The following is a 109,872-nucleotide window of genomic DNA, read 5'->3' as shown; positions in this document are numbered from 1 at the left end:
CCTCTTGGAGAGTCAGTGAATCCTTTGATGGACTCACCAGTCTTTCTGACAGACTAATTTGCTGGGACAGTGGGGCTCTTTGATTGGGGGGGGGTGCTTTAGTAGGGAGAGCCAATAAAATCAGGCAACAAAGACACACATCTACACGCACACATACAGAGCATAGACATATCCTGCATTGTGGACAACTTGCTAATGTGATCAGAATAAGCGAAACGGTAAAGTACTGAAAAGTACGGCATTTTGATTCTAATGTCACAATCTGTCGTAACAACCAAGCCTGAGCGAAGGGGCTCCAATTGGCCCCTTGAGGGCTGGGACCCCAACATCCGCCGTCTGAGCTACAAGTTTGCAGCCATTATCAAGGTAAACGCCTTTGTGGAGGGAAGCGGTTAGCGTTAGCATTAGCAGGCGGCTATCTGTCATTCAGTGACCTGTGTCCGACATGTCTATCTATATGCAAATGAGCAACAAGAGCAGTTTAATGAGATATTGATGTTGCTGCTTGACCTGTTTTCAGGAATCTGCACTGACTCGTTTCACCTGCAGGGGACACTAACATGCCGCGTCTTACCTTTTAACTTTGCAGCATCAACATTTTGATTACAAAATGTATTGGGGTCAGCAACCCAATACAGTATGTTGAAATAGCCTTCACAGACTAAAGAAAACAAAACAAAAAAAAATGTCTGCAGGCTGCAAAAAAATCTATGTTTGGATTGAAATTTCCAAAAATTATTAATTCGTGGAAGTTACTGATTTACTATTTATTCTAAACATCTTAAAGCCTCAAAAAACGTTAAGAATCTTCGATTTGTGTTTTATTGTGAAAATACATATTCCCTCCCTCTTCTTTTTCTGTTTACAAGCATTTTGAAAATACTGTAGGTCAGGGGTTCCCAACCTTTTTCGAGCCAAGATCTACTTTTTGTTACTAATTATTGCAAAGGGCACCCAGATTTATACGTATTTCTAATACAACAACTTATCAAGTTATTACTATGTTGTTCTTATACTGTATTATTACTGTGTTATTATTGGTGAATTATTGGAAGTAGGGGGTAAATAGACTCAGTCAACAACTGAAAAATAATTTTAGTAGAAAATCACAATGATCCAGCACTGGTGAGCTATTTTCAAAACTGGTCCGCGAACAACTCAGCTGTCTTGAGGGGGCACCCTTGTGCCCGTGGGCACCACGTTGGAGACCCTTGCTCTAAGAAGCCCTAAACAGCTACATAAGGCTCTAAAGCCGCAGGTTGCTGATCTCCAGCATAAAGCGTCGATTTGTCACTTTTGATGTTCCCGATTTGGAATTTTGAGGCAAACTTAAGTTTTCAAGGGCCACATTTCAACTACGGTAATTACAACAAGTATTTTTAAAGGTTTGGTGCGTTGATTGAGGCATCCTCAAAAAATTGGAAATTAAACTTTTCTCTCTCTCTCTCTCTCTCTCTCTCTCTCTCTCTCTCTCTCTCTCTCTCTCTCTCTCTCTCTCTCATATATATATATATATATATATATATATATATATATATATATATATATATATATATATATATATATATATATATATATATATATATATATATATATATATATATAGTTTCTTTTCTACTTTGCCTATCTGCTTTTATCTTGCTTTTAGTAGAGCTGTTCAGAGAGGAAAACATTAGCTTTAATGAATGGAAATATGGGAGTGGTTGAGAGTGACGTCTGCTTATCCCCACAGATTATTTTTTTTTGTATTTGTTAGTGTGGCACAAAAATGGTGAAAGTAAGAAAAGGCCAGCCTCAAGTACTCAGAGTCCACCATTTTTACACCAAAATCAAATCTGAAATATTAAAAAAATGTATCTGCTGTTTAATGTCAAAGTGTGTATAAAAGTGTGATACCCAGTATATAACCTTTTCTAGTTTATTATTTTTAATACATTCAATCAATAATTACTTTTGAAAACATGAATTTAACAGATATAAAACCATTTGCGTTTTTAGCCTTTTTAGCTAGCAATTGATACACGGTGATATATTTCTAGTAAGTTAACACCTGTTTGAATAATTTAAATCAAGATATATACGGAACTAGGCTGCAAAAGATGTAAAGTTGTGTTATCAATTTTACTATCTCCGACACTAAAAATGAACAGGGAAGAAAAATGAGAAAAAATTACTATAGCCCATCAACGTGTTAGTGACAACCTGTGTAGCCATGGCAATGCAAGGACATGAGCGGGAGACTTACCTTAATAATGAATGTAGAGTAACTGATCACCAGTGTAAACAGACACGTGTTGATCTTTGACAATGAACGCACACAGGCACAGGTATTAAGAGCATTTTTTTAAATGTTTGGTTTAAAGTTTAGTTTAGTTTGGGTTTGAGGTTTGCTTTGAATCAGCGTTATGCTTAATGTTGTTTTTAAGATTTGAGTAGGGTCTACAACTGGCTTAATCATTGCATATACTGTACCGGCAACGTTAGAGCTGGTCTTTTTTTTTAGCATCTGTTCCTCTTAAGATTGAAAACCAACATGTTCAGCTGCTGGTTTGAAGTTGTAATGGTTTGACTTAACCTGGTTAAGTGAAGATTGAAAAACGAGTTTCATGTAAAAGAAAACATAGGTGAATGCTTTTTTTGTAATGATTTTGAGTTTCTGTAGTCACAAGTCACAACGTGCCATCAGGGTGAGCTTTAAGTGTCTTCTATCCAGAAATCCAACACCTGATTGACACACCAAAAAGGAGGAAGCGGCTCCTTGTTGCCAATGACGACCAAAGGCAGCGTGTGAGAGTCCGACTCAACACACACGCTTACACACAAATGACCAATACCAATGGACATGAAGATGACCCTTTCCGGCAAATGTGTTCTTTAATCGATTTCGACAAAAGAAGACGGTCATCGGCATCTGCCTTTTTAAATGGACTAACTGTACTTTGGGTTGGTACTATTGAGTCTGTGTTTGTGTCTGGAATTCTGAAACAATGTACAAACGTCGGGACTATGTGGAACTTTACGAGAAGGATCAGGCCAAGTGGGCCCTCTTCCGAAATGTCAACACTGTTGTGAAACAAAGCACGCTTCTACCGGTATGATGTACCTTCACTACCATGAATTTGTGTGTTTTTTCTCTTGGTACAGACCAAGTTGTAGGAAATTTTCAGGTGGCGACAGGGTTTGTTGTTCACATTTAAATGTTTTTAAATAATTTTCTCTCTCTGTCAGGGCGACTATGTGTGGTTGGACCTGAAGAGTGGTCGGGAGTTTGAGGTTCCCATTGGTGCAGTGGTCAAACTTTGTGATTCGGGGCAGATCCAGGTGTTGGATGATGAAGGAAATGTAAGTCCTGGTTCATCTGTCACCTTAAAATGTTTTCCAAGATCTTCATATAAAGGTTTACAACTAATATATATTCCTTTGAACATTAGTTCACATTCCAAAGTCCACAAAGTTCTTGATCAGGTTATGTCAAAGAGTGTTAACAATCTTAAGAGTCCTCCAGACACAAGAAGATCATAAGTAAAATTCCTTTGATACCTCTTAACCACAAAATAATCTCAATCCCAAGGTACTTAAGTACATTTTAAGAAGTGCATCCACCATAAAAAGTCGAAGTCAGAATCTGGGTAAAGTCCCTGTAAGTGTCTCCAACATACAAGCACCATTAAACTTTTGATCGTTACCAACTGTTTCTCTAGGAGCACTGGATCTCCCCCCAAAATGCCACGAACATCAAGCCAATGCATCCCACCTCCATCCATGGTGTGGAAGACATGATACGCCTGGGAGACCTTAATGAGGCTGGAATCCTCCGTAACCTGCTCATTAGATATAGCGAGAAGCTCATATATGTGAGTCACACACAAGTACCAGTAGTCTGTGCTGTTTAGCAGCCTAATCTTCCTGACATTATACAACTCTCATGCACTTTTTCACCTTTTTATTCTTTTCTGTCTTTTGCCTTTGTGTATGACTTCTCTTCCCTTTCCTTCCAAAGACAAACTGCGGTGGTAGGGTAAGTCCAGACATGAATAGGAGATGCTATTAGCTGAGCCCGAACAACCTTTCTATAGCATGTTAAAAAATTTGCCTGAGAATGAGGGCAGAAATATTTTTTGTATGGCAATAGGTGAGCTTGATAAATGTATTGTGTAGTTACAACTGTACCTGTTGGTAAACGAGATGGGCACGCATGCATGTTGGTCAAACCCAACATGGCCACCTCTTCTCTCATGGCTGACAGCAACACGCTCATCGATCACCTGAGATGCCGGGTGCATGTCACATCATCCATCAGTCGGCCTTACAACACATACATATCTTGGTACTGTTGCATGAATCCAAACAAACAGTGGAGCAACAAGCTTTTTTGGCCCGTTTTTCAAAATAAGAGTCTGTCCTTGTTTCCATAATATTGGATGACTTTTTGGTTCATGGCATCTCCAAACTGTTGGGTTTGTATTGTGTTGAACCACCGGATGACAACATTTTCAGTCAGAAATTGGTGAATTTGCCCAAACTTGAAAGCCAGTCCTTCATCGGAAACAGGAATTCATGCAACAGAGTTCCTGAACTTAACACCAAGAGCTGGTTCTCATTTTACCAAATGTATCTTTCTAACCATTACCGCCTTCTTCGTATGCATCCCCTACCGTTTGCCTATCAAAGTTTTCCTTGGATTCATTGGCCTCCTTTAACTGTTTTTAATCATTTGCATATTAGTTTAATTGAAGACTTAATCGGATATTTTTAAATGTTTGACAAACATCTTGAGAATTCAGAATTAGTAGTGTTCCCTATTCTCAGCTGACCTAAGTCTAGAGGTACTGTCAGGGGCTGGGATTCTCCAGTCAGAAAGATTGATGAACCTGCAGTCTTGGCTAATGCTGGCTTTTCCATTTCTTTGAAGACTTATACGGGTTCTATTCTGGTGGCTATCAACCCATATCAGCTGCTTCCGATCTACACAGCAGACCAGATCCGGCTGTACACCAACAAGAAGATTGGTGAGATGCCTCCCCACATCTTTGCCATCGCAGACAACTGTTACTTCAACATGCAGAGGAACAACCGTGACCAGTGTTGCATCATCAGGTACTGTATATTAGGTAATCATTTACCTCTACCGAGGTTACGAAACCTTTCTCCTTGTTTTGACGGTATAGTGGGGAGTCTGGAGCAGGAAAAACCGAGAGCACCAAGCTGATTCTACAGTTCTTGGCAGCCATCAGCGGTCAACACTCCTGGATTGAGCAGCAGGTTTTGGAGGCCAATCCTATTCTGGAGGGTAAATTCAGTGTTACCATGTTTATGACCTACCTATCAGCTAAATTTGATTGGATGATGATTTCTACCTCACATTTGTTTTTGTTTGTTTTTTGTCTGACAGCTTTTGGTAACGCAAAAACCATTCGCAACGACAACTCGTCTCGATTTGGCAAATACATTGATATCCACTTCAACAAGAGAGGAGCCATCGAAGGAGCCAAAATAGAACAATATCTGCTGGAGAAGTCAAGAGTCTGTCGGCAGGTATGACTATTACACTCATTTAGCCTGGATAGTGGTAATCAAACTCTGTGTGTCTAGGCTCAGGATGAGAGGAACTACCACATATTCTACTGTATGTTGAAAGGCATGGCAGCTGACGAGAAGAAAAAGCTGGGCCTAAGCAAGGCTACGGACTACACCTACCTCACCATAGTCAGTAAATACAACAGTGATGACTGTTTCATCAAAATCTTAATATGATTTCTCCTTAAAAAACTATTTTGGTTGGCTTTCATGCAGGGAAAGTGCACCGTATGTGATGGCCGCGATGACATGAAGGAATACTCCAACATACGATCAGCAATGAAGGTAACTCAGGCTACAGCCTACTTTTTGTGTAGATCTCATCAGATTCTGAGTTTTGACAAACTTGATAACTGATATCACTTTTCTATGTGACACCTGATGTGTATTACATATGACATCCTGTGTTATCTTTACTCTGTATTTAACACTTGTGCCCCTGTTACACGTGACTTTTTGTCTTGCACTAGTTTTTGTTTCTGACTATTCCTGTACAAAACCTGACCCTTACAACTGAAATCCTGTATTCTACCGGACTTCCAGTTCAAATCCTTAGTCATTGTGTTCCAGATTTTTTGTACGGTATTGCAATACCAGTATAAATCTGACTGACTTCACAACACCTGACTTACTGTATTACGTCTGATTACCTGTTACATCATCTCATCTCATCTCATCAGCCATACCGCTTATCCTCATTAGGGTCGCGGGGGGGCTGGAGCCCATCCCAGCCATCTCCAGGCAGTGGGCAGGGGACACCCTGAACTGGTTGCCAGCCAATCGCAGGGCACACAGGGACAGACAACTCATTCGCTCATTCACACCTATGGACAATTTGGACCGGCCATTTCACCTGAAATGCATGTTTTTGGAACGTGGGAGGAAACCGGAGTGCCCGGAGGAAACCCACGCAAGCACGGGGAGAACATACAAACTCCGCACAGGAAGTCTGGAGCTGGATTTGAACCCACGACAGGTTCCCATGAGAACTGTGCCGCACAAGCGCTAACCACTGCGCCGCCGTGCTGCCCACTGTTACATCATACCTCCTGTTATACTTTTGCTAGATCTGACTTTCTTCGAAACTCGTGTCCTCCAGTGTAAAATTACTTTTCATATGGTTGTATCATCTAGTAATATTACGATAAAGGATATGACAAGTCACCAATGTCTATTTGCAGGTTCTTATGTTTACAGACAGAGAAAACTGGGAGATCTCTAAACTTCTGGCATCTATTTTACACATGGGCAACCTGGGCTATGAAGGTCTCTATATTTATTTTCTTTAAAGAGAGAGACTAATGCATACAAACATGTTTTATTTACCCATTCACTGTCATTGACAGCTATGGACGTTGTTGGCATTATCACATGTATTGGCATTGACAACTAAATACATCAGTGGTAGTGAATGTGACCAAAGCGAATTGATTTCATATATGTTTACAGTATAATATTTGAATTGCATTGAATTCGTCTTGTCTTAACGCTTGCAATTGATTCATTTGTAGCACGTACATATGACAACCTGGATGCTTGTGAGGTCGTACGCAGCCCGCATCTTTCCACCTCGTCGACTTTGCTGGAGGTCAGTATGTTTGCCACTTATCACATTCAATGCCATTGACGGCTGTAGGTGTCAAAAATCTATTTCAACTTGGCCGGACAGATGCAAATAAGTTATTAGGCTATTATGCAGAGAAAGTATATTTTCGGGGAATTAAAAAAAAAGGAAGGTCTTGTTATTGACCCGCATTTAAAACTCGTTGTATCACGTGTGTGTGCAGGTGGACGGAAAGGACTTGATGAACTGTCTCACGAGCAGGACATTGATCACCAGAGGAGAAACTGTGTCGACGCCACTCAGCATGGAACAAGCTTTGGATGTGCGAGACGCATTTGTCAAGGTGAAAGACTGAACAAACCAACACTTTACGCTCCTACTGTGATAAATGACGACTTCTGTGTGTGCATTTAAGGGTATCTACGGACGCCTGTTCGTGTGGATCGTGGAGAAGATCAACGCCGCCATCTATAAGCCCTCGTCTTCGCACAGCAAAGTTGTCAGGCGCTCCATTGGACTTTTGGACATATTCGGCTTTGAGAACTTTACTGTCAACAGGTAAGACAAACACATGTTTTTTAAAATCAAGACTTTTGTTAAACGTGGGCTTTTGTGGCGGCAGCTTCGAGCAGCTGTGTATCAACTTCGCCAACGAGAACCTGCAGCAGTTCTTCGTACGTCACGTGTTCAAATTGGAGCAGGAAGAGTACAACCTGGAGAACATCAACTGGCAGCACATTGAATTTACCGACAATCAGGACGCCCTTGACATGATCGCCATCAAGCCCATGAATATCATCTCGCTTATCGACGAGGAAAGCCGATTCCCTAAGGCATGCGACAATATTGGCTGCCATTAATTATTTCATCCTCGTGCAATCAATAATTTTGAATGATTTTTTTTAGGGTACAGACAGCACCATGTTGAACAAACTCAACTTTCAGCACAAAGTCAACACCAACTATATTCCACCGAAAAACAACCACGAGACTCAGTTTGGCATCCAGCACTTTGCTGGGGTCGTCTACTACGAAACCCGAGGTGCAAACTCGCCACGGAAGTTACCAATTTAATAGCCCAAGTGTAAATATTTCAACTCGTGGTAAGCCACAGATTTGGTTCACTTTCAGGTTTGTAAACACATTCAAACAAAGTGGCAAAAGTTGCAAGGAGCTGCTGTGGGCCACTGATACCACTCAAGCAAAACACAATCAACGCAATTTATTTACCAATTTTTATTGCTGCTAAATCTCTCAAAGCATTTTTTGAGAGGTTCTAATGGATAAGGTTGTCAAAGTCAAACAGATGGAAGAGCCAAATTAAAAAATAAGCGACGAGCCAAAACCCAACTCAGCGGCGTAGATTTTAGCTAGGTTGGAGGGGAGGGGAGGACTATGAATTCTACCCCTAAGTACAGTTTTAAAGTTGCCAACAGAACCGAACTAAATATGATTATTAATCTATCACATCTCTTATTGCGTCAATCTAAGTAGGCCTATATTAAATGAGTAGTTTGCCGGTGTGTGTATTATATGTGTACATCTGGTCTAGGCTTTCTGGAAAAGAACAGAGACACATTATACGGTGACATCATCCAGCTGGTTCACTCGTCCAGGAACAAGTTCATCAAGCAGATTTTCCAGGCGGATGTTGCGATGGTAAAACACACAGTACAATTCACATGTTAAAGGAAAAAAGAAACATGATGAAATATGAAGGTGGATGTGTGCGTTACATTTTTCCTCTCTTGCATGTTTTGAAATATTTCCTTCTTTGTGTTGTTTGCATGTTTTGTTGCTTCCCTGACAGTTTCTGTGTGGTTTTGCTCCTTGTCTACATCTTCCGTCCAGTCCTCTGCCAAAGGTAACGAGTTAAAAAAAAAGCTCATTCCTACTCTCTTCTGCATGAAACAAGTTATTCTTCAATTATTGTCTACATCATCCGTCCAGTCCTCTGCCAAAGGTAACGAGTTAAAAAAAAAAAGCTCATTCCTACTCTCTTCTGCATGAAACAAGTTATTCTTCAATTATTGAGCTGAATTAACGCACTCATATCTTTGTGACTGACCCGTTGTTGGCCCTACAATGACTTCTCATGCAAACATGTTGCAAAAGCCCATCTAGAAAAAAAAATGTTACAGAACATTTTTTGTTAGTACTTGTTTTGAATCAAAGACTGGTGAGGAACGGTTTCTCTTCTTCTGCATGTTTGTTTTTATTTTTGAGTTATGAGACGAGAAGTTGGTCAAAAAAGAGATAGGGATGAGCAGTTACTTTGAAGGTTTTTTTTACAGAATATTCTGGATATGAAAGAGCTACAGGACAATGGATGTAAAAATCCCTTATGTAAAGACTGAGATGGTTTACCATCATTCTTATAAAAAAGAAGGCCATAAACCTTAACGGAATTCCAATTGTAAGTTTCTTACTAATTTAAACAAAAATTATAGAGATCCTACAGTTGAATAGACCATCATCATCCTACCGACAATAGCCGCGTCATTCTTGAGGAAACATTACTCAAGCCGCTCAACTTTTGCCTAGGGAAATCAATTGCATTTTGTTTAACAGGGATGAGTTGGGCTCAGCTTGATTTAATCTTAAACTAATCTCTTCATGAGCTGAAATTTATGTTTCTGGTCTCTAATTATGTATTCTACTCAAAGAAGGGTGCGATAGACCTAAAAATGGCACCCAAGGCCACTTCTAACGACAAAATTAAACACATCTAAAGTTGTTAAAAATAAATCAACAAAGAGGTTATCAACAAAGAAATTAAACAATCATGACTAAGTATGGACAGCGACATATTTCAATATTACAACAAGACCCAGGCTGAGTTCTGCACTCACTGGACACACATCAACATCCGTACACAAAGAGGAAGAGGCTCAGGAAGGACGAAAATGACCAACTTTTATGCACGTGTGGTTGCAGGGCGCAGAAACCAGGAAGCGTTCTCCCACTCTCAGCAGTCAGTTCAAAAGATCTTTGGAGCTGCTGATGAGGACATTGAGCGTCTGTCAGCCTTTTTTTGTCCGCTGCATAAAACCCAACGAGTACAAGAAACCCATGGTGAGTACGTGTGTAATTAAATAACTTGTAAACTTTGTTGGACATTTTTCAAATATTATTTTAGATCTAGGAAGGGTGTAATAATAGTCAGCGGTTTTCAAAAATCTGTGGTCAGTACAGCCCTTTGAGACTCCTTGTGATTAAGGGCTATAAAAATAAATATGACTTGACTTGACTTCACTTGGAAATGGAAAATCCTTTCTCGCATTTTCCACCTAGCTGTTGCGTGAAACAATGAGCTCTAGGTAAATAGAATTAGTCATGGATAAGGGTTACAGTACATGTATTGCAGAAATGTTCATTCCAATGTCCACCTATTTATTGAAAGTAACAGCTAATAAACGTAACATCTACCTATTTATTACATGTCACAAGTTTGTTACTAGTTACAGTTTACAGCAGGAGTCTCAACTCAATTTAGTTGGGGGCCACCAGACCTTGGGTCTGGGTGAATTTGGGCCAAATCAGCTTTTCCCGGAAAGAAACTCTAATAAAAACATTTCACTGTTCTCAAATAATGTTATTTAAAATTCCCACACAAAATCTCTTAAATCTAAAAATTCAAAAATATTAAGAATGAATATTAAAAGAAATCAATCATTTGCTAATTTATTAATCCATAATCCACAAGGGCCTCACTTAAAGGGACAGTGTGTAATACTATGTGCCACCTTGTTCTAAAGAAAATAAAGAAAGAGAAAAACTATAGGAAGAAAATGGTGCTTTATGATCTTTTTGAGTCTATATAGTTTGTGTTCCTACTTGTGATTCTTAACACCAAAAAAACAAAGGCAACCAGATGATAAAAATGCTCTGTCTGAGTCAGGAAAACTTCTCCTACTACTATTTCATGAAAATCAGTACTATCTGTCACGGTCGCCTTGGTGACCAGTCTGCCCCGCCCTCTGGTCAACAGCTGAAGCAGTTCCACTAATTGTGTCTGCTATTTAAGGCTGCATTGTGGGTTCTGCGGTTGCTGGTTCATTACTTATACTCTTATACACAATCCCGGTCTGTTATGCTTGTCCTGTTTTAGTTTGTTATGCCTTGTCATGTTTTAGTCTGTTATGCCATGTCCTGTTGAGTTTCGTGCCGGAGGAACTCTGTATTGTTCTGTTTTGCCCCGGAGTATTGGGCGACTTTTATTTTGTAAAATAAAACTTATGGATCGTCAACGCATTTGAGTTCTTCCTTCATGCTTCCTGCCTCTGTTCTGGTCCGGTCACGCTCCACGCCACCACGCCTCGTGACACTATCTGTTTCACATGGGGGAGAAAACCTCTACCCAAAAGAAACCCATGGAGAGGGAGTGGCACCGCCAGGCTGTACTTGCCCAAGAAACACTACAGGAAGTGGTACCCCTACGGCCCAGTTGGTCATAGGATCTGTGAGCCGCAAAATGTGATTCTGAGCACTTGCTTTCGGTTGCACAACAGAATACAGCAACATCTAGGAAGCAAATAACACACACTGTCCCTTTAACTTTAATATTAAAGCGGAGGCCTCAAACCATCATCTGAGGGCTACAATTGCTCCCTCGGCACACGGGTTTGAGACCCCTGGTTTACAGCATGAATGTTACAGGTTGATTGCAAATGGTGCAGCAATTTAACAATCATTTACTATGAGAACATTTTTTTACATATATCTAGGTTTTTATCGGTTAACTAAAAGTTGTCACATCTATCATGAAAGATTTACAAGTTTATTGCAAATATTACAGCAATGTTACAATCGTTTCGTATACGAAAAAATTGCTGGTTAGTAATAGTTAGCCAAAGGTCAAGTGGTTTCATTCTATAGCTTGTTTGTATTCAGCAGCTTTCTGCATATAATGTTGAATAATCAGTTGTCTGTCTCTGTGTGCCCTGCGACTGGCTGGCAACCAGTTCAGGGTGTCCCCTGCCCACTGCCCGGCGACAGCTGGGTTGGGCTCCAGCACCCCATTGACCGTACTAAGGATAAGCGGTGCAGATAATGGATGAATGAATATTGAATAATCAAATAAAAAGTGTTAAAAATACCCTCAGATATTAACTCATACAGACATGTAATGACTGCCATACAGTATTACATTCACAAGCAAGCTACTACATGCAAAGAGTGTTTGCACTCAACAATCTCTTGTTTGTGTTGCAGTTGTTTGATAGGGATTTATGCGTGCGTCAGCTAAGGTACTCTGGAATGATGGAGACCATTCGCATCCGCCGAGCAGGCTATCCTATTCGCTACACCTTTGTAGAGTTTGTCGACCGCTACCGTGTGCTCATGCCAGGAGTCAAACCGGCTTACAAGCAGGTATTTTTTCCCGACAACTTGATTATTTCCATGGATGCCTTTAAATGCACAGATACAAACTTTCATTCCATTTATCCCTTTCGCGTTGAGTTGTGAGAAGATATTTTAGAATCGAGAACGTGTTCAGTCAAGGAGCTCAATGGTTATGCTTTTGCTAACTAGAATCTCTAATGTATCATAAATGCATTGTCAGAAAGATACAGCAACACATGTCGACTGAAATACTGCATTATTTTTCATAAATATTATTGGTGCCAGCCTCAGATATGACATCATTTGATTGAGGGGAAACAGATTAAAGTTATTGGAATACCTTTGAATGTGAGAATGTGATATAGTAGCATGAATTGTAGGAGGATCTAAGGGGAACCTGCGAGAGGATCGCAGAGGCGGTGCTTGGCCGAGACGACGACTGGCAGATGGGGAAGACCAAGATCTTCCTAAAGGTATCTTATACAAATTTTTCAGAATAAATTCCACTTAAACGGATCCCATTTTTGATGATTTTTATAAAGTGACTAGTTTTTTTCCAACAAACACAACAGATTCCAGCTTGACAGATTTTTGCTGTTTCCAATCATGACAATTATTGACAGGAAGCAATATGTGTTGATTTTTCTTGTGTTTGTGTTAATGTGAGGTTGAAATGATCAATATTTTCAGTTCGGACATAGTTTTTTTTTCATCAAATGATGTAATTTACTCTCAGTAGAGTATTATTTGCGAGTTTCCACGTAAGTTTCTAGAATGGTGTTTGGTAACAGGCTGTCCTCAGGAAACTTGACAGGAAGTAGAAAGTCCAGGAAGGAGCATCACACTTTCTTTCCTGACAGGAAGCTGACTGACAAACCACAGTGCAAAGGGTCAAATAATTACAAAATATTCTATTTAGAAGTATTACAAAAAGTTGTTCGTTGTTCTTAAAGAAGGAATGACATTGCAGTCTGAACCATACCTAGCAGGAATGGAATGGTCTCCATGAACGGTCCTAAAAGGAGTTTTTTTCTGCAGGATCATCACGACATGCTGCTGGAAATTGAGCGAGACAAGGCCATCACGGACAAGGTCATCCTCATTCAGAAGGTGGTGCGGGGTTTCAAGGACAGGTAGAGTTTATGTTGACAGATTTCCATCATCCGATCTCCTACAGCGGTCTGTTAACCAATACTACAGTTCTTCCATCTATGCCTCTTCAGATCAAACTTTTTGAGAATGAGAAAGTCAGCCATGTTGATTCAGAAGACGTGGCGGGGATATCAGTGCAGAAAGAACTATGGAGCAGTAAGAATCATCACCAACACACCAAAATGTATGTGTTATCTCATGCCGAAGTTGTCTTTTAATCTTGCAATGTGTCCTTTCAGATGCGGGCAGGCTTCTCCCGCCTCCAGGCTTTGGTGCGCTCTAGGAAATTATGCGCGTCGTACCACGTGGCTCGACAACGCATCACGCTGTTCCAGGGTCGATGCCGAGGTTTCCTGGTGCGCCGTGCCTTCAGACACCGACTCTGGGCAGTCATCACTATTCAGGCGTACACCCGAGGAATGATTGCACGCAGGCTCTACCGCAGGCTCAGGGGCGAGGTTAGAAGACATGCATTGATTTGTTTACAGTTACAGGATATTTAAGTGGTCTGAAAGTACACCACTCTGTATTTGAAGTTCTTATAAATTTATGAAGATTTCATGAAATTGCAAAACTATAGTTTTGATACTTTAAATAAACTCAATGTCTTGGTCTGAATTACAACTCGGACTTTCCTGTAATGCATCAGTACCGAAGGAGGTTGGAGGCTGAGAAGTTGCGCCTAGCTGAGGAGACCAAGCTGAGGAACCAGATGTCTGCCAAGAAAGCTAAGGCCGAAGCAGAACGCAAACATCAGGTTAGTCTTGAGGTTTTAAAAAAGACAAAGCTTTATCTGTAACATACCGGTAAAATTCATTTTATTGTCAGAAAGACTTATCCAGTCCACTGCTACAAAATCTTCATCTCCTCTGCAGGAGCGTTTGGTCCAGCTAGCCAAAGAAGATGCCGAGCGAGAAAAGAAGGAGAAGGAGGAAGCGAGAAGAAAGAAGGAGTTATTAGAGCGAACAGAGCGAGCCCGTTTGGAACCTGTCAACGACTCAGACATGGTGGATAAGATGTTTGGCTTTTTGGGGACCACCAGCTCCTTTCCTGGTCAAGAAGGACAAGCTCCTGCTGGCTTTGAAGTAGGTTCCTTAAATGTTTAACCTGTATTCGACGTTAGAATATTAGAGACTACTAAGCTTGCCTTTTTGGTTTTTATTGTCCTTCTACCTCGTTGGCAGGACTTGGAGCGGTCTCATAGGGAGCTGGAGGAGGAAGACTTGGACGAGGCTCTTCCTTTGCCAGAAGACGACGACGAGGAAGACCTGTCAGAATACAAATTTGCAAAATTTGCTGCTACCTACTTCCAGGGAACCACCACATGTACATATGTCCGGCGACCGCTCAAGCAGCCGCTGCTTTTTCATGATGATGAAGGAGATCAGCTGGTGAGCTTCAGAAGCCTTGATAGATCAGTTTTAGAATAGTTCAGTGATGTGTACCTAATCTTGGTTTTAGGCAGCTTTGGCTGTATGGATCACGGTGCTGAGGTTCATGGGGGACCTGCCCGAGCCCAAATACCACACAGCAATCAGTGATGGGAGCGAGAAGATTCCGGTCATGACCAAGATCTACGAGACCTTAGGGAAAAAGACATACAAGAGAGAGCTGCAAGCTCTTCAGGGGGAGGCGGAAGTAAGTTGGGTGTCGACCAGATCTTCATTGAATACTCCCCTATCCAGGAACCATCTTAAAGTATTTACTCTCAGACAAACTAAATACAATTTCATATTGCTGCTATGATTCTTTGACGACTAAAACAACAGGGGGGGACTTTGCAGTGAAATTTTAGAAAGAACCATTTACCTGCTAGAAGAGTAACAAAAAAGCGTACCAATTTGTTGTCTAGTTCTTCCTTGAACCCAACATAGAATTTATTTCTCTGTTCCTAATACAACAAAATAAAAACATGTTTACTGATATGTATTCTGATTGTTTTAGGAACTATTATTTGTACCAATTATCTGAATTCTGTTTTCCTGTCCCCAGACTCCTCAATCTGAGAGCCCCCGCAAGAACAGCATCCGACACAAGCTTGTATCCCTCACCCTGAAGAAGAAATCCAAAATTACTGAAGAGGTGAGAGAAAACATTATTTTCACATTTTTGTGTGACTTTCTGCAGAGTTAAAAAGCAACGGAAAACTTTCAGGTAACTAAGCGCCTCAATGATGGCGAGCATGGTCTTCATGGCAACAGCATGTTGGAAGACAGGCCGACGTCAAATCTGGAGAAACTTCACTTCATCATCGGTAATGGCATTCTGAGGCCAACGCTGAGGTAAAAAACAAGATATGATTACATACAGTGGTTATAATTCATTTTTTTCTCGTTTAAACCTGGTCACTAAGTAAAAGGCCACACTTTTTGACAAAAATTCCAGAACATGAACGCTCTTGTGTATTGACTTTTCTTGATTTCTCTAACATTCCAAAACCCTCAAACTCGGTTAATAAAAGACTAAATTGCGTAAAGATATGAATATGACAGTGAATTGTAACCAGTCCAGGGAGTGATGTTGACACATGTCACTGTACCTGTGAATTAGGGATGAGATCTACTGTCAAATCTGCAAACAGCTGAGTCAAAACCCATCCAAAAGCTCACATGCTCGAGGTTGGATCCTCATTAGTTTGTGTGTTGGCTGCTTCGCACCATCCGACAAGTTTCTCAAGGTCAGAAAAAAATCTATTTTCTCCAAATGCATTGTGTGTTGACCGTTGTTCTTTCAACTACAGTACCTAAGGAACTTCATCAGCAATGGACCACCAGGTTATGCGCCATACTGCGAAGAACGACTGCGAAGAACATTTGTGAATGGCACCAGAACACAACCCCCATCATGGCTGGAGCTACAGGTACACACTCATACTCAAACTAATCTAAATATTTACCAAACATTTGCTTAATACAAATACAGGCAACCAAGTCCAAAAAACCTATCATGCTGCCAGTGACTTTTATGGACGGAACCACTAAAACGTTGTTGACCGACTCAGCAACCACTGCCAAGGAGCTCTGCAACACACTGTCCGACAAGATCAGTCTGCAAGACCGATTCGGCTTTTCGCTTTACATCGCGCTCTTTGATAAGGTTGTGCAATATAAACTTACCATCTGTTGTTCAAAAAGTGTTTCTAGATTACGATCTGACGGTGTTGTGTAGGTGTCGTCCTTGGGAAGTGGCAATGACCACGTCATGGACGCCGTGTCGCAGTGTGAACAGTACGCTAAAGAACAGGGCGCACAGGAGAGGAACGCGCCTTGGAGGCTTTTTTTCAGAAAGGAGATCTTCACACCGTGGCACTGCGCCTCCGATGACACTGTTGCAACTAACCTAATCTACCAACAAATCATCAGGGGCGTCAAGTTTGGAGAGTACCGCTGTGACCGGGTAATAGTTTCCATTATGTAGAAATATTGACCTATCATCATGTACAAAATGTCCTCCTTCTTTTGTAAAATGTATTTTAATCTGAGGACAGGTGTTCTTATTATTGGTAGAGCATCAGACTTTTAATCTGAGGGTCCAGGGTTCAAGTCCCTGTTTTGGCATTTTCATTACTACAACAACATGTAGTCCTGAGCAGAAATAAGACATTACCTCACAATAGAATCCACTAATCATAACACCGGTAAAAGGATTGAGTCAATGTGTGGAGCATCAGACTACTGTTCTGAGGGTCCATGGTTCAACACCTTATAAGAGTCTTCTTATTACCAAAACAACAAGTATTCCTTAACAGAATTTGGAAATTATTTCATTAATGTCCAGTAGTCACCTCTACCAAGAAAGAGACTTAGCCAAAACAGGATTTCTAGGGCAGACATTCTTTCGTTGACTATTAACTTCAGGAAAAAGAGTTGGCCAAAGAGGGAATTTCAGTAGAGCCTGGTTACCTGAGTTTGCGGAACATTGGACTTCTATTCAGAGACTTCGAGACCCTGTTCATGTGTCTTATCACAAAAACAACAAACATTCCCAAACAGAATTTTGACATGTCGAGTAGTCACCTCTACCAAGAAAGGGACATAGACTAAACATGATTTCTAGGGAAGGTAGTAGAGCCTAGGTAATTCAGTTGGTTTATAATTAGACTTCTAGTCTGAATGACGAGGGTTCAGGACCAGTTCAGCTAATATTCTTATCAAATCAACAAGTAATGCTTGGCAGAATCTGACATTATCTTTCATTTATGTCAGTAGTCACCTCTAATAAGCTTGTGGAGTATCAGACTTCTTGTTTGAGGTTCTAAGATTCAACACCTATTCAGGTGTTCTTATTCCCAAAACAACAAGCAGTACTAAGCAGAATATAAATTTTTTTTTTCATCTTCTTTTTACTTCTGGTAAAAAGAGGGGATTTTAGGACAAAGATTCAATCAGTAAAGCCTAAGAAAAAAAATTTAAGACATGCATATCATCAAAGTAGCCTGGGGACCTCAACCGGTAGAGCATCAGACTTTTAATCTGAGGGTCCAGGGTTCAAGTCCCTGTTCAGGTGTTCTTGTTACCAAAAAAAAAAAACAAGCAGTACGAAGCAGAATATAGACATTATTTTCCTTTGTCTATTAACTTCTAGTAAAAAGACTTGCCCAAAGAGAGGATTTTAGGACAGAGATTCAATCAGTAAAGCCTAGGTAGCTCACTTGGGAGTATCAGACTTCTAGTTTGAGGATTTAAGGTTCAACACCTTTTCAAGCAGAATATAGACAATATCTTTCATTCAAAGAGGGGATTTTAGGAGAGAGATCAAATCAGTAAAGCCTAGGTAGCTCAGTTTGTGGAGTATCAGACTTTTAGTTTGAAGATTTAAGGTTTAACACCTATTCAGGTGTTCTTATTCCCAAAACAACAAGCAGTACTAAGCGGATTATAGACATTATCTTCGATTGTCTATTAAGTTCTAGTAAAAAGACTTTGCCCAAGACAAAAATTCAAGTGTATGTAGTTCAGTTGGTAGAGCATCAGACTTTTAATCAGAGGGTCCAGGGTTCAAGTCCCTGCTCAGGTGTTATTATTACCAAAACAGCAAACAGTACGAAGCGGAATATTGACATTATCTTCCGTTGTCTATTAACTTCTAGTAAAAAAGACTTGGCAAAGAGGGAATTTCAGGACAGAGATTCAATCAGTAAAGTCTGGGTAGCAAAGTTTGTGGAGTATGAGACTCTTACTTTGAGGATTTAAGGTTCAACACGTATTCAGGTATTCTTGTTCCCAAAACAACAAGCAGTACCAAACAGAATATAGACATTATCTTCCATTGTCTATTAACTTCTAGTAAAAAGACTTTACCAAAGAGTGTATTTTAGGACAGAGATTCAATCAGGAAGCCTCGGTAGCTCAGTTTGTGGAGTATCAAACTTCTAAATTGAGGATTTAAGGTTCAACACCTTTTCAGGTGTTTTTATTCCCAAAACAACAAGCAGTACTAAACATAATATAGACATTATCTTCCATTGTCTATTAACTTCTAGTAAAAAAAGACCTGGCCAAAGAGGGAATCTTAAGACAGGGATGCTATAAATGGAGCTTGGATAGCTCAGTTGGTAGAGCAATAGGCTTTTAATCCGCGGGTCCAGTTTGTGGAGTATCAAACTTCAAATTAGAGGATTTAAGGTTCAACACCTATTCAGGTGGTCTCATTACTAAAACAACAAGCAGTACTAAGCAGAATATAGACATTATCTTTCATTGCTTATTAATTTCTAGTAAAAAGACTTTACCAAAGAGCGTATTTTAGGACAGAGATTCATCAGGAAAGCCTCGGTAGCTCAGTTTGTGGAGTATCAAACTTCTAAATTGAGGATTTAAGGTTCAACACCTATTCAGGTGTTCTTATTACCAAAAAAAAAAACAAGCAGTACTAAGCAGAATATAGACATTATCTTTTATCTTCTATTAACTTTTAGTAAGGATACTTTACCAAAAAATTAATTTTAGGACTGAGATTGTATCAGTAAAGCCTTGGTAGCTAAGTTTGTGGAGTAACAGACCTGTAGTTTGAGGATTCATGGTTCAACACCTATTCAGGTGTTTTTATTACCAAAACAACAAGCGGTACGATGCAGAATATAGATACTATCTTTCATTGTCTATTAACGTCTAGTAAAAAAAAAGACTTAGCCAAAGAGGCAATTTTAAGACAGGCATGATTTAAATGGAGCATGAGTAGCTCAGTTGGTAGAGCATCAGACTTTTAATCTGAGGGTCCAGGGTTCAAGTCTCTGTTCAGGTGTTCTTATTAACAAAACAGCAAGCAGTACGAAGCAGACTATAGACATTATCTTTCATTGTCTATCAACTTCGGCTAAAAAAAACTTGGCCAAAAAGTGAATTTTAGGACAGAGATTTAATCAGGAAAGCCTTGGTAACTAAATGTATGGAGTAACAGACTTCTAGTTTGAGGATTTAAGGTTTAACACCTTTTCAGGTGTCCTTATTCCCAAAACAACAAGCAGTACTAAGCAGAATATAGACATTATCTTCCGTTGTCTCTTAACTTCTGGTAAAAAAAAGACTTGGCAAAGAGGGAATTTCAGGAAAGAGATTCAATCAGTAGAGTCTGGGTAGCTTAATTTGTGGAGTATGAGACTTTTAGTTGGGGGATGTAAGGTTCAACACCTATTCAGGTGTTCTTATTCCCAAAACAACAAGCAGTACTAAACATAATTTAGACATTATCTTCCATCATCTATTAAATTTTAGTAAAAAAAGACTTGGCCAAAGAGAGAATCTTAAGACAGGAATGCAATAAATGGGGCTTGAGTAGCTCAATTGGTAGAGCATCAGACTTTTAATCCGAGGGTCCCGTTTGTGGAGTATCAGCCTTCAATTTGGAAGATTAAAGGTTTAACACCTATTCAAGTGGTCTCATTACCAATACAACAAGCAGAATATAGACATTATCTTTCATTGCCTACTAATTTCTAGTAAAAAGACTTTACCAAAGAGCGTAATTTAGGACAGAGATTCAATCAGAAAAGCCTCGGTAGCTCAGTTTGTGGAGTATCAAACTTCTAAATGGATGATTTAAGGCTCAACACCTATTCAGGTGTTCTTATTCCCAAAACAAAAGCAGTACTAAGCAGAATATAGACATTATGTTCCATTGTCTTAACTTCTAGTAAAAAGACTTTTCCAAAGAAAAAAAGTTAAGACAGGAACAGCATACATGTAGCCTGGGTAGCTCAGTTGGTAGAGCATCAGACTTTTAATCAGAGGGTCCAGGGTTCAAGTCCCTGCTCAGGTGTTATTATTACCAAAACAGCAAACAGTACGAAGCGGAATATTGACATTATCTTCCGTTGTCTATTAACTTCTAGTAAAAAAGACTTGGCAAAGAGGGAATTTCAGGACAGAGATTCAATCAGTAAAGTCTGGGTAGCAAAGTTTGTGGAGTATGAGACTCTTACTTTGAGGATTTAAGGTTCAACACGTATTCAGGTATTCTTGTTCCCAAAACAACAAGCAGTACTAAACAGAATATAGACATTATCTTCCATTGTCTATTAACTTCTAGTAAAAAGACTTTACCAAAGAGTGTATTTTAGGACAGAGATTCAATCAGGAAGCCTCGGTAGCTCAGTTTGTGGAGTATCAAACTTCTAAATTGAGGATTTAAGGTTCAACACCTTTTCAGGTGTTCTTATTCCCAAAACAACAAGCAGTACTAAACATAATATAGACATTATCTTCCATTGTCTATTAACTTCTAGTAAAAAAAAGACCTGGCCAAAGAGGGAATCTTAAGACAGGGATACTATAAATGGAGCTTGGATAGCTCAGTTGGTAGAGCAATAGGCTTTTAATCCGCGGGTCCAGTTTGTGGATTATCAAACTTCAATTTAGAGGATTTAAGGTTCAACACCTATTCAGGTGGTCTCATTACTAAAACAACAAGCAGTACTAAGCAGAATATAGACATTATCTTTCATTGCTTATTAATTTCTAGTAAAAAGACTTTACCAAAGAGCGTATTTTAGGACAGAGATTCATCAGGAAAGCCTCGGTAGCTCAGTTTGTGGAGTATCAAACTTCTAAATTGAGGATTTAAGGTTCAACACCTATTCAGGTGTTCTTATTACCAAAAAAAAAACAAGCAGTACTAAGCAGAATATAGACATTATCTTTTATCTTCTATTAACTTTTAGTAAGGATACTTTACCAAAAAATTAATTTTAGGACTGAGATTGTATCAGTAAAGCCTTGGTAGCTAAGTTTGTGGAGTAACAGACCTGTAGTTTGAGGATTCATGGTTCAACACCTATTCGGGTGTTTTTATTACCAAAACAACAAGCGGTACGATGCAGAATATAGATACTATCTTTCATTGTCTATTAACGTCTAGTAAAAAAAAAGACTTAGCCAAAGAGGCAATTTTAAGACAGGCATATTTTAAATGGAGCATGAGTAGCTCAGTTGGTAGAGCATCAGACTTTTAATCTGAGGGTCCAGGGTTCAAGTCTCTGTTCAGGTGTTCTTAATAACAAAACAGCAAGCAGTACGAAGCAGACTATAGACATTATCTTTCATTGTCTATCAACTTCGGCTAAAAAAAACTTGGCCAAAAAGTGAATTTTAGGACAGAGATTTAATCAGGAAAGCCTTGGTAACTAAATTTATGGAGTGACAGACTTCTAGTTTGAGGATTTAAGGTTTAACACCTTTTCAGGTGTCCTTATTCCCAAAACAACAAGCAGTACTAAGCAGAATATAGACATTATCTTCCGTTGTCTCTTAACTTCTGGTAAAAAAAAGACTTGGCAAAGAGGGAATTTCAGGAAAGAGATTCAATCAGTCGAGTCTGGGTAGCTTAATTTGTGGAGTATGAGACTTTTAGTTGGGGGATGTAAGGTTCAACACCTATTCAGGTGTTCTTATTCCCAAAACAACAAGCAGTACTAAACATAATTTAGACATTATCTTCCATCATCTATTAAATTTTAGTAAAAAAAGACTTGGCCAAAGAGAGAATCTTAAGACAGGAATGCAATAAATGGGGCTTGAGTAGCTCAATTGGTAGAGCATCAGACTTTTAATCTGAGGGTCCCGTTTGTGGAGTATCAGCAGACATGGGACCAAGTCACACATGTGCAAGTCTCAAGTAAGTCTCAAGTCTTCACCTTCAAGTCCCAAGTAAGTCCCAAGTATTTTTTTCTTGGGCAAGTCAAGTCACAAGTCAAGTCCCGAGTCTTAGATTGCCAAGTCCAAGTCAAGTCACAAGTCATAAAAACAGCGACTCGAGTCGACTCGAGTCCAAGTCACTAAGTCTCAAGTCCCCATGTCTGAGTATCAGCCTTCAATTTGGAAGATTAAAGGTTTAACACCTATTCAAGTGGTCTCATTACCAAAACAACAAGCAGAATATAGACATTATCTTTCATTGCCTACTAATTTCTAGTAAAAAGACTTTACCAAAGAGCGTAATTTAGGACAGAGATTCAATCAGAAAAGCCTCGGTAGCTCAGTTTGTGGAGTATCAAACTTCTAAATGGAGGATTTAAGGCTCAACACCTATTCAGGTGTTCTTATTCCCAAAACAAAAGCAGTACTAAGCAGAATATAGACATTATGTTCCATTGTCTTAACTTCTAGTAAAAAGACTTTTCCAAAGAAAAAAAGTTAAGACAGGAACAGCATACATGTAGCCTGGGTAGCTCAGTTGGTAGAGCATCAGACTTTTAATCAGAGGGTCCAGGGTTCAAGTCCCTGCTCAGGTGTTATTATTACCAAAACAGCAAACAGTACGAAGCGGAATATTGACATTATCTTCCGTTGTCTATTAACTTCTAGTAAAAAAGACTTGGCAAAGAGGGAATTTCAGGACAGAGATTCAATCAGTAAAGTCTGGGTAGCAAAGTTTGTGGAGTATGAGACTCTTACTTTGAGGATTTAAGGTTCAACACATATTCAGGTATTCTTGTTCCCAAAACAACAAGCAGTACTAAACAGAATATAGACATTATCTTCCATTGTCTATTAACTTCTAGTAAAAAGACTTTACCAAAGAGTGTATTTTAGGACAGAGATTCAATCAGGAAGCCTCGGTAGCTCAGTTTGTGGAGTATCAAACTTCTAAATTGAGGATTTAAGGTTCAACACCTTTTCAGGTGTTCTTATTCCCAAAACAACAAGCAGTACTAAACATAATATAGACATTATCTTCCATTGTCTATTAACTTCTAGTAAAAAAAAGACCTGGCCAAAGAGGGAATCTTAAGACAGGGATACTATAAATGGAGCTTGGATAGCTCAGTTGGTAGAGCAATAGGCTTTTAATCCGCGGGTCCAGTTTGTGGAGTATCAAACTTCAAATTAGAGGATTTAAGGTTCAACACCTATTCAGGTGGTCTCATTACTAAAACAACAAGCAGTACTAAGCAGAATATAGACATTATCTTTCATTGCTTATTAATTTCTAGTAAAAAGACTTTACCAAAGAGCGTATTTTAGGACAGAGATTCATCAGGAAAGCCTCGGTAGCTCAGTTTGTGGAGTATCAAACTTCTAAATTGAGGATTTAAGGTTCAACACCTATTCAGGTGTTCTTATTACCAAAAAAAAAAACAAGCAGTACTAAGCAGAATATAGACATTATCTTTTATCTTCTATTAACTTTTAGTAAGGATACTTTACCAAAAAATTAATTTTAGGACTGAGATTGTATCAGTAAAGCCTTGGTAGCTAAGTTTGTGGAGTAACAGACCTGTAGTTTGAGGATTCATGGTTCAACACCTATTCGGGTGTTTTTATTACCAAAACAACAAGCGGTACGATGCAGAATATAGATACTATCTTTCATTGTCTATTAACGTCTAGTAAAAAAAAAGACTTAGCCAAAGAGGCAATTTTAAGACAGGCATGATTTAAATGGAGCATGAGTAGCTCAGTTGGTAGAGCATCAGACTTTTAATCTGAGGGTCCAGGGTTCAAGTCTCTGTTCAGGTGTTCTTATTAACAAAACAGCAAGCAGTACGAAGCAGACTATAGACATTATCTTTCATTGTCTATCAACTTCGGCTAAAAAAAACTTGGCCAAAAAGTGAATTTTAGGACAGAGATTTAATCAGGAAAGCCTTGGTAACTAAATTTATGGAGTGACAGACTTCTAGTTTGAGGATTTAAGGTTTAACACCTTTTCAGGTGTCCTTATTCCCAAAACAACAAGCAGTACTAAGCAGAATATAGACATTATCTTCCGTTGTCTCTTAACTTCTGGTAAAAAAAAGACTTGGCAAAGAGGGAATTTCAGGAAAGAGATTCAATCAGTAGAGTCTGGGTAGCTTAATTTGTGGAGTATGAGACTTTTAGTTGGGGGATGTAAGGTTCAACACCTATTCAGGTGTTCTTATTCCCAAAACAACAAGCAGTACTAAACATAATTTAGACATTATCTTCCATCATCTATTAAATTTTAGTAAAAAAAGACTTGGCCAAAGAGAGAATCTTAAGACAGGAATGCAATAAATGGGGCTTGAGTAGCTCAATTGGTAGAGCATCAGACTTTTAATCCGAGGGTCCCGTTTGTGGAGTATCAGCCTTCAATTTGGAAGATTAAAGGTTTAACACCTATTCAAGTGGTCTCATTACCAAAACAACAAGCAGAATATAGACATTATCTTTCATTGCCTACTAATTTCTAGTAAAAAGATTTTACCAAAGAGCGTAATTTAGGACAGAGATTCAATCAGAAAAGCCTCGGTAGCTCAGTTTGTGGAGTATCAAACTTCTAAATGGAGGATTTAAGGCTCAACACCTATTCAGGTGTTCTTATTCCCAAAACAAAAGCAGTACTAAGCAGAATATAGACATTATGTTCCATTGTCTTAACTTCTAGTAAAAAGACTTTTCCAAAGAAAAAAAGTTAAGACAGGAACAGCATACATGTAGCCTGGGTAGCTCAGTTGGTAGAGCATTGGACTTTTAATCTGAGGGTCTAGGGTTTAAGTCCCTGTTCAGGTGTTCTTATTACCAAAACAGCAAGCAATACTAAGCAAAATATAGACATTATCGTTCATCTTCTGTTAACTTCTAATAAAAATACTTTACCAAAAAATTAGTTTTAGGACTGAGATTGTATCAGTAAAGCCTTGGTAGCTAAGTTTGTGGAGTAACAGACTTGTAGTTTGAGGATTTATGGTTCAACACCTATTCAGGGGGTTTTATTACCAAAATAACAAGCGGTACGAAGCAGAATATAGATACTATCTTTCATTGTCTATTAACTTTTAGTAAAAAGACTTTGCCAAAGGAAAACATTTAAGACAGGAACACGGTTAATGCAGCCTGGGTAGCTCAGTTGGTAGAGCATCAGACTTTTTATCTGATGGTCCAGGGTTCAAGTCCCTGTTCAGGTGTTCTTATTACCAAAACAGCAAGCAATACGAAGCAGACTATAGACATTATCTTTCATTGTGTATCAACTTCGAGTAAAAAGACTTGGCCAAAAAGTGAATCTTAGGACAGAGAATGAATCAGGAAAGCCTTGGTAACTAAATTTGTGGAGTAACAGACTTCGAGTTTGAGATTTAAGGTTCAACGCCTATTCAGGTGTTCTTAATCCCAAAACAACAAGCAGTACTAAGCAGAATATAGATATTGTGTTCCATTGTCTATTAACTTCTGTTAAAAAAGACTAGGCCAAAGACGAAATTTCAGGACAGAAGATCAATCAGTAGAGCCTGGGTAGCTCAGTTGAAAGAACATCAGACTTTTAATCTGAGTGTCCAGGCTTCAAGTCCCTGTTCAGGTGTTCTTATTACCAAAACAACAAGCAGTACTAAGCAGAATATAGACATTATCTTTCAAAGACCTGGCCAAAGAGGGAATCTTAAGACAGGGATGCTATAAATGGAGCTTGGGTAGCTCAGTTGGTAGAGCATTAGACTTTTAATCCGCGGGTCCAGTTTGTGGAGTATCAAACTTCAAATTAGAGGATTTAAGGTTCAACACCTATTCAGGTGGTCTCATTACTAAAACAACAAGCAGTACTAAGCAGAATATAGACATTATCTTTCATTGCTTATTAATTTCTAGTAAAAAGAATTGGCCAAAGAGGGGATTTTAGGACAGAGATCTCGTCAGTAAAGCCTAGGTAGCTCAGTTTTTGGAGTATCAGACTTCTAATTTGAGGATTTAAGGTTCAACACACCTTTTCAGGTGTCCTTATTCCCAAAACAAGCAGTACTAAGCAGAATATAGACATTATCTTCCATTGTCTATTAACTTCTCGTGAAAAGACTTTACCAAAGAAAAAAATTCAAGACAGCAACATTATTAATGTAGCCTGTGTAGCTCAGTTGGTAGAGCATTAGATTTTTTAATCTGAGGGTCAAGGGTTCAAGTCCCTGATTCTTTTCAGATTCCAGATCTACTTTTTTGTCATTCTAGTACACGTGTATACAGAACGAAATGTCGATACATCTGACCCGCACAGTTTCCTTGAATGTACAGATATAAATATAAATAAAATGTTGTATTGAGTTGGAGTATTGAGTACTAATAATATACTAAATAATTATGGCTATGTATAGTATTTTACAGTAGTGCAAAGAGTGCAAGAGGAGCAGCTAACCAGATGTGCAAAATGGGCAGTCAGGTAAACAAGTCAGGTAAACAGTAACAATAACACTGTAGTACAATAAATAGTGCAGAGGAGAACAGATGTGCAAGGAGTGGCTAACTATAAAGAACTGCCAGTAGTGCAAAAAAGTCAGACAAAACCAACACATGTACAGATTAGCAGCAGTTTAGATTTACTATGTGTTTGATTGACCATTTAACAGTCTAATGGCCAGGGGGACAAGACTATTGTGGAACCTGGTGGTCCTGCACCGCACACTGCAGTACCTCTTCCCAGAGGCTAGCAGAGTGAACAGTCCATGATGGGGGTGAGAGGGGTCCCTGATAATGTTCTTGGCTTGGGATAGGCAGCGCTTCTGGCCAATGTCCTGAATGGAGGGGAGAGAAGTCCCGATGATTTTCTCTGCTGTCCTCGTCACCCTCCTCACACTAAAACAGTAAGCAGTACATAGCAGTCTATACACTTTATCTATATATTAATTTCTAGTAAAAAGACTTGGCCAAAGAGAGGATTTTGGGACAGAGATTCAATCAGTAAAGCCTAGTTAGCTCAGTTTGTAGAGTATCGGGCTTCTAGTTTGAGGATTTAAGGTTCAAAACATTTTCAGGCGTTCTTATTACCAAAACAACAAGCAGTACTAAGCAGAATATAGACATTATGTTCCGTTGTCTATTAACTTCTAGTAAAAAGACTTGGCCAAAGAGAGGGTTTTAGGACAGAGATTCAATCAGTAAAGCCTAGGTAGCTCAGTTTGTTATTATCTTCCGTTGTCTATTAACGTCTAGTAAATAGACTTTGACAAAGAAAAAGATTTAAGACAGGAAACGTATCTATGCAGCCTGGGTAGCTCAGTTGGTAGAGCATCAGCCTTTTAATTTGAGGGTCAAAATTTCAAGTCCCTGTTCAGGTGTTCTTATTACCAAAACAGCAGGCAGTACGAAGCAGAATATAGACATTATATTTCATTTTCTAGTAACTTCTAGTGAAAATACTTTGCCAAAAAATGAATTTTAGGACAGAGATTGAATCAGTAAAGCCTTGGTAGCTAAATTTGTAGAGTAACAGACTTGTAGTTTGAGGATTCATGGTTCAACACCCATTCAGGTGTTCTTGTTACACACTTGATAATTAAACATTGTAATAATCACATGTAAACATAAAATAACAATAAAGTAGATTGAAAAACGAATTTTATTGTCATCTTTTCAAATATTAATAATAATAATAATAATAATAATCGCGTCCCAAAAAAAATCTCCCGATTTTCCATTTCTGAAACTTAACATGTATTTTATTACTAAAACAACAAGAAGTACTAAGCAGAATATAGATACTATCTTTCAATGTCTATTAACTTCTAGTAAAACAAGACTTGGCCAAAGAGGGGAATTTTAAGACAGGGATGCTATAAATGGAGTCTGGGTAGCTCAGTTGGTAGACCATCAAACTTTTAATCTGAGGGTCGAGTTTGTGGAGTATCAGACTTCAAATTGGAGGATTTAAGGTTCAACATCTATTCAGGTGTTCTTATTACCAAAACAACAACCAGTACTAAGCAGAATATAAACATTATATTTCATTTTCTAGTAACTTCTAGTAAAAAGACTTTACCAAAGAGTGGATTTTAGGACAGAGATTCAATCAGGAAAGCCTCAGTAGCTAAGTTTGTGGAGTATCAGACTTTTAGTTTGAGGATTTAAGGTTCAACACCTATTCAGGTGTTCTTGTTACCAAAACAACAAGCAGTACTAAGCAGAATATAGACACCTGTCGTACTGCAAACACTTGATCCACACATCCTCTTCCTTTCCTGAAACCACTCTGCTCCTCGATCCTCATTCGTTCTTTCTCTCACTCTCTTAATCAAGACTCTTCCATACAGTTTACCCGGCACAGACAACAAACTGATACCCCTCGAATTGCTACATTCATACTAATCACCTTTACCTATATACAATGGCACCACACATACACTACACCAATCAACAGGAACCACACCACTTAAAAAGCATACATTCAACAAGCGTACCAACCAGTCAATCATAGCTGTGCCACCTTTTTTTTAAGCATTCAGCAGTACAACCATCCAACCCAGGTGCCTTCCCCCCTTTCATTTCTTTCACTGCCTCTTGCACCTCCCATGTTTCCACAGGCTTCAAATTTAAATCACCCAACACGGGCATTCTCTCCATACCATCGATCGCCTCGACTCTCACTTCTCTCCCATCCTCCACATAGAGCAACTCCTCAAAATACTCTGTCCATCTCGTTCTGACTGCACTACCGCTAACCAGTAATCTACCATCCTTCACTTTCTTTTCCTCTCCAGACTCACTGTTTCTTACTCTTTTCACTTCTTTCCAGAACACTTTTCTCCTTTCCTCAAAGTTCACTCCAATCTTTCGACACCATTCATCATTTGCTTTCCTTTTTGCTGCTTCCACTGCCGCTTTTACCAACCTTTTCTGCACTTTATACCTTTCATACGCATCACCACTCTTATCTTGCAGCCACTCCTCAAAGGCAAGTCGCTTTTTTGTCACAGCCTCTGATACCTCATCATTCCACCATTTACTTCCTTTCCTAACACCTCGACCAACTTTTCTCATTCCACACACTTCTTTTGCACTCCTCAACACTGCCTCTTTAAACCACTTCCATTCCATTTCCACACTCTCAATTTCTCTTCTACTAATCCGTTCATATTCTTCCTCTATCCTCTCTATAAACTCTCTTTACTTTTCTGCCTTATTCAACTCTGACATTTTCACCTCTTCCCTCACACTATTCTTATAACTAGCCCTCCACGGTCCATCTATTCTCAGTATTCCTTCCACATAAAAATGATCAGGCATACCACTCATTTCACCTGTGTAAACATGCACATCCAGCAAGCTACTTAACATCCCTTTCCTAACCCCTACATAATCCATCAGTGATTTCACCACCATCCACTCATTACTTATTCATGTCCCTCTTTTTAAACAATGTATTTCCAATCACCAACTCATTTTCCACACATAACTCAATCAATTTCTTCCCACTCTCATTTCTTCCTGGTACTCTATATCTACCAATCACATTTTCAACCGTTCTATCACCCACTCTAGCATTCAGGTCACCTAGTATTACCACTTTCCACCCTTCTTTTGCACTTGCCAGACATTCGAACAAATCCTTCCAGAACTCCTCTCTCTCCTCAGCGCTTCTTTCTGAACCAGGTCCATATGCATTTATAAACATCCATACTTCCCTGACCGGGAATCGAATTCGGGCCGCGGCGGTGAGAGCGACGAATCCTAACCACTAGACCACAGGGTCCCTGTTGAGGTGTTCTTATTACCAAAACAAGAAGCGGTACTAAGCAGAATATCGACATTATCTATTTTTGACTTCTAGTGAAAGACTTGGCATAAGGGGGAATTTTAGGACGAGATTCAATCAGTAAAGCCTGGGTAGCTCAGTTTGTGGAGCAACAGACTTCTAGTTAGAGAGTTTGAGTTTCAACACCTATTCAGGTGTTCTTATTACCAAAACAAAAAGCAGTACTGAGTAGAATCTGACATTTTTTCAATGACGTCCTGTAGTCTCTCTACCATGAAAGGGACTTAGACAAAAAGGGATGCTAATGGCTGAGTAAATGTTGGTAGAGCCTAGGTAGCTCAGTCTGTGGATCATCAGACTCCTAGTCTGAGGGTCCAGGGTTCAGACCTTTTCAGGTGTTCTTATTACTGAAACAACAACCACTCCTTAGCAGAATCTGACATTGTTTCATTTATGTCCCGTACTCACCTTTAGTAAAAGGACTTGACCAAAAAGGTAATTTTAGGACAAATATTACATTAGTAGAGCCTGGGTCACTCAGTTGGTAGAGCATCGGACCTTTAATCTGCTCAGGTGTTCTCATTACTAAAACAACAAGCAGTCCTGAGCAGAAATAAGACATTTGCTATCATTGATGTCCAGTAATAATCTCTTAGCCCAAAATGGAATTCTAGGGCTGAAAAGCTGTTGGGAGCATCTGGGCAGCTCAGTTTGTGAGGTGTCAGAATTTTAATCTGAGGGTCAATGGTTCGTCTACCTATTCAGGCGTTTTTATTTCCAAAACAAAAAGCAGTACAAAGCACAATTAAGTCATTAACCTTCACTAACTTCCAACAAGCATAATGGCCTGGTGTTGCCGGGCTTGGCATTGAGAAACTAAGAAAAGGAATGAACATTTGCAACAAGGAAGTTGAAGATGGAGGAGAAAGATAAACAAGATGGAAAGATTAGGTGAAAGAGGAAGTCATGGGATACAGCCTTACACCGCACTTTACGCTTTGCGGAAGAAAGAGACTTTCTCTGCAAGATTAAAAAGCAAAATTAAAGAGAAAGGGGAGGAGAGGGATTGAACCTTAGTCAATCTCTTGTTCTCAAGTCATACTCTCTCTCTCAATTTGACTCAAGACTCTACTACTTTCAGGACGACCTAGCAGAACTAGCATCCCAGCAATACTATGTGGACTACGGGTCTGAGGTTCTACAGGAGCGATTGCTAAGCCTCATCCCATCCTATATCCCTGACAGAGAGATCAGCAACTCCCGGAGCGCAGAGAAGTGGGCACACTTTATAATGGCGGCACACAAAAAGGTGCGTTTCAGAGGAGCTTTTGATTATTTTCCTAAACAATTAAAGCAAATCCTCCTATCTCTTTGTTTTGTTCAGGGTATATACACCCAGAAAAGGTTTGATAACCAAAAAGTGAAAGAGGAAGTGGTAGACTTTGCTCGTCACAAGTGGCCACTCCTTTTCTCTCGGTTCTATGAAGCCTTTAAGTTTTCTGGTGGGAATTACACATAAATACTACCCAGCATTGAGTTCAAATACCTTATGTTTTTTTTGTGTTGTACTTAACAGGTCCAAGTTTACCCAAAAACGACCTCATCGTTGCCGTTAACTGGACCGGCGTTTACTTTGTTGACGAGCAAGAACAGGTGCTGCTGGAACTCTCATTCCCAGAAATCACAGCTGTGTCCAGCAGCAGGTGAGGCCCTCTGGTAACATCCTATTAATTTTAAGCATTTGAATAGAGAAAGTTCGGGGCAACAGGCTCTAGAATTTAAAGGACATTTTCTTGGAAACTGATAGTTAAAGGCCTGGTATGAGGTATTTAAACTCTCTTTCAAATAATTCAATTCAAAGTTGGAGATCAGACATCCTAGTCCCAGTTGGGCAATGGCGACTTGGTTTGAATTTGTGCTGGGTCAACAATCCTTAGAGTGGAAAATTGACTTTGCATGAAAACTAAAAGAGTCAAGGGACAAATATTTTATCATAATTTAAGACTTTTTAACCCAGGTTGTTTTCTGAACGCCTGACCATTAAGTAAAAAAATCATGTGTAGATAAATGATGACACTCCTTGAGATTAAGGGCTATACAAATAAACATGACTGGACTTGACTTGACTTCCCTAGGGGTGGAAAGTTGCAAAGTCAGAGCTTCACATTGGCGACCATAAAAGGAGAAGAGTATACCTATACCTCAAACAATGCTGAGGACATACGTGACCTGGTGGTGACATTTCTGGAAGGTCTGAGAAATAGGTCCAAGTTTGTGGTGGCACTACAGGACAGTCCCAACCAAAGTAAGCACTCACTGGCCACGGGGATGTTTTTAAAAACTGTGGAAATAAGTCTGAATTTTTCTTCTGAATGTTTGGCAGATGGTGAACTATCTACATTCCTGAGCTTTCAGAGAGGAGACCTGATCCTGCTGGATCAGGACACCGGTGAGCAGGTTCTAAATTCAGGTTGGGCACATGGCATCAATGAGAGGACCAATCAGAAAGGGGACTTTCCAGCAGATTCCGTCTATGTCCTTCCCACAATGACACGGCCACAGCAGGAAATCGTGGTAAGACTAATATTAGCCTGACTAGGCTCCTAAGATCTATCTAGGTCTTTGAGTCCCCCAGACATGCAAGTTTAGATGGTTCTGTCCTCAAACACACCTAATTAATACAATCAGTTCATCAATCGGTTTGTCAGATGTTTTATCAAACTTGATCAAGTGTGCTGAAAGACGAAACCATCTAAAACCTGAAGAAGTCTGTCTCTCTAGGCCCAAGATTTTTCAACCCAGTTTCAGACAATGAGTTCCTTTCTTTGTTATTGCTGATGGTTATGTCATCCAACCAATCAGGCGCTGGTTACAATGACACCTGATCAGAGGCAGCAGTCAGTAGGGGTCTCACAACTTGTCCTGCCAGACAATGGAGACTCTGTCAAACCTTACACACTGGAGGAGTTCTCGTATGATTACTTCAGGTACACACACTTGATACACTGGGGGGAATAAGACACACAAGTCAATTTTGGGTCTCTCCCCTACCATATTTTTTGTATTTCTCATGGTAATGTATATCAACAAACTAAGAATTGCTCACAATAAAAACTAAAACCATATTTAGACCATAAATGAAAACTTTATTTAAACTCTACTTTTTTATCTCAACAAACACTTGCATGTAGTAATGTTAGCATTTTTCTTGGTGTAGGCCTCCCCCTAAACACACTCTGAGCAGGGTGATGGTCACCAAGAATCGAGGCAAGGATAAATTGTGGAGCTGCACCAGGGAACCTCTCAAACAGCCACTGTTAAAAAAGGTGGTGCACCATGAGGAGCTCAGTCAGGAGGCCTGCATGGCCTTTATTGATATCCTTGATTTTTTTTTTTTTATCAACATGTGGAACAATCAAATTACAGATTTGTCACTATCTTTGCTATAATTTTACTTTATGAATCATAACAGAACAGCATGTTCCTTAGCATGTGTCTTACCTGTGATGAAGTACATGGGCGACTACCCATCTAAGCGTACTCGCTCAGTCAACGAGTTGACCGACCTGATCTTTGAAGGCGCCCTGAAGGCCGAACCCCTGAAAGATGAGATTTTCTGCCAGATCATCAAGCAGCTAACGGACAATCACGTCAGGTACGTCTTTGATGTTGATGAAGAGCTACAGAGCGCTGACGTCGGCTGTTTTCCATGACGGCTGTGTCCTGACCAGAGACATTGTAACAGGAGAGGTTGTCAATTGCTTTTGTGTTTTCAGATACAGCGAAGAAAAAGGTTGGGAGCTTCTTTGGTTGTGCACTGGCCTTTTTCCACCCAGCAATGTGCTACTCCCTCACGTGCAGCGTTTCCTGCAGTCCAAAAGGCAACACCCGCTCTCGACCGACTGCATGCACAGGGTGCACAAAGCCTTAAGGTATCGATTCATCTATTTGATTAATTTCCTAGTTAAAATGTTAAAAAAAGAAACAAGCCTCCTCAGTTGTAAGTATTTATCTTTCTTAAAGCGATATTGTGTATTATTCAACTCCTCCTAGTGGTAAAAATAATAAAAATTAAAAATAAAAAAACACACACCTTATCATATAAATGTGCATTTTTCTAATATTTTAGGTAGAGAAATCTGTATTTGTTTCACATAACATGAGGCTCACAGGGAGTTGACATGATTGACCACCATCTTGCTGCCTTGGTTACCCCCAAAAACCAAAAACATGAAATACTGGATAAAAAAAAGAAAAAAAAGTCACTTTGAGTCTCTGTAGTTTGTTTTCTTCCATGTACTTTGTAGTAGAAAAAATACACAATAGAGGAACATCTAGTGGTCAAATATTACACACTGTCTCTTTAAAAAGTAACCATGAGTAATTAATACATATATTTAAACATTTTTTTCCTGAAACAAGTTATCAATAAAATGTAAGTGTTTAATTTCTGTTAAAAAGGTGATTTTTTTTCTGTTTGTCCATAATCCATTCAATTAGTCCAGCAATCTGATAAATGAATGAAAGTGGACACAAAATTAGTATTTAGCTATTTAAAATAAATTTATATCACATGTACTTTGTAGCAGACAAAATTACTTAAAATATTGATAAATTAACTAATAATTTCAAAAAAAGTTGTTTTTTATGTTTTTAATTACTGAATCAAGTATATAAGATGTAATTAGGTTAGACTTTAATGTTATTGAAATCTTACAAACAATTAGTTCACGACTACATTTACAAAGTTAACAATTAAACAAACTCTAAAACATTTTAGCAGGGGTTTCAAGACATCTGGTCTGAACCTTTTTCATACGAAAAATGCCCAAATGAGTTGTTTAACTTTCCAAATGAACTGAAATACAGTACTTTAAATCATTCTATGTACAAATGAAAAGTGATTTTCTTTTATTTAAATATGCTAATGTTTTTTCCTTATTTAAATGTGTTAATTGGGCAACAAAATGCCATTTGTCTCGGTTGCTATGGTAACAGAAACGGATCAAGGAAGTACCCTCCTCATTTAGTGGAGGTGGAGGCCATCCAACACAAAACCACACAGATCTTCCACAAGGTTTACTTCCCAGACGATACAGACGAGGTTTGACCAGCACACACGTTCAAATGTTGAGCACATGGAGTCATATGTGACAAGAAAAATGCAAAGAAACGTTATTGTACAGGCCTTTGAAGTGGAGTCAAGCACCAAAGCCAAGGACTTTTGTCAAAACATCTCCACCAGACTGTTGCTCAAAAGTCCAGATGGCTTCAGCCTCTTTGTCAAGATCTCTGACAAGGTCTTTGTATATTTTCCTTTTTTTCACCCTTTTTGTTTTATTTGTGAGACTTATCTCTCTCCTTTGTGTGTCAGGTGATAAGTGTTCCAGAAGGAGACTTCTTCTTTGACTTTGTCCGACATTTGACGGACTGGATCAAGAAATCAAGGCCAGTAAAAGATGGTAGGCTATGTACCTTCAAGCACATTTTTAGCACGGTTCTGAAGCTAGGTCGACTTTGCCAATATGACATTAGGAAAAATGAATATCACAACCCAAAAAATTGTCAGGTAATCTCCCAGGAATGACATGATAAATCGGCCACGTATTTTTTTTTTAATTGTCTAAAAGGGTAAATTTTCAGAAGAAAAATAATAGTACAAAGATAAAACTAAAGTAACACTACAAAAAAACTTTAATAAAAAATCAGACTTGATAAATACTAAAAAAAAACTACAGTAATAATTCAAAACGAAATAACAAATAAAGTGCTTGAACAAATAAAGTGCTTGAAAAAGGGACCTTATATACTATTTTGCTATAATTCTGGACGTTTCAAACCCAATTTGATGAAACTAATCTACTTAAAACAAAGTACAACATGTCACATGCAGCCCCTTACCCCAAATAGTTGCCCACCCCTGGAGAAGAACATGGAATGAGTTCTAGTAGGTATGCAAATTGACAAGTAATAGGGGGCCCCAAATCTAATTTTGCTTAGGGCCCCATGAAGGCTTGGGCCGGTCCTGTATATGACTCTATATCTCACCGAATATTCTTCATATATTGTTTTTGTTATGTTTTAAGCATTTGCTATTACGTGTTTATTATAGAGCAGGGGTTGGGAACCATTTTGATCCAAAGAGCCATAAAAGCAAAAATATTTTTATCTTTTTGAGAGAGCCACACCATAAATTTTAAGACAAAATACAATCAGGCATTTTATTTCCTTTTAATTTGATAAAAATCTATAAAATTAATATTATGCCAGCGCCTGGGTCACAAATAAATATAAACATACCTCTTAAAATTTGTCTCCCTTCCGTAGTTACTTTTTTAGTTTTAGGGCTCATTTTGACTGTCAAGTCATGTTTTATTGTATAGCCCCCAATCACAAAGAGTCTCAAAGGTTTGAACAGACCACAGATTATTGCAAACCACAGAGTATTATGTCACCATCCCCTGATATAAAACCTACATGAGGGCAGGGAAAAACTCAAGAACCTCAAAATTAGGAAAATGAAGAAACCTTGAGAAGGGGCCGCACATGAGATGATCCCCCTTCCAGGATATAAGTGTGTGTTAAGCCTAGATTTTAACACTGGGTTAACTTGTTAAAAATCCTGCCTACTAAATTTTAGGTTTTAGTTCAAATGGGTTTGTGGACTCAATTATTCAAAAAATGACAGAACCTGTAAAATGGTAAAATTTAGAATAAAATTGTTTTTATATAGCGTGCATTGTCCACCAAAAAAATTCAACGTGACACTTTAGAACAAGGGTCAGGAACCTAACCCAGGAATAAAGCAACAAAACAACAAAATGTGTCAATGTCAAAAAATATGTAACCAGTAACAAAAAATGTTGCATAGTCTTTGTCAAAGAACGTTTGACATTTTTCTTAAGGCCCAGTCACACAGCCTTTCACAGGCGTATCAAGCTGAATCACGGCCAGAAATTTCTGCCCGTGAAGCAGACGCTGTTGGACGCTTTGAGATCGCGATACAGACGAGATACAGCAGTGCTTTACACGCGGTAAGAAATTCACACGCGGTTGGCCGCGCGAAAAAGTTTTGCGCTGCTCAAAACTTTAGACCACGGGTAACCGCGGGCGGCACAAGTGGTGCACACGAGGGAAAGACGTGGTACGAACGTGCTAGGACTTAGGGACTAATTGTGATTAAGGGCTATACAAATAAAAATGACCTGACTTGACGTGCTACGGCCGCAGGTACACGCGGGTAGGACGCGAAATTTTAGCGGGTAATCGCGGGTGGAGCACGGTGATAGCACGTTTGTTATGCACCTGTATCACAGTGTTATCACGTGCATTAGCGTGTGTACCGCGTGTAAGCACGGTCAAACGCGATGCAGCCGCGGTTATCCGCGATAAGGACGCGGAACAGTTGTCGGCGTCTGTTTCGCGGGCATACCACGGGTAAACAGCGGGTTTAGCCAATTTTGCACATTTTCCACCGCGTCTGCTTCACGGGCAGAAATTTCTGGCCGTGATTCAGCCTCGATACGCCCGTGAAAGGCTGTGTGACCGGGCCTTTAGAAACAAACATTTTAGGTAGTTTTGTTTGATTCTACTCATGAATCATGAGTTAACAACTTTGAATATTAGATCTGCTCTGCCACCTGACCTCTGGAATTCCGCCACCCTGTTCGCCTTCAAATCCGGAATCAAAACACACCTCTTCTGACTTGCCTATTCATAATCATCTGCTTCACATACTGCCCCCTTTTTAACTCTTTGTTTTTATTTGGTATTTATTACTTACACGTTTTTATTCTTGTTTTATTGTTGTTCGGTATTCCGTATGCAGCGACATTGGGTGTCCTGAAAGGCTCTTTGAAGTAGAATGAATTATCAATATTATTAAAGAATATGTTGCTATGTTTTGCCCGAAATTCTATCCAGAAACCCAGCTTGAATAGGTTGACTATTTTTAAATGACAAATAAGCATTATGTATGTGATCAGTTAAGTTTAGTAGAGACTTAAATTAAGGAGAAAATACGTACATGGATTTTGAACTTGCAAGTACAGGGAGAGATCCGCAGGTTCGAGAGCGTTCTCCATTCGGGCCCCAGTGCTGTGGAATGCTCTTCCCCCTGGGATTTGATCTGCAATCTCAGTGGAAATGTTTAAATCTAAGCTTAAAACACACTTCTACTCTATAGCATATGAATAACCAATATTTAATGTTGATAATATGTGTATTATTTACCCTTATGTAGGTTTTGGATGAGGGGATGGTGTCATAATAGTCTGTAGTTTGCAATAGTCTTTGATCTGTGCAGCCCTTTGCGACTCCTTGTGATTAAGGGTTATACGAATAAACATGACGTGACTGTTCTGAGCACCCTTCCCTGAGTCCTTTCTTTTTATTACATCTCCTAAATTGCAAAAGCACATTTGCCCTAAAGTGTGTGGAAGTTAAAGAACAGCGACATGATTGGCCGATAGTGACAAAGATCTAAAAGTTTATACAACAAACAACACTGTGAAATTATAGTCAAAATAACAAACTGGCATCCTATGAAATGTCCTTTGAGGTGTCCAATATTTATAACTCCATAAAGTTCGATGGTTTGACATGACACCACGAAATGAAATCTTACTTTGCAGGTACAGTTCCCTCTCTGACTTATCAGGTCTTCTTCATGAAAAAACTGTGGACTAGCACCGTTCCCGGAAAGGACTCTTTTGCCGACTCCATTTTCCACTACTACCAGGTGAGTCTTGCTTGGCGGAAGACAATAGAAAACACAACTTCTTACAGTTCATGGTGACACGTTCATTTAGGAGCTGCCCAAATACCTGCGTGGCTACCACAAGTGCTCACGAGATGAAGTCTTTCAGCTGGCGGGGCTCATCTACCGCGTCAAGTTTGAGGACGACAAGTCCTATTTTCCAACTATTCCCAAGATGCTGCGCGAGCTGGTCCCTCAGGATCTTATCCGACAGATGTCGCCGGACGACTGGAAGAGGGTAATTGGGAGGCGTATTTATGGCAATAAACTTCTTTGAAAGTTCGATTTTAGCTCATTTGTTGTCATTCTTGTCTATGAAAGTGTTTAATATTACTTGAAACTGTGTGTCAGTCTATAGTCGCCTTTTTCAACAAGCAAGCTGGTAAATCCAGGGAGGAAGCCAAGTTGATGTTTCTTAAAATCATCTATAAATGGCCGACATTTGGCTCCGCCTTCTTTGAAGTAAAGGTAAAAATGGCGGTTGCACGCTGGTCTAGTTTAAACCCAATGCTGCCTCATGCTCGATCTCACTTGATTTTGTTTTCAGCAAACAACTGAGCCCCACTACCCGGAGATCCTCCTGATTGCCATCAACAAACATGGAGTCAGTTTAATAGATCCAAAGAATAAGGTTGGTTTGTAATAAAAACTAAAAATCAAAAAAATAAGTTGCAAGAAATGTTTTCGCAGTTTTGTGCGCTCGTTTAGGGTGGTAATGGCCCTGGGGAAGAACCTGTCGCTAAGTCTGTTTGTACCAGTTTAAAGAGGTGGTGGCTGGAATCGAAAAGGGTCTTTTATAATGTTGATGGCTCTGCTATGGTATCGCAAGCCAGTAATGTCCTTTAGACTGGGCAGAGACCAGCCGATGATTAGGAGAGAGGAGTTTAGCGGGTGACCAGGAGAAAATGGGCAGTGACTGGCCATCACTGCCGGCCCGCCAACTTGAGGGCGTTGTGGTTTAGGGTCGAAAAGCCCAGTGACAGTTGGACACCACCTGATGACATCTTCTCCTGGTTGAAGGCTACAGTCACTGTTTGAGCGACTGCAAAGTTAGCACTGATTAGAAGTGTATGTAATAGTCTGGGCCGTATGAATTACTCTCTGTATGTTTTTACTGTTCGCTGCAATCATTGTGTGTAGAGGTTTGTCTATTGGGAGGCGTAGGTACTCCAGTAATCCAAGAGAAGGGGTGTCTAAAAAGTTTCTTCATTTTTACACCGTGTCTATAGATGGAACAAAGGGGCCGGAGGGGTGGTTGGGGGTCGTGCGGGGTGGATACATTCTTAGCAAGGGCATCACCATATACTTTTTAGCACTGGCTTTTGGTTGCACTACACAATACAGCGACATCTGCCAGTCAAAAAATGCACACTTTCCCTTTGTTTGGCAGCTTTGGGAATAATACGGAAAACATGGTAAAAATAATTGTTTTGTTCCAATAGGACGTTCTGATCACTCATTCCTTCACTAAGATCTCCAACTGGAGCAGCGGGAACACATACTTCCACATCACTATCGGAAACCTTGTCAGGGGAAGCAAACTCCTTTGCGAGACCTCCCTGGTGGGTAACAAATTATTCTAAATGCAATAAATCATTAAATAAATTAAGATATTATATTCTATTTGTGGTCTATGATCTTTTCAGGGCTACAAGATGGATGACCTGCTGACGTCGTATATCAGCCAGATGTTGACCGCAATGAACAAGCAGCGGTCCGAGCGTGCTCACAACAAGTGAATGTCTTATTGGCGGGAGGCCGCTGAGCTCGCCCGCTTGCTGCGCCCTATTGGCCAGCACTGCAGCTGGGGGCGGAGTTTCAGCCACCAGCTGTGGTGGATGAGTCACCGACCTTCTGTCACCTCGGAATCTTGGAAACTCCCCGGCGAGAGTCCGACAGAAAGCGATGAGGATGACCCTGGAGAAGGGCCCAGCAACTCCTGTGGCCCTTACCTTGAAGACAAAGATGAGACATCCAGTGAGGATGACTACCTCTGAGAAGAACGATGCTCCTGAGTAAAGAACATAGTTAATCGGGAATTTTACCCAGCAACTTTGAGAAAACCGTTGTTCGAGGAAACTGTTTTAATGTGTCATTTGCTCTTTTACCAGGTTTGCAGAGAATAATTCCATCTAGTCGCATCGTGTTTGTAAAATATATCGTATAAAGCACACCGGACTATAAGATGCACCCCTAAAAATGGTCTTTTCTGATACAATTTCCATACATAAGGTGCACTGGACTATAAGGCTCATGGAATTAAAACTAAATTAAAAGCTAGGGTCGCATGACATAAATACATTTAAAACATAAATTAACATTGTGACCTCTGGTTTCACCACTAAAATGAATTCACACGTAAATGGTTACTGTGTTGTCCATACTCCAAAATATCCCCTTTTTGCTAGTTAGACAGGGAACAATATCCCAAATAATTTGACTTATTTTCTTTAGTGATTGTTTATTTGTACAACACCCTCACAGGGTTGGGTAGGGTTACTTTAACTGGATTACTTTCAATGACTTTTGGATTTCTTTAATACCAAATATGCTAATAAAAGACAAAAGAAACTAAGCATGAATAAAATGATGACTCACAACACGTGGTAAGCTTTCTCTGCTGGCTTTGATCTCTTTGATCTCCGGCAAAACTAACATAAAATGCGACAGAAACAAAATGAAAATAAATCCAAACAGCTTGCCAACATCATTTTTGCCGTTCCATGTGTTCCGTTACTCCCCAAGCCTGCACAAAATTTAGTCATTTTATTCACATTTAGTTTCTTTTGACTTTTATTAGCAGATTTGGTATTGGAGTAATCCAAAAGTCATTGAAAGTAATCCAATTAAAGTAACCCTACCCAACCCAGCCCCCCTTAATGATACCCTTATAAGGTTGTTGTAAAGTTCAGTAAATATCTTAAGTGACAACATTTTTATTTACGGACAATTATTGTACAAGGCAACAACAACAAAAGGAATCGCAAAGAGGATTTGAAAAGACGTAGCTCTATGTTTTTCTATTTCGATTTTTCCTTGTATCAACAATTAACATGTTAACCAAAAGAAGGCGCCCCAAGATCACTTTACATGATTCCCAACATTCTGTTTGGCAACAAGCGGCAAACAAATGTGACTTTAAACTACTTTGGCCAATATATTTTTACATTTTTGATGTCAAAAAAAGTCTGCCCGGCAACAAGCAGCAAATGCAACCAGGTAAAAAAAAACTTTTGATTTGATTAATTTCCCAATCTTTGTCGAAAAAAAAGTTACTAGAAACACTTACTCATTTAGACGATACAATGTTGTTTCAAAGGTTTGGTAACACCTTTCATAATCGGCTTTTTGTTAGCACTTGACGGTAACTGGCTCAATTGTTAGCACAACTGAAGGTTGTTCGCTTAAAAAATGCTAGTAAAACACCGCTTTTGACGAACATTTTCGTCTAAGGCTTCTTTTCATATAAGCACCGTAGCCTAGATTTGAAGTCAAATTGGTCTCAAATTGTGCCAAACTAATTTTTCCATACCTGTCAACCTCCACGGCTCCATGCCCTTTCAAACTGTCGTATTTTCCCTTACAAAATAATCTTACACCATTTTTTTTCAAACGTGTTTATGTAGTTTAACATGTTATATTGTACATGCGTTTCGTTATATCATTCTGTACATATTCTTCATAATGAAAAAAATAATATAAAAATAAAATTAAAAAAATCAGGAACAATTGTTATCAGCGTAACTAAAATATCCATTAATATCACTTTGAATTTAAATTTGTAAATAAATATATTTTGGGGGGAAAAAAATAGTTGGCATTTCTATTTTGAAAACCAAACTACATTTTCAAACATTGATGCTTGCATCTTAAATTTCAAACAGACTGTTTAACAGGGAGAGAAAATACAAACCTTGCAGCCTTGTCACTGGGAAACATGTTTTTCATAAGCCTTGTGAAGTGATCGGCAACTGCTGGAGGTATGTTGTGCTCTGCGATTAAATGGCAAAACATCACTTCTGCAGCTCTTGAGGAGTCTTCCCGTGTAGTGCCTAATTTCGACTCCCCTGCAAAATCCTCCCCCCCCTCGCGTAAACGCGCATTCTGCTGCGGAGGATTTTGCACGGTAGTCGAAATTAGGCACCACAGCGGCAGACGCATGTGCACAATACCAGCTCAGTAGCCTAGATGGTAGGGCGCCCGCTTTGAGACTGGGAGGTCGCTGGTTCGCGCCTCGGCCGAGTCATACCTAAGACTTATAACATTGGTAAAATGGCGGCGCCCTCTGTTGGCTGCGGCTGCATCGGCTCGCTACAACGGGTCAGGTGTATCGACATTTCGTTCTGTGTACATTGTTACAAAGAATGACAATACAAAGGAAATTATTAAATTAAATTATTAAACGCTCGCTTTGTTTGCAACGAAAAAAATGATACCGAGATAGAGGCTACCACTGCCAACTCGTTTGACTTGTTTGATTTGCCGTTTCGTGATAGTCGGTGTATACCAGATGGTAACCATAATTGACAAATTTGCATTTTTCCGTACAGATTTTCTTGTACGTCGTACACGTCTTAAAATGCATAATAAACGTACTTTGTACGGCAAAAACATACAGGTTGACAGGTATGTGTTTCTTTTTCTTTGCTCAGTTTTTCTTTTCAAATTTGCTACTTTAAAGGGACAGTGTGTATTTTTTAGTTGTCACTTTATTGTGTAAAACTGTAAACGAGTTTGAAAAGATTACATTCTACGGAGACTCAAACTAGCCAAAACCCATTTGTTCCGCCCCGCCACATGGTTTTTGAGGGTACCCGTAGCAGCAAGATGTTGGACAATAATGCCAGCTTCTTCAAGGTGAGACTCGTGCTATGTAAAATACATGCACATTTTCAACCTACAAGTATATTAAGAAAGCATGTTTGCATGATAGGTCATGTGCATTTGCTTAATATTCAAATGTATATTTTATGAAATACGTTTTTTTCACAAAATAATTACCACGGTCTCTTTAGTATAATTCAAGCAGTGTCAAATATTATTTAAAAAAAGCCACATGGAGCAAGTTATTTCTAATTGTGTTGTGCTAGGTTCTATTTTTCTTTGTAAAGAAATATACTATTAACTAGTTGGCTGTGTTTTATGTTTTGGTTGTTATTTATTCATATTCGTTAGTTGTTGGCCTTTGTTAAACATGCTAGTCATAATTCAGAATACAAAAAGTGATCACAACAATCCCATTCTGCTGATATGACCTTCCTGGTGTCATCGCGTTAAAATGACCCTTGTGTTGTTAAAAACTAAATTGGTCGCAACAGTAGAAAAGAATGAAATGTTTTTATTCAAATTTCCATGTAAGCTGTATGAAAAAAGAACAAAAATAGTTAAGCTGTGGTGCGCCTGCTTTGCTTTTATTTGAGGGAATGATAAAGAAGGAAAAACACTGAATTGCTGAAAAAAATCATTTTAGGCTGCATTGTCTCCTATTATGTACACAGCTAACATGACTGACCCAATTGACACTTTTTAAATAGAACTCCTCGGTCACAATTCTTGTACCAATAAAGGTTTATTCCCAATTGCCTGTTACACTGTGGAAGTTCCTTATGAAACAAAACGCCAAATAGAAAATGACTTCTTTCTACTTATTTGGCACAGAACGGCTAATTTCCTTAAGAATGACCTAAGGTTGAGTAGTACATTCACTATGTAGATGAATTTTAACTAGTAGGTTCCTTGGTGGAGCCTCCTGTGGTACATTCACTTTGTCAGTCCATCGAGCAGCATCCATTAAATCCCACAAAAAGGACACACTTGTGAAACTAGCTGAACGTTTTTGGTAAAATGAAGCTGGTATCTGTACAAATCCAGAGGGAAAAGTTGTTTTTATCATCCAACTTCGAGTCCATCAGGTCTAGAAGACGTGAAACAGCTGATGTGCGTTTTTGTCCACTGGTTAAATGATCCAGTAGTGCCTCTGCTTTGTCTCCTCCCATTTTCAAAGGTTTTTTTTTGTCTGAGATGCAAGCGTCCACAATTTCAATGTCCTTTTGAACACAAAGATTATACACAGTGCTTCCTCTTTTCCACATTGTTCTGTTAGTTACCCCAAATGTATGTCCTATTTTCTTTAGAATACACACACAATACTATGTCATTATATATTGATAGATGAACACTTTGTTTGAATAATAAATAATATAGTAGTTGTCTAGAAGTTTAGAATTACAGTAACTTCTTTCTCAGTTAGTCTCCTAATTACATTACTTTTAGTTTCTCTATGGGATTTTGCAATATTTGTTTGTACTAAAGGGACAGTTTGTTCTTAATAAATTTATTCTGATGTTATATTATCTCATCTCTCATCAGCTGCACCGCTTATCCTCAGTAGGGTCACGGGGATGCTGGAGCCCATCCCAGCAATCATCGGGCAATGGGCAGGGGACACCCTGGACTGGTTGCCAGCCAATCGCAGGGCACACGGGGACAGACAACTCACTCGTTCAGTCACACCTAGGGACAATTTGGACTGGCCAATTCACCTGAAATGCATGTTTTTGGAATGTGGGAGGAAACCGGAGTGCCCGGAGGAAACCCACGCAAGCACGGGGAGAACATACAAACTCCGCACAGTAAGGCCGGGAGCTGGATTTGAACCCACTCAGGAGGTTCCCACGACCTAAGAACTGTGCCGCACACGCGCTAACCACTGCCCTGCCGTGCTGCATGTTATATTATATTATTTTATATTATATTATATCATACTATATTATATATTGGACAACTGCAAAGGAGATTTTATAGGATGCCAGTTCATTATTTTTACTAATTTTGCTCACTGTTTTTGCTATCGCCACTCATGTGTCTGCGCTTTGAATCCCACACCCTAGACCAGATATGCTTTTGTAACCTAGGAGATGTATTGCAGAGAGGGGGGGTTAAAGGTGGTTTGAAATGGGTGCAAATTCCTTATCTGAAGGCTTCTTTCCCTGTCCTTGCAAGTTCAAAATCCATCTTTTTTTGCCCAGCCTTTCTAAGGTTTTTTGGGTACCCGTAGCAGCAAGACGGCTGGCATTTCTTGTCAGTTCCCTTTAAGTGAGCCTCACAATATGTAAAATAAATAAAAAATTCTCAACCTAGGAATATTTTTTAAAATTCCCATTTGTATGATTGTTCATGTTTTTTTGTTTATTATTTGAATCAATATTTTTTTTCAAACGAATGCAGTTTGTTTTTTATTACCAGGGGCCTTTAAATAATACATGCTTTGCCTTTTGGGTAAAATTATTTTGTTAAAAGAAATTCAAAACTGTTTTTGTGTGTATGAGTTGCCTTTACATGTGTCACAGTCGTTATTTAAGAGTTTCCTGTGACTTTTTATATTTCTAGAGTTTGTGCTAAGCTACCATACTTGACTATGCATACTACAGGGATCTTCATTGCCTCAAAGTGATGTTAGCTATTTGACATCAAGTGTGAGAGAACAACTTCTTAAAGAGAATAATGTTCGACCACTAGATGTTGCTGTATTGTATAACAAGTTCTTAAAAGATCAAGGAAGATTTCAAACTAAAGAGAATCAAAGTGAGCAAACAGCACCACTCTTCTCATATTTTTGCCCAGACTTTCTTAGGTTTTTGGGTACCCGCACAGGGAGATGGCAGACAAAAGGCATAGCTCCCCCTAGGTTAGCCTCATGTCATAGAATATGAATAAGGAATTCTTTACCCACAAGTATTAAAAAATGTTTTATTTTCAAAGTTTATTTTTTATTTCTTATAATCATTCTAATCAATAGTTGTTTTGAGGATTTAAGTTTTTTCACCGCTAGGAGGCGCAAAATAATACACACTGTCCCTTCACGCTAGAAATCTTTAGTTGAATAAAATTAGAATTTGTGTATTGTATGTAGTGTATGTGATGCTGCTACACGTGTCTAAGAATTTATTTTGAGGGTTTTTTTGTTCATCTACATATTAAAAGTTAGCACTAAGCTAGCAAACCTAACTATGCATACAAAGGTGGCTCAAAGTAATCATCCCTTCTTGACAGTGTTCCATCAAAAGCTTAAATTAATTGAGCGCATAAAAAAGTTCACTATTCAAAACTGTTTTAAGGGAGTTGTTTCCCTTTCACCAAACAGAAGCACCATCTATGATTTTCTAGTTCTAGTACTGATTCGATTTAAAACATGTGTTGAAAAAGTGAAGCACTGTGAATATGCTGCTTTGTTACTCTTCATCTATGGTAGGCAGATGGGGGAGCTTTGGCAACAGGGGTGGGCTGCCTTGATCCGGGGCAGCGTTGACACTGGAAATGGACCAGACATCGCTCAGCTCTGAAAAATGTAAAATGAAAATTCATTGGTTATAAATACAAGGACATAAATTCTAGGTGGGTACCTTTACATGCAGGCAATAATCCGAATGGAAACGGACTAGTGCCAGTATTCCTATTATGTAAGATGATGTAAATTAGCACAGAAATCCGATAAAAGTCTTAGTCTGGCTGCAAGTATTCTTATTGCCATTGTTGGGTTAGTCCTTTAATTTTCCGATTACTTGCGCATGTATAAGCATTTGAGTAATCCGAGTGCATGTGCCCACCTGCAGTATCCCTCGTCAGGGATAAGCCTTTTGGGACTTGAAGTACGGAGACAAATGATACAAGTATATTCCGGTGTACTTGCTAAAAAAGCCTTGAGTATTTGTTGATTTCTCTGGGACATTTCTGTTTTATCATTTTAAACCATGGAGAATGTATATATATATATATACATACAGTGAAGAAAATAAGTATTTGAACACCCAGCTATTTTGCTATTTCTCCCATTTAAAATGATATTTTCATTGTAGGTGCATGTCTACTGTGAGAGAGATAAACTAAAAAGAAAAATCCAGAAATCACAATGCATGCTTTTTTAATGATTTATTTGTGTGATAAAACTGCAAATAAGTATCACTATTTGTATATAATTGTTATTTTTTTTAGTCATATACTCTCAGTCAGTAAAAACATAATCTCGAGGTAAGTTTAGCGCTTTAAGGGCTTTTATGAAGGATCAACGCTACTTCGCGGACTTTCACTTTTTGCGGGTGGTTCTGGTCCCCATTAACCACGAAAACCGAGGAATCTCTTTAATTGCAAACGCTGTCTATACGGACGGGGTTATTCGTTTGTCTTCAGTCGTGTAAACAATTCATTCAGCTTGCTCCAAAATTCTGAGTTCTGATCCCAGTTGGACTGTTGCCGGCCTGTGAACATTGCCATGTGGACCTACCAGATGGACCAGTGGGAGAAAAATAAATAAAATACAACTTTGGTCACAACCCTTAGAAGTGCTGTAGTATTAATTACTAATATTTTGTAGTTTACCTTTGGGGTATTCATTTAAATCTATTTGAAATTATCAAAACACGATGACGGAGGTTTGACGCTGAACACGAAAGGTTGATGGTACTTTTGGAGAGTAACATTATCATGACAAAGGATCCTACAGGGTTGGGACATGCAGGGGGGCTTATTCATGCAATGTGCGATTGGTTGAAGACCAAAGGGATGGAGATGAGTGATCCGGAGGGGAGGTCGGAGTGGAAAGAACTCCAGCCAATGCAGATGACCTCTGAGGAGTCTAACATACAACACGTATTCAAAACACAAACACATAAAACATGAGTATATGATTAATGCATTTCTGCAGCCATTGTTTTAGCGGTGGATCTCAAGGGGATACCATGTCCAATGCCTCCCCCTTCAAAAATGTAAATTCCACAATGTGAAGACAGTCACATTTTTATACCTGTCCTAAACTTGCTGTATGGTCCATTCTCATGAGCTTGACGACTGCCAGACAGGAAGGGGAGGCCTCTCTCACGCCACCTGTATCACAAACACATCCATAAAAACACATAGGCTTCACCCATTTAAAAATATATGAAGAATATAAGTATTCTCTGAAAACACAGCTGCACACAAAAACATTACAAACAACTATGGAATATACTTAGGCAATGAAAATAATATCGCAGTTAATGTAAAAAAAAAAAAAATAACCCTAAACTTTATGTTTACATGGTCTATACAAAAAAACAACAATCGAACTTAAGCAGATTTCTAACGAGCAGTTTTTTAAGTGTGTGGACGGTACCAGTGGAAAATGAAAATGGCAACGATGAGGACTGCAGAGATGGCATCAGTGAGAATCCATAACGTGTTATATTCCTCAGGAGTCTAGAAAAGAGACCAAAAAAGAACATGGTGTGGTTTTATATTTTTTTTTTTCATCAAATATTTTTGCTTTTGTGCCTGTATTACAGTCTTATTATCAGTCATATTGTTGTGCTTATATTTTTACTCAAATGGCATTTTATATACATGTATGAGGGATGTTCAATACTACCAATCTACTGCTAATAAAGAAAGTCACATTTTGAGTTCTTACTGTATCAGTACAAGATAATCACATGACGACAACAAAGTTCCACAAAAACGACAAAATCATTTCAATTGAATCCCATTTGAAGTCTGTTGCCAACAATAGCACTGAATGTCTTAAACAACAATGCTGGTCTGCCATTTGTTTGCGTCACGGCATAATAAAAATGCTGATATGCTATTGGCAGAACTACTGCTCACTATGCCTTTCTGTTTCTTCATTCTGTTCAGAATTTCGTGTGCCTCAAAAAGACCATGTTAGCAATACTATACAAAACATTGATGCTGAAGTGAGGGGCAAGAACATGATAAGCATAGAATTGAAGCTTGTGATTATCAAAAAATATGAAGATGGCATGCAAATGGCTCCCCTCGCTATGTTGCATGGCTGTAACTAATTGACCTTCGGGACTTTTATTGAAATAATTAGAATTAGTGTCTATATCGTTATCGATAACAACATAGAGAACATTGTTAACAACGACATTGGACATGATACTCCAGGATAAAGAAAAAAAATGAAGACTTAAAAGCTCGGCATTGGGGGTTGGAATTGGAATAATGACTAGAATTCAGGAAAAATTAAAGTTAAAAATAAAAGAAGAATGTCAGGGTAGAGTGCACGGCGGCGCAGTGGTTAGCGCGTGTGCGGCACAGTTTTAAAGTCTCGGGAACCTCCTGTGTGGGTTCAAATCCAGCTACCGGACTTCCTGTGCGGAGTTTGTATGTTCTCCCTGTGCTTGCGTGGGTTTCCTCCGGGTACTACGGTTTCCTCCCACATTCCAAAGACATGCATTTCAGGTGGATTGGCCGGTCCAAATTGTCCCTAGGTGTGAATGAGCGAGCGAGCTGTCTGTCCCTGTGTGCCCTGCGATTGGCAGGCAACCAGTTCAGGGTGTCCCCTGCCCACTGCCCGATGATTGCTGGGATGGGCTCCAGCGACCCTACTAAGGAAAAGCGGTGCAGCTAATGAGATGAGATGAGATGTCAGGGTAAACAGGCAAATATATTTACAAGTTAGTGCTATGTGGGGAGCATTATAGTAATTTTATTATGATCTTGTTTATCTGATTAGCGTTTAGCTGCTTTGAATGTGTTTAGTGATCAGGAAGATGGGTTTCATAGCTATTTAGGATTAATTTGGATGATTTTGGGCAGCCAGAAACGGAATCATTCTTTTCAGTTATTTCTTGAGGAGAAAACTGGTTCTAGATACGAGCTTGGTCTGGTAACTAATTAATCTTTGATGTAGAGGAGTCACTCTACTGACCATTAGAAAGATTGGCCTTTGTACTTTGGCCAGGAGGTGGATGGAGTTGGTGGTGACCGAATTGGCCCCGGCACACCAGGCCAGCGTGTAGAGCCACGGTTGGCTGATCACAAACAAGTTGGTGCTGATATTGGCCGAGTTGTACTTGCTGCCAATCCGGAAAGAAGACAAAGACATCTTATGCAAAGAGAGATAGCCAAATCTCACTGCAAATCCAGCTATGCAGTCGTGTACCTGATCTGTTGTCGTGACATGCTGCTGTAATGAAGATTGAGAACGGAGATATGCTTGTCCATGAGCTGACGAATGGGGAGGCGTTGTGCTGAAGTTTGGTGCAAATCAGGCTCTAAGGCCTGCACCACTTCCCTCTTTTCCTCTGGTAGCCAGAGCACCTACACATATACAACACTTAGGGATATTTTACTCTGCCTTTTCCACGACGAAACAAATACATGCCTCTACGTACCCAGACAAGGACCGGTGCCATGAGTACTTGTATACCCAACATTTCCCAAAAACCAAGACATCTATTTTAGCAATGTTTGAAACCAACTTTTACGACACCGAACTGATAACGATCTCGAACCTTCATTGATGACAATACCAGATACAAATAACACTAGTATGTACTGTAAAATTCCTCTCTTACAAAAAAGTACATTTTACCATTGGGATTAGTTAAACCTTGAAATAAAATGAAAGTTACAAATGTTACGACAGTTCTATGAGTCCCGCACAACCAACAGAGCATGTGCATATGGACAATACCTATATGCAGTTTTCATACTAGGTGATATACTAAATAAATCCATACTGAATCTGGCTAAATTCCTTCATTGACACATATGTTAGACACAGATAACACAAGCACATAAAATTCCCCTACAAAATGTACATTTCACCATGATTACGATACCGTAGGATAAACTGGTATTGTGAATGATACAGATACGGGGTGTCCTACTCGCTACCAGTGGTAAATAGTCAGTACATCCCTACTACATAATGCAAATTTTCTACTAATTATATGAATTATTATTTTATAGTATGTTTTTCCCTTTTCTTAATAAAAGGCATATTTTATGCCCAACAACAAAATAGAATGGATTTAAACATCCTTATGGGAAGCTATATATAGTCATATATACATTTGTGTTCCTGATCTGAGCAAGGCCACAAACTTGGCAATTAATACCTACCATAGATTTTGGCCTTGTATCGGCCCGATACTGATACATAATACCAGTAGGTAACAATTGATCAATTTCTGGTTATAGTAATAACATAAGTTGTAAAATGGAAAATATTTTAAATAATACTTGGAAAAATATCCAAATACTGAAACATATATATATATATTTTTTTTTAAAAACGTGTAGAAAAATGGCAGGGGAAATGTAATCAAGGAAAGACATAAATAAACAATTACAAACAAACAAATAAATAAAATATATTAATGAATAAACAAATTTGATATAAAATAAAGTATAAACAAAGATGAAAAATACAAATGTGAATGCTTTAGTTAGGGAAACAAAATCATTAATAAAATCATAGATTACCAACCTTTTTGAGGCTCTTAATACTGATTAGTGCAAATGGATGCCAGTTTGAGCAGTTGTTTTTACTGTTATAATCATTAAAGGGACAGAGTGTAATATTTAGTACATCTAGTAGTACAAAAAAGCCTTCATTCAGTAAACAAATGATTTATTTGACTGCAAGCCAAAAGTACAAAAACAATCATACCAATGTTATTTTTTATTAAAAAATATATATTTACATAGTGGAATCTCTACCTAGAGGTTGCCGCCAGGTCTGTCTGGCATCTTGCTGATACGCTATGCCCCTGACTTTACTTCGCATTAAACAATACAGTGCCATCTAGTGGTCAAATATTACATACTGGTGCTTTAAAAGTAGAGTTACAGTAAGCTCAGTTAACCACTAAAACATTTGTCTCGTTTAAGGGCACTGAGTTATTTACATTTTAGACACTACCTGGTGCCTGCGAGCATCACATTGTTGACCCCTATATGATATTTACTAAATATGTGCATATAATCAGAGACTCATTCTATTAGACGCTGACCTGTGAAGAGTTGATATGGGCCAAGACGACTTGCAGGGTGACGTTGATGTAAGACTCCATGTAAGGATGTCCCAAAGGCGGCTGGCGCAGGTCAAAGAGAACGCGTAGGTCCGTGCGTGCCGCCATATCCAGGAAGCTAGCTAGCGAGGGAACCGACTGTTTCTTAGCCTCCTCGCGTTCTGCCTCGCTGAGAGAAGATGCGCTGCCAAAAGGATCCTTCTGTAACAGAGACTGAGGTGATTAAGTACAGTTTTAACTATAATTTACAGACAGATTAAAAGTTTTGGCTGTACGTCATTTAGGAGTTCTTTCTATGGAAGCTCAGTAAATGATGCATGTTCAATGTTGAGACACCTTATGATGAAAATCCACAGAACAACTTGTAAACACCCCACCCACACCAGCCAAGCACACAGAGCAATTTAATTGGGTGAACGGTACGGGTGGGAAGATCTCTGCAAACACGACACGCTTCATTCTCTCTTGCCAATGCGCTGAAGGGAAATACAGCCGGCAACTTTTTGTTTTCAGTATTTTGTGACAATTTTACAAACTTGGTGTTGCAATTCTGACTTTAAGAATGCGACAGAGTAACACATAATTTGCGTGCATTTCTTAGACGCGCTCTGATTACCTCTTCTTTTTTCATCTTTTTGGGGTTTTGTTCCGCCATGAACAGGCCTGATAAAAGCAAGATTAAAGCAGATAGGCGCAATTGAAAATAAAGCACAAGGGCTCTTTGAACTCAGTTGGGTTGTTAAAACATACTTACTTGAGAAAATATTCAACTTTCAATTTTTTAAGGACAGTTTAAACGGCGCACAAAACCTTTAAGTAGCTGACACCGCAGATGCTGGCACTAGCTGTAAAGAAATGTTTTTTTTCTTCTTATCTTAAGTATTATTTTTCTTTGAATTTGGGCTATCATCAGCCTGAACTGGGCATATAATCAACTTTAGTGATAAGCTGTTTAGTATTGTCTAGCATTGTTTTAAGGGTTGCTGTCTGCGACTATCACAATATTAGTAACCAGCCTTAGCAACTGCTTTCCCTTTCAACATTTTAAAAGTCTGGCCCTCAGCTTGTAGTCAATTTTTTTAAATTTACCTCCCCTACTTATGACCATTCAACTTACATAAAACAGTAGATACAAACATTTTCGGGATGCCGAAAAATATACGGACATCGCTGTAAGTTTGATTTTTTTATTGTGTGCACCTTTTCCCAGTACAGAACATTACTGTAGTGCTTCTTTCCGTCGCTACCGGCGTGTGGCACTGTGAGAGGTCACCCAGAATCCACCCGGAAGTTGAAAAAATCCGCTTCCTCTTTCTAGTTCAAATGTTAACATACAGTGCTACGAGTACTGAATTTCCAGCGCGCTCAGAACTTTGACGTTTTCATTGTTTAATATCTCGTGCTTCCATTCAATATGGTTGGTGTAAATGTAAAGGAGAGGCGAACAGTTTATTTTGAATTGGAATAAGAAACCTTAATGCCGTTGAGAAAATGGTCGGAATGCTTTTTTTCGGCCTCTTTTTACCACGGAGGAGGACCTCATGAAGCCCATCTTCCTAAAGTAAGTTAAACTCAACTTTATTTATCTTTATAGAGCATATTATTATATTAAATGTTTATTTTTTAGTACAAAACAATACAGGTTACCTATACAAACCTTAAACATACTTATATAAACCTTAAACATCCAAAATATAGCACTTAGGCAACGTTCGAACAAATTGGTTCGTAAGTCGGGCAGTGTCTGTATTTAAATTGGACACCCCCACCTCTAGATTTATTGAGCCATGGTACACTAATAAGAATTAAATCTGAAAAATGATTTTAAAAAATCACAACGTGTAAGCTTTTCAAGTGAATTGATGTTCGGGTCACTCTTACATTTAAGAACCATTTGCCAGCGTTAAGCTGCTTTAGCTCAGCCCAGGTGAACATGGAGGCTTCCACTTCTGTTTGGTTTGGAAAAACATCGGCTACGTCCGTGGTTCTTTTGAGGGTGGAATCGTGCATCAGGAAGGGAACGCCGTCATAGCTACAAGAAAGAGTGCAGATGACAATATGAACTCTCATGACACAGCCATCGCAGTTTAACTGTGGAAATGAACACTTTGCTGCAATTTTGGTTTTAAGCAACTGTATGGAAATGAAATACAAACAAAGCATCGCTTTTACTCGGGGTGGACAAACTTATCTAAGTCGTGGGCCGCATTAAGGTTAAAAAATTGGCCAAGGGGAGACCTATCAATTTTTACTGTTTCTGTTGTAGGATTTTTGTAGGATGTCTGTAGTATTATTCCTGCATTACGGTATTACTGTAGGAGTATTTTTGTAGTATTTCTGTAGGATATCTTTCTTTTCAGAATAAAAGTAAAAACAATATTACCCGTTTACAAGCACTAAATTTGATATCTAGTTTTGTAGTAATTGTATAGATTTTTTTTGGTAGTATTTCAATAGTCTGATTTTGGTAGTATTTCTGTAGTGTTTTTTGTAGTATTACTGTAGTTGTATATTTGCAGTAGTATATTAGTAGTATTTCTTCATTGTGGTACTACTGTAATATAATTTTGTAATATTTCTGTAGTCTTTTTTTTATTTTTAGAAGAAAAGTAAAAAAATTTAGTTCCCCAGAACTACTTTGAATTGAAATGATGAACTCTGTGCATGGACATCAGTAATACTTTTATTGCACCAATTCCTGGCAGATTTTCAATACTAAGGAGGACACAAAAATTAAAGAAAATGTATTTGATAAGAACTTGTTTTTACAACATTTACTAGGACTTTCAAAATCACATTTCTTTCAGAATGAAACCGAAAATTTTATTGATACTGATACCACATACAATTGCAATAAGCACATATAATTAGTTCTGTCTGCAAATTAATTAAAGAAATACGTTTTCAGCAACATTTTTCTTTCAGATTTTTTTTTATGAATAGACATTTATCACTCCTCTAATTGCAATTGCCTGATTGTTAAATGTCATCCTAAAGGTAGCCAAAACAGCTATCAGCTACAATTGCGAGTACCGTTACCTAACAAAAAGGCCAATATCTCGTATTACTCATATTTACTAATTACACAAAATTACATATTTTTGCCAAGAGGGTTTGCTTCATTTCGTGTCTACATTTCATACTCATACTCTGTGATATGTGCAACACACAGACGCTTAAAGCAACCAAAATACTTTTCAAATAAGTGTGCCAATGCTCCCTAGACTAATGGAGGTGCAATTGCACTTTATTTGAGGACGGTTAAAAAAATATCTAATGTACCTCGAAGTCAAACGCGCCTCGGTCTGAGGGGAACTACTATTTGAGAACCACTGCTTTAAAGGGACAGTGTGTATTATCTGACCACTAGATGTCACTGTATTGTGTCGCTCAACCCGAAAACTAGTGCTAAAAAGCACAAGGAGGAATAAAAACTAAGGAGACTCTAAGTGACCAAACTGCACCTGCGCTTTTTTGCCCAGCCTTACATGAGCAAGACTGACAATAATGTCAGTTCCCTCTAGGTGAGGTTTATGTTGTTTAAAACATGTTCTCAGCCTTTCTAAATGTCCCTTTAAATGAAATTTAATGTATTTTTTCTTATTTTAAGAATCAATTTTTTACCGCTAGGAGGAACTATATAATACACACTGTCCTTGAAAAAGGACAGGATCCATGTCAGGCAATTATTCTACATGTGAATCGCAAAACGTGAAGTGTGGCCTTCAGTTCAGTTAGTGTTACTGTATAAATACATGAAAAACTGTCTCTTCTCTCCCCACATTTGAGAACATCACTTCAATTAAGTGGAAGTGTGTCTCTAACAACTCCAAAAAGACAACTTGGCACTGCATCACTAATCCCTTTTCTAGTTCCCAGTCATAATGCGGCATGCTAACCTGCTAAGCGTTGCTGGTGTGCAGGAAGGGGGCTAACAGGATTTGAGTGGCGCTAATCATCTTAGCGCTGCAGGCAGCACGCTAATATCAGGGCACGCTACATCCACTCAATTGCCACCCGCCAGGTAAGCACGCTAATTTTAGCATCCAAAGACAACATAAGCTGACCCCAAATGTGCATCAGTCAGGAAGTGAAAATCAATCTCGCTTTTACACACACACACACACACACACACACACACACACACACACACAAAAGTAACATTTTCTCTTAGGAACACTGAGGTTGCAATAGAGTATAATGACTGTTTGCTTCATAATGAGCACAAAACACACATATTCATACGTATGAATTAAAACACATTAACTCTTGGATGTAGGAGTGGAGATATTTAGCAAGTACTTGGATCGGATCAATACTATTGTCCCAGGATCTATACTTTTCCCCTCCACCAATTTCCTCAAAACGTCTCTTCTGTATGTAGATTGGGCAGTCCTTCTCTCTCACCCAGGGTCCTTGGCCTCTCTCTAAGTTTATGCCTGTTTGTGTGACTGACAGGCAGACTTTTACACCTCTACCTACCTGGCCTGCTGTTGCATCTAACCAGCCAGGCAGAAGAGGGCCAAATCTATGCACTCACCCTTATCAGAAGCTAAATATGATAGAGGCATACGTGGAGTGCAGCAAAGTGTTGATTTTTTTTTTTTTTTTAACAACTGCAAAGAACACAGGCAGGTGTTATTTGGTTGGTAGAGTTATCCGCTACTGTTATTGTTCCCGAACAAAAACCAGAAGGGCCAGAAAGGCTTGTTCGTTATGTTGCTGATTTTTTTTTATTTGACTCTTGTAAAAGTTGTTGTAGTAGAAGTATTTTTTAATACAGCTAAAGGTTTTTAGGTTGTACTATTTGCACTATTCACATGTTCTGACTTTCTTTTTTATTTACAGTTTACAAATTGCTAATTTACAATTACAATAGCTGACATGTTGACATTGTTATATTTGTATTTGTTAAATTGCTTTTCTTTTTCACTCTCTTGGCTTTTGTTCTGCAAGAGTTGTAATAGAAATACTATTTATTCTTTTTTACTGTTAAAGTTTGAATTGTAGCTATTTAATAAAAAATGAAACAATTTTAGCGCCTAAAACTTTGTGCTGTGTTTGTCAGAAATTCTAATAACTCAAGGGCGAGGGTTCAACTATTCAATGATCATGACATTTTCAAGCCAAAAGTATCAGATCGGTATTGATCGATACTTTTATATATTTACTTGGATTGGGTAGATGCAAAAAAAAATCCCAGTTTCACTAAACCCTACCTGATAGAGACATCCGTTTCTAGTCCAAATCCGCCGGCCTCCACCGCCTTCTCAAATGACATGAGCGTGTTTTCTGGTGCCAGCTGACGCAAAGGAACGTAAAAATATTCAGGTTCTTCATACACACTGTACTTGAATCCCAGTGAGATCGAAAATAAGCGCCTCACCATAGGTGCTCCTCGATGTCCAATAAGTGTTGGTGCAGCTCCCAGCGTCCCCTCCTCTTTGATGCATGGTGAGTACATACCCAGGGGAACCAGGTAGAGGCAGAGGAGCCCGGACAGGTAAAGGCTCAGAATCGCCACTTGCCGCACTGCCAGAGAAGTGATTTTGCTTCATTTTTTTACAGTATGTCTAACTATTTCCTTCTGTTTTGTTAAATCAGCAGAAACCCAAAATCTAACTAGTTAGTATTGAGATAGAGGACTTTTCTTGCTAAGGACACTGTAAAGCTTAATTCTTACCCCATTGGCAGAGAACTTTGCTCATTTCCAGTATGATTTATAGCGTTTTCCTGTAAAATCATAGTATGATTAAAATCAGCTAAAATGTCTTATCTAGCATATAGTGAATGTTTTTTTTCTAATGTTAAAAAAAGTAAAAGTAGAAAAAACAAACAAACTGTGTTTTCCAGTAGATGCTTATTTTAAGGACAATTTTAAAAGAGGAACAAATTAAAATATCCTAAAATGAGCAAAATCTTCTGCCAATGACCAGCCATCCGGTTTCTTCCGTTTATCCGTGGTCAGGTTTCGGGGGCAGGAGCCTCAGCAGAGAAGCCTAGACCAGCCATCTCCAGCCACTTCATTCAGCTCATTCGACGAGATCCTGACGCATTGCCAGGCCAGCCTAGAGACGTAGTCTCTCCAATGTGTTCTAGGTCGTCCCTGGGGCTTCCTGCTGGTGGGACATGCCCAGAACACCTCTCGAGGGAGGCACCCAAGAGGCATCCTTATCAGATGCCCGAGCCACCTCAACTAGCTCCTCTCAATGCGGAAGAGCAGTGGCTCTACACTGATGCCTCCTGGATGACTGAGATTCCCACCTTATCTCTAAGGGAGAGCCCGGCCACCCTGAGGAGGAAACTCATTTCAGACACTTAAATCCGGGATCTTGTTCTTTACACCATGAGCCATAGTTCATGACCATCGGTGAGGGTAGGAACATAGCACGACCGGTAAATAGAGAGCTTTGCCTTTCGGCTCAGCTCTCTTTGTACCACGACGGACCGGTACAGGATCCACAGGTCGTAGTCCAGCTCCCACTGGAAACAAATCCGACTGCTGGCAATGCGGACCAAACTCTGACACCAGGCATACAGGGGCCGCACAGCCCGGATAAGACTGTGTCATACCCCCCACAGCGTTTCCTGAGAAATAATGTCAAATGCCTTCTCCAAGTCCATAAAAAACATGTAGACCGGATGGGCAAACTCCCATGCACCCTCGAGGACCCTGCATAGTGTGTAACGCTGGTCCACTGTTCCACGGCCCGGACAAAAAACAGACTGATCCTCTTGAATCCGAGAGTCAACTTCCTCATCAGGGAGGTTGAGAAGTGTAATTCCCAATGACGAGAAAAAACATTTTTCCGCAGGAGTCCTCAATTTTTATACTTCACATAAAACGTTTCAACTTTTTCGTCCCTATTTTGTCCTATGGTGTTTGTCGGTACTCGTTTCATTCCAGCATTGACAATTTAGAAATAAAACATTATAAAAATTACAATACTGTTATATATATATTATATTTATATCTTATTTTATGCAGCAACTCAATGGTTGGACAGAACATTAAGTGCCTTTCAACCTACAAGCTGAATCACACACATTACTTCTTCTACTTATTAGAAAGATAAGCATTTACAAAAGGAAATTGCGTTTATGATTTGCATTTTATTCTATTGTGATTTGACATTTTCTTCTTCACTTTAAACACGCATTACCTTACTTTATGACGCAACCTTGTATCTTTTTACATGCCAAAATGTTTTTAAAAGTTAGGTCAAAAGTAGCTCAGATAGGTCAAGCATGGACTGACCTGTTAATTTGACCAAATCTCTTGGGTTTAAATATTAAAAAAAAAAACACTCCTATCCTTTCTTTCGTTTTTATATTTAATAAAAATGTGGATCACAATGTACAAAACAACCCCAGATTAAAATATAAATCAAACCCATTGAAAAAAAGAAAAAAACGATTGTTTTTACAAAAGCACTGAGCAAAATGTGTGTAAAATGACGCCAAAAATGGGTGAAGTTATATAAAAGACATCCCCTAATCTATGTCTTTTTGTCAATAGAAACTCAAAAAATTGGCTGTTTTGAACACCCCAGAAAGTTGAATTGAATTGGTCCAAGTAATAATCTGGACCAATTCATACACCTTTTACCCCATTTTGGGTGATTTTTGACCCAAGTATTTTTAGAGTGAAAGTAGTCTTTTCCAATAATTTAGCAACAATGTTAAATGCTGCAAAAAATGTAACTTCTGCATATGATTTTCCACCAAAGTTACGCTTTATAACATCTATAAAGTCATCATAATACAGTCCAGTTAAGAGGCATACCTCTCTTGTGGATTCGGAAAAAGTGTAAAGCAACAGGCCAGGAGAGGACTGACATGATTAGGACGGCGGCTACGTGGAGAACAGGCGCAGTTACCTGATGATAAACCAGGAGAGTAAAATTAGAAACAGATCAAGGATGGAACTTTTTTTTTTTTCCGAGTTAAATTCTTGGCAACCTGAAGCGAAAGCAACAGCGTTGTCCATTCTTTGCTCCACAGGTTGGATAGGATAACCACAGCAATCATGTAGAAGACCAAGGTCACCACAATGCCAGTCTTGAGAAAAAAGCACCACAAAATAAAATCCTTTTCTAACTTAATATCAATTGCAATTACTTTAATTTACTGTATTGTTAAGTTCTAGCCCATGCTACTTTATATTGTTTGGAGATCTTCAAGATGGCGATCAACTACCTTGTGGCTCCAGTGAAGGTACAACCGTTGGCCCTCAGACAGCAGACACACAGCCAGCACCTATCAGGCATTTATCATTCTTATATTAATGTCATTTCTTGCTATGCACACGTGGTGAAGTATTGGTTAAAATACATTTATTACACAAAATTGAACCGCAGCCGGATGCACAGAGTGGATTTTTTTTTTTTTTCAGTTTGGGCCGCTAAGGTGTGCCATTGTGGCCCGCCTATTGAGAACACCATGTGTCCACGATCCAAAATCTGGTGTCGACTTTTGCTTTTTCCCAGTTTTCGCCGAGAATGAAAAGCTTACAGCTGTGGCTCTTTGCTCCCTTTTTGTGCACCAAAAAGGGAACTGCACTTCTGCAGCCGCGATCCATTATCCCTAATCCCAAATTGCTGCGAGTGAGGACCAGTAGAGCACACTTTTGTCACGCCCCGCGGCTCTTTTTTTGACATTGTTTCTGCCTGAAATGACCTAAACTTGTGCAGGCTGTGATATATTATCCCCAATCCCATACGGCATTTTGGTTGTGCTTTTCCAAAATACATAGTTGTGGCTGTTTTTCCATTATCCCAGGTCAACCATTGCTAAGAAGGTGCTGGCAGAGCTCTTTTTTTGGTTCTGGCCACTGAAGCGTGCTTCTGTATGAGAACGGCACTTTTTTTACCACAACCCATTATCCCCAGTCAACTATTGCTGTGAGCGGGGGTTCTGGCAGAGCGCGTGACAAAGATGGGGGGCTGTGGATACTTCAAAGATTTTTACATATCGAGGGGGCTGTGGTCCCTACTGTCTTACTTATCTTAATAGATAACTATGAAAAGTTAGTAAGAGTTGACCAGGCCATAAAATTAAGGACAAATGCTCAATATTTGCAAGGGTTGGTCAGGGAATTTCCCAAATGTTGAAGTTGTTTTCTTAATTCACTGGACTCACTAAAATGCATTTATTCGTTATCCAATTAGCTCCTTTATTTTACATGCAAAACATGTCACCTTCAAAATGAAACATAAAAAATATTTTATCGTTGTTTGCCGAGCTAGTTGTATATGGAGTTAAAAATCGGCATTGGAATTCACTTTAATGAATCATGCATACCAATAAGAGCGCAATGTAAGTGAAGAATGCAGCAGCCACAACTAGCAAAACCAGAGACCAAGGGAACCAGAAGCCCAAAAGGCCAAAGTTGAACCTAACAACACAAATAAAGAAAAATAATGAATCATCTATTAAGGAAAAATAGTTTTATTTTTGTATAATAGGACCTACCAGTCAAAGTCATCGTAGTCATTCCGAGCTTCGATCCAGAAATATAGGAACAATAAACTCATGAGGAAGGTGAGGATCAGGAGCCCGAAACTGCTGCACTCCACCTGTAAAGTTTTGTTGTAATATAAATATGATTTCACCAAAAACAAGTGAATTTTGGTGTGCATTGGTTATTCTAAACAAAAAATAAGTTTGTGCTGTCACCTTGCTGCAGCAACACTCCCCCGGTTGCACTTGAGCTCTCTGGTATCGTCTCCATTGGCAACCGTAAAGGCCGGCCAGACAGGAAACGAAGGGCTGGTGTTCATACCTAAGACAGGAAGTGACGTCAAAGAGTGCCATAGGGAGAGGGATGAAGGTGACCAGCATGAACGAAGGTGACCAGCATGAAATCAGGCTACCTTTGCAGCAGTTGCCGCCGCACCACCTTGAGCTTCCCCAGCTTGCGACCGGTCGCGGGCCGCCCTCAACCGCAGGCTGGCATCACAGGACGGTGAGGGGTAGGCCACGGACTTAAACTTTGTTCACTAGATGATTGTTATCTGGAGAAACAAGTAAACGTCACATTGGGTATTTGTATATTGTATTCTCTTTGCTTTTTTATTGTATTGTTTTCAGCTCAGGGATGCTGCTGGTAATGTGAATTTCCCTGCGGGGATGAATAAAGTATTTAGCTAATTGGATGTTAAACCTGGTAAGAAATGAGCCTACAAATTGCTAATTCTAGCTAAAATTTGAAATTTCAGAAGTACAGGGTGTCCCAAAAAATACATATACATTTTATCAGCTGAGAACTAAATTACTTATTCTTACTTTATAGACTGAACCCATAGAACTGAGTCATGGCAGCAAGACTTGACTTATAAACAAAGGAAATGTATTCTAAAATGCTACAGGGAGAATGAAGACACAGTAGAAGCACTAAGACAATTTGGTAGAGTTTAACAAAGAACCACCAACATGAGTTACCATAATTTGAATTGCAGACAAGTTTAAAGCTGATGGAACTGTCCAGGACGTCCATAAAAACAGTACCAGTAGACCACATACGTCGACAATCCCAGAGAAAATCTTAGCGGCAAGCTAATTGTGAGGTGGGCGTTTAGAAATCCATCGCATCGTGAAATGTCGTCGATGGAGAAATTACACAGCAAGATTAGTCCATGTTCTTATTGGCGTTGATCCATACAAAAGAGTACAGTATTGTGAGTGGTATTTGGAGCAATGTAACAAAGATGCACACTTTCTCACAAATATAGTGTGGAGTGATGAAGCCATAGTCAAACTAAATTTATCGATCAACAGACACAGCTGTACCTACTAGGGAGTGGGGAGAATCCACGTGTTATGGTTGACCACCATGTTAATTCATCAGAAATGTATTGCGTTTTCATACTTCCGGTAACATTTTCGATTAAATGTAATTTCATCAAAGTCAAGTTTGGCTACCATCACTCAGTCCAATGGGTTCAGTCGATAAAGAAAGAATAAATAATTGAGCCATCAGCAGCTAAAATGTGTATACATTTTTGGGGGAACACCCAGTGTACCCCTGCATAACATCAATGTTAAACAGTCCATTCAATTTTATAATGATAATTATTTAAATTACATAAAAGTCGGACTGTTACATGAATGTTAACTGGAAGAAAAGAGGTCAGATTGAGGAAATGGGCTTTCAGACTTTTTCATCCATGCTGCTCGCTTATTCAAGTGGAGTCATGGAGTCATTGAACGTTGGCCCGGTGTTATGCCGAGAAATGCATCCCCTCGCTACTATCACCACTTTTACCTCGTTGTATCTCACTTTTATATCACTTTTTGGGAATGTAATGGCGAACATATAACCAAAACCACTTCGTCTGTCATTTGTTGGGAATGTAATACAACTTAAACCATTCCGTCTTTGTATTTGTTGTCAATGTAATCGAACGGTAATGGACGCCGTATACAAATAACTTTTGAGCAGGTGACATGTGTATTTTGCCTTTTCTATTCAAATCGCTCGTATTGAAACTGTTATGCACTCTACCGTAAAGCTTATTCCTGCATAATAAGCTTTACGGTAGAGTGCATAACAGTTCTCAAAAGTGATTTAGATGCGGTGTGCATTACCGTTCGATTACGTTCACAACAAATACAAAGACGGAATGGTTTAAGTTGTATTACATTCCCAACAAATGCAAAACGAAGTGGTTTTGGTTATGTTTGCCATTACATGCCCGAAAAGTGATATAAAAGTGAGATAAAACGAGGTAAAAGTGGTTGTAGTAGCGAGGGGATGCATTTCTCTGCATAACACCGGCAGCGTCGACATCACGTTATTGTCACTACCTACCTACCTACCTACCTACCCTGGTCGTATCCCTCGAGAGGGGTGAGCGACAGCAAGGCGAACACATACAAAAATAAAGAAAATTAAAAAAGGAAAAAAGTAGCAAAAAACACACAAAATCGAATTAAATCCCGCCCCAATGTTCCTCTGGTCTTTGTAATATCCGTTATTTCTGTCTAGGCTGTGCTAGTGTGTTGATTGTGTGTCACTATTGTTGTGTCCTCCTGCTCCCTCCTGCGCCTTACCTTATTTCAGCTGTGCACACCACAACAACTGCTACCACCACTAGCACCACTAGCACAAGCACTCGTTCTGCATTCAAAGGTAAGGCTACAGTTGCTCTCTCTCGCTCATATACTTAAACACACACATGGATGGGACATGAATTGCATATTCTTAATATTTGTTGTTTTTAAGAATCGTATTACAATTAAGTTGCGGCATGTAGGAAAAATGCAGTCAATTTTACTGCAGCAAATTTAATATTAGCAAAGTATTGTGCTAAACAAATCACGCAACTACCGGTAAATTAATGTATAGTTATATATTAATGATTTGCACGTCTTCATCACCTTAAAATATAATTAGATTAAAAACCTCTCTTGTTCAGTCATTCTATTGATATTTGATGAATTAATATTATTATTATTATTATTATTATCATTACTAATATATGTAGTTGAAATACTTGAGAACCAACTAATATTAAAAAACAATACGGACACCACAAAATAAAGACTCTTTTAAAAGTATTGCTATTTATAATCTATCTATCTATCTATCTATCTATCTATCTATCTATCTATCTATCTATCTATCTATCTATCTATCTATCTATCTATCTATCTATCTATCTATCTATCTATCTATCTATCTATCTATCTATCTATCTATCTATCTATCTATCTATCTATCTATCTATCTATCTATCTATCTATCTATCTACCCTGGTCGTATCCCTTGAGAGGGGTGAGCGACAGCAAGGCGAACACATACAAAAATAAAGAAAATTTAAAAAGGAAAAAAGTTGCAAAAAACACACAAAATCTTTTTGGACCATGGCAAACCCAATTGCCCAAACACCCAAACAAGTTAAGCACCTCTGCACCCAAGTTTCGCCCCTCCAGATAAAACGGGACACAAGAAAGCGGCCGTGTCACTTGGGTCAGGGTGACACAATACACTGTTCTGTTCAACAGCAGGGCTCAACAGCTTTCACTGGTTTACACCTGCCGCATCATACTGGTTCCCTGCCCATCCCTTAGAACACGTCCAAACATCCCACTATCTTTTCACAACAACTCATTCCTATCACGAAAAAGAGCTCTAGCTTCCATTATATTTAGACCTCTTTCTTGGTCTCCTTCCATTTACTTCTGCTCTGTAGATCCTCTTGTACATTCGCTCCTCGTCCATCCTCTCCATGTGTCCAAACCAACCGGGTACTCTCTTATCCACACGCTTGCTCAGTTCCACGACTACTCCAGTTCTGTCTCTCACAATTTCATTTCTCAATCAATCCAATCTTGTCACTCCTAACATACTCATCAAACACTTCATCTCAAAAACATTTCATTTCCTTCTCAAATCTGCGTTCAGGCTCTAAGTCTCTGCATCATACAACATAGTCACGCTCTCATACAATCCACTCTTAACATCCATACTCATACTGTTGTTGCTCATCACTCTCCTCAGAGCACCCAAAACCTTGCTTCCTTGATTCACTATGTGCAATACCTCGCACTCCATTCCACCAACTGCAGCCACATCACAACCCTTTAACCTCACTCCCAATGAAAAACTACACCGTAATAACATAGTAACAACATAGTAATAATATGATGCTGAGAATTACATGTCAAACTCACTGATGTCACAAATTTGTATATCTCTTAGCTTTAAAAAGGTTGGATACCCCTGTTCTACGACACATATTAAACTGACATATTTTTCTGTTCGTGTTTATATCTGCTTATATTTTAACATAAAAAATTGTAACACAACTAAAAGAGAAATAGGCGGTCAAAATGAAACTATATTAGATTGTGTGGACGGACACTAGCACGAGATGGGACAAAAAACAATGCTCCTCTTGTGTGAGTCGGTATGCATGCCTCGCTTTCGACAAACAATTAAGTATCTAATATAAGTATATACAGTTAAATTAAGCACATTTTTTATATATATATATATATATATATATATATATATATATATATATATGTGTGTATATATATATGTGTATATATGTATATATGTATGCCTTTATTTTCAGTAGATACACTGAGTAAGAAGAACATTGGGTGCCTGTAATTAAAAATGAATCCAGTAACAGACTTTAAGCAGGATTTTAGTAAGCTCTTTAGGAAAAAACACAATGAACATGAGGAGGTCGGATTTATTTGTTCAAAAAGGTGTGCCTATGATCATAGAGCCACACAAAAGTAATAAACTTGCTGAGGGGAGATGATGTTATTGAAATTGTAATCTGTGTGACACTGCAAAAAAATGTTTTATTTGGCAACTCCTCGCACACTTTGAGGCTCTGCAAACTCTACTGTATTATGTCATTTTAAAGGGACAGAGTGTATTTTTAGCACCTCCTAAGGTTAAAAAACTTCATTCATAAAAACACAATATTGATTTGAATAATAATAATAATAATAATAATAATAATAATTTCCTTGTATTGTCATTCTGTGTAACAATGTACACAGAACGAAATGTCGATTGCACCTGACCCGTTGTAGCGAGCCGATGCAGCCGCAGCCAACAGTAGGCAAAACTACATGAAAAAGACATAAAAACATGCATTTTCTAAATACTCTTGGGTCTAGAATTTATATTTAGTTGACATAATATGAGGCTCACCAAAAGGGAGCGGCCATGATTGCCCGCCATCTTGCTGCTACGGCTACCGAGAAAAGGAAAAAAAAACTCTCAAAAGGCGGGGGGGGAAAAAGTGAAATAAAATCGTGCGATTTGGTCACTTTAAGTCTCCGTAGTTTGCATTCTTTTTGTTTTTAGCACTTGTTTTGAGTTGCACAACGCAATGCGCCTTTTAACTGAACCCCTTAAACAACATTAGCAAATGGCCACTAACACGTTTAAAGAAGTAGTAAGGATTGGTGTGAGGGGGCAGATTTTTTGACAATTGATCCTATCTGCTCCAGACTATAGGATGAGAAATCTTGTACTGTATTTTCTGGACAATAAGGTCCACCAAATTTGCCCCAAATTCGCCAGAAATTCAAAAAGTACACCAGATATTACAATATTTCCCAGACTACAAGGTGCACTTAAACACTTAAATTTGCTAGAATTTTTAAAGTACGTCAGATTTAAGCCTATTTCCCGGACAATAAGGCACACCTAAAATCCTAATATTTGCCAGATAATTGAAAAGTGCAATTTATCAGGTCCGCCCAAGATAAAATAGGAGGAAGTTGGAGTCAATGTATGTGAGAGAACTGTGCAAAATTGCCCAAAACAAATAGGATTTTCTTATAAGAGATCTGAAAGGAAACTATTGTTGACACTTAAATCTAGTCTTAAAACACACTTATTATCTACAGCTTATGAATGACCTATATTTCATGTCAACAATAGCTGTGTATTGTTCGTTATTGCAACTTCTGTTGATGTTTCTAACTATAATGAACAGAATATGTTTTTTAATGCAAACCAAAGCATTTCCTAACAATAAAAGTAATATTGGCCCCCTCTAGTCTAGCCACAACATTGTTATTACTAATGCATTGGTAGTGTTGAATATGATGTTGCTATGCACATGAATGTTATGTAAAGTACACTGTGTTATTAGTTTGGGCGGAGTTTCTATTGATCAAAGACAAATAAAGCCAGGACCTCCCCAGAAAACAGTTGGTGACAGCATAAGCTGATGATCAGATGTGTAACAGGGCAGTGCGGTTTCCTCACACAAATGAAACACGCATCTCTCGTTTTTATTCGGTGACGGAACAAACCTGCGAGAGAAAATGTCTTGTGACATAAAAACCTCGAGAGAGAGAGAGAGAGAGAGAGAGAGAGAGAGAGAGAGAGAGAGAGAGAGAGAGAGAGAGAGAGAGAGAGAGAGAGAGAGAGAGAGAGAGAGAGAGAGAGAGAGAGAGAGAGAGAGAGAGAGAGAGAGAGAGAGAGAGAGAGAGAGAGAGAGAGAGAGAGAGAGAGAGAGAGAGAGAGAGAGTTAACTAATGCTGCTGCAGGAAGACCAACAATTAAAGAACTCCAGTTTAGAAACAAAAACCCACCGCCAGAAGTGGATAAAAACAGTTGGATATTGCTTCTTAATTCAAACAATGAACCCTCGCAGTAACCCGTTTCACTTGTCGTTCTTGCTACTTTACTGATTAGCATCTTACATTGTGTTCCGCATTCTGATAGGCTAAACAATCTCTCAGTTACTTCTCTATCTGGAGATCAAAACATATTTGACATGACTTAAATTATTTTAAAAAAATTACAGTACTTTTATTTGTTATACAAATGATTTAGCCTGTGAAAAGGGTTGTTCGTTAGTTTCAATGTATAACAGAGTATCCATCCATCCATTATCTGCACCGCTTATCATCAGGTCACGGGGGTGCTGGAGCCCATCCCAGATATCTGTGGGCAGGGGACACCCTGAACTGGTTGCCAGCCAAACACAGGGCACACAGGGACAGACAATTTACTCGCTCATTCACACCTAGGGGCATTTTGGACCGGCCAATTAACCTGACATGCATGTTTTTGGAATGTGGGAGGAAACCGGAGTGCCCGGAGGAAACACGTTGTTAAGCGTTTTGAGTGACTTGAAAAGCGCTATAAAAATGCAGACCATTTAAGAAAAAGGTTGCGCTTTGATCACTCTGCCTCTCTGTGTTTTTTATCGTCTTCAGTAATATTTTTGGGTATGCACTAAGCAATACAAGGACTACTAGTGGTCAAGCAATATAAACCATCCATGTAAAGGGACAGTGTGTACTATTTGACCACTAGATGTCACTGTATGGTGTAGCGCAAATTAGAGCGAGTGCTAAAAACAAGAATAGAGCTTTGGAGACTAGCAGGAACCAAAACGCATCATTTCTATTCTCGTTTTTTGACGAGCCTTTTTTAGGTTTTTGGGTACTTGTAGCAGCAAGATAGCAGATAATTACGTAAGCTCCATTTAGGTGAGGCAAATGTGTAAAATAAGTGTTAACTTCTCACCCTATTAGTAACTGCAAAGAATGCATGTGTGATTGATATTCATTTATTTTGATTATCATATACAGTGGAACCTCGGTTTTTCGAACGCCTCTCAGTTCGAACAATCGGTTCTCGACCAAAAATTTCGAGAAATTCTTACTTCGCTTTTCGTTCAAAAAAATCGGACTTCGAACGCCGGGACGCTAGGGGCGATGCTGAGCGGCATACGGGTGTAGATTGCCCCCACCCCTCGTGAAGAACTGTTGTCACGTGAGCGCGCACTCCTTTTTGCTTTCGTTTTTAATATCGGTGAACGGAGTGTTTTAACCCCTAATTATGCCTCGGAAGAAGGTCGGTGCAAGCAGCAAAGTTGCTACAGGTGAAAAAAGAAGAGTAGTGCGTACAACTATTGCATTTAGGAAAGAAATAATAGCAAAATATGAAGATGTGCGAGTTTCCCTTCTTTTGAGGGAATAGAGCATGGCTTCTGCAGACCACCACAAAAGTAAGAAATCCTATTCATAAATCTTTTCTTTATCCTTTAACCGCTCACCACTTGTTGTGGAGACCCGGGTGCTAAATGACGTGTAAACGACCTGATTTTTTTATTTTTACACGTTCATGTTAGCGTAATCTTTCGTACGGAAGATTACGCTAACGCGAACGTACGATTAGCCTGGGTTAGCTTCATGTTTGTTGGAACGGATTAAAACGATTTTACATGACTTTTAATGGGAAAAACGATTTTCGGTGATCGACCAAATCGGTTTTCGAACAGGGTTCTGGAACTGATTATGGTCGAGAACCGAGGTTCCACTGTATATATATTTTCAATAAATCAAGTTTTTTACCACTAGGAGACGGTGAATACACATTGCCCCTTTATTTGTGATTGCAACATCCTTTGCTGTCTGGTAATCCTGAAAGGGGGATGCCACATGTGCGGTCCCTTCTCAAGGTTTCTTCATTTTCCTCATAGAATAGAATATAATAGAATAAAATAGAATAGAATAGAATAGAATACAATATACCTTTATTGTCATTGTTACAAAATGGGTTAACATATTTTGAAAACGAAATTGGGCATGACACTCCAGTTTCACACATTCACAGTGAGGTAAAGAGCCAAGAAGATATAGGAACAGAGAAGATAAATGTTATAAAACAAGGAGGATAAGGCTATCATGTTGAGGTTTTTGAGTTTTTCCTTGCCCTCATGTTGGTTCCAGATCAGGGGATGGTGTAATAATAGTCTGAAAAAATAGTCTGTGTAATAACCCGTGAAGCCCTTTGATACTCTTTGTGATTAAGGGCTATACAGATAAAAATGACTTGACCCTTTGTTGTCAGAACAGCAAAAGCTTAGTAGACAAGCCAAGTAGTTATAAAATCCATTAAAAATGGCGCAAAAACAGAAAAGATTAAAGTTTTGCAATTGAAAAAATATTTATGAGGAATATTTTTTTTATTCTCGGGTCTTTCTCTGAAAGTGAACCAGTTATATTCAAGTAATAAATCATTAGTATTACTTTAAGAAGAGTAAAATCCTTTTTTAATATCGTGTAAACACGCAATATTTTAGATACCATTTTTAACGGTACAAAAAAGTAACTAAACCAATAAAGAGTACAATACAGTGCACAACATTATGTAAATAGCTAGCAGTACAAATGACGACATTCGCACATCAAAATAACACGTATTAAAAAGCCCTGTCATCCACCCCGCGACGTTTACATCCTTCAAAACGCCAACAAAAGGGCAAAATTCAACAATACAAGAAAAACGTTCTTATTTAATCCTCACCGGAAAATGCCGCCGTTTTTCTGCTGTCGAGCTCACTCAGCCGCCGCAGTGGTCGCGTGCTTGTGTATGTGCGCGCTCCCGATGCCAACGTGTGATGACGCAACCGATAACGGGAACCTGACTGTTGTGACGTCATAATCACGAATAGTAGGGGCTACGTTCGCGAACACAACGAAAATGAAAGCTTTATATCTATTAATTGACAACCAAAAACAGTTCGTTGGCGGAAGGTTGAGTAGGGTGGTGTCAAAATTGATCAAAATAACCTGTGCATTGTTATTATTGACAACAAAATTGTCGAGAAAAATTGTTCAAACTTCACATTGTTTATTTGCAGTTAATAGTGTCAATAACATCGTTCAAACAAAAAAAAAACATTAATTGCTGTTAAAAGTGTCAATAAAAATTGTTCAAAACAAAAAAACTAATATTATTTGGGGAAATATTTTAAATACAAGGTGTCAGTGAAACTAGCTAACCTGCTAGCTCTTCTCAACAACAAAAACAGTGCATATTTATTTTTTTATATTTTACTTATTTGTAATTACATTTGATTGTCATCAATTACCAATTAAAAACAGTCCCGGTTAATTATACTGCTACTAGAGAGGCAAATATCAGAGTGCAGCAGCACCTTAGCAAACATGTCTACTTGGCAGCCAATTTTGAAAGGGCAGGGTCCCATCAAGGATTAACAAGAAAAGTCTTAAAAGAACACTGTGTAATATTTAACCACTAGAGGTCACATTTATTGCAGGGGTGTCAAACTCGTCTAATTCAGGGGCTACATTGTAGAAAGAAAAAAAAACATTCTCACAGCGGGCGGACTAGTAAATTAATGGCATAAAAAGTGTGCCTTAGCTGGAGGGCTGGGGGTCTTTTCAGGGGCTCAGTTTAATCTTGACTGAGAAATGTAATATTTGATTACAAAACAATGAATTGCGGGGTTTTCCCCTCAATATTTTTTCCTTCGCTAAGATTTTATCTCTTGTAGTGGTTATCATCTGTGCATTTGTAAATAAATGGTAAATAAATGGTAAATGGTCTGCATTTATATAGCACTTTTCAAGTCAATGAAGACCTACCAAAGCACTTTACAATGTGCTTAACACTTACCCATTCACACTCACTCTTTCACACACCAATAGGGAGTCAGTCATGCAAGGCGCCTACCTGCTTATTGGGGGCATTAGGGATTCAGTGTCTTGCCCAAGGACAATCTTAAAATTCATTTCCCCTACAGTTTATTTATATGCAGGGTGAGAAGTGACAAAAACTGCATAAAATGACTAATTTAAATGGTTGATTTAATAATTTAAAACGGTTTCTGGTTACATTTACAGCGTGGCACCGCGGGTTGGAATAAGTGTGATGATGAGATGACTTTTCATTGTCATCTACGATCCTGGTGATCTAGTGGTTCGGATTCAGCGCTCTCACTGCCAAGATATGGGTTTCATTGCCCTTAGAATAGAACTGTCTTTATTGTGTTATATAGTAAAGAAACATTGTATGCAATGAGATCAGACATGGCACTCAAGGGTAAAACATGTAATCAATACTGTGAAGAGAAAAAGATAGAGGACAATACAGATAAATAGGCAAAAGAAAAAATCATTACAATATAGAGTTTACAAAACATGCCTTAATTATAATGATAATAATAATGTTTTTTTTCAGTTTTATTCAGAAACAACAAAAAGACAAAAAAAAATTGTCAAGTCAAGTCATTTTTATTTGTATAGCCCTTATTGAAACATGAATATTTTGTTTGTTTGTTTGTTTGTACATGATTCAATTGTTTGTTTGTTTGTACATGATTCAAATTGAATCTTTTCTTCCGGCGCCGTCACGAATGGCAGCCACTCCAGCAGCTCCCGTGTTATTTTCGATTGTTCTCGATTGTTCTCAGCTCAGGGATGCTGCTGGAAATGTGAATTTCCCTTCGGGGATGAACAAAGTATCTATATATCTATCTATTTTTAAATAAGAAATACAGCACGCGGCGCAGTGGTTAGCGCGTGTGCGGCACAGTTCTGAGGTTGTGAGATCAAACCCTGTGTGGAGTTTGCATGTTCTCCCCGTGCTTGCATGGGTTTCCTCCGGGCACTTCGGTCTCCTCTCACATTCCAAAAACATTCATGTCAGGTTAATTGACCGGTCCAAATTGTCCCTAGGTGTGAATGAGCGAGCGAATTGTGTGTCCCCGTGTGCCCTGCGATTGGCTGGCAACCAGTTCAGGGTGTCCCCTGCCCACTGCCCGGAGATAGCTGGGATGGGCTCCAACACCCCCGTGACCTTACTGAGGATAAGCAGTCCAGATGATGGATGGATCGATACCTGAATATTGGTAACTACACTGTTGGATTTCATATTTATAATTGAATGGAGCTAAAGCTTCTTTAAACTTCTGCAAAGACACATAGGTATTGTTTTAAACTGCATGTCTTGGATTTAAAAAAACAATAACATTAGGATGGGTATCCTCTACATTACCTGGTTGACAAATGGTAGTCGGCTTTGTGAGCAGTGCTTAGCTTTGGCAACATCTAGTGGGCACATTTAAAACTACAAAAGGAAATTCACGTGCCTCTCTCAATACAGGCCACATTTTGCCCGTGGGCTATAATTTTGACACTGGTTATGTAGTACAACCGGAAATAAGTGCTACAAATCCCAAGGAATAATACAAAGTACAGAGATTCAAAGTGACTAAACCACACCATTTTTCTTCTAATTTTTTTGCCCAGCCCTTCACAATATTCTTGGGGGCACCCTTGGCAGCAAGATGTGGACAATCTTGTCAGCTTCCTCTAGGTGAGAATCATGTTATGTAAAATAGATACAAATTTCTCGACCTATGAGTACTTTATAAAATGCACGTTCATGTATTTTTGCGTGTTGATCAAGTTAATATTGTTTTTTAATGAATGACGTATGTTTTACCACTAGGAGGCACAATGACAATGACCTTTTAAATCTGGATGTAGCGGTCAGTCCATCACTTTTTGTGCGTTTTTCTGCCCGTTTCATTTGTATTTTTTGTGAATTTGAATTGTGAAGGGAATTGCATACATCTCTCTTTTGGGGATTTTTGCCTGCGCCTGTCTGTTTGGGATAGCGTGAGTGTGCGTGTATGGGTGTCTGACAGTAGGATGTCCTCGTCTTGTCACGTGTTAGTCTTCTCCTCTGCGGGGCTCTTTCTCTGCAGTAAAGGATGTTATGTAACGCAATGAAAGACTAGGGATGAGGTATTCCACTGCACTACAAAAGCAGTGATCAATATACACACACTGCACCAAATGACTGCAACTATCATTCAGGGAGGCTTTTCTAAATATTTCGCTGATTCTTCTTTGAAAACTTCATTTTTGGGGCAACAAATGTTAAAAATATGTTTTATCTATGTAGTCAGACAATGCGTTATTAAGACACAGCCAAACAATATGGGTGGACTCATCGCAGTTTATTCTTTCATTTGTACCAGCGTTGACTGTCGTACCGAGAATTATATATCTTTTTTTAAAATCCGAAAAAAACATGCATATTTTCCGCACCGCTGATTGTGGGGGCGCTTGATAGGCCATCACCAGATAGCTTTAATTAAAGGAGACATATTATGATTTCTTTCTTTCGTGTACACAAGTCGCCTCGACATATATTCAGATAGCTCTCCATGCACACAATTTTAAATCAAAATATCCTCAATATGTCCCCTTTAAATGCGGACTTATTTTTTGTAGTGAGTACAATGACTTCTTTTGTCTTTTTTCCCTGTCAATTCTGAATAGAATTTACCCAACATTACTATTCATTGCACACAGTACTACAAGGGTTCTCAAACGTTTACCCAATGTTACACAAATGGAAACAATGCCAAACGTCAGAAACAGGGAAAATGTTTTGCTTTGTATATTTTACTGGCACAGCAATTCCCAAAGTTCAGGAACCCTTGCACTAGCTCCAGTTATTACTATTATTATTCTTCAACTCACAGTGCAGACTGGACCAAAAGCACAGCAATGCCATGCTAAGCCTTGTCGATGCTTACAATCATTTGATATTCCAGCATTATCATTTCTTCCAAGTATACACATACATCACATCCCTGCGCACTCAGTAGACAATTAAAAAATATATAATAAAAAAACAGATGGACATCCTGACAACAGAGCACACTCCCGTACGCACATAGAAAACAATGAATGAAGTCTTTCTCTGCTGGAAATATCAATGGCTTGGTCCCCTCTCCTTCCTGCAAGCGTCCAGTGTAGAGGAATAAGAAAAGGAAGAGTAGGGTGCAACTAGCGGTTGTTCTTGGCTGCCTCCTTAGCCGCTACAATGAGCGGCGTCAAGCTTGAGAGAGGTTTTGCCATCTTTAAAAACTGGTGCTGAGTGGGAAAAGATAAGATTGTCAAGACAAGTCATGTCAAGTTTATTTGTATAGCCCTTAATCACAAAGGGTCTTAAAAGGCTGCACAGACCACAGATTATTGCACTATTACACCAACACCTGATCTAAAACCTACATGAGGGTCAGTGAAAACTAAAGTGCTGTTTTTTCCAGACTAAAAGGGATGCTTATATCCCCAATTTGGCTGGATGTTTCCAAGTGTGCCTTAAAACCCAGTGTGCCTTATGTACAACTGAGTGAGGTGGATAAGGTTAGAAATGCATGCAATGTTTTATCTATCAAACAGCACTGACCAGAATTGCAAGAGTAGTGGACACTACGCATTCAGTGGTACTAATGCTACTTATAACACTATTTTACTCACTATGCCAGAAACACTGATTTGGATAGTGCATTCTGATGGGTTCAACAGTCTCCCCACTACTTCACCAACGAATGTTAGAGTGGAGAAAGCAAAGTATTTCAACAAAATACTATAAAAGCTCTTTCACATAGGCAAATCAATGTTTCTGAGTAAAAACACATAAATTCTGAAAAACACGGGAAATATAGATCAAAATTTCAAAAAAACTCTACAAAAATGATCAAATACAAAACTATTTTAACCTTTTTTATGCATTACAAATTTAAGGGCAACAACACAGAATCCCCAGAAACACATATTGACCAATTACAAGAGAAAAAAAATGCATCTCAGAGGGAACAAGATAGGGTTTTGGCCTGATTCATTCACTTCCAAAAGCAGGCTCGGCACAAGTCGGGTGCTCTCAAAACCTAGCTCTCATTCGCCTTTTCTTTCAGCGCATTAGTAAATACTATATACGTAATCGCTGTCCAACTATATCGTAGTCTTTATTTTGAATGGTGACAAATTATGAAAAGACAAAAATTTTATTATGGGCCGAGGGCCGGACTGATGGAGTGTTGAAAATGAAGAAGCTGCTAATGCTAGTTGCTAATATTGTGCGCATCACAGCTGATGATCCCTAAAGCAATTTTATACAATACAAACAGTAAAGCCAAGAACAGCTCAGTTCAGGCTGCCAACAGCCAAAAATCAAATGATATTACCTAAAATCAGGGAAAACGTGATTTTTTTTCCCCATCCATCCATCCATCCATCCATCATCTACACCGCTTATCCTCAGTAGGGTCGCGGGGGTGCTGGAGCCCTTCCCAGCTGTCCTCAGGCAGTGGGCAGGGGACACCCTGAACTGATTGCAGTTGCAGGGCTGATTTCTTTACAGTGCATTTTTTTCAATTTTCCAATATCACTAATAATAATAATAATAACTAATTGAGATACATTAGATGCAAGAGCAAACTATCCTGTGTGGAGTTTGCATCTTCTCCCCGTGCTTCCATGGGTTTCCTCCGGGCACTCCGGTTTCCTCCCACATTCCAAAAACATGCATGTCAGGTTAATTGGCCGGTTTAAATTGTCCCTAGTTGTGAATGAGAGAGCGAATTGTCTGTCCCTGTGTGCCCTGCAACTGGCTGGCAACCAGTTCAGGGGGTGCCCTGCCCACTGCCCGAAGACAGCTGGGGTGGGCTCCAGCACCCCCGCGACCCTACTGAGGATAAGCAGAGCAGGTAATGGATGGATAGATGCAAGAGGTAGTTGTTAAGGCCAGTTTCTAATGCTAATACAGCTAGTGTCAGTGTCTGTCATGTTGGTTGCTTAAGCAAAGCTAGTTCCCAATGTTGTGCTAGCCGCAGCTAGCAACCCTAAAATAATAGCAATACAAATACTAAAGCTAACAGCTAAATGGTTAAGCTAAATAGGTGTTCACTATTCAAAATAATATTTTTTGCTGTGTGTTATGTGCATTCATTATAAATTTTTATTTTTTTCAAATAGAGAAAACCAATGCCAGAAGCTGCCTCAGCAACGCTAGCCACTGTTATCCAAGCACCATCAGTATTTATGTATATCATTTTCTATATTTTTATATGTTCTGTTTTAGCTAAATTGGAAAAGATTTGATAACAATTCTATCATTCACGCAACTGAAAGTTTTCAAAATGTTATTGGTTTGGGATTTAATACAAGTCCAAAAAAACATCAATTAACCATAAACGACACTTTCTTCAAGGAGCAGTATCATACAGTGAAAGAAGGATTCCTGGTGTATGATATAATAAAGAATCGAGATCATAAAAGAGATGTAGAAAACATCGCGATCCACATCCAGCCCCTGGGCCACAACTTTGACATAAATGGTGGAATGGGACCACTTTGGTATTTATCCTAATTAGAAGTAAGATCTCAGGCCCAGAGCCCGAACCCGGCCGACCCGGAATTAAGGTCAGGTCTGGCCTTAAATGTCTATCATTGAATTTAGTTTCATGCCGGGTTTCTCTGACGATTACATTTCTTAAAAAAAGTTATCCTTTCTGTAATTTATTGAATGTAATTATTGTAACCACTATTAGATGTAGCTATTGTTCTCGGAACGAGCGCCACTGCTTGTTTACGGCAGCGACAAAATGGTATTGAAATCAGTTGTATACATGCCACGTAGGTTGTTCCGTGAGTTCCAAAATAATCATGTGTTCGTCTTCCATGAACCGTTGTATTCATGACACATTTGTCATTTGGCTTGTTTCTGTTTGTTTGTGGGCGAGTCGCGCGATGGATTTTGTGTGGCCCTCGCAGCCCACGTGTGCATGGTTGAAATCCCCCTCTTCCCGATAAAATATCAAAATTTGGGTTTGCTGCAGGGTTGGTCGAACTCCATTTTTTCGGCCCGGTCTTATCCCTTTTCCTAATAATGACAATTGTAATCCTAATTTTGAAAAAATTGCTTTGCTGCCATCTTTTGGCATGACAATAAGAAACTCAAAATCGTTTTCATTCATGTTAGGACTTGATTCCCTCCAAAAAATAGAAACATTTGTTTTACGTCAATAAGAACTCTGAGTTTTAGATGTTTTTTTACCTGCAGCAATTCCTTAGCTGAGCCTCTCTTCTCTACGTCCATCTCCAGGCATCGATTCAAGAAGTCTCTGAAGATGGCCGACAGTTTCTCAGGGTTTTGTAGCTCCGGCGTACCATTGGTGGCGATTAAATAGAGTGCCTGGATGCAACATCACACCTATTTAGTAGCGGACACTGAATGCCTGGCACACAAAAGCATTTTAAAACTCCTTTCTACTAAGTTTAGATCAACTACAATCTGCATTGGGTAGATGTGTTTGACAATTAAAATAAATGATATCACCAAAAGTCGAAGTTATACACTTGCATATATACTATAACTTACAATGACAACCAATTTCTGAGAAAAAAATATGTATCTTATCAAATCAAAATAATTTCAGAAGTAGCTACATATAATAGGTATATTTGATGGTGTTCAGGGAACGAGTGGGAAGAAGGAATCTAAAACATGCACTAGGAATATTTTCAATGTATGACTCCTTTCTATAAAAAATTGCATACTCTTAGCGGGTTTTCATTGAGGTACGGCGGCTCGCCCTCCACCATCTCGATGGCCATAATGCCGAGGGACCAAATGTCCACTTTGGGTCCGTAGGCTTTGCGGGTCACCACCTCGGGAGCCATCCAGTAGGGTGTGCCCACCATGGTGCTCCGTTTACTCTGCTCCGGAGTGATCTGAGCGCAGAAGCCAAAGTCGGCTGCAGACGAAAAAAAAAACAACAACACAAAAAGTGTGTGAATATCAAGTTTATGTCGACGTAGAAAACAAATTGAGTAACATCGTGAAATATTTTAAAAGGGATTAGAGCATCCCCTACTGGTTAAAATTAGCAAAAACAAATACCACTGCCCTCATTGACTTGGTGCTTATAAATGGGATACTTATATAGATAGCACTTTTCCATTTCGCCTTTCTTCTTTCGTTTTACTTTTATCAGAGCTGTTTAGGGCGCAAAATATCAGGGTTGAGGAAAAGAGTCTGGGGTGAGTGCTGGAGAGAGACGTCAAGCTCATCCCTGCAGGATTTTTTTTTTCTTCTATTTGTCACTGTAGCATAACATTGCAAAAAGTAAGACAAGACCTGTTTCTATTCAAGTCCAAATGTGAACCAAAACCTTCAAAAATAAAAGAAGAAGAGTTCATACAAGGGCATCTAAAAATGCATGCACAGTACTATCATGCAAATCATGAACAGGCTGCCCAAGACTGCAATCCAGGTGATGGCGGCAGAGAATAACAGATTTTTCAAATCCCGGACCCCAACTTTATTTATCAAACAATGCAATTCTATTTTAAACTAACTCGATAACCAAAAACTAATAAGTCAAATAAAACATGCAGGTCATTGATCGATGAGATAAACGAGTAAATATCAGTCAAACAAAACAAATAATCATATTAAACCCGCATATCATTTAGATCATGGATATTTCGAACTTCAAACCAAAACTAAGAAAATAAGGTTCCAAACAAACGGAAAAAAAACAAGAAGGTATCAAACAAAAAAATAAACTAGCTTGCTAAATGAACTTAATAAATAACATTTTAATTAACAAATCAAATGTGTAGTAGGGGAATGTTTACCAAGCTAACAAACTGACTAAATAAACTAATTATAACCATGCACAGAGCTGTTAATATTGAACATCACTTTTCAGAATTGGTTGCACTTTGTTGTATTAAATCCCAAACCAATCATATTTTAAAAGGTTTCAGTTGTATGAATAATAGAATTATTATTAAATCTTGCCCGATTTAGCTAAAACAGAATAAAATATAAAAAATAATAAATACAAATCCTGATGGTGGTAGAGTTCATTATTTTGGGCGGCTTTTAGGAGAGAATAGGAATTGTGGAAGTTTTTTTGTTGTACAGTTTGCTCCTGTTCTTCTGGCAAGTTCAAACTTCATTGAAGTATTATCTCCTTATTTTGAGTGTCTACTACACTTTAAAACCTATTCGATGCAACCAACCCGACAAAACACAGATCAAGGTAACTGAATTGCTTGTGTCGTCAAATAGAATGCAAAACCCATGCACAATGAAAATTTTATCAAGTAGCAAAACAATGAAAAGTAAACTGTATTATAGCAAGGGATTGCAGTATTAAAAACATTGTCCACTGACTGAGCTTGACTGATCCGTCCATCCCGAGTAGGATGTTGTCACTCTTGATGTCTCTGTGGATGACCTGGTTGGAGTGAAGGAACTCCAGTGCTTGAAGACACTAGGGAGCAACAGGAATCATTATTAGTATCAAGTCATAAGAGTATTAATACTCCCGGAAGTTATTTTGATTCATTTTAGCTCTTTTTTCTTACCTCTCTGCATACAGCCGCAATTTGTGCTTCGTCCATGCATGTTTCTGTGACAACATCCGTCAAGGATCCGCCTGCTAGGTACTCCATTACCACCCACAATTCGTCACCCACCAGGTAACTATATCGAACGATTGCGAAACGTGATGTGACGTATATATAATTTGGTGGTGCTGCAAAACAAGAGCAAAGGAAGAAGTAGCTCACCTGTCCAGGTAGTTGACGATATTGGGGTTCTTGTTTTCCCTCATAACCAAGATTTCATTAATGATGAGTTCTTTCTTGGGCTGCTGTTGTAGGTTCATCTGCTTGATGGCAACCTGGCGCACATGCACGTCTAATTTGACTCCGAAACGTGTACTCAAACAAACTCATTTCCGCTGAACGAATTTAGTTTCCGTGATGCAATTGAGAAAAAAAAATGTCATACGTAGTTTTCATTTTGCATTACAGAAAATAGAGAACTTCATTACAGTATTCTTATTTTCTGAGACGGTTATCTGTAGGTACAGTGGAAACTCGGTTTTCGCACGCCTCTCAGTTCAAACAAATCGTTTCTCGACCAAAAATTTTGAGAAATTCTTGCTTCGCTTTTCGTTCAAAAAATCAGAGTTCGAACGCCGGTACACTAGGGTGCGATGCTGAGCGGCGTACTGGTGTTTTAGCCCCTAATTATTCCTCCGAAGAAGGTCGGTGCAAGCAGGACAGGTGAAAAAAGACAAGTTGTTCGTCCAACTATTGCCTTTAAGAAAAACATAATAGCTAAATATGAAAGAGGTGTACGAATTTCCGATCTTGCTAGTGAATACAGCTTGGCTAAATCTACTATCAGTACGATAGTAAAGAATAAGGAGGCTGTGAAATCGAGTGATGCGGCTAAGGAAGTTAGCGCTATAAGCAAGCAACTGCCGCAAGTTTTGGAAGAGGTTGAAAAACTTTTGATGATTTTTCTCTCCCCACCGTCCACCACAAAGGTAAGAAATCCTATTCATAATCCTTTTTTATTTTTAAACGTTCATGTTAGCGTAATCTTTCGTACGGAAGATTAGGCTAACGCGAACGTACGATTAGCCTGGGTTAGCTTCATGTTTACGTTCATGTTAATCATTCAGGGTGTTGGAACGGATTAAAACGATTTTACATTACTTTTAATGGGAAAAACGATTTTCGGTGATCGACCAAATCGGTTTTCGAAAAGGGTTCTGGAACAGATTATGGTCGAGAACCGAGGTTCCACTGTACATTAAAAAGACATAGCAAATTTTATAAACTGCCTTTTTTTAAACTTAGAACAGCACTAGTGAGAAACTAACAAAATAATAATTAACCAACTCACTGAACAAATAACTAACCAACTCGATCACTAAGCAAATGATCAATTAAAGACAAAGTGACGAAATACAAACTACGTATATAACTAATACTAACTGAGCAGATGAAGAAACACATTTACTGGATTATCTTTATTGAAATCAAGAAAGGACAACACACTTACTAACCTAATGTTAAATTGTACTAATGAATAACAGTACTATATTTAAACTAAAATGTTACCAAATTAAGGAGCCAACTATACTGAAAATACTGAAACTACTTAAAAAATAACAATCACTTTAACAATAAACAACTATTAACCTGTCTGCCTTGTACTGCAAACTAGCCAAAATAGAAGCTAACAAAATGAAATTGGATCTGACAAAAATACTTGCCAATTACCCAAATAATTATCTAACCTACTAACTACTTCAACAAAAAAAAGGATTTGTTTCAGGGAAGTCATTTACCTTCTTGACATTTCAAGTCAAAGTTCTACCCATCAATGAATGCATAACAGATTATCCTTAAAATCCTTGAACGTACCTCTTGTCCGGTGGCGACATCAATTGCCGTGTAAACCGTCCCAGAAGCACTAGCACAACAAAACCATCCATGAAATGTCAGTTTGGCTTTCAGAACAAAGAAAAAACATCACCAGAGATTCACTCACCCTTGCCCAATCTTCTCAAAGCGAGTGTATTTCTTTTTTGGGTCTCCCACACTCACAATGGTCCCTGCGTCACAGACATTGAATTGGTCATTAACTATTAGAAGTTAAAAAAAAATCTCTAATGGATAAAATTAAGATAATGGAGCAGTAAGTTTGTGTCCATTATTCTGATCATGACACTCTTTGGCATGCTGACTGACATGACGACCAGGAGGGAGGAGGAGAGAGTCGGAAAGTGGTCACAACAAGAAGCAAAGAAATTGCTTCCACAAATGTAAGAATAAAATACAATCCCTATAACCAGAAATAATATTGGTAAAATAAAAAAATAAAAAATGAACTACAAATATTAGTAATGGAATAGTAGACCAACCGAAGATGTACAGAGAAGAAACAAAGAATGAAATAGGATTTAAAGGGACAGTGTGTACTGGTAGAATTTTAGAAAAAAAAAATCAATACATTAATAATAATGAGCAAAAAATCATGAAGGATTACATAAACACGCATTTTTAAAATACTTGTATATTGAGAAATTAGCATTTACCTAAACATAAGGTTTACCTAAAGGGAGCGGACATATTGTCTGCCATCTTGCTGCTATGGGTACCCAAAATCCTCAAAAAAGGCTGGGGGGGAAAATTAGCAGTAAAATGCGGTATTTTGCTCACTTTGAGTCTCTGTAGTTTATAATCTCCCTTATGCTTCTTAACACTCGTTTTTAATGGAACTACACAATACAGCAACCTCTAGTAGTCAAACAATACACACTGTCCCTTAAAACTTGAACAGCAGTCTTACATTTAAAATCAAGAACAGTTCAAAAATGTCAATACAAAAATAAAAAAATATATATATATACAGGAGTAAGAAAAACAGACACAAAGTAGAACGCTTTGTTAGTGAAAAAAGTTAACACGCTAGAAAAATATTCGACAAAACCCTCGACGACTAATTAATCAAATAAGGGGATAAAAGGGGCGGGAACAGTGCGAGGAGCGGTTAGGGGGCCTTTCAAATGATACACACAGTGTCCTCATCTTACCAGCAGAGGGCGGCCTGAGCACGTCTGAACAGTCATGTGCGGTTCAGGAAAGTATACAGGTACAAATATTCACTTTTATATAATGCATCTTTTTACATTTTTTTGCATTGGGAAAAGGTTTTTCAATTCCACTGATGATTTTAAATAGGAAGTCAAACTTACTGAGCTTCTCCAGGATCTCCTCATCTGACATCTTCTTCTTGCGTCCTTTGTCTTGAGGGCGGGGCAGGGAAGGCCCGAGGGCGGCTCCTGGGGGGCTGCCGGGCGGGGTGGCATCAGTGGCCGGGACACCGGGCGGGGTGACGGCCGTGGCCGACGTCGTGGAAGAGTTTGGTGCCACAATAGGGGAGGTCGCCGCGTCTTTGGTGGAAGGAGGTGGAAGGGGCTCTATCACAGAGCGGGTGTATATCTGACAACCAACATTCCGATGTTTACATTCAATGAAAATATGTGTGCATTTTTTTGAAATGGTATTCCCAAATTATATATATATATATATATATATATATATCAATCATGCAAATTTGTTGCAAAATATTCAACATGCCAGGGCACTTGAGAGATTGTGACTCGAAGTTGACCCAACTGGCTTGATTCCTCTAGAGCGGTGACATCATTGAAGGAATACAACACTTTCTAAATGGCAAATCCTATTAACACAGCATGTGAGGCATCTCTGAAACAGACACCATTGAAGTGAACATCGATTGCATACCGCTTATTTCTGCTAAGATAAAATAGAACGTTGCTTACCCTGTAGCTGGGGGCCGTGTGACCGGTTTGTCGGAGTTGCGTTCTTCGCCCTTCACAAGCTTTGCTCTTCAAAAGCTTCTTTGGGTCTGTTTGCCTACCGCCAATCCAGCGTGCGTTCCTTTGCCTTCGCTTGCTTTTAGATATGCGATTGTGGCTTTTCGTTTGTGTTTTTTTGTCTGCTTGTGTCGCGGTTGATACAATTTTGTCCGGCTAGCTCACCCTTAGCGTTGGGGCTGCAGAGGGCTTTCCTGTTTTGTTTGCTACTGGTTGGCGCTAATTTGCTGCCAACTGTTTATTGTTTGCCCATATAATTAGGTGTTGGCTCCAGTTTTACCGTGCCCCTTGGTTTTTTACTGTCCGGCTTCGCTTTTGTCACTGTGACCGTTGCCTCTTTTCATTGTTGGTTCCTTTTTAGCCTGGATGCTCACTGAGGGTCTTTTGGTCAACCAGCCTTGCGTTTTTTCTTGTGTTATTGTTGCCCATTAGCCCCTTTTGGGCTGCTCAGCCTTGTTATACCATTACTGCATCCATCTGAGACAATGCCTAGGCATTCACCACAAATACTACTGAAACTTTGCTTAAAACACTCTTAACCTCTTCAACTGATTAAAACAATATGGACACTGGCCAGGGTGCTGGTGTTCCTTCGATGACGTGGGGCTCAGGATGACAAAGTCAAGAAATGCCTTCTTCAAAATGCAATATCTCAGAAAATTATTTGAATATAATGATTAAATATATAGAAATTTTATGCAAAAAAAAATTACTATTCATCCACGTTTTGCATTTTTAAGAATGATTTGGGTTTTGAATGTTTTTATTTGTGTTTCACCCCAAGGAAGCCAAACTATAGTCACATGGTGAAAAAACAAGTTAAGTTCCCACAATGTAAATCTTTGTCGAAAGTTCGTCTTAAAGCTTTAATGTGTGTCTAGGCGTGCATGTGTTTCATTCAGGTCCAATAAAGTCATCACCAAGGAGGTGCTGCAGGGTTCCATAGCAGCAGCCAGTCAACCGCCAACATGTCTGAAGGCAACTATGTGTGTTCATTTGTTTTTAGCTGATGCCTGTTAGTGCTTAATTTGTGTACGCTTGTCTGTGCGTTTTTTTTAATGTATATTTACCCAATATATGTTGCTTTTAAGTTGCTTTGACTTAGTGCATGCACACTGTTCTGTGACGGTATTAACTTTGTGTTTAGTTTTAATTGTGTGTGCTATTGCGTGCCAATGTTTTGGTTTTTAATTAGAGCAAATTATTTTGTTTGTTTGTTTTGTGTGTCTGTTTGTTGGTTGGTTTTATAGGCATGACTTTATTTTTTTGTGCTTTTGTTTTTGTGGAGTATGACGATTCGTTTCTTCTTTCATTTTAGTGATTTCTAGAGTTAAAGCTTTGACCCCGAGTTAAACTTTACACCAGAATAAACACAAAAGTTAACAAAGCTCACAAACTTGAATTCAAGACTTTTAACAGTTTAAGAGCCATAACGTTGGAATGCTTTACAATAAACTGAGTTAAAGCTTTAAACCTGCTTTAACTAAATAATTAAGAGCTCTAAACCTTTCCCTCTAGAGTTGAAGCAGCTTTATCTCAACAACTAAAGCAACTTTTAACCTTTCACTTTTACTGTCAAACTATTAAGCTTCAATTTGGAGTTAAAGCTTAATCGTTACTTTGACTTAAGCGTTAAAGCTCTAAAGCTTTAGTTCAAGACTTAAAACAGCTGTAGGCTTTGACTTTTAGCTGATTTAAAGCTTTACCTCTGAGTAAGTTTAACTGAGTTAAAGCTCTACTACTTCACTTCTTTGCGAATTTTTTATTGAATTGTCTTTATTGTCATTGATATTAACATATTTTTTATTGTGGTCGGAGAGAGCAAACAGCAAGTTCCTGCATGAGGCAGATTGTGTGTGTGTGTATTAGGTGGGCATGACTGTTTGTGTGCGCATCTCTGCTCGTGCATGGAGTCAATGTCTCCAAATCAAAACAATCTCTGAACATTACAGCTACAGCTAGCTTTTAGCAGCTCGTTACATTGAAAATAAATTCATCAGTTAAATCAGACTCTGAGGAAAGTCAGAAGAACGCAAAGAAATGCTGATCACCAGGAAGTGCTCCATAGATTGTTATTAAGTCCAGAATTTGACTCAGGCGGCAGCGAGAGAAAAAGCAACAGCGAGGATGGAAGTCCGGCCTATTTCTATGGCTAGGGTAACAACTTTGCTTGGAGACTGATCGTGAGGTTTCTGTGACGACTACATTTTGAAATGCTCAGGATATCTTGAATCCCAAGAGAGATTTTAGGCTTTCCAATGATATATGGCATGACATATTTCAGGGACTGGTGACATCATACAGACACGTATTTGCTTCTCAACAGTTTAGGCATAGGAATGTTGAGGTGTTAACTCAAGAGTTAAAGCGACATTAATAATTTAAAGCCTTAAATTTGAAAACAATAACTACGTTTAGAATTCATTTTCTCTCTTTTGTAAATGTGTCTGTACCTCCAACTTGTTTGTGTGCCCTTACTGATTTGGTGTGTTCAGGCCGTGGAGCAATGACGGGCGGCGGCTCGGCTTCATCCTCATCTTCGTCCTCAGAGACTGTGGCGATGGCTGGTGTCTCTGAGATGCTATTAGATATCTGCGGCACGCAGAGAAAGATAAATGTCATCAGAAACCTGTAATGTTACTTACTGTTGGTCATCCATGGTTTGTTTTTTCGCCCTTCTGTTATGTTTACTTGTCAATCCTCGTCAGTTGCGTAATAGCACACAAGGATACCAGTGAACTCATAAACAAGAAGACAATTACTTTAGAAGGCTAAGAATTTAGGTGACAAGTATACAAAACATTTAAAAATTGAGAACATAGGAATATTAAAAGGAGGGCGAGGAGTGCACTAGAAGGCTAGGGATGCTTAAACAGTTCCTGGGCTTGTGTCCAAGCTGCATAAGCAAGGAGATCAAATGTGCTGATTCACATTGCAGTGAAAAACAACAAAAACTTCTTGGTCATCGCTTTTTGTCCTCGATCATTGTCACCTTGTCGGCTGCCCATTGACAAAACCATAAAAACAAATACAGTGGTTCCACTGAGAGATCCTGATGATGCATTCTAGTGCACTTAAGATGATCATGTTTTCTTACCGTTGTGGTGGACGACGCGAAGACGTCTGCGCTTTTGTCTGCGAGAAAACAAAAGGTCATATTACGGCATCAGTAAGGTTTTTGTATATGCGTGTGTGCGGCTGTGGGTACCTGTGAAGCTCATGTATTTCTGGCTATTGCTAGTCTCCTTAGAGTCATAAAACTTGAGAACGTCCAGCACAGCCTGGGAGAACAAGGCATTCATGGTAGTTAGTTAATTGTGTGACCCTCATGTAGAGTAGCTTCCCTTGCTACTGGGATGTATATAAATACTCCAAACCTACAGAAAGGTCACATAAAAGACTCAAACTGCCCGGATTTCAGGAGTACCATTGCCAACCCGGACGGTAAAAAGGATTGCGCGTTTCCCAGCTATCGTCACAAACCAAAGGAAAACAGAAATGTTGTTCTGGTACATTTGGGCAGGATAGGCTGAATATGCCTGTGTGGATACATCAAGGGCTGCAACACTGAATCGATAAAATAGCTTAGAAACGGTTATTTAAAGAGTTGGCAACAGATTTAATCATCCATTCATTGTGTCGCGCAATTTAGGCACAACTCAGCACATTAATTCAATGCAAATAAGAGTGCATTGAATTTCGTTGTGACGTTGAGGGGACATGCTTGTATTAGGAATATTCTGTAGTTTAGTGCACTATTTTTATATCCGTCTAAAACTTTAATATTTGAATAAAGAGGAAATTAAAAATGTGTCTTTTAAAATTCAATTAATGAAAAAAATAATCGACCGATTTATTGATTATTAAAATAATCGGCAGTTGAAACTCTAAATAAATTCCAAATTATTGTCTTTGGCAGAAAATGTCTTCTTATTTCCCCTCATCCTTTTTTTCCAATTCTCCTAATGAACACACCACTTTCCCACACTCCATAACCCCCCGAGGTACAAAATTCCTAAATTCAACTAAAAGAGTTGTACTGATTTCAATGTTGTCGAAATTATTTTATTTTTGATTTTACTTTTCAATAAACAAAGTTATTGTGTTTTCATCAATGAATGTGTGTCTTTTTGACCGAATGAGTAATTTATCGTCATATCAATGAACAGCAAATTAATAAAGTGTAGCTTCTTCAAAATTATGAGACTGATTGTTATTTTACAGAGAGAACATTTGGCTTATTTTGGGGGAAATCGGAGGTAAGTGCAATTGGCTGACTCAGAAATCCCAACACTACAATAATCCCTCGCCGTATTGTGGTTTACTTTTAGCGGTTTTGCTCCTACTCGCGGGTTTTCATCATGTATTGTGTTCTTTATTCTGATTAGCTTAACAATCACTGCCTCTTTTCTCCCTGTTTCTGTTTCTTTTTCTCAGTTCACAGATCTTAACCGCAAGGGTTGTTGGGGGACCTCTTCCTGTGGTGTGTCTTGGGCAAGTACAGCCTGGCGGTGCCCATCCCTCTCCAGGCCGGGTCAAGGTTTTACAGGTATATAAAACAGCTTGACCAACCTTCATTTTGTCAGCGCAAATCTTTATCAATTTCCAGTTTCTCTATAAGCCATCAAGTCAGCAAAACGCTCTGGACCCACGAAAGCACCAAAAGGAAGATGTAAAGTGCAGTACTTTTATTTGTCAAGCAAATGCTCAAGCCTATAAATAGGGTTTGTTCTTTGGTTTTAATGTATAATTGAGTATTAAATAAATAAATAAAAGTTTCAGGTTCGTGGGTTTTGACTTTTGCGGATCCTTTTTGGAATGTGACTTCTGTGAAAAACGAGGGATTTATTTCTTTATTTCTAAACACGAGATAGAAATGCTACAGTCACATAATTCTTGCCATAATTACAGTCATTTCTAATGGTGTTTCCATGTACATTAAGTATTTTGACAGTGATGTTGGTTACTTTTGTTTTGCGAGCTACAAAAGGTAGGTAGTCGGACTGTAGTTATAATAGATATGTGCAGTAAAACTCGGTTAATTGAGATTCAGTTTAATCGGGATGTTCGCGAAATCCGGATAAAAAGTTTGGTCCAGATGATTACTAATTCATTACTTACGAAAAATATGCATATTCCGAACTTTATGAGCCGGATCTTTGTCAAAATTCTTATAATTTTGATCAATTTCTATGCATTTTGATATGTCTATTCAAGAGTCGTATTCCAAGTCCGGATAATTTTCACGGTCCATTTGAATCCAGATTCACAGAGTTTTACTGTATTGCATACCTGAGGATTCTTCTTCTGTTCCAGTTTGGTGATGTTGGACGTCTGCAGGAGGCGGGCCCATTGCTCGGGCATACCCTACACAAACACACCAAAGAAGATGCCCTATTTGTCATCCCAGAAATAGGTTGTACAAAGTTCTTCTCAGACTGGGTCAGTACATATACACTTGACTTATTCCACGCTAAAACAATTGAACCGAACTGACTTGAATTAAAAAAAAACACACACAGGCACACACAGGCCAAGCATGCGCGCGCACACACACACACACACACACACACACGCACACACACACACACACACACACAGTTGCTCAAAGAGCTCAGTGAGGCAGATCAAGATTGAAACTAAACAAAGACCTTTTGTCGTGTGGAATTTTCAAAGTGAAAAAAAAAGTTCAACAGCGTGAGACCAGCACAGATTTATACACACACTTACAGTAAACTCCCCAGTGACGGCGTCAAATCCGACATGGATGGTGTGTTCGAAATCAGACGGCAAAGAAATCTCAGGCCGCTCTTTCTTTTTGTATGCTGAAACACAAACGACATTTGTTCTTTGTATGCTGTGTTACGAGACCAAAATAAACACAAAACTAAAGTTTCCATACACATGCATGATCCTGCCATAAATAGAAATAAATGTATAAATACCTAGAAATATATACCATAAAAATGAATTAACAAATAAATCAGGTATTGCCAAAATATATGACATAAATTTATTGATTACGCATTTTGTCATTTATTTTGTCGTGAATTTTTTTCATGTATATTGTCACAACAAAATGTTATTCAGATGAGGCGGCGGCCTGGTTTTCTAAGCTTTTCACCTATTTGTTGAACAGTAATGAACAAATCAGCTCCAGGTGAAACGCTCAGCCAGTTTGATCTGTGCCATAATCTAGATAAAAATGAATTATGACAAAATACACAACAAAATAAATGTCCAAAATAAATACCAAAATAAATGACAAAATGTAGTACATGAATAAATGGCCTTGATGTCATATATTAAGGATTTAAGTGATTTACCTATGTGTTCATTTATTGCATATATTTGTTGGTATTTGTTAGTTTATATGTTTATTTCTACGTATGGCAGGATTGGTCTTCCAGAGACAGGGCATTACGGTCCAGAAAATTTAAACACTCAACAGCCTCAAAGGAGTGTGAGAAGAAAAACCACAGAAACTAAATGTTTTTTAAGTAAATCTAAGTAGGCAGGTAGGTAGATTCGGGTAGTTATCAGGAAAAAGGTCCATATTATTTGTGGTGAGTAGCAGGTTACCTAAAGGAGATGGGGACGTGGTTTGGAGATAGGCAAGTGATGAAAAGAGATACTTTTATTCTGTTTTTAATATTCAACACCCGCAAAGGAGATTGCATAGAATGCCAGTTTTTTTCAGGTTCGGCCAAACTTATTTCTGTTTTTTGTTTTGGACATCCTTTAGTGTGGATCTGCTTTTGCAAGCTAGAAAATTTAATCAAGATAAAGGGCCCAGGGGAGGATCTTTAGGACAGGCTGGAATTTCTTATCTGAAGTCCATGCTCCCTTTTTGTTTTAATTGCAAGTTTAAAATCTATTGAATTACAAAACTTTAAACGCACCACTACGTAAGTTGTTAAGATTGGTACGCAGTCATCGAAGAAATTTATTTTGTAATGGTTTGCTGGTATAATCATGGTGGGCATTGATAAGTAGTTGGTTAAAAAATAAATTGCATGGGTGAAGAGGTAGAGCAATTGTGGTAGTTTGGGGGAGGGTTAAAAGAATAAAAAATGAAAAATAATAATTTGATGCATTACATTTATATAGTCCTTTCTAGACAAACAGTGATCTCTCACCCCTGCTTTAAAAAAAATATCCAGGATTTATTTACATGCATTTTTAACACACTTAACTATTCAGCTAGACATCTTAAATCGCTTGTGCATTGAATGAATTAGTTACTGTAGTAGTGATGTCTGTGTAAAAGTTAACAGCCGATTTGTGGTCTCCCAGTGTGGCCCCTCCACCCTCAGACTCACTCTTGTCACCGCCTCCTGTCAGGATGAAACGAATGGATCGGTCTTTCTTCTTCTTGTCCTCGGGATTAGGGGGCAGGGGTTTGGAGCCATGGTTGACGGGGGTAGGGTCTTTGCCGCAAGAGCCAATGAAGGTGCTTGTGTTTCTCATGGGCGGGGCCGGAGGCTTGTCCTCCACCTCCCCGTTGTCACACATTTTTTTGATGACAGCCTCGACACCTGCATAAAATCGTCAGCAATCACAAATTAGAAACCAGCACAAATTATTTATTTTGAACATTACTGAAGTGTTAATTTTCACTACAAGTCATTAATGCACACTAAAGTAATCCCATTTATTTATATCACTCAATTACTGTGCTACTTAAGATCAATTAATGCCATGCCAACTTTTTGCGCCTAAGAAAACAATATTGATTTAAAAAATAAGCGAAAGTACATGTCAACGAGCATTTTTTTAAATGCTTTTGAAAAGTTTTTTCTATTTTAATATTGGACACTGGCAAAGGAGGTTTGACAGGTTGCCAGTTTGTTATTTTGACTAATATTGGGTGTATTGGTACCCAATACAACAAATATTGCAGCCTGGTCATATTCGAAGGGGGATTACCTCTTACCAACTCAAGGTTTCTTATTTTCCTCAAGCTGATGTTTTTGAGTTTTTCCTTGGCTGCATGCAGGTTTCCGTGGCCTGTGCAGACCTTTGAGACAGTTTGAAATTAAGGGTAATACAAATAAATGTGACTTGATTATCATGCACTGTTGTTAGTAAAAAATAATCTAGTAATCAAAACAACTATCGACCAATCTTGTTGCTGTTCTTTCATTTTCACACCCTTGAAGGCAGATCTGCTTTTTTAACCAAGGATATTTAATAAAAAGAAAGGGCTCGTGGAGGGCCTTTAGAACAGTTTTGATTTTGTTATACGAAGGCTTCTCTTTTTGTCCTTCTTGCAAGATCTCCTTATTGTGATTGTCTACTAAACTTCAAACTAGTCGGCTTGTAAGTCGAGAAATTTGGATTTATTTGACATAACATGAGCCTCACCCAGGGGGAGCTGAAATCATTGTCCGCAATCGTTGGAGCTACAGTCTCATTCTTCCTTGTGCTTTTTAGAAATCTTTTTTAGTTGAATGACGCAATACAGGGATGTGTAGTGGTCAGATAATACACACTGTCCCTTAAATTCCACATGAGGCTAAAACATTCATTTTTGCGGTTTTGCTATTTTTGTTTTTTTTTAATACACCAAACTTTATACTCAGTGCAGTAGTTTTTACCATGACAGTAATTTAACCGCTAATACTCAATACAAAATAGTTCATCAAGGCTATTAGCAATGCACAGTAATTTACATCAAACTAATTTCACTGTAAAAAAATATATTTATATATTTTCCACATCATACCAAATCCTTAAGAAGTCAGTTTAGTTTTGCAGAAAGAAGTAACTTTAAATAACTGAACTGTGTACAAATTACTACAGTCTAGTACAGGGGTCGGGAACCTATGGCTCGCGAGCCATATATGGCTCTTTCTATGAGTATCTGTGGCTCAGAGACCAATTTGATTGCATGCAAAATTTCTCCATCTTGTTCAAAACCGGGATTGTCTATCCTATTCAGGTACACATAAAGCCTAACCAAAGCTAAATGCGAAGGAAACACTTCGCAGTATATATAGGGCACGTTTTTCACTACAATTTACAGTCAAGGTGTCACACAAAAAAAGGGAAAAAAAACTCGTTTTGGCTGTACAACGCTAAAGAATCCTTTATTTAAAAGTTCACTATATAATCTGTGTTCAGTGTTCAGATACTTTATGATGAATCCACAGAACTGTAAATACGCCAAAACACCGGAAGATAACTTAGTCATTTGATTGGGTGAGTGGGAGGGATGGGTGGAGCTATGCAAAAAGTACAAGCATTCCCTCCCATCTCTCGCCAAAGGTAAGCACATAAGGCTCCCTATTCTCAGAATGTTGTGACGTTTTTACAAAATAAATGCTTGCATCTGGTTTTGAAACCAATATGTATGAATAAAAGGGTCAAAAGGAGTTTAACCGATCTTGAGTAATTGCAAGAAAGAGACAAGTTTAAAGTGGTCTGTTTGTTGAATTTGGGACAGGGGCTCTGCCATTATTCTCTTTTCATAATTTTTATCAAATCATCAAAAATAAATGTGCTGAAGACAAAGCTTTTGTCTGGGGCGCGGGTTTAGCAATTTAGTACATTTGTCTCATAATATATGGTGTGGCCCTTTCCCAAAATAAAATTAATATTTTTTGCTTTTATGGCTCTTTGAGTCAAAAAGGTTCCCGACCCCTGGTCTAGTAGCTAACAACAGGATGGAATACGACTACAAATGAGAATCTCATCATCTAAAAATATCCGACATTATAAAGCAAATACACCAATTGACCCTGAATTTAATATGGTTTTATAATCTATTATAAAGCTTTGGATATTTTGACCCGTAGTGTCCATACAACCTAATGTCCTTTTTTTATTTTCTTGCTATTCATTGGATTAAAATAAGGCAAAAAAAGTATATAATTTGAGATTCAATACTTGAAATTTTGTTTAATATCAGATAAAGCTTGACTCGGTGATGTCACAATCATATAAAATTGACTTTTTTGGGGGAATTGGGATGGTTAAAACAGTGATTTTACGACCGATTTAAAATACAAACACACACACACACCATAACACACACACACACCATGTGCAAACTGTTAAAGCAAAAATATTTGACTTAAAATCCTTTTAATTGTCGCGTTAACCCAAATAGCCTGTTAAAATATACGTATAAATATTTGTAGCTAGTGCCTGACCTGCTTGAAAGTTAATAAAGATTTCTTACAAATCATTCAATGATGCATTTAGCCACATTTAGATATAGCACAAATTAAGGCAGGTTTAGTTTTTAGTATCAGCTTTGATCAAAATGAAACCAGACAATTCCTTGCCTTAAACTTAGCAAATTTCAAAATCCTAGATTTATAAAATTACGAGTCAATCGAATTAATTGTATGTATTCTCAATACTAAATAAATTCAAACAACTAGGTCTCCATTTTATCTAAAATAGTAAGTTCCATTATGAATTCATAAAGAAAATAAACAAAATTCTCACCTGAAAGGAGACCTAAACACCCAAAGAAACAAACTAAAAGTGCCTGAAGCAGGAGCATCTCAGCCATCTTTTATTACAACCCATGTGTGATGTCGCACACCGTGATGTCACTAGGTGAGTCACATGACACACATATATTGATATATATATAGTCCGTGTCATGTGAAGTTTCCCCCAAAAAGACAATATGGCAGTTGTGTGTCTCCAGAAACAATCAAGTGACACATTAAATAAAACACAACTACACTTTTGACCCTCACTTATTTGGACTCTGTGGAACTCAATTTTAAAAAGAGCCTGGTCGAGTGTCGAAAAGTCACACATGCACACAAAGTGCACTTTGTTGACAGCGGTCCGACATTCAAATGTTTACCGTGACGGACTCTGTGTTGTTTGTTAGTCTTGGTAACACACACAAGCAAATGCACACTACAAACACTAGTGTAAAGATAGAGTATTTCAGCTCAGCTCTAAAAGGACGTGCCACAAAAGACTGTAACATGATACAGTTGACTCGCGTTACTATTGTCACTATTTTATCATGCACACACGCACACATTCATGCATGAGGGAATAGAGACTGCCAGTTTAAATCCAGACCAGAATCAAAAGACCGGAAAACACTACAAAGTTCCCCGTATTGCCAGCTGTATTAGAGTATAAGTTGAAAGTTGAGAGGAATGGAATGGACTGGTGCAAACTTTGGCATGACCCTAAAACAGGGTAGGGACCGAAAACATTGGTGAAAGCTGTCCAGAGTTGCATCCTCCTAGGTGCTCTGACGACCCATGCGGTTAAGGCAGGGGTCTGGAACCTTTTTGACTCAAAGAGCCACAAAAGCAAAATATATTAATTTTATTTTGGGAAAGAGCCACACCATATATTATGAGAAAAATTTACTAAATTGCTAAACCCCGCGGCCCAGACAAAAGCTTAGTCTTCAGCACATTTATTTTTGATGATTTGATAAAAATTATGAATAGAGAATAATGCCAGAGCCCGTGTCCCAAAATCAACAAACATACCACTTTAAACTCGTCTCTTTCTTGCAATTACTCAAGATCGGTAAGATCCATTTTGACCCCTTTTTTCATACATATTGGTTTCAAAACCAGATGCAAGCAGTTATTTTGTAAAAACCTCACAAAATTCTGCAAACAGGGAGCCTGATGTGCTTACCTTTTTGTCCAAAAAGTGAGGGAAATGAGATGAGATTATATTTGTGTGAAATGTAAACTAAGTGATTATCAACTTTGTTGACAATTATCCTTTTTGTTTTTAAATTTGATTAATTATTTAGCCGTATTTGGATTCGAAATTCTGAGGATTTGAAGAATATCTAATTCAAAATGTATTTTCTGTCTTTAAATATATAAGATAGAGTGTGAAAAGTTTAAAAATAATGGAATTTGAATAGAATATTTAGTTTATGCAAGACTAACACATTCGCACATTTTCTTTTCTTCTCAAAAAAGGAAACTACTGTTCAGTCTACACACGTGAATAGTTTTTTTTTTTTTTACTAAGAAAGTACCCAATCAGAAGTGTAAAGAGGCTAAATTAACAGTTTAAAAAAAAAATCTGTTGTGGGAAAAGTGTCCATTTTCGGGTAAAAAACTTTAACCCAAAGTGGCAAATAGATCTTAATAAAAGTTCTATACCGCCTTTATTTCAAAAAATAACAAAAGCTTGATTAGACATTAAGACTAATAATACATACCAATACACTGAGTACATTAAATATCTTCCCTCTTTAAAAAAAAAAAAAGGAAAATTATTAGATACCCCAAAATATTTCCCTTGAGATTGCACGCATTCCAGGACAAATTACTGTTCCTTTAATTTCAGGTCCCTGATTGTTAAATTCCCGTTAGTAGGCAAACCCTACTGGTATCGGCTACCATAAAGAGAACCGAAATAGGTGGAATCTACACCAACACCTGAAATAAGTACTCACCAATCCAAACATAGTTCTTTCTTCAGAAAGTATTAGCATTTTGCCGACATTGATGTGACATGGACAGCAAACCAGTATCTAAATTAGTTTTTTTTTGCTGTAATAATAGTTAAAATAGTTATACGTGGACATAGACTCACTGACAAGTTATTTTCACATAGCATTTGTACGCCATCTGTAGTAGTTCAAAATATTAATACAACAAAGTAAGTTATCTTACTGTATTACATTATTGATTACTGAAATAGAAAGGCATTGCGCCAACAGGTACCTTTTGAATTAGGAACCAGCTACAACCATATGCCAGTCAGTAAGGCTCGACACCGGCCAAGACTTGATTGTTAGTGTACTCTGAATTTTGGTTTCGTGATGATTACGTCTGGAATTTTAAAGTTCAAAGGTAAATGCAGACTACACTAGCGGGTTGTATAGTATGCTACTCGATTGTTGTCTAGGACACATAACTGTCATATTGTACTTTGTGCAAGTGGACCTGACGCCAACGTCTGAAATGAGACACCTTATCTGCACCTCCCTTTTGGCTTCAGTGAGTTAGGTAATGCTGGTAAGAACCACACCTACTTGTTCATCTTTACAATGTTGCACTTGTTCTTATGCTGGTAAATCTGAGGCACTCTACAGAGGGGTCCATGTCAGCAGATAGTTTGAAAATAAAGTGAAAGCCAAATGAGAAACAGCTTTTGTTAGAGTGTCTTTACTGTCGGAGGTTGGTCAAAAGAATTATGAATTTATCAGACATGGCCATAACACTGACCCAGGAAATAACTATAAAAAAAATTGCAGGAGCTGACCAAAACAGCTGACCTCGTTTTTATTTCAAATAGTGAGTTTTTAAGACTCTTATGAGAGTGTTAGAACATTAACCGCGATCATTTAATTGGCATTCTATGATAATGACAATAAAGACGATCTTGAATCTTGATAGATGTGTCTACTATATCTCGTGTGTGTAAAAACGTTTTCAGAGACTGAAATTTCAAAGGAAAAAAACACACCCTTAAACCATTTTCCTCAACCTTTTTTTAAAATGACTTTGTGGCACCTATTTCCCTTTTTTAACGTTTGAAATATTGTGTTTCTCAAATTGAGAGTAAAAGTCCTTCTAATCATTTGTGGTCATTGTGGCTCAGGAGATAATCCATGATTGTAAAAAATGTACTTGTACTATCTAATGAGCAGATAAACAGTACAAAAATAGAGAAAAGCGGACTGAGCTGCCACCTACTGACATGGATGAATCTTACAGTTAAGACACTGAACAATAAAAGATCAAATTGGGCAATTTCCTGCGGCACAGTTGACAAGGGCACACAAGTTGAAAAACAGTGCCCATAAAATATTTTTAAACCCTCAGTGGCACCTTGAGACCAAAATGCCGACCTCCTGTAGCGATGTCCTGTATGGGACTCATAAAACGTTTCAGCCAAATGTCCCCCAAATCATACCGCAAGAGTCAGAACAAATTTTTTAAAATAATCAAATAATCAATATTTCATGTTAAATAATATGGATGAAATAATATTTTGTTAGAACTGGCATGGCCTTGTGAGACTTTTTTTGTGAATCTATTCATGATGAACATGACTTTGCATTTCTGAGTCAAGCTGGCTTCAAATGTGATTATTCCAAAGAGGTCCCAATCACAAGAAGAAATGTTTCATCAAGTAAAATTGGTTCAAGAAACCAACGCCTTCTTCACTCTGGGTTGTAAACACATGATGTGATCTCATACACACATGCTTAATGTGACCACTGCGTGGAAGGAGTCACAACTAGGGGGAGCTTATTGGAGTGAAGATGCTTAAAGCCCCACCCAACAACAACAATGTTTCCAAGGCAACCAGATCTTTTGTGTGTCAGCCAGTTCATCAAAGCTATGCAATAAGACAAAGAGAAAAAAAATGAAGTTAAAAACTAAGTAAGATGTGGAAGTAACATATCAAATAAAAAAGACAAAAAACGTAAACACACACGCAATTACGCAGACACAATTAAAGACACTCCCATGTACTTAACATCACACACAGTGTAGCCTCAGCTGGCCCAAAATGTAATGTAGATGGGGGTGGGTGTCAGATGGCTGCGTGTAACTGCATGAGATTTTGTGTGTTTGACCATGTATCTACATGCATGCATGTCATATTCGTTTAAAAATGAAAAAAGTATGACATCATCATATAATCTCATATAAATCCACTGTGTCTGTTTCATATCAGATTAATTATTTTACAGACACACCCAGCCGAACATCAGAGGTCAACATTAACAAGCTACACACGTCAACTTCATTTCAATGCTAACATGGTTCCAGAGTTTGTATATGTAATACTCAAAAACAATCTACTGTCTGGGGAGCTAGGAAGCCAGCTCATGCTAGTGCAGGAAATGTGATGGAAAGTCAATTTAGGAAAAAATTCTTACAGAGATAAAAGCTGTTATGAAGGTCTAAAGCTAGCCTTTGCCAATCCTCATCATCAAAGAAGAACTGAGGGGTTTAGTTCTGTCCTCAAACTATCCTGATTCATAAAATCAGCTTATCAGTTATCTGTAAAACCTTGATAACGATCCTGCCGGAAACATGTAGACCTACCTAATGAAAAGCTGGGTTGGGTGAAAACTGATATCGGTAGAGTAAAAACTACTAGCAAAAAACAAAACAGAAACAAAAATAATTAAAAAGTTAAACATGTACTCATAACTAAAAGACAATCCTGGCATCTATAAGCGAGCTTACATTGATGAGCTACTCAGCAATGAAGTGAAGTAGGTCAGAAGACTAACATAGTCAGAGAGTCATAGCAATAAACAGAAGCTGGCAAGAACAAAAGTTAGTGCCAAAACAAAGCTTGGTAGAAATGAGGTAATAAACTAAAAACAAACTTTCAGAAAAATAGAGGGTGTAAACAGGAGCAAGAGTGAAAGTCAGCATTGGTAAGCAGCATTTAGTGCAGGGTTTAGAAAAAGGTTTAGAAGCCAAAGTAGAGGGGCCGCACTGATGGATTGTGACTTGCTGTCACACTCTACTAAAATCACATTCATGCTCCAGTTCACTTTGACAACAGTAAAAAAAATTAACAGAATAGCATGCAGACCACAGAAGTGAAGCATTCCAAATGCAGCGTCCTGTGGTGGTTTGTTAGTCATCAATCTGATTCCCGCTTCTCTGAGGATGACTCAAAAAGATTCCAAGGGATTGATGGTAACCTCTTGACTGGAAAGTAGGGATATAGCTACTTTTGTGGCACGTGCAAGTACGTACATTTCTAAAACACACTCAAATAAAGTTTTTTTTATTGAATCTATTTGGGGGTTTGGGTTGGCGTTTGGACTGTATTTATTTATTTTCTTTCTCATTATTTCAAAATGTTAATGCTACTTTAACAAAAACCACAGGCACGAGCATGAAATGATTCATCTATACCGCTGGCCCCCCTTTTTCAGCTTCTTGATGTGTTGCAAGTCCCAACCAGCCCTGATAAAAATAAACCAAAAGCAGGGGTGGAGAAAAAAACAAAGGCTCTCTAAACTCAGTTGAGCATCGTTAACACGTACTTAATAGTGAAAATATTGGACTTTCAACCTTTTAGTTACACCTGAAATGACACACCCCACCTTTAAGAAAAAATATTATAATGGGACTGAAAGATATTTCTGTAAAAATGTCATTTTTTGTTGAGGTAGTGGAATTGTATGTTGTTAAAGTATTGGTATGGATACTCTATATAGAAGTAAAGATGGAAAACTTTAATTATTTTTCTAAGGAATGAATGCATTTAATTTCAAACAGGGATTGTATTTTGCTAATATTACCAGTTTTTAAGGTACCTGTACTTTTGATGGCAGCCATTACCGGTATTGGTAGCTTTTTAGCGGCCAGCTGTAGCTATCAGAAAATCTGAAATAGAAGGAATGGTCGTTACATAAATGTATTTATTTATTTATTTCATTAAAAATTAAATTTTCTTTCTGATGGAATTTTATGTACAAGTAGTACTGGTGTCGATTACTAGTCTGTATTTGGGTATAGAATTTTTTCAATGTGGTCTCAAACATCCGTAGGAGCATACATCATTTCTGCAATTTCAATGCATTCGGTGTCTATTTCTCATGTGGGTGGGTGAATGGATGGATGGATGAATTAAAACCAACAAAGGCAAGTATGAAAAACCCACAAAAGGACAAAATGTAAAAAGATAACACAAAAGAAAAAAAGGGAGTGTGATTGAAACTTCCCTCTTGTAACTAAACCTCTAACCCTGCTCTCCTTTTAACACATTGTTACTCTTTTAAAGACACTCTCACATTCATTATTACGCACATAGACAGCTGTCGTTGTGGTTACCATGACAATCTCATCAATAATGGAGGCTGCCCTAGCACATGGTGGGAGGGGGATAGCTTGTCACAAGGTACATCAACACTTAAAATCAATAGAGGTCTTGCTCTGACACAACTACAGATTGATTCAGGGGTTTTGATCGTTTGCGGGTGAGGATCAACTTATGTGGAAACTTTTACTAAAAAAAAAGAGATTACTCTCCTGATAACGGACAAGAATCAAAAGGATTCTTGGAGCATTGAGTCAAAATGCTCGACAATGTAATAGTAACCAAAGAGTTTGGAAAAATGGGGAAAAAAAACAACCAGCTCAGTTGTCATCAGTGAATGTGTTTTGTAAACGAACTCTTCTATGTACGCAATCGTGTTTTTAGTGTAAGCTGTGTGCATCGGTGGGGACAAACTTTCAGCTTGGAAAAAAAAGACCAAAAAAACACCATAAAGCACAAACATGACCAGAAGGTTGGCAGCTGTGTACACGTTCACACCTTACCGACACAATAAATACACACTCAGGAAAGATTTAGCCCCCACTAAGCTGTCATTACAACAGGCTAATGCTACATTTCGCCACCTGTGAATCTACTTTTCTTGTGCAGGAGTGTTTGTGTGTGTATCTGTCCTGATTGCTTATGTTAAATACACATTCACTCAGGTTGGAACTCTGAGTGACAGTCAGCCCGTCTGAAGCGTTTGCTAATCGCACTACATGCTAATCACACTACATGCTAATCATCAGAGAAAGAGAAACACATGCGCACATTTATCAAACAACATTTTTGAAATACTGAATGTGTGTGCAAGTGTATGTGTTAGATTGCCCACGGAGGACACATGAAAGGTCAACACAGTTTGCTACCAAGGTGTGAATAAATCAAGCATCTTCTTTGGAGGTGGCAGAAAAAAAATAAGAAAGTAGGTCGCAGTAGTCAACACTGAAGTTACTAATGACCTGATTGGCTAACTTAATAGCTAATTAACAAACAACCTATGTGACACAAAAACTCACAAACTAATTAACCATCAGACTAACTATTTGGCTTTATTGCCCACCAAATTAAAAAAATGACTGACTAACCAACCTGACGGCAAGCAACTGGCTAACTGGCTAGGTTTTTAACTAATTAACTGACTAAACTGTGGAATAAATTAGAGCCTAACTTCCCGACGACAGTACAAAAAAAACGACCGTGTAGACAACCAATCGACCAATAGAAAGGGGTGAAAAAGTAAAACAACTAAACTAACAAAATGACCCACCAACTATATAAACTAACTGAAGGAATAATATCTTGGATGACTAACTAACCAAGTATCTCACTGATGAACACAACGTAAAACTATTAGAATATCTGACCAACAGACTGACCTAAGAAGTTGACCAACATAGTTAACTAGATAGCTACCCAGTTTCAATCACTAACTAATCAGAGGAAGACGAGGTGAGCGGAGAAGATGAGGTAAAATTTTGGACTATTTGATAAAGTTTCAGGAGCGAGCAGAGAGAGTGGGAAAGGTGAGATGGCACAACATTCATTTGGACAGGTCAGGTAACTTAAAATTAGTTTTACCTGGTTATATCAGTATCAGAAATTATTTTCCCCCCATTTTATTAACACTCCACTTATTGAAACATAAATATTTTGTTTGTTTGTTGTACATGATTCAATTGTTTGTTTGTTTGTACATGATTCAGATTGAATCGTTTCTTGTACATGATTCAATTGTTTGTTTGTTTGTACATGATTCAAATTGAATCGTTTCTCCGGCGCCGTCACGAATGGCAGCCACTCCAGCAGCTCCCGTGTTATTTTTCGATTGTTCTCAGTTATTTTCGATTGTTCTCAGCTTAGGGATGCTGCTGGAAAAGTGAATTTCCCTTCGGGGATGAATAAAGTATCTATCTATCTATCTATCTATCTATCTATCTAATCAACCAACATAATAAGAGACTACTTAGCTGACCAAATGACTAAAGTCATGTTTATTTGTATAGACCTTAATCACAGGTAGTATCAAAGGGCTGTACATACAACAGACTATTATTACACCATCCCTGAAAGGAAGATACCTCAAGGAGGGGCCGCACATGAGGTTAAAGCAGTTTTAGGGGGTCAGCTTGTATGCGATTTAGGCTTATATGGGAGTATTTACATAATTTGAAGTAGTTTTGGTTTTGCTGGTCATTTGGTTTTTAGAAAAAAGGTGAAAATATTTTACTATCTCTGCTTTAAACTGCAAAATCCTTTCATTCAATACATTTAAGAAGTGGAATTTTTTTCTTGATTTGGGTCAGAGCTTGTCATTAGTGCGGCATGGTGGGTCCTCAAGTCAAACCGGTGGAGGACCATTGTTTTAGCTATATGCTTGATTTGAAAATGTTTCAATGAACATTCGATCTGTCTGGCCATAGGCTTGTAGCAAAAAAATTGTATTTGGCCCGTGTCTATTTGACTTTGACATCCCTGCTAAAAAGAATAAATGCATGAAAAACCAAGAGCAAAGGAAGCGCTGGTGAATCGGACCAACTCACTAATTTACAGGGTAATTAACTGAACAACAATTTATCAATCAAGTTAACTGACTGGACGTCTACTTAAAAACCTAACCAACTGAATCTTAACTGCATGCCTGAGTTATCAACAGACGGACTACGGCGGCATCAAATAGCAATTTCCCCGTAGTGGGGCAACTTATTAACACTACTTGGGTTATCAACGCAACTCATACGTTACTACAACTAACATACTACTGTAGCAGGCTGAATGATTAAATAACAGAAAAACAGAACAGATTGACAGATTAACCAAGTGGCTTGCTCAGCGACTGATCAATGGACTCTTAAGCCGTGCTGTGTTGTGAGTAACAGTCAGCTAAAAACAGAATCCACTATAATGATTCGTTTTTACTACAGCCTGCAGATGACCATGATGCTTTGCTCCAATCAATGATATTCCACTCCATTTCTTTAGGGGGCAGTAATGAGGCTTCCAAACTCCTTGACCATCTCAAAAGACAAACAATAACCTAGATTGTCATTGGAATTCTCGCTGGCTTTTTGCTATTGCTGGAGGTCCCAAACGTCGTTTGATATTCTTTTCAGCGAGAAAGGAGAGCAGGACAGACTTCCTGTGTGATATAGTATTTATAGATGATGAAGTTAGCACTGCTCCACTGCACACATCAGACACACAAGAGCCAGAAAGAGCTAGCAAAGTGCTGCAAAAGCCTGAGGATAAACACAACTGGCACCAAACATAAGAACGTTGGGCCTGGGTTTGATTCATCCATTAGAGCAAAGCAACACATGATGTCAAAAATGTCTCTGTGTGGTAAAAATGGAAGGTTTCTTGAGTAGTAAATAAACCCTTAAATGTATTTGACCTGAGATTCTAAGAGCAAACCACCAAGCAAAATAAAAAAAATATGAACAGCTAAACCACTGAAGAAGAAAAATACATGTCATGATGTTGCCATTAAAACACACAAAGAAAGCCATTATGGACTTTAACTAGTAAACTTGTAAAGAAAAGTCACCACAGTTGCATTACGTCATTTATCCAATCATTAGCTCATTTATTGATGGACCGATTATGTAAATGAGCAGCTTGGGTGAATTGTGCTGAGGAATGCAGAAAAATGACAGTCTCGTGACCATCTGGGAACATTCACTTCCACCCATCAGCTCCTGCGGGAACACCGCAGACGCCCATTGACTCACTCCAGATTAAAACAACCATTTGGTACCTCTGCCAAGGAAGAGTAACTTTATTAATTTGCTCCTTTGTGTGAAACTTCCTGGTTGTCTAGGATTGACATCAACTTTGTTGGCAAACTCTGTAAACCAGGCATGTCCAAACTCCGGCCCGGGGGCCAAATGCGGCCCCTGGTCAATTTTCATCCGGTCCGCAGCCTCCGTCATAAAATCAATAACGTCTGGCCCGCGTGTAGGATTATGTACTGGTAATAGTTACCAGTACATACCTGCGTGTTCTAAGTGCTGCCATCTAGAGGCTCAAATGGGAACAGCTAATTGGTATGTGAGGCCCCTCAATTTTCTAAAAGGGAGGCAATTAACAAAAGGAGGAAAATTGACTGCGAGGCGCACTACACCGCTAGTGCGCACATCACCACTGCGCGTCCTGTCCCCGGGTCGCCAAGCCAGAGGGAGAGAGAGGTGTGCCAATCAACATTTATAGTTACTGTCATATTTCAAATGAGCCCTGCACTTGTTGATATGACAATTTCTCTGTTATTGTGTTTAAAAATTCTGTAAGTATTAAACTGCCATGGTGAGATATTTGTTTTATGTGTCAAATGTAATTTGCACCTAAGAGTACAATTACTTCTCTTCAACTGTTACAAAAAAGTTAATTACAGTGTTAAAAAAAGTCAAGTTGAGTGAATAATTAAGTTCAATTTTCAATCTCAATTGAATTTTGATATGCATGTTTCAAATGAACCAAAACATATACTTAAGATTGCTGAAATTAAAATAAAAAAGCAAATGTGAAACACAGAACGGCTCGCTGAAATGTATTTAAATTAATTGCTGCTAAATGTAAAGATGGTCTGCCAAGGTTGCCCCCCCCCTCCCCCACACATTTTTAACACACCAAATCTGGCCCCCTTTGCAAAAAGTTTGGACACCCCTGCTGTAAGCATATTCTCACCGATTATTTGTAGCACAGTTCTTACCTTTCTTATATTCCATTTCTTGCATTTATTTGATAAGGGTACTCATTTTAGGATGCCAGTTTGATATTTTTGACCATTATTGCCCATTGTTGTGACTATTAAATCATTGTCACTATCGGCCAATCATGTGGCTGTTCATTATTTTTTTAGCCTTGTAGTTTCGATAAAAAGAGAGGGCTCCGGAGAGGGCTTTTAGAACAGGTTGGACTTTCTTATCTAAAGGTTCACTTCCTGTCCTTCTTGCAAGTACAAAATCCATTGATGTATTCTCTCTTTATTTTGAGAGTCTACTAAAGTTAAAATTTATCATTAATCGTTCGTATATATATTGATGTCCATCATCTAATAAAATTCCCTTTATCCACACCGTGTGTAGCTCTCGCAGCTTTGTCGTTATTACACTATATTTCCGTATTATTTTTTCAGCTATAGAGGCTTAGTTGTTCTATTCAAGTACTGTATTTTCAGAAATATAAGTTGCAGTTTTTTTCATAGTTTGGCCTGAGATGCGACTTATAATCCAGGTGCGATTTGCTTGTGAAATTATTAACACATTATAATGTAATTGAGTTTTAATTTTTGTATTTCTGGTACAGTATATCATTTCAAATGTAATTTTCCCACTAAACCGTTACAGGGTGTTCTAGGCCTGTGTTGATAACTTCAACCTTGCCTTGTTTTGGGTAGACATTTTTTGGAACAAGAGCGGTAATTTATAAAAAGAACTGAGAAGAGAGTAACGTAAATGGCACAGAAAAGGAAATCGTATTCTGCAAATTACAAGCTGCAAATAGTAAAATTTGCAGTCAAAAGCGGTAGTCGAGCACAAGAAAGAAGGTTTGGAGTTAGCGAAAGACTTGTAAGGGACTGGAAAAAGTGGAGATGACTATGAGTCTGACGTGAGCGATTAACAAGCGGATGAGGCACATCATCTACTACTACGGTGACACCGAGGATGAACATTTCTTTGGATTCAGTGATTTGGAGTGAAACTGATAGTTTTGTAAGCACAAATTGTTAGAATACCGTATACAGTTTTTCTCTATTTTATTTTAGTTTTAAAGGACCTTTCAAGATGACATGTATGCCGTTGGTGTTGGATTTTATCAAATAAATTTGCCCAAAATGTGACCTTTACTCGGAGTGCAAATTATAATATTTTGTTTCCCTTTGGGAAGGTGCAACTTACACTCCAGAGTGACTTATAGTCCGGAAAATACAGTAACAAAGAATTTTATCTTGCAGTTGTACATCTTGGTGTTGTCAACCAAATCATTCTTGAACCAAGTGACGGGCTGTGAGATTTGTGTCTGGTGAGGCAGTCAGAATTACTAAAAAATTAACCTGCATCTCATTCATCATTTGATTGGCAGGGCAAGAAAACAAGATATAAACTGCAGCATAGAAAAAGAATGTTTTATTGTTAACATAAATGAAGACTTTGTGTAGCTCATTTTGAATATATACCCTAATTATATTGTTTAGGGCTGAAGTGTGTGCCAAATCAAAACATTTGGTCTCACTATCGCCCTCTATCATGAGGCAAGGGAATTGCGTGCCTCACGCTGCATTCGCAGACTCTTAGCTAAATGTATGTTATTTACTTTTCTAAAATAAAAACAACCGATAGATAATCTTCTATAATAAAAAAGGTCCACGCAACAAGAAAGAAAATCCTGGATGGCTTGATTTGCTGATAGCTTGCTAATAACAACACTAGTATTATTGTTTGGAGCTGAGGTGTGGGCCAATTCAGAATATTTGGTCTCTAGATCGCATTCTGCCATGAGGCAAGAGAATTGTGTGCCTCACACTGCATCTGTAGATACTTAGCACTGTAATAGGTTACATACTAATTGTGTTATTAATGTTCATAGTGTAATGTGAAAATTTAGATTTGAAAAGGAAACCTCCAGTATTTCTAAGTTAAATGAGAAAACTTCAACACTGGATAAATACAACCATTTAATATAATCAAAATTTTATATTCACATGATGACAGGTGAGGCACATGTTTACCTGCCTCACCTAACTGCATGGCACTGCTTCCAATAATTTGTCACTGACCATCCATTAAACAGCTTGTCGACGTGTCTGTCATATAAAAGCAAGTGAATTCCGAAATCAAATCCAAATTGCATTTAAACTGGTTGAACGCAATAATAACATTTGGAACTCTTACTGCTACGATAAATTGCCTCCTTGGTGGCTGAGTTCCCTCATAAAACTTTAGCTTCTGTTCTCAGGACACTTGGTTCTCCTTTAATTCATTTATTGAACATAGAGCGAGCAATTAAACAGTCAATTTAAGCAGAGAAATTATTTGTAATTAAAGGAGGATGCTACTACATTAAGAACAGTTTAATTGTTTTACAAACACGAGTGATTAATTTAAAAAAACGAGGCTTAACATTTTTATCCAGTTAATCATTTTGTGCTTGAGGAGCGCCACACCTCACCTCACTCGAACACACACAAGTTGAATGATAAAGTAGAGAAATCAAGCTCACCGTTCGTCTTCTGGTAAGTCAATATCCACAGGGAACGGGACGGGAGCGGAGTACGGTTCCAAAAGGGGACCTCTCTGTGTCAAGTGTCCGCTAAAGTGTTTCCAGTACCGGGATATTTCATCCAAGCCGAGCCCAGCCGTCTCTCCCGGCCTATTGTTAGCTAGCAACCCAGGGAGCCTCTCCAGCGAAGAAATCTCCGCCCCTTTCTCGTCAGAACGATCTCGTAAATGGGAGACGCGCCCACTTGCTCGATGTTAATTGGTTGTGGTGAATGTCCTTTAAACACCACGAGGCTTTTACAGAATCATATGGAGTGCGGATGATGCGTTCACGGATAATGGGGAAATTCGGAAGTGGCATGCGCATTCACCGGCAACGCCTTCCTTGCTGTCTTCCACCTGCTTTATTTCCATCCCCATCCACTCCACTGGTCACGTGACCTAT

The 109,872-nt window shown here is 38.6% G+C and overlaps 3 protein-coding genes and 3 non-coding genes across 14 annotated transcripts; 4 read left to right on the top strand and 2 right to left on the bottom strand.

The window, feature by feature from the left end:
• The first annotated feature begins 252 nt into the window (after positions 1-252).
• On the top strand, positions 253-42,115 carry myo7aa (myosin VIIAa). The gene is made up of 50 exons (XM_088346121.1): positions 253-366; positions 3,229-3,342; positions 3,702-3,854; positions 4,913-5,097; positions 5,169-5,290; positions 5,393-5,535; positions 5,593-5,706; positions 5,794-5,862; positions 6,759-6,843; positions 7,089-7,165; positions 7,365-7,484; positions 7,557-7,699; positions 7,764-7,974; positions 8,048-8,183; positions 8,694-8,800; positions 8,952-9,005; positions 10,079-10,216; positions 12,356-12,514; positions 12,868-12,960; positions 13,526-13,620; positions 13,711-13,795; positions 13,879-14,097; positions 14,289-14,396; positions 14,515-14,724; positions 14,824-15,030; positions 15,101-15,277; positions 15,632-15,721; positions 15,794-15,921; positions 16,190-16,316; positions 16,380-16,499; positions 16,562-16,735; positions 16,808-17,035; positions 31,695-31,862; positions 31,938-32,055; positions 32,130-32,256; positions 32,689-32,858; positions 32,937-33,127; positions 33,416-33,540; positions 33,771-33,928; positions 34,055-34,208; positions 34,330-34,485; positions 35,552-35,657; positions 35,740-35,853; positions 35,928-36,015; positions 39,187-39,293; positions 39,364-39,549; positions 39,663-39,779; positions 39,859-39,942; positions 40,754-40,873; positions 40,958-42,115. Exons 1-50 carry the CDS (start codon positions 253-255, stop codon positions 41,048-41,050), a joined length of 6,687 nt encoding a protein of 2,228 aa, XP_088202247.1. The 3' UTR covers positions 41,051-42,115.
• Positions 20,824-20,896, top strand: trnak-uuu (transfer RNA lysine (anticodon UUU)). The gene has a single exon. It is a non-coding gene; the product is annotated as a tRNA-Lys (tRNA).
• On the top strand, positions 23,294-23,366 carry trnak-uuu (transfer RNA lysine (anticodon UUU)). Its single transcript has one exon. It is a non-coding gene; the product is annotated as a tRNA-Lys (tRNA).
• trnak-uuu (transfer RNA lysine (anticodon UUU)) lies at positions 25,931-26,003 on the top strand. The gene has a single exon. It is a non-coding gene; the product is annotated as a tRNA-Lys (tRNA).
• A 2,580-nt stretch (positions 42,116-44,695) lies between the features above and the next one.
• On the bottom strand, positions 44,696-72,019 carry gdpd4a (glycerophosphodiester phosphodiesterase domain containing 4a). Of its 6 annotated transcripts, none has more exons than XM_088345609.1 (18): positions 71,931-72,019; positions 63,001-63,141; positions 62,804-62,909; positions 62,600-62,703; positions 62,429-62,522; positions 61,325-61,384; positions 61,088-61,186; positions 60,912-61,005; positions 58,512-58,657; positions 58,345-58,427; positions 55,007-55,157; positions 53,108-53,326; positions 51,250-51,407; positions 51,016-51,163; positions 49,459-49,541; positions 49,111-49,190; positions 48,809-48,942; positions 44,696-47,649 (listed from the first exon to the last, which is right to left on the bottom strand). In XM_088345609.1, exons 4-17 carry the CDS (start codon positions 62,659-62,661, stop codon positions 48,836-48,838), a joined length of 1,584 nt encoding a protein of 527 aa, XP_088201735.1. In that variant the 5' UTR covers positions 62,662-62,703; positions 62,804-62,909; positions 63,001-63,141; positions 71,931-72,019; the 3' UTR covers positions 44,696-47,649; positions 48,809-48,835. The 6 variants fall into 6 exon arrangements, with proteins under 6 accessions (XP_088201735.1, XP_088201740.1, XP_088201734.1 ...); XM_088345614.1 differs by having other exon boundaries at positions 53,108-53,323; XM_088345608.1 differs by lacking the exon at positions 48,809-48,942.
• Positions 72,020-75,381: 3,362 nt separating this feature from the next.
• pak1 (p21 protein (Cdc42/Rac)-activated kinase 1) lies at positions 75,382-109,638 on the bottom strand. 4 transcript variants are annotated; one of them, XM_088345319.1, is made up of 18 exons: positions 109,429-109,637; positions 101,708-101,777; positions 92,769-92,984; positions 91,177-91,271; positions 90,739-90,813; positions 88,655-88,727; positions 88,544-88,581; positions 87,925-88,038; positions 84,802-85,048; positions 84,640-84,663; positions 83,595-83,658; positions 83,468-83,516; positions 81,815-81,927; positions 81,611-81,728; positions 81,417-81,516; positions 79,790-79,986; positions 79,287-79,424; positions 75,382-76,321 (listed from the first exon to the last, which is right to left on the bottom strand). In XM_088345319.1, exons 2-18 carry the CDS (start codon positions 101,727-101,729, stop codon positions 76,235-76,237), a joined length of 1,770 nt encoding a protein of 589 aa, XP_088201445.1. In that variant the 5' UTR covers positions 101,730-101,777; positions 109,429-109,637; the 3' UTR covers positions 75,382-76,234. The 4 variants fall into 4 exon arrangements, with proteins under 4 accessions (XP_088201445.1, XP_088201448.1, XP_088201446.1 ...); XM_088345322.1 differs by lacking the exon at positions 91,177-91,271 and having other exon boundaries at positions 90,739-90,788; positions 92,793-92,984; positions 109,429-109,638; XM_088345320.1 differs by lacking the exon at positions 84,640-84,663 and having other exon boundaries at positions 109,429-109,636.
• Between the last annotated feature and the right edge of the window lie 234 nt (positions 109,639-109,872).

Source organism: Urocampus carinirostris, chromosome 10, assembly GCF_059441175.1.
Source record: "Urocampus carinirostris isolate Australia breed hairy pipefish chromosome 10, RoL_Ucar_1.0, whole genome shotgun sequence".
NCBI lineage: Eukaryota > Metazoa > Chordata > Actinopteri > Syngnathiformes > Syngnathidae > Urocampus > Urocampus carinirostris.
This window is presented reverse-complemented; position numbering and strand designations above follow the sequence as displayed.

Bases quoted from the DNA above. Each gene is read 5' to 3' on its own strand.
- myo7aa (XM_088346121.1), top strand. From the start codon at position 253: ATGTCACAATCTGTCGTAACAACCAAGCCTGAGCGAAGGGGCTCCAAT. The intron at 3,855-4,912 runs GTGAGTCACACA...ATTTCTTTGAAG, and splicing joins ATAGCGAGAAGCTCATATAT to ACTTATACGGGTTCTATTCT. The intron at 5,707-5,793 runs GTCAGTAAATAC...GCTTTCATGCAG, and splicing joins ACTACACCTACCTCACCATA to GGAAAGTGCACCGTATGTGA.
- gdpd4a (XM_088345609.1), bottom strand. From the start codon at position 62,661: ATGAGTTTATTGTTCCTATATTTCTGGATCGAAGCTCGGAATGACTAC. The intron at 49,542-51,015 runs GTCAGTAGAGTG...TCTCTTTTCTAG, and splicing joins AAAGGCCAATCTTTCTAATG to ACTCCTGAGGAATATAACAC. The intron at 48,943-49,110 runs GTATAAAAATGT...GTTGTATGTTAG, and splicing joins ATACAGCAAGTTTAGGACAG to ACTCCTCAGAGGTCATCTGC.
- pak1 (XM_088345319.1), bottom strand. From the start codon at position 101,729: ATGGCTGCCATCAAAAGTACAG. The intron at 88,582-88,654 runs GTACCCACAGCC...GTTTTCTCGCAG, and splicing joins GAAATACATGAGCTTCACAG to ACAAAAGCGCAGACGTCTTC. The intron at 88,039-88,543 runs GTAAGAAAACAT...TGCGTGCCGCAG, and splicing joins TCGCGTCGTCCACCACAACG to ATATCTAATAGCATCTCAGA.